A 144179-nucleotide genomic window follows, 5' to 3' on the forward strand; every position below is an offset into this window, starting at 1 on the left:
CAAGCTTCCATCATAGCAAGGTTGGCATATTAGTCCACCATTGCAATGTTTTGAAAGTATTTGTCACAGTTAGGGATCTATTTACTGTTATTATGGAAATCTGCACAGTTTACAGACAAATGCTTAAACTTTATATGGAACCACAAAGGCACCAATTTTCCCTTGATAAGAGTTTGTCATTTATATTAACATTACTGAAAAATATGCATGAGCAAGTGTGTTTTGTATTTACATCCCTCTCAGAGCATTTAGTGTGTGTTAGCTTAGAGTTCTCCAAGAACCGCAGCCTGACAGGAGTCATTTTTGAAGTCATAAATCTTGGCTCTCTTCTGCTTAGATATTATCACCTCAGGCATTTCTTCAGCCATCACCACCAAATGTATTGTCAGGTTTTGAATACACTGGCAATGCTCTTTTCTCACAATGGATCGTGGGAGAAACAACGTAAGAACAAGAGGACCAGTTCATCAAAATCTGTAATTTCCACAAAGCTCTTGAGCCATGGCAGCTGGGGTCCACTAGGGCTAGTGGGGTGGAGGGCAGGGCTGCCAGGGCAGCTAACAGTAGTCAGAGACAGATTTAGGCCTTGAAACATTGGGACCACAACAAGGAATTCTGCTGCAAGCAGGAGCAACCAGATTTGGCAACTGACTGAAACTGGATGGGCATGCAACAGAGCCAGATCATCTCAACCAATAACCCATGACATTCACAGGCTTCTCAGTCTATCAAGAGGAACCACACACATATATTAAATTATGGCTGTTCATCTGTCCTGACAACACATTCCAACACCTCTTTACTCAGAAGTAAGCCACTGCGTTCAGGAGTCTTCCTTGCGTACGTGGCATATGCATAACTCACTCTTCCATTTACACAAACAGGTCTCAGAAGTGCTTTACTCTGGCTGTTTCATGCCCTTTGTAATGTATTTATATCCTGTAATTTTTCATTGAGAAGCATCAACAAATGAATTATCTCATATTCTGCTTGAGGATGTATTTGGAAGGACCAGCTTCCACACAAAGAACAGAGTTCAGGGTCCAAGAATTGGCCATTTTGTCTGTTTTATGGGTCTCATGCACATCAGAGTAAACATTGCTCTGCCTAAAGCTACCTCATATTCCTTGTCTCCCCTCTCCCACTCAATAGAAGAGATGAATACATACACAAGCACAGACACACTTTTCTCTTTCTCATTCCCCTTTCCCCCTGCAAAGCAGCAAACAGGTACAAGAGGCTTTACTTATTATCTTGCAGAATGGAAGATCATTCCTTGCCTTAAGGGCATGCAATGCAGAAGCTCCTAGGACTAGGACAAAGCAAACTCAGGGATTCAGGGAAAGAAGGCAGGAAAGACAAAATGTATGGGAGGAGGACAGGGCTGGTTTTGATGCCCCCTGTCCTGAACCCCTGGCCTACCTGTCAGTACATCAAGCCCAAAGTCCAAGGGTCAATCCACGAAAGCAAAGTTCAAAGGTCAGGAAACACAGTCCAGGGTCAATCCAAGTAGCCATGTCTGAAGTCCAGCAGTCAGGATACAGTCCAGAGTCAAACCCAAAGCACAGTTCCATAGAAGTCCAGGTGCATCCAAGCCAAGGTCCAACATGGGAAGCTGAGCAAATAAAGCACCTCAGCTCTGCTTCCCTTTTGCCCTTTGCACACTGATTGCAGCATCTGTGCTTGACGAGACATGTGACCCTCACCTGTTCCAAGCCAGCTGAGGAATCACATCTCTCCTCCCAGAGCTAGTGAGCTCCACCTGGCCAGCTAGGGAGCTGGGCTGTGGGCCCTTGCCTGCCTCAGCCTCCTTGAGCTTGCTGTGTCTATGGAGACAGGGGCTGCTCTGGCTCCTGCTCCTCTGGTTCCTATGCACTGACTCCCATCCCTTCACCACCCTCTGTCACCCTGTGAGTACTTCCGTCCTCATCCCCTGCTTGCTCTGGTGTGTCCCAGTCCAGGCTACACTCCTCCTTGGGATCCTCTACTCTTCTCCCTTCCCGTCTTCCTGCCAGTTCATGACATGCCCACGCACCCACTTGAGATGCCTGATGTAGCTGAGCTCCACTCCCAGCTCTCAAGTAATTAGAGAATTGTTTTTCTTCAGGAATTGACCACTGTTTTTTAGTAGCAGGTCTGACTTAAAGACACACACACTTCCCCCTTCCCTTCTGGAATGAAACACATGCATATGCACATACCCTGCAAATTCAGCACAGAGATGTTGAGTGCTTTCCGTATTGGGACAAATATTTTTTTGGAATGGAGCAGTTTTGCCAGAAAGCAGAGCATGGGCGTAGGCGTAGGCTCAAGTAAAACAATAGAAATACTTAACTAACTGGCCAATCACATTGGTTCTGCCCCCCCCAAAAAAAATTCTGGCTATGCCCATGAAGCGGAGGTGGGGAACCTCAGGCCTGGGAGCCAAATGTGGTGTTCCAGGCCTCTCTGCTTGTCTCTTAAGATTGTCTCCAAGACACACAACCTCTTCAGGCACCTGCCTCTCCCACCAGTCTTGCTTCACATCCTTCCTGAGTGTCATTTGCCTTGCTGGGATGTGATGGCCCTTGTTTCCCTGGGTGGAGGATACAGAGAGGGCTATGTCTACTATAGAAAGGTAAAATTTACATGTATTTCTCCATCCACTTTTGCTTCTGGCCCTGCTCACCAGTGGCATACGGCCCCTGGAAGATTGTCCAGAAGGAAATGTGGCCCCCAGTCTGAAAAACAAACAAACTCTGCTCCTGCCAGGAAGGCTTGCAGTGCAGAAGCTTAGAGGAATGAGTCTGACCAAATGGTGGCGCTCTGAGAAAGAACAGGAAAGAAGAAATCAGGGGAGAGATAGCATGGAAAAGGGAGGGGCTTCTCTACTTCCTTACCAATGACTGATCACGCTGCTCACTCATTGTCTCTTTTCGCACTAGGTCTAAATTTAAAACAAAAGCACAAGGAAGGTGCTACAATGCAGCAACAAGAAATTGTGCTGCTTTGCAATCCCCTGTCTGTGTTGGGAGAGGTGCTTGTTCCTTCCTCCTCTTATGGGCCTGATTGGCTGGGGTCATTCTACACCAATGTCCTACAGAGCAGCCAAATGATGTGTTTTGAGTTGTCCTCACAGTGCAAGAGGGGACAAAAGGCAGAGAGCACTGAGTGTGGACACCCTGCAATGGAGGCAATTTCCATAAGGTTTCTAAAGTCTGCGGCCACCCATGAGCATGCCACAGACACAGGGAAGATGTGTGTGCAGCAAAGCTTTCTTCTGGGCTGCTGAAAGAGAATCCAGGAGATCATTGTGAACTTGTGAAGTTCACTTGGTAAGTTCCGAGGCAGCACCAGCTATAATCCTAACGGACAAAATGCAAACCAGTTACTTGACACACGTACACCTGAGAATATATTTAGTGTTCTTTACAGTATCTAGTTGGACAAATCTATCGCATTCTTTCATTTTGATGGAAATGAAAGCACCAAGCAGTTAATTGGGGGTCACCTTGTAGAATAAGGTGCCAGTTAGGCAATGAATAACAAGGAATTTTCTTTTGGAATTCTTTTAATGTGCTGCTGTATGTTGACAACTGTGGATATGAAAGATAACACACATTAAAACATGTATCTGATTATACTTGCCATGTGCTCCCCTATTAACGTTTCAAAATGAAATGCAACCTTTCATTGTGCTTCTCCTAATAAGTATCTTCTTAAACTCATTTATCAGCTTCAGAAGCTCTCCCATAGCTCTGCAGAATGGAAAACAAAGTGAAATGAAGTTAACTGATGTTCACATTTAGCTCCATTTACACCCCCTTTAATTCCTATACTGGACCACCTATCCTTCTGCCATACATACAAATATGTACAATATAAACAATGGAAGGCAGCAGAAATTTATAAAACAGAGAATATTCTTATATTCTTCCTAATAGTCATCCTATGTCCATGTCAGTCTTAAAGGAAAAAAAAATGAAAATATACCACATACCATATACCACATGGATTCAGTTAACTCAGAATTCCAAAGGCTCAGTATCCAATATTTACAAATTACTAATAAGCTAGGTTATGGTTCCTTCCAGGGCCTTAGGATATCCTGGGAGGGTGACCTTGAATGTCAGATTGATTAACATGAATGGGATCAAATTTGGATAAATGTTTCACTAAATACTAAATCATATAGGATTCAATAATCCACTCTAAAAAAATACTTAGGTGGTACTGGACTCCAGAACACTTTTTGAAAATCAGTAAAATATTTCTCCACTATGCTGACAAGACCGTAATACTATTGGAACTTATATGCATATTTGGTGGGAATGCGAAGTTTTATATAGGTTTTGGATTAAGGATTTTACCACTATCTCTCAAATAACAGATAAATCACTAACACCAGATCTAGTCTTGGCCTTGCTTTCACAGAAAGCAATGCAAATTCCAGAGAATCTTATAAGACATTGGTCTTTTTTTCATGAGCAGCAGCCAGAACCTAAATAGCAAGTCAATGGAAATCTCGTTCATCTCCCATGGTTGATTATTGGTTTGGTAGAGTCTGGGATATAGATCTCCCAGAGCGTCTCACCTATAAAAGTAACCAGGGGAGACTTCAAATCAGATCATTTTTATGCTATTTGGCCTAATTTCTGATATATGTCAATATAATAGAGATGGAGCATAGATCCCCCAGAGGTTCAATTACCTTTGTAGAGATGATATATTTTAGAAGATTAGGATAAAGTGAATTCTCAGTGCCTTGGACTGTGATTATAAAAGAAGCATTGCATGAATCTTTCCTTTCCTTCTCCTCCCTTCTAGTTTTCGTCCTGCCTCCTCTGTATCAGTATGCTTGATGTTGTTTGTATTTTGTCTTTATTTTAAAATTTAATAAAGTTTCTTTAAAAAAAGTTAACTGGTTAACGTTGAATTGTAAATGCATTTCTAATCTAGCTTTATTCATTCCATTAGGAATAAAGTATCTGGATAGGATAAATAAAAAATGCGTAATAAAAACATATCCACGATTGGGTTAAAACTTTTTTTTACTGACATCCATATAAGATGTAGAATTGACAGCATATACAGATGTGAACAGAATGGATATCTGGCATATAGTTAAAAAAATTACCAGACGACGTCTGAAGCAACAGTGGATCCAAGTACACGTTCAACATTTTCTTCTGTCTTGCCACCTGAAACACACATCAGTATTTGAGATGCTTCACTTGCTACAGAGATTACAGGTGGACATTTCACTTGCTGGAACAGAGTGCAGAGTGGCTCTACTTGAGACCTCTCCTAGTCCCAGGTCATCACTGCTTTCTACACATGCTACAAAGCCCTACGCAGGCATTGTTTCCTTGCATATAAACAGCCACAGGAAGGCCAATGGAGGCACAATGCCCAGCCATGCCCCATGTTATCCCTGGGCCCCTTACAGGATGGGGGTCTGAAACAGAACCGCCTCCTAGATGGGAAGGCTCCCCACAACTTTGAAACACAGGTGCACAATCAGTGATCTAAGTTGTGTGGGGAGCTTCCAAGAGTAGAGAAGACTCCTTGCTTCACAGCCTCACTCTCAAACCCATGGAGGGCTGTATAATAGAGGCCCGAGGTGATGCACTAAAGGGGATTGGGCTTGGCAGCACATCTCCACTCTTCTTCATGCAAGCCTATGCATTTGAGAAAACAGAAAGCAGTAAAAGTGATATTGTGACCAGTATAGCCAGGGGAAGTGGGGAACAATTATTCTGCAAACTTCCCCCCGGTTCATCAGGTGTTTCTGCTGCCATGTGCAGATTTTATCAGTGATTGTATTTAATCAGCATGCCAGCATCACTTACTCCCAGTGATACCTACCGTGCTAACATTGCATGTTCTGGCATCAACCACTTCTGGCGTCAACCATTTATACACAATGCCAAGCATGTGAAACATTGCACAGGGTAACGGTTCTTTCAAAACCACTCCCAGCATTGTTTTTAAACTAGGGATAACATTTCATGTGAACTGCAGGCATTGTGGTCAAATGTTTTGTGCATTTTTTGACCCTAGGGTGGCTCATTCGCTGTAAAAAAAGCTTTAAGCAGTTAACACATCTACAATTTCGTCAGTTAATTGATTCATTTATCATTTAGATACCAACAGATCTGTCTACCATCAGACTTCCACTAAAGGTGACTTTAAGACATATTGAAGGAAACACAATATAACACTACATTTAATAAACAATAAGTTTCTCCTTAAGAAGGAAAGTCCTCTTAGGTATTTTCCTTTTAATTCCCTACTATAACAGCACACCAGAACTTTATTAAAGTGTCTTAAAAAATAAACAAGCATTCAGCTTTGCCAATTAAATTTTGTGCTCACTGATTAAAATTGGTCCCTACAATTTAACCAACCAAAGCTTTACTTGATTAATCCACCAGCTAAAGCTTGCAGCTCTGTTTCACAAACATGCTTTGGAATTTCCCAGTAGTTTCTTCCTATAAGTAAGATGTCAGTAATGACAGTAGCTTCTTAAAAACACACAGTGAACTGCCTTTCTCTGCTGAGCTATATCTCAGTGCTGTGGGCTCCATTTGGGATGTAGAACTGACTGGTCTTCTTTCATCTTAGACATAGAGTTACAGTCTCCCAACCCAAGCAACCTATATAAGACATTTTATTTAGACATAAGAGAGACAGATATTCCAGGCAAGGAGTCTTCTACCACAGCTGCATGGTTCAGAAGAACCCAGAGTTATTGAGACGACAGCCTTCTTAACTGAGAAATTGAGATGTAAAAAAATGTAATTCCAAATTGACCACATTGTAGAGTGCCAGAGTTTGATTAGTGTTACAACTTTGATCTATGCACCACAGGAAGAAGTCTGATAGGTATTGCCATGGGACCTTAATTTTAGGATTAATCAAAGTGTTGGGTATTCATTGTACACTCACCATAAACTGAAACTTTCTGTGTATTGAAAATAACTCAGAGCTGACTTTCTGTAGCAGCCCATTTTGCTGAAACATCTGGAGCCCATGCAACATAGAATTATGTCATGTGTTCAAGTTATGCTAACCACAGTATTTAATATTATAATATGTTATTAATCCAGATGCACATACCATACACTAGCGTTCGCCAATCTGGTGTCCTCCAGATGTTTCAGACAACTCCCATCAGCCTCAGATGTTATGGCTAGTGGTCAGGGATGATGGGAGTTGTAGTCTGAAACATCTGGAGGGCACCAGGTTGAAGAAGGCTGCTAGGGGCCCCATTTACATAATATCTAGTTTTAGCAAGGACCTCATTAGCAGCCCAGCAATTAGCTTGGAAATTTATGTACCCTTGGCTAATCGATATCAGTATTAGGGAAGCATTGAACCTTTTGTATGGGAAGGAAAGTTATGCACAACTTCAGAGTTAATTGTGACATCTTCCAAAAAAGTATGGGCAGAGCTCTTTTGAAGCCTGTGGAGAAGCAGTAATTTAAAAAGCAAGGAAGAAGTAATTTATAAAGCAGCCTTCCTTTCCCTATTAGTTTTCCATTACCCCTTCATTTTTGTGAGTGACTTCTGGTGTATGCAGATAGAGTAAATAGGCAATAACAAATGATGGGAGTTAATGTTACAGAGCTGAACTATTTACATAAACTTAAGCAACAGTATTCAGTCAAATTGTTCCTTCCTGTACAATGCTGTAAAAATATGACCCTTCCTCTCTGCCTCCTCAGTGAAAACTGGTTCATGTTCCAGTTAACTCCCATTTCCCTGGCTTTCTGATGCCACTCCTTGGTCTTCTCACTAGTTTTGTTCAAAATTCTGTCACCTTTTGTTACTCATGTGGTCTCTGTTAAACTCATTCCCTGTGACCCTGACAACCGGATCCAGCATGACTTCCTCATTCCTACCTTCAAAGCTCTCCCTTGCTTTACTCCAACTTCTTATTCTGAGATATCTGTGCCTGCAACCTTCTCTTTTCCAGCCTTCCCATCCTGCTCCCTTAAACGCCAGTGTTTTCACTCTTGCTACTCCCATTTGCTTGGACCTCCCCCACAAAAACCTAGGATTGTCGCCTCTCTCTTTTCCTGAAAACTCCTCCTAAAAAAAATGTATTTTCTGTGATGCCTTTGACACATCTTCATCTTCTACTGAAACAAAGCATACGAGTAATGGACACGCGTTCTTCTCTGTTTCAGCCTTCATCTCGTGTTTCCTCTCTTCTCACCCTATAAAGTGCCATGATACAGGCATAGACTCACAGAATTAAACAGTTGGAACAGACTGCAAGGCCCATCTAGTCCAACCCTCTGCAATGCAAATATTTTACCCAACATGGGGCTTGAACCCACAACCCTGAGATTAAGAGCATTGTGCTCTACCAATTGAGCTACCCAGGTTAACAATAGTATCTCTTTAACTTTGTAGGTTTATTGCTAATTAATGGTTGATTGTTGTGTTGCTTTAAGACATGGGTAGCCAACATGGAGGGACGCGGGTGGCGCTGTGGGTTAAACCACAGAGCCTAGGACTTGCTGATCAGAAGGCCGGATGTTTGAATCCCAGCGACGGGGTGAGCTCCCATTGCTCGGTCCCAGCTCCTGCCAACCTAGCAGTTCGAAAGCACATCAAAGTGCAAGTAGATAAATAGGTACCGCTGCAGCGGGAAGGTAAACGGTGCTCTGGTTCGCCAGAAGCGGCTTAGTCATGCTGGCCACTTGACCCGGAAGCTGTACGCCGGCTCCCTTGGCCAATAAAGGGAGATGAGCGCCACAACCCCAGAGTCGGCCACGACTGGACCTAATGGTCAGGGGTCCCTTTACCTTTACTTAGCCAACATGGTGCCCTCCAGAGGTTGCTGAACTACAATGCCTTCATGGGCCCTGCTAGCAGGGGCTGATGGGAGTTGTAGTTCAACATCAGGAAGGCACAATGTTAGCTATCCCATGCTTTAAGATAACCAGCAGTTGAACACTGAACTATCACTTCTCTCCCTTCCCTGCTTCTTTGCCCACTATCCCCCCCCCCCAGGTCCAACATTTCAACCCACTAGACAAATATAAAAACTGAAAATTCAAGAACTTTGGAAAATTTAACCCATTGTGTATTTATGGTACTCTAGATATTCACAAAATTATATGCACAAGTTTCTCACACTGAAGCAGTTTCAAAGGAAATTAAACCAATAACTAAGCCAATATTTATTCTGCTTGTTATGCTATATTTTAAATATTTGAGTATAGCACACATAAAATAAAACTCAGGTAGTATTGCTTAGACTTGCAAGATTTTCATGTTCATTTTCTGTAATTCCATTTGTTGCCGTCTGCACTATATTATTTGTTGACGTGTGAGTTATCACTTCAATAAGTGTAAGTGTAAACCATATACATGCTATTTCTATAGTAACATACATTTGATAAAATCTGACCAGGATCTGACAGGATATGCAGTCTCTTCGATTTGGCATATTTCAAATGACAAGAAACATTTCCTTATTCTGCTCTGAAGTTTATTTGAATTTTCAAACAGTCATGCTTTTGCGGTTTAGCAAAACACAATAAAAATCACTGTGGGAAATTGCCACAATTAGACATGGGTATAACCTTTCTGAGGTTCTCCTAGCACAGTAGGGTTTTTGCACAGTTTCCATGTATCTCCATGGAGATGGTGCAGGAAAATCTCATGGAATAATCTTAATATCTGTTTTTAACCAGTATTAACAGCACAGTTACTAATTGCTGCTGATTTTAACTATTATCAGAAGTAAAGGTCTGGAAACAGTGGCGGTTTTATCTGGTAGCTTTATTAAGAGCCAGATGAATGAATATGTAAAATTTGGCTACGCAAACCATTTTTATCTAGCACATTCCATTAAAAAGAGAGAGAGAGTATGCAGTAAACTGCATATAAGGGTTGTGTCAAAGTTTACAGAATAGGACCCTTGGTAGCTAGAATAACATTTCCACAACAAATCAAAGGTATTGTTCTCAACTTACATGAATATACAGTAGCCATTACCTTAAATTTAAGCCTCACAATGAGCGTCAAAACCACTGTGGAGATATGAAAGCCATATTGTATCAGTGCAGTCTGCAGAGATTTTTTTCTTGCAGCTTTGCTGTGCTGAAATATATGTTGCACTTGAAAGCTAAAGGGATTACTTTTGAATAGTCATCACAAAGGTTGATTATATTCGTATATCATTTAGCTAGACCCTGCAGGCTATTATTCCATTAGCTGTGCTTGTCCACTCCTGCCCTGTCAAAAAGTTGATCATGTAATGTGAAAAGGCCAGACAGTGTGTTAAACTATGAGAAGTGCTTCAGAAAACCACAAGAATACTCTATTTAAAAATAATTATAACCCTATTCAGGTGGCAGTCCTAAGTGTATTTATTTAGAGACAAGCTACACGGAGCGACCGGGTTTATGACTGGGCTGGAGAGTCTAGCAAAGATAAGTACCAGGCAAAGTATGAAAGAAGGATTACATGAGACCAGGGCTTTTTTTTAGCCAGAACTCTCCAGAACTCAGTTCCTGCACCTCTCAGGTGGGCACCATTGCCATTATAAGAGAACAAAGGAGTTGTTCACGGTGAGTTCTGGCACCTCTTTTTCTAGAAAAATAGCACTGCATGAGACTATTATACATAGTTCAACTATCAGTTAAACAGTTCAAAAACACATATTAGGTGTCGAGGGTCTACAGAACTGCTGGATTTTTTAATCACCCTCTCAGCATTCCAGAATAGAAGAATTTTTAGTCAGACCTTAGCTTGCCTTGGAGGCTTAGTTAAGGCACCAGGGCAGATTCGGTTTTGCAGCTCTCATTGGCCTTGTGTCTGCTGCCTAACACAAGCAGGTAGATCCAGCCTTTGAGCATCCTGTCCTTTCACCATTTCTGTCAACCCCTTGTTCCCCTGCTCCATTCTTCACTGTTCCCAAGGTTCTGCCTTGGAGTTCAAACCATGTTTAATGCCAGGCAGTGGAAGCTGGTGGCACTTTGACTTGGCAGGGCTGCAATTTCTAACTTTGTTGTTTTCCCCACAACAGGACTTGTACAGCAAAGCAAAACAAGCTTCTCTAAGTAGGAAACACTTCCTGCTGTTTCTCTTGATGGAGAGGTGTGGCCATCAAGGAAACAGCTCTGAGCATCCTCAAAATAGATATTTACGATTCAGATAGGTCTATTAGGTGTGCCCTTGCAATTTCCCTTAGTAAGGAAATGCCCTGGTTTGCCCTAATGGACCAGGCTTCTCTGTGGGGAGACACAGAACTGGGAACCTGCCTAGAATTTGTCCCCTGCATAAAAATGTCTAGGCGAGCTCTGATGTGGATCAGTAAGCTAGATCTTCTAGTGTTTAACAGACAAGCAGTCCTGTGTTTGGTGGGTACAGGGAACAAATAAGGAAACAGAACAAATGAAACGGAACAGTAATATCAAATAATAAAAAATAAATACCAGAAGGAAGCCATGCTAAATTTGTTGCAGCAAAAAACCCATAGTGTCTTGTGGGCACCTTGAAGACAAAGGCTTGGATCTTATGAGAATCTATCTTAAGGAAGTTCATGGAAGTCAAATTTCCTCTCCCCCAGTAGCCAGCTGCTTCCCACCTCATAAACCTATCAGGACAGTTGAACAATGTGACATATGTGGGATGTAATCCACTGGGAGCAGTCAAGTACAACATTACAGTGGTACCTTGGGTTACAAACATAGGCGCCGACTCCATGGGGCTTGAGGGGGCCCGAGCCCCCTCAAAAATTCGTTTGGGGGGGCTCCGCCCCCCCCAATAATCTCCGGCGCCCCTCCAGCAGAGCGCCATCGCCGCCCCTCCCCCAGCCCAAAATGCACAGGGAGGGGCGGGCTGCATGCCTCCTGCCCTCCCTCCCGAGCAAAAGCTCCACCCAATTTCCTTTGGAGCTGATTAATAGGCGCAGCACGCTCTCCCCTATTCGCTCACGAGGAGGCGGCGCCACTTTATTTGCATATTCATGAGCTTATTTATTATTCATGAGCTTTCCCGGGCCCCCCCAATATTTTTTATAAGTCCGCGTCCCTGGTTACAAACACTTCGGGTTACAGACTCTGCTATCCCGGAAGTAGTACCTCGGGTTAAGAACATTACCTCAGGATGAGAACAGAAATCACACAGTGGCGGTATGGCGGCAGCAGAAGGCCCCATTAGCTAAAGTGGTACCTCAGGTTAAGAACGGTTTCAGGTTAAGAACGGACCTCCAAAATGGATTAAGTACGTAACCAGAGGTACCACTGTACCTGTTTTGCTAGAGTGGTCATGCAAGAGATGTTGGTCCAGTCAGTTGAACTTCCTGTTACACCTGGCTGGAGCATCCTTCCTTGCATGTGACTAGTAGGTGGGTGTGACCTTTCCAGACCTGGTAAAAGGCCAAGTCTCGCAGCCACCTCCCTCTTTTCAATCATCTTTTTCATCCTGCAAACTTCCTGATTCACCTGGACTGTACTGCTGGCTGCCAGCCATCAGCCCCCCCCCCCCAAGGTTATCTCCCATATGGGGTAAACCTGTTTGTACACGTTTGTAACTTTAAGCTTAAAGCCTGCCTTCGGGGATCACACTGTGCTCTGCCTGATTGTGAGTAAAACTACTTTTTGTTCCTTATTAATAAGACTGTGGTGTCTTTATTCTTTTAGGGGGGATCAAAGGGGTCTTACCAGGAATAATAGAACATATCTCAATCTGGGCAAGCCAGATTGAATTGTCTATTGTCTTAAGAGGCTCGCACAAGTCTGCAACCAGTTTTCTGCTGCGTAAGGGGGGAATGCTCTCTGCTATATAAAGAAACTTGCTAGTGTGAGTTAGGAAGGATATTAATAATCAATATATTCTCTCCTGCCACCCTCAACATTCCCACAAGATAGAGTACAGGGTGTTGCTGGGGGAGGGAAATCACCCCCACATCCTACCCTATATGGTTCAGAAGGACCACATGATCCTCCAGAGAGGTTTTTTGGGAGCATAGGAGGATACAGAGTATAGGAGGGACAGGAAAACGTCCTTTCATGAACCTCCTTAAGCCTTTCAGATTTATTGCTGCATAAACATTTTTTACTAGGGCCTACTGTCCAAAGAGAAATTCTAAAATAACCAACTACCATAGAGAATGATTCCTGTCACCACCAGGTATGTTAGGAGTCATTTGCAAATGAATACAAAACACATCTCTCATCTTCCATTCCCCTTTGTATCACATTTTATATTACAAATTGTAATTTTTGTGCTGAACTTCCTTTGTGCTTAAAGTCGGTGCTGATTAGTTGGCACAGGAGAAGACAAAACAACTGCATTATCTTAGCTCACTTACTGTTCAGATATTTTAGCCCAATCTAGATAAAATAAAATACTAAATAGAAGACTCAGTGCTTCTTCCAGAAGACTTAAGGCAGAGAATTCCTCTGCTTTTATTATTCAAAGTTGTTTAATGTAGATTGTAAAGATGTTTTATTTGGGTCTCTTTGAAGCAATGTATTATACAGAGCCATGAACGAGTCTTTATGAGCACAAGTGGGAGTCCTAAATGAACAGCGTTTGGAATGTTTGACTTTGAATAGGTAGGTTTATATGAGCAGAAGGCTTGATTGTTGGGGCCCAGTTTATGAATTAGAAGGAGGATTTATTTTATACACCTTGAAATGGGAAGTCAAATCTTTTGGGATCCCGGTAAGCACAATTTTTGAGCAGAGATAGAAAACCTAATGGAAATCTCTTCTTCTGCCACTATTATTATCTATTTATTGAAAACTGTTTCATTCAGACTTCTTCATGAAACTATTGTGGCTGTCAGGGGCAACTCAACTTGAAGTTTGAACAGCTTTCTGGCTTTGAAAAGGCCTCAAAGGCTCCAGAATATTGTATTCTTTCTAATTTGCGTAATGTGGTAAAATGTGTGCATGGATTTGTAACTAAGGAGGGAAGGTGTCTTTGCAAAATTCAGTTTAGGGGGAATTAAAAGGCAAAGCTCCCAGATAATCAAGACTTTTTATCTAGCATTAAATTGCTGAGTTATGTTTCTTAAGCAAAGATATGGAATGTATTTACACCTGATGAAGAACCATGGCTCAATGATATCCCTTTTCCATGCAGAAGGTGTAGATTCAATCCAACATCTTTAGGTAAGACTGGGAATGTCCCATCTGAAACCCTGGAGAGCTGCGGTCAGTATGTCAATATGGATCTGGACAGGCCAACGGTTTGGTTTGGTGGGAGGCAGCTTCCTCTGTTCCTATTACAATTATTTATATATCCTGCCTTCTAGAATGTGAATCCTTCCAAGGCAGCTTACAAAACAAAACAAAATCAACATATAGCAAGTCGTACGTTCTTCCTCATGTTAGTTGGTTGTAGTTGACGCAGGAGTGGGAGAAGTACAGGCCGACTGGAACAGGCTGTGGTGACAGGTTTTTATATTAAAAAACCCACAACAAATTTATGAAGAATAAGGCTATTAGGCATGCTGACAGGGCACCATCTCCATCTGGCAGAGGAAGAATGGTGGAGATTGCCTCCCCAGCCTGACCCTTCCAGAGAAGAAGAAGACAGTTCAGAATCACAACAAGTGTTTGAGGGAGATCACAGCTCAGAGGAAGATGAGGGGAAAAGTTGGGAAATAATGGGAGGGGGGGGGCAGAAGCGGAGTAGCAGCTGGCTGACATGTTGTCGCTAGAAAGCATTCCAGACCAACCATCTCCCAGAACCCGGCGAGCCTTAAAAATAGGAGAGGAAAGGGCTCAGAAGCAAAAGGCCCTCAGCGCCAGCCGTAGAAGGGATGACGAATGAGGAAGTGGGAGAGAAGGGGAGGGGAGAATTACTCAGAGCAACGCCATTATTCCGAGAGGCCACATTCCCAAGCCTCTCTCTGTGAATACTGAATAAAAGCCGATGGTAAGGACTTCCCCTTGTCTTGTCCATTCCTGCCAACCTGTTGTAGGGGTTGGTCCCTCTGCTGCCTGGCACCATCTTTCATGTCCCATAGGCATCTGGTTAGCAACTGTGAGAACAGGAAGCTGGTCAAGATGGGCCTTTGCTCTGATCCAGTAGGGCTCTTCCTAGATTCCTGATCGGCATATTAGCGGTAGTGGTTCTTTTTGTGCGAGTGCAGATCAACAGAGATTTGTCTTTTCTGGAAATGTTTTAAGGTTTATTCATTACAGAGGCCTCTTCTCACACCTGTCTGCTTCAGAAGGCCTGTGTCTTCGTTTGCTAATCAACAGTAACAAAATATTAGTAAGAATGGACAGTGTCAGCCTGAAGCTAGAAACTTTTGTTTTGGCAATTCTGACAATATTTTGCCTAGTTGCTTACAGACCGTGTGCCATCTGAGTTATTTAGAGATCACACCAAGTTTCCTCCTTGAAACTGGCTTTTCAAGATCTTAGCAAAAGGTATTTTATGAGGGTACTGAAACTGAAGCCAGCAAAGCAGAGAAAATCCAGGAATGCATCTGCAACAAAATGGGATGCCAGGGAGATTTTCTGTAAGGCTAGAGTTTTGCTTTAAAGCTTTTAAGGAGCATTAGCCTTGAGTGCATCCCTTCAGGGTAAGGAAGTGTGGGGAAAGCGGGTTGATGATTCTGATGCTTTCAGAGTACAGGTAGAGTTCCTGTCACTGAACCTTACAGAAGAGCTGGTTTTCCTGCAGGAAAACTCTTCAGGGAGAAAAAAGTCACCCTTTGAAGCCATTCAGTTGTTCCAGTGGTATCTGTGCATCTTTGCACAGGGTAAAATCATTTTCCTAGTAGTGGCAATTAGCTCTGTCTCTTAATATGGACAGGGAATATAAATGAATGTGCAAGCATCCATTTAGGGAGAGGAAAGAAAAAGCATTCCCTGCAAAACCTCCTCCTCCTCCTCCTCCTCCTCCCCTTCTTCTTCTTCTTCTTCTTCTTCTTCTTCTTCTTCTTCTTCTTCTTCTTCTAGGAAGCCTATTCTGCAAGGAAAATAATGTCTGAGAGTTGTGGAATCAGCTAGTATGGAAATGGAGGGCATATCAATATATAAAGTGGTGGCCCAGAGCTAGTCACTGGGTTCATGACCGTATCCTTACCCCATAGTGCCATTTCAGAAACTCAGTGCACAAGGGGACAGCAGGGTCATGTCCTGCAGCAATTGGAGTTTTTCTTTTTCTTTTCTGACTGTAGACTTTGATTTTGTAGTTTCTCGTTTCTGTAGTTACGCATTCTGCATTAACAGCTTGCCCTCCTCTCATTTCAAGATGTTCTGCAACTCCCGGCACATGCAGGTGGGTTATATATTTCTATATTTATTTACAAGACTGCTTTAATTCTCCAGGTTTGTGGCACCAGCCTATTGGTCTATTCGATTTGCAATACCCAGACAGATAAACAGTGCAAGCTTACACATCAGAGGTAGACCTGAGTAAGTTCAATGGGACCTACTTCCAAAGAAGTGTGTACAGGATTGCAGCCAAGGAGTCCTACATGATGCACTGTGGTATACAGTGGTACCTTGGTTCTCAAACATAATCCATTCCGGAAGTCCGTTCGACTTCCAAAATGTTCGAAAACCAATGCTCAGCTTCTGATTGGCACAGGCCAACAGCCAATAGTGAAACATTAGCCAACAGCCGCATCTAACGTTCAGCTTCTGAAAAACGTTCGAAAACCAGAACACTTACTTCTGGGTTTTTGGCATTTGGGAGCCAAAATGTTTGAGTACCAAGGCGTTCGAGAACCAAGGTATATATAAACTGTAGGTGCAGTCTCTTACACATTCATGTCAGGAACCATTTGGGTCCACCCTAGCTCACAGTCAAAAGTGTGAGGTCTGCTCTGAATGGTGTTTCCCAAACCAGACTGCTTGCAGCTCATATATCCTAAAAGGCTGACAAATAAATTTAGTCCTGGACCTATATCCAAGCCACTGAATTACCAGTGACACCAGCTAAACAGGTTATTTTGCAAACAACACCTGCACACTAAAAATACAGAGTGCTTCACTGCTCACAGATGTCCCTTTGCACTAAGTTCTGGTAACTGTTCTAGCTCACAACCAGATTTATGAGCCCTGCATTGTTTACAACATTTTCTTATACAAAGGCTATGCTTGGCAGGCATAAAGGAATATTATCTATACGTCATGCAAAACAGCTGCAGGATGATAGCAAGCTAGCAAGCTAGAAAAGGACCATATGACCAAAATCTGGTTTGGCGTAGCGAACTGCTTGCTACTATTCAGTTTAATTCTTAATCTTTGCTTCTCTATTTAATTTCTGCCTACTTTAGAGACCTGCTGTAATGCAGCAGTTAAAAAAAATATATCCACATGTACTCATGAGCCTCCCCAAAGACCACTAACTTGACACGTAGGCCATGACAGCTAAGCTTTGACTAGCAGGAAACCTAATCCAGGGTTTCCATCATGTCAGTTGTTGCCTTTATTTCATTACACTTTGACTCAGCTCCTAATGGATTCAGCTTCATAAAGTCTGTAAAAAGAGGAAAAGAAAGCAATTTATTCATGTTTCACGAGAGCTCACTGAAGACCAGAAATTTCTCTAAAAATGCAAATCATTTTGTGCCACGTAAGTGGGACTGGGCAGCTAAAGCTCTTGGAGGAAGGTTCTTTCCCAGGGCTAATGTTTTTATACTCAGTGATAGAATAAATCGATTCCTTTATTATACCATCTCCTTTGCTCTCTTTATTTCCTAAAAGAACGTAATCCAAGGTACTAAAGAAACATTCTTCACCACTTGTTAATTTTGTTATTAATCCCCAATATCTCAAAAAATAAACACCACAAATACATGTAGAAAAAAAGATCAATATGGATCCCTGCAACATCAGGTTAGCAAAGGGAGATTTACTAGGAATCCAAGATGTAAAATACTGACGTGCAAAACTAATCCCTTACTTATGTAATAGGACTGTATATACAAGCGCAACATAAACCAGGAAGAAACTATTACAGGAGAGACACGTTATACTTGTATTGCTTTAAAAACAACCTTTCAAGTTCTTATTTACAGAGAAAGTTGAAGTACCGGTATTTAAAGTCAGCCTATGCTGCATGTCAAAAGACCAGTCACCCTTGCTAACATGCCACAGATAGGCTTTTAATAATACATGTAATAAAAATTGCACTTATCAAGTATAAAGCAGGCCATAAAAATAAAGCAACATTCATAAAAGCCAGAAAATTATAAAGTATTGTTATCACTTGTCCCTACTGCTCAAGGGAGGGCCGCTTGAAATAAAATTCACAACTAACAGCAGTCATGACCAAAGTAGCTTGGATATCAGTTCTTGCCAAGTTAACACTCTCCTCCCCAGTTAAAACACACACACACACACACACTCAGGACTTTATGTGAAGTCTGCAACTTGGCCCTCGCGTCCTTCACTCTGGAGTCTTTCAAAATAGAAATGGAGTCACATGGATTGTTACCCCAACCTTTCCTGCCTTAACTCTCAGCCCCAAAGGTGATCCTAAAGAGGTAGGTTTCACAGTGTTTCCGGGAGGTGCTTAGGCTTGGACTTGGGAGAGTCTGTAGTGGGAGGGAGTACTGTAAGTGAGCAACCACTATAAACACCCTTTTTGTGTCACTGCTTTCTAAACATAGAAAAATAAGAAGTGCCTTGTTGGATCAGACAAAGACTTTGTCTTTTTACCAGAGGACAACCAGAGATGCAACAGTAGGAGGCAGCAGTGCTTCTACCAGTTGCTGGAAACTACAGGAGGGGAGAGGGACGCGGGTGGTGCTGTGAGTTAAACCACAGAGCCTAGGGCTTGCCGACCAGAAGGTCGGTGGTTCGAATCCCTGCAACGTGGTGAGCTACCGTTGCTTGGTTCCTGCTCCTGCTAACCTAGCAGTTCGAAAGCATATCAAAAGTGCAAGTAGATAAATAGGTACCACTCTGGTGGGAAGGTAAACAGCGTTTCCGTGTGTTGCTCTGGTTCTCCAGAAGTGGCTTAGTCATGCTGGCCACATGACCCGGAAGCTGTACACTGGCTCCCTCGGCCAATAAAGAGAGATGAGCGCCGCAACCCCAAAGTCAGTCACGCCTGGACCTAATGGTCAGGGGTCCCTTTACCTTTTACAGGAGGGGAGAGTGCTCTTGTGCTCTATTCCTTCTTGCTGGTTGACCACTGTGGGAAAAGGATACTGGACTAGATGGGCCCCTGGCCTGATCCAGCAGGCTCTTCTTAAGTTCTTATGAGAAGCCCACAAGCAAGGCATGAGTGCAGTAGCACTGTCCTGTTCATGTTCCCCAACAACTTCCTCAAAGGCATCCTGAGTCGTGTTTCTTTTTGGGCAGGAATGGATGTTGTAGAATCATCTCATTAAACACTGTACAGAGATTTAGTCAGACAGGTATGCTTTGTGCATGCTCACGCCATTTATTCCTGACACTCATCATTTCTAATCATGACTATACATTTTCCTTCTCAGTAAGCCAAATGACAAGAGACTTGTCTTTTTAAAAGAGTCATCCAACCACAAGATCTAGAGACCTATTCTTCAATATGAGGCTACTGCTTGGAGTTTCACACTTCTATCGCTTTTCAAATTTCAAGTGTGTGGTCTCCAGAACAGAGAGGATTACAAATAGGAAGAAGAACAGAGAGAGGTAGAGAAAAATAATAATATTGGATATGGCTGTAGAAGGGCCAGTCTGTCATCTTCAGAACTTTATGGAGTACTTCTCATTCCACCCTTTGCCCAACTTTTGGAATCTGCTGAAGTTTTGATGTATAAAATATTTGTTTACGTAACACCTGCATTAGAGATCTGAATTTTAATTCTACATTTGTTTCAGCTTTAACCAGGACATGTGATTTATATTTCATCATTAACATATTGCATCCAAGTTAAGTTCCGAATAATGTTCTGAGGAAATCCAAATGAAAAAGATTACTCAGGTATATTGCACTGACCTTATCTTTCGAATATCTATGAAGTAATTTTTAAAACTGGTTACTATTTCAGAAGGGACGCAGGTGGAGCTGTGGGTTAAACCACAGAGCCTAGGACTTGCCGATCAGACGGTCGGCGGTTCGAATCCCCATGACGGGGTGAGCTCCCATTGCCCGGTCCCTGCTCCTGCCAACCTAGCAGTTCGAAAGCACATCAAAGTGCAAGTAGATAAATAGGTACCGCTCTGGCGGGAAGGTAAATGGCATTTCTGTGTGCTGCTCTGGTTCGCCAGAAGCAGCTTAGTCATGCTGGCCACATGACCTGGAAGCTGTACGCCGGCTCCCTCGGCCAATAAAGTGAGATGAGCGCCGCAACCCCAGAGTCGGTCATGACTGGACCTAATGGTCAGGGGTCCCTTTACCTTTACCTTACTATTTCAGAAGTTATTTTCCCATTGTACAAATATATGCAAGTTATCTTCCAAAGCAGACTTTGCTCACTGCATGCATAATCAGTGCTGAAATAAGAGCAGCATGAGGTGTTCATAGATTATATTATTTGAGCATGGGGGTGGGTCAAAGCTGCCTTGTATTCCTTTGGGCTGGATCTGGGGACTGGACTGCAGGAGATTTTAGTTGAGTATTACCCCTAAACAGGTTTTTTTTTTAATACGTTCATGTCTGTTGCTCCCCTTTCACTTACTCTAACTTTGGTGTGGTGTAGTATACATAATTTAAATAACCAGAGAATGTCTCTGGGCTTGAAACCACCTGCTGGCTTATATTAGCTAATTAATGGTGATTTATCTCAGTTACTAATTTGAGTAGAGCTGACTGCCTTCAGGATTTTTTGTGAACGTTCTAAGGATTTTGATTATAAATATGCTTACTTGATGGGCACTCTACTTTAAATACTTTAAAAAATATTTGCCTGCCAGTAGAAAAGGGTTTTTTCATGCTAGTACAAATAAATTACCTTGCATTGTTTTCTATTTCAAATAATATATTCAGGTGGTTTGTTTATGTTGGTACACAATTTTATCTCTGTCTGGTTCCCTTTCATTCTCTTTCTCATATTAGGGATTATTTGCCTAGCTTCCAAACAGCGACCGTTTGAAAAATAGTACTGATCTCATACCCAGAAAGCTTAATCATTTTCACAAAAACTAATATAGCAGATTCATTTTAGCCAAACTTCTTTATCATGCTGGCCTGATTCCCATGGCCTTAAAGTGTGGATTTAATGGTGGTACAATCTCTGAGGTAGAAATATAATAGAACCCTCTCAGCCTATTGGATCTATGTAATTTCTCTTTTTCTCTTCTAGTCTCAGTGTCTCTTAAGGCAATCTGCTCTGAAGACAGCAAAGAAAGCTAGCCTTTCCTTTAACTGTGCTCCCATTGCTACTTATACTAAACAAAGAATCAAATCCCTAGATATGTTATCCAGTAGACATCTGTTAAATACACAATCCTAGAGGGGAGTTTACTCTATTAACAGGTTTATTCTTTTGCTCCACAGTTAAGAGAATCTATTTCTGTGTTTTACATTGGTTTCTAGTACTTCACTGCATTAGAATAAATTGCTCATGCATTGATTACAGAATGTATTGGGGATGCATAAAATTCTGATATATATATTTATAGTCAATGCCAAGTACATTAACAACAATAACAATAGCATCCTATATATTCCTGGCTCTGTTTGCAACAACCCATCAATCAAAACAAGTGTGTGGAAGGAAGGATACAGTAGTGGAGAGAAATAGGTAAATGTAAAGGTAAGGCTAGAAAATGTGGAAGATGAATGAATAGGGTAAAGCATGCATATGCCACTTCATCAATACAGCAAATAGAAAGAATGTGGCATGGCTTTCCATAGACAAAGTAAGCAATGAATTGTGCTGCTATGTACTGCACCTCTTCCATATACCCTTCTGCCATTTCTACTGATTCTCATTTCCACTCTCTCTTGAGAATGTGGTTCTCTCTCAGGTGTTTGATTTTCTAAACCTTCCAATATTCTTTGATGTGGCACCCTCTGATCTTTGTTCATTACTGCTATAGATCCCTATCCGACCTCTCACCTATCACAGTTCCAAATTCACCATCCTTCTCTATGGGCTGTAGATGCTGTGCCAGAAATGTTATTTACTCGTCCCGGATTAATGAGCTCCAGCTATTTCAACAGATTTTTATTGCAACCATGCAACTTCCATGCACACTTCAATAAGTCACATGCGCAGATCTCAGAACTGTTTTACAATTCTTTAAAGTTATACAAGTGAAAAATACTTTGCCATTCTTTATTATTTGAACCAAGGTGTAACCAATGTAACCATTCCCTGCTGCTCAGCAACCAAACCTCAAACTCAAACCAAAACCTTATGGAACTAACTTTATGCTGATCATCGAAATCCAACTTGAACAGAATTGGTTACAGAAACCCATACAAAAAGTCAACATTTTCAAGATTCTTTCGGGAAGGGGGGGCAAGTTCCCAACACTGGAGACTGGAAGATTTCAGGTAGGGAAATCTTAAAGTCTTAAAGCCAGCAGGAGGAAGCTCTGGCCTTCCAGTTGTTGGTGGGCAAGAACTTTCATAACTCCTCAGCACCAGCCATATTTGCTGGAACTGATGGAAACTGGAGTCCAACAACATGTGGAGGGCCACAGGTTGCCCATTCCTGCCTTAAAGGGACATAAAAGCTCACAGTCTTCTGCACAAAAACTTCATTATTCCTAATGTTCTCAATGGGACATATTGGGAAAAAGTCTACCCATGTAGAAGAAGAGAAGAAGAGTTTGGATTTGATATCCCGCTTTATCACTACCCAAAGGAGTCTCAAAGCGGCTAACATTCTCCTTTCCCTTCCTCCCCCACAACAAACACTCTGTGAGGTGAGTGAGGCTGAGAGACTTCAGAGAAGTGTGACTGGCCCAAGGTCACCCAGCAGCTGCATGTGGAGGAGCGGAGATGCGAACCCAGTTCACCCGATCACGAGTCCACCACTCTTAACCACTACACCACACTGGCTCTCGGAAGGTTTATCAGAGGCTACATTTGGGAGCAGCATCTTTAGGTATTTGAGCAAGAAGACAGCCTCAACTGCAGCAGCACAATACAGATGAGAGAAATAGATTTTTGGTGCAATTTTCTGCACTCAAAAAACCTGGCACTTTACAGAGTTGTCATCCAAAAGGAAAGCTCACTGAACTTAGCTGACTACTCCCTGAAGACCAGTTTGCATTTTATTTTACGTAAAGAGTGCTATAAAAATAAACTGAAGGTTTTTTGGGGGGGAAAGGGGGGGGCGTAATTCAAGAGATTTGCTGCTTCTACTATGGCACCATGTTCTCCTAAATTTTCTCACTGACACATAGTGAAAGTCTGCAAATAATGATGGTGAAAATGCTTATACCCAGTCAATTCTGGTTTTCAATAATTTTAAGATTTACATCATCTGATCATTCTAGGAGCAAGCAGGATTCTATTTGGTAGGATGTATGTACACTACTAAATTCAGCTTGCATTCTGCAAGCATATATGTATCCTTGGCAGTGGCGTAGCGTGGGGGGTGCCAGGGGTGCCGGCCGCACGGGGCGCAACATCTGGGGGGGCGCGAGTCCAGAGGGAAGGGACAAGTTCCTTCCTCCGCCGGGCTCCCCGCCGCCACCGCCAGCCTTGCGCCCTAGCGTGCGCGCGCCCCCCGCCACCGCTGCGGCTGCGCTCCACTCACTGCTCGCAGGAGGAGCAGCCGCTGCAGCAGCGCCGACACTGCCACCAACGCCTGGCCGGGCACGGGCAGCCTCTGCACCCCGACACCTACGCCATCCCCTCAGCCCAGCCACAGGCGGTGGCTGCTTCTGCTGACTGGGAGGGAGGAGAGCTCCGAGGGGCCTCGCCGCACCCTGCGCTCCCCAAAACCCTCCGAGAGGAAGCCGGCGGGCGGGCGAGGGTCTCCCGGCGGAAGGGGGTGCCGCTGGCTCTCAGTGCAAGTCTCAGCCGCGGGGGGGGGGGGGCGAGGACGGAGCGCGGCTGGAAGCCCCCGGACCCGGCCAGGAGGAGGAGAGGCGCTCGCCAAGCCCGGATCTGGAGCGCCTCGGAGCGTGGGCTCCACCTACAGCCCAAGGAAAGGAGGGGGCAGGGAGGCACCCGAGGGGAGGGGGCTTCGGCTGCCTCGGCCCGCGGGGGCTCCGCAAATAATAAATTTAATAAATTCCTGCTGAGCCTTTGGGGGGGGGGTCCTTGGCTCCTTCGCTCGCTCCCAGCCCCAGTGGCGTAGCGTGGGGGGGGTCAGGGGGGGGCCCGGCCGCAACATCTGGGGGGGGGCGCGCTCGCACTCGAGTGCTAAAATCCACGGGTTAGGGGGCGCAAATTACTTGCCTTGCCCCGGGTGCTGACAACCCACGCTACGCCACTGATCCTTGGCGACAGCTGTAAAGCCTTGCCTCCCCCCGTCTGAGGTGACTTCAAGTAACTGAGTCACTAACGGGGTGGAGAAAAAAAAATAACTTTCACACATCCACTTTTTAAAGATGGGGACAATGTTTGCCCACCTCCTGTGATGGAATTCAGGAGAACAACTGAACCCTACCCACTCCACCCCACCATCCAATAAATGCAACATAATCATTATAACAATAGTAATAATCCAGTACAAACATACCAATTCCAACCACAACTGTATAAAAATCAGCACAAGCCTGGGAGAATGGAAAAGTATTTCCTTGATGCCTGAAAGACAGAAGCTCGGGTGCAAGGCAAACCCCTCTGGGGATGGTATACAGATGCCACCACTGGAAAGGTCCTCTGCCCTAATCTACCTACAAAATCTCTAAAGGTGATGCTGGTGGAAGTGGGTGAACTAGAGCAGGGCCTCTTGGTAACGTGTGTGCGCGCGCGTGCACGCACACACACACACACACACAAATACAATATTGTTGTAAATGACAAAGGGGACAAAAATATATCCGAAAATACCAGATTGCATCCAATTAGGTTGCTCCATTTGCTTCCACAGTGGATCTTCCTCCCTCCCCCCCCTCTCTCTCCCACCCCCCCATGCTTTCTAAATCTTTTCGGGGATTTCTCAACCCTTACACAACACTGAGCTAGATGGTAACTGAACTGGATTGGTTAATAAGAATGGATGGGTTTTCTTTTTTACATTGGAGCTTAGATATTACTTGCCTGCTAATGTGAATGGCACTGTTGTCAACTACAACACCTTTTGGTGTTTAATAATGATAAAAAAAAACATGTATTGTCAGTTTCAAGTGCCTTGGTATCTTCTACATTGCTGGAGGAAATGATGGGATCTTTACAGAAATTTGTAGCTGTTTATAAATGTTTATTGAAATGTTATAAAATTGGATGTTCAGGATCTTAGAGATGAATGGAACAGGGAACGACAGTGTTCCGTTCCACTCAATCTATGGAAAAACACTTTAGCACCTGTATCTAGTGTTTCTTTAGGCTAGAGACTAAACAAAAATGGATGTTCCAAGCATATCAGGACTCTACAGTGCCTATTTATAAAGAAATTGTGTAGTTATGATAGATGCTGGTGATGTAATGCTGATAACGCCTCTTTGAGGCATATGAAGTGGGAGTGTCCTGTAGTGTCTTCTTTCTGATGAGAAGCTGTATTAGCTATGTTTTGGAAAAATCATTCATATTTGTGGATGCTCACACTCTTTTAGGGACGCAGGTGGCGCTGTGGGTTAAAGCCTCAGCACCTAGGACTTGCTGATCGAAAGGTCGGCGGTTCGAATCCCTGCGGCGGGGTGCGCTCCTGTCGTTCGGTCCCAGCGCCTGCCAACCTAGCAGTTCGAAAGCACCTTCGGGTGCAAGTAGATAAATAGGGACCGCTTACCAGCGGGAAGGTAAACGGTGTTCCGTGTGCTGCGCTGGCTCGCCAGATGCAGCTTTGTCACGCTGGCCACGTGACCTGGAAGTGTCTGCGGACAGCACTGGCTCCCGGCCTATAGAGTGAGATGAGCGCACAACCCTAGAGTCTGGCAAGACTGGCCCGTACGGGCAGGGGTACCTTTACCTTTACTTTTACACACTCTTTTAAATTATGGAGATGAACAGATGGGCAATGAAAGTGGATCCTGCGAGCCCTTATGTTTGAAAGAGACTTCAAGGCTGGAAGGATATGCACCAAACACCAGTGGTCTGAAGATCTTACTGCCCTTTCTACAATTAAACACCTATCTTATATTTGTCAATCTCATGCAGAAATCTATTTGGACATCTGGACTACTTATATTAATCTACACATTTAAGTCAGGATTGATGTGTTATTTTTTGTTAACGTGAGCGGACATTGTTCTCTTCTCTTCTATTTTATTTGCATTAAATAAAAAAGAAAGAATATATCAAGGCAAAGTGCACAAACAAAACTAAGAAGGTTTTATAATTTGAAGCAACAAACTACTTTAAAAGAGATTCCAGTATGTATTCAGTGTAGAATGCTGTACAAGCAAAATTCCCAACGTGTTATTACAAACTGCGAGCAGATTTCATAAAACAGCAACAGCAAAACAAAGGAAAAGATAACATTGGTGGGCTTTTCCTCCAGCACATCCAAGAAGGCTAAGCTATGAAACTGTGATGGAAATATTAGAGCTGTTATGCCTAGGAAAAAAAAAATGCAATGATCATTTCATTCTTCCTGTCTTTTAATGCTCTAGGGTTTAGGAGACGAATAGGAGCAATAAGTTCACTTTGCAGAATTAATGCTGTAATTCTTTATCATAAGAGCAAAGCATTACCTCAATCTGATTTTTCTACAAAATGGTTCAAAGTATTTTTAATGATGGCCCTAATTTGTTAACACCTCCTAAATTATTAATCCCCCTTTATATTCAAGTAGTTATTGCGTGTCATAACAATGTATCTGTGCAGGGAAATTTAATAGTATTTTCTGCATATCAAGAAAAGGCTTGTTCTGCAAAATGCTATTAAAATTGATAATGAGCTAAATATTTGCCATAGCAAAAGCTGAAATTACTGTATCAATCAGCCTGGGTGCTCTTATTCAATAAACAAAAATTATCACATTAACCTCCCCTAGTTCTAAGTCACAAAATGCTCCCCCCCGTGTGTACACCTAAGGCCTCAGACTGGTTTTCTCAGGCAGTTCCCTTTTGCTGTTTTCAACTGGAGAGAATAATACAAGCTTTTCATCACCTTCCAAATTAATCTGTACTATGAGATGTCCAGTAGTCCCCCCCCCCCCCGCACTGAGTTATGATGCCGTTACTAAGAAGCCACAGCGATAAGCAACACTCTTGAAGATAACCTTTTTACTTTCAGCCAGGAGAACACAACCAAAAATAAAAAGCATGTACCTGAAAAGTGCCTCACTCTATAGCTTTTTTCTTGATTCCCAGCCCCCCCATCCAACCTGACAAAGTGCATTCCAGGACCAGAGCACAAAATACAGAACTATAATCCACAGTACAGACTCTAGGTTGAATCAATAGCTTTCTTCAGCTTCCAAAAGAAAAACAAATCGCTCCACAACTTCATTCTCTTTGTAGAATACAAAGATTCTGAAATGGCTTATTGCAGAAAATGAGTATTTTCATGGCAATATTTTTGTTGCTGCATTAAGCCGATTACCCATGCCTCAGAATGTGGCCAAGAGGAATCAAGATAAAGCCTCAAAGGAAGAAATTCAACTGAAAAAGGGTCAATGCATGATGATCTGCTCTGCCAAATACAGTGGTTTATGAACTTAATCCGTTCCAGAAGTCCGTTCTTAAACCAAAGCTGTTCTGAAATCGAGGCGTGCTTTCATAATGAGGCCTCCTGCTGCCGGTGCCCTTCCACCGTTTGGATACCATTCTTAGACCGAGGTAAAGTTTGCTAACCGGAACACCACTTCCAGTTTTGTGGAGTTCATATACCGAATACTGTATTTTTTGCTCTATAAGACTCAAATTTTCCCTCCTAAAAAGTAAGGGGAAATGTGTGTGCATCTTATGGAGTGAATGCAGGCTGCGCAGCTATCCTAGAAGCCAGAACAGCAAGAGGGATCACTGTGCAGCGATCCCTCTTGTTGTTCTGGCTTCTGAGATTCAGAGTATTTTTTTCTTGTTTTCCTCCTCCAAAAACTAGATGCGTCTTATGGTCTGGTGTGTCTTATAGAGCGAAAAATACGGTAGTTCGTAAACAGGGCTGTTCTTAAACTGAGGTACCACTGTAATTGTGTGAAACCTATCCTAGATCTACTGCAAACTCTACCCGAAAACCAGATCAGGACTGCATGTGCACCGTGTGTGCAGACATAACAAGAACTCAATCTAGACCTGGAGGGTGTGGAGCAGCTAGAGATATTTCAACAAGGTGTTTTAACTGACCCATTCGGCAAAGCAGGAAAGCCAGAATCCTAGCATTTATATCAGTTCTTGTTCATCCAAAGGTTGCCTGCCAACTGCAAGAGCCAATGTTCCACAGCACTCTTTCCTTTTGCACCTGGCTCTGAGACTTCAAGTACAATCCCAGCAGGCAGCTCACCAGGTTAGATTCTGGAGCAGAAATGGAGACTGTGCAGGCCTCCAACATTCTTCAGCTCCAGCCAGCATGGCTGAGACTCCAGGATGAGAGAACTGTAGTCCAGCAATTTCTGAAGAGCCAGAGGCTCCTCATCCATGTTCTGAAAGGCTTCCTGGTTCAAGCCACAGCTTTCCTGTCAAGCATATATTCCTATATTTAGTTATAGCACAGAAATGTGAACCTGTGACCTGACTTTGGGTGTAATCCATTTCAAGCTCACTTTTACAAATTCGAGAGAGAGCCGATTGAGGATCTACCTTGCAACTACCCTGATTATTATTATAGAAAATGTGTTGACGAGGCAAGTTTGAAAGAAGGCAGCTTGTCTAAAGCCATCCAGTGAGTTCATCAGAGAGACAAGAGTGGCATTTGAAATATAGAAGAAAATGATAGTGTCTTTTAATGAAACCCACAACTCCCAGACTTTGATTCTTTCCAATTTTAGCCAAACATACTCACCCTGGATTTTCATACCTGGTTATGACTCAGAAGTGCCATGTATATTGTCTAACAAACTGACAGAAAATGAGTGTGTTTATGACAGCGCCGCAAAGAGGATAGCTCAGTCAGTAGAGCATGAGACTCTTAATCTCAGGGTTGTTGAGCAAAAAATCCCTACCATTCTATGATTTTATGCACTTATCTTGGATATACAGAATATTTAACCATGTTTCAGTAGGATCAAGAGTCAGGGCTCAGTCTACTTAATAGAACAAACACCATAGCAAGAATTTGTGCACCCCCAGTGCTTTAAAAAGCTTGTGCTAAAGGTTGGTAAATTGGTAAGTACGTCATTTCATTTTTAAAGCAGCGGTTCTTGAGATAATGCTAAAGAGCACTTCAGCATTCGATAAACAAAAAAGGGCTGTCTGAAAAGCAGTAAATTTATTTAAAAGCACATCATATTATTTTAGATCAGGGTTTGGCAACCATGTTGGCTCCACAAGTGGCCAAACTTCCATGTGTATGCAGTTTTGACTAATGCACATATTTTCCCAAGCCACTTCACTTTAATATAATGCATTTTAATGTTATTGTCACCAATATATTCATTTATATGCACACTTTGCCCTAATATATGCATTTTTGTAAACAGTGTTTGACTGGAGAACTGCATCACAAAATTCAGAGACTTGCACATTACGAAATATGTTTGTGTTTCAGTTCTAGTATTGTTTTGGAAAGTGTGAAATAGATAGGATCAGCTTTAAATGCAAACTGAATCAAATTTCTATCCTATCCCTAGTCTGGTCCAAGACAAGAAGTGGCATGCAATAAAGCTTGATGAAAAGGAATAATAGAAGAACATGGGAAAGAAGACAGATACAGGCGGGTTATGAGATGCTTTCTATTTATAAACCTTCAATTTGTGGCTTTGGAAAAAAAGGGCTGTGTGAGAGAATGAAAATGCATAAGAAGTTGAAGCATAACATTTCCTTTGAAAAAGTTCCTTCTATAACAACACATTCTGGAATTCTGGAATTCAAAGGCAGGGGAAATCACAGCTTATGGTCAAAAGGGGTTCACAGTATCTTCACATTTACCACACGTGTTTTGGCACAGAGACTTTCTAAATCTGTCAATTGCAGAACTCTGGCTTCCAAAACCAAGTGCAGTGTGATCCTAAGCATGTCTTCTCAGAAGTTGTTGCTACTGAATTCAAGGTAGCTTTTGTATCTAATTACATGGGGTTGCAGTCCTAGTTGGATGCAAGACCTCTAATATCGCTTGAACTTATTTTCTTGTAAGTTTACTTACTTAGAGTCACTTCATCTGCATATATTGTAAGTGGTTCACAACAAAGCATGGCAAAAACAACACAACAATTTCACACACACAATAAATCATTATCCATTAGAGCTCCACACAAAGAACAACTCAAGAAAAAGTTTTATTAATTTGGTAGGAGTTACACTGAAGGGTGGATTAAGAGGCTATTGGCTTGGATCCTAACTTCCTGTGAATGGAACTTGGCTTATGGAACATTCCTGCTGGAGAGGAAGGCAATCCCCCCCACTGTCCTGCAGCCCCCTTATGCCCTCTAAAAAACAGCTCTAGGGGATTTCAGTAGCAGCATGGGAGGCAGGGCTGTCTTTAGCATGTGGGGTGCAAAGATCCACCCCAAATTTAGTTTAACTCCCAAACAATACATAACATAGTATTTTAATGTAAGAGTTAATTTTGTGTGCACGGCACTGTTGAGTCTGACAAGCACTGTTGTTGAGTCTGACAAGCGCCACCGCTGGCGCGTCTTTAGTAAATGAGCGCACAAAGTTGAAAGTCCTTTAGTGAAACAGTAGCTAGACATTTCGGTAATACCTAGGTATATATGTATTTTGTTTTCTAGCTTGATCAAAATTATTTATTATTTCACAAGAGGTAGATAGTTAAGAGCTTAGGCGGCTTCAGCAGCAGGTGCCCTCCAGAATTCGGTGCCCGGGTGCCCTGCACCCCTTGCACTCCCAGGTAAAGATGGCCCTGATGGGAGATAGCACTGGGAGCTGTTGGAGGGCATGGGAAAATCAGTGAAAATAGTTTCCCCCGCTTCTCCCAGTATTAGCCTCCACTGGATCAGAGCCTCCTACATTATTGTGGGGAGGTAAGGAGGAGACTCTTGAGAGTCCCATGGACTGCAAGAAGATCAAACCTATCCATTCTTAAGGAAATTGGCCCTGAGTGCTCACTGGAAGGACAGATCCTGAAGCTGAGGCTCCAATACTTTGGCCACCTCATGAGAAGAGAAGACTCCCTGAAAAAGACCCTGATGTTGGGAAAGATGGAGGGCACAAGGAGAAGGGGACGACAGAGGATGAGATGGTTGGACATGAGTTTGACCAAACTGCGGGAGGCAGTGGAAGACAGGAGTGCCTGGCGTGCTCTGGTCCATGGGGTCACAAAGAGTCAGACACGACTAAATGACTAAACAAACAAGGAGGAGGAGATTAATTTAGGATTCCTTTCCCTCATATTCAGAGAAATGTGATACAAACAATTGCTACCAATTATGATTTTTTATAATGGGAGGAGCTGTAAGGACAACTAAGAATCCAACTCCGTGTTATTATCACATCAGCCTGATTGTTTGAAACTTTTGTCACATGTTGACTACATGGTAGCCATCATTGGGAAGAAAGTTCCCATATGATGCGTTTGTCACTTCATGAATGGTTTTTTAATAGGTCCTCTGTTTCTACTTTGAATCACTTGCAAATAAAAGATCAATTTGCCATTAAATAATGCTTGAAACTGCAGAAGGCTTGCTGTTTATGTAAACTTATATCAATATATTTCTATCAAAAAGAGAAACGAGTAACAGAAAATAGAAATTGTCCCAGTCTTTAAATGCAAAGGTTAAAATATATTAATCACTGTCTTTTTTCATTTGCCCATTTCAGACATCTGTCAATAGGAAGATCTGATTTCTTTATCCAAGCTTCACAAATATAATATTAGTATCTTCAGAGAAAGATCTTGTCTGTGGGAGCTCCAATTTCATTGCCCCAACTCAATTACTGCATTCTTGAACTGAAATGTATTCATTTGTGGGGACTGAGGCAGCCAGTGGGAGGGTATTGATTGGAGTATAATGTCATGTGAAGCAGTAATGCCATGTGAAGAGTAAGATGAAAAAGTGTTTTCTGCTTAATGGGTTGGTATTAAGTAGGTGGGAACGGCTTCTAATTAGCCAACAATTGCTGTGTTTCCCAGTTTTCCTCCTTCCCCTCCTCCTGTCGGTCACCAGCTGCCAATCTCCCTCTCCCTTTTTGTGTGTGTGGAGTTCATTGCTCACTGCAGTGAAAGCCTTTGTTTAAAAAAAGAGGGCTCCCGGGGTCTCAGCTGCTGGGGTACAGCTTGCTGCCTGCGATGAGTAGCAACTGTCAGTTTATTTTATCTCAGCCTTTTCATCATTCTGCTGAAACTGGTCGAGTGAAACCACCTGAGAGACCTGAGGATTCAGTACCTACAAGTCATTAGCCAGGACTGCTCAGCCTCTCCCCACACAGCAAGTCAACTGAATACAGCCTAAAATACAGTCCACTTTAACCCCATGTTTTCCTATGGACATGTGAGACTTCCACTTGTATCCTTCTGCCAAAGAGATAATTTCTTTAATGTCCCCATAATAAATTTAGTATGTAAAGGTTTTTCTAACACTGCATGGTACCTCACAATAACAGGGCTCAATATCAGCTTCTGAGAGAGTTAAACATAATGAAGTGGACATATGAGTTTTATCCCAATCTCTTTCATCCGAAATAGTTTCTGGTGTTTAGATTATGTCCCAAAGCACACATTTCACCGTCAATAATATCCCCATAATTCACTGTCCCATTTATCTAATTTTTTTTTGTTCTACATTCTGGTTTTTTTGGGGGGGGCAAGGGATTGAGAGATTGTAATTTAGAATGTAATTATAAATGGGATTTCCTGTGTATCAATATGCCTGTTCAATTTCACAGTCACAGAGAGCAAAATCAAGCTTAATTTGTATCATATATGTGTTTTCTTCCTTCTTTTGTACATGTATCTTTTTATTTGTCAAGATTATCATTTCATTAAATTAGGTATGCATTTACAGCAAATGTGTACTGTGCAAGCAATAAATGCATAATTTCCCTTTCGCAAACCTCTGTTTCTGACTGTTGTTAAGAATCACAAATAGAAAAATTTTAAATTATCATCAGGAAAAAACCTTTGCAGTAGTACATGAACATGAACAACCTGTTGATTTCAGTACTAGTATTAGTAACTCTGTGGGGATTAGTTGCTTGGTGATTCCCATGTGCTGACAATATGACATTAATAGCTTCCCTGCCATCTCCTCTGTGGTTTAACATAACACTATAGGTAAATAAAAGTGTCTAGCCTGTTGCTTAGCATCATAGTACTTGCAATTTTAAATGAATGCTACACATTGTAAGTATGTATTTTATTATAATTGTCAATAAATTAGGGAACGGGGTGATTTTAAGACATCCCAGACATATTTTGGCCCAGGTGACTTTACTTTTGAAAATAATAATATCCAAGCAATTTACATTTGCTTAACAAGGCCTTTTGGGAGATCACACTTTAGATAACCAGCTCAGTTGTTTTGGTTCATCCAATATAATTTATATATAGTAAAAGGGGCATAAATAATATATATATGTGTGTGTGTGTATGTACATTGTGCATTCACTCCAACACAGTTATCATTAAATATTAAACATCACCCAGTATGCTCTGGGGCTGAAATACCAGGATGAAACCAGTACAAGGTTTGGATGTGGGCAGTAGCAGAATATTCATTATTTCATTCTTGTAAGGTGATAGTCGGCTTCTGGGAAAGCACAGTTGAAAATGCTGCCTTACTCAGAGTTCAGTTTGACCCTGGCTGATCTGACATCATTAGTTGTTGGCTATGGTTTCTTGTTCTACTACCTTCTAACCTGGAATTTTCCAGAGTAAAGAGCAACAGAAATGAAAGAGCTAGGAAACTGGAAATGGTGGGTATCAGTCACTTTCCTGTATGGGTCAACCAATTCAGCATTATCAGCTCAGTGTTTCTCAAGCCTAGGTCCCCAGCTGTTGTTGGACTACAACTCCCATCATGTCTAGTCGGCAGCACCAGTAGTCAGGGATGATGGGAGCTGCACTCCAACAACAGCTGGGAACCCAAGACTTAAAAACACTGGTGTAAAACTATGGACCAATATAGAGCCTACACACAAGACCAGTACACAGCAAGCTCATGAGTACATTTGTACAGTTGTAGCTTGGTTCTCGAACGCCTTTGTACTCATACATTTTGGCTCCCGAACACTGCAAACCCAGAAGTAAGTGTTCTGGTTTGTGAACGTTTTTCGGAAGCCAAACGTTCAACGCAGCTGCTACTTGACTGCAGGACGCTCCTGCAGCCAATCGGAAGCTGTGCAGGAGTTGAACAGACTTCCGGAATGGATTAAGTTCAAGAACTAAGGTACCACTATACCATGTGTTGGTGCCATCAGGTATTTATTGTTGTATACAACATTTGAAATAATGACTACAGACTCAATGACTATAGACCTGATCAGTGTGTCTGTTAATTCTCCTAACTTTCAGGAAATGACCTTACTCAACTCTACATGTGGCAACTCTAAGCAAATGTTACATCCAAGATATGGAAATATAGTGAGCCCAAAAGATGAATAAAGAGTCTCACTGCTGTGGACAGAATCCCACTAGTGTTCCATGCACAATTAGAACTAGCCTATTTTTCTTATGAATGTTGTCAGATCTTACAATGATGCCTTCAGTACTTTCAGCACAATCATTATGTCTACAAGGCATAATTTGGGGGGTAAATTTCAAGCTTTGTAATGTTATTTTTAGGATGTCATGGATACATTGGTTGCCAAAATACAGTTTAGTCTTTGGAGCAATAGGACATGTGAGCCAAGGGTGTCCTTCAAAGACATCTGTAACAGGCACTCACTCCCATTTTTCTTTCTTAGCAGAAGAAGCTAGGTGCTCTGTGTTTACTTACACATGTGTAGCATTGTCTTTGCCACATATTAATATCTTAGTCTGAACTTGTGCAATTCAAACTTATTAAAGGGGAAATTGCCAACTCTTCTGGCAATTGCATAGCATTATGCAGCACAGTCAGTCAACATGGGTGAGACCCTTCAACTAAACCTCATTAATAATAATAATAATAATAATAATAATACTCTTTCCTTGACTTGGGCTGGCAGCAGCTGTGGCATGCAGATCAGCCCAAGTCCAACTTGCCTGAACCACCCCCCCCGCAAGCCTGGACATTTCCTTTAAAATGTAAAAATCCACCCAGATGGACATGTTGGTCATCCCCCCCCCCCGCGGACATGCCCGGGTTTCCCCAGATGTATGGCAACTCTACTTCAAGCATCTGCTTTCATTTACACAGCCTTTTCATTTCAACTAGCCATCTTGGTATGATTGAGTAGAAGGTTATTAATGTGATGCTGAATTTTGGTATCGTAGATCGTAGATCTGTGATCGTAGATCTGTGAAGAATCTTACTACTGTGGCCTTTGTTCAACTAACAGTTGTGCTGTATTTTGGAACTTGCATGAAATAAAAGCTTTCATGTCCATCCCCCCCACCTCAAAAAACCCCAAAAAACCAACTAGCAGCAAATCAGTAATCAGAGAGAAGTTTTTAAAAAATACTTCTAATCTTCTAATTTCCTCTTTTTATGTGCTGTGCCTATAAGTTCAGAGGGCATCAAACTGTTCAGGAAATATACTAATGATCTACCATGTAAAGACAAAGTTATAAATGAAGTATAAAAAAAGATGAAAGAAACTTTAAAAATGTATGCTGAACTAAAGAGACAAAGTATTTAATTGAAAAGTATAAAGTAAGTATAGGTGATGTTTTAATGCTCATATGGAAAATAGCAAAGGGGCAATAAATTGCAATTAAGACAAAAATGAGAGTAAATCTTAGCACTTTTTTGTATAATGGAATAATAAAAATGCCAGATATGCTGGGAACACTTAACTATACAACTGGTTATTAATTAAACAGAAGATGAAATAACAGAGTGCAAGAAATGAGTTTGAATTAAAATCATTCTTTATCCCTGTAACACTGCTGGAATACCAGGAATTTCTCCCTCACACCAACAACTGCAAATCCCCCTCCCTTTTCTGAATAAGTACAATGCATTTTGATCTGAAGCAGAAATTTCTTATTTATTTTCTCGCTATTGGCATCCAAACTGATCTACTGGTATTTTCCTAACACCCCCTCTTCTTGTCTTGTAGGACTGAATAGTTAATATGCCACCTCAGCAGCCCACCTACTTCAGATTCTTTCTTCTTGGCTTCACTTTTAGTTGGCTGGCCTTTACCTCAGTTTCTAAAGCCTCCATTGCTAGCACCTGAAGCCTCAGTTTCTCTTCCTATGGCCTCAGATGTCTAGTGAGCTGTCTCTGTTAAAGCAGCTACGATGTTGTTTCTGCAATGTGAAGCTTAGAACTCTCTTGGATTCCCATTTAAATGGAAATGTTCCTGAGGGTTCACGGAGAACAGCTTTCAGTTTAGTTTCAAGCAATGAAACTACCTGCAAACAAGGTGCCCTTTTAGAAGGTATCATACCTCATCAGCTCCATCTACCAGCTCCATCTGGTACGCAGGCTGAGACCCTACCTGCCCGCAGACTGTCTTGCCAGAGTGGTGCATGCTCTAGTTATTTCCCACTTGGACTACTGCAACGCGCTCTATGTGGGGCTACCTTTGAAGGTGACTCGGAAACTACAACTAATCCAGAATGCAGCAGCTAGACTGGTGTCTGGGAGTGGTTGCTGAGACCACATAACACTGAAAGACCTATATTGGCTCCTAGTACATTTCCGGACACAATTCAAAGTGTTGGTGCTGACCTTTAAAGCTCTAAACAGCCTCAGCCCAGTATATCTGAAGGAGCGTCTCCACCCCCATTGTTCAGCGTGTACACTGAGGTCCAGTGCCGAAGGCCTTCTGGCAGTTCCCTCACTGTGAGAAGTGAATTTATACGGAACCAGGCAGAGGGCCTTCTCAGTTGTGGTGCCCACCCTGTGGAACACCCTCCCATCCGATGTCAAAAAAATAAACAACTATCTGACTTTTAGAAGACATCTGAAGGCAGCCCTGTTTAGGGAAGTTTTTAATGTTTGATCTTTTATTGTGTTTTTAATATCCTGTTGGAAGCTGCCCAGAGTGGCTGGGGAAACCCAGCCAGATGGGCAGGGTATAAATAACTAATAATAATAATAATAATAATAATAATAATAATAATAATAATAATTTATGGGATTTATAATTGAAGTGATACTATGTGTTAGGGACAGACACCAACCACAAGATACAATTTGGACTCTGATTTGGTGCTTCAGGAAACAATTGACTCAGAAAAGTGACTTACAGGCTATCCAATTTGGTTTCTGAAGCGAAATCCTGATCAGAAAATAAGAGCAATTAAAACATAGGGGGAAATCGTTAAAAAAGAATTAAGCATTGATAGAATTAAAATTTTACATGCACACATATATACTGTTACACACTGCCCCAATTTCCATGCGGTGCAAAATTCCAGGGGTTCCAGGCACATAACCAGGTTCATGTCTCCTCAGAATGAGAGACAGCAAGACTATGGTGCCTTTATGATATATGGTTGATTTACACATATATACAACCTGGGCTTATGGTGGAGGGACTCACGGCAGGAGGGTCTTGCTTCTCCCAAAGCAGCCGCCTTGGATTCCAGCATAAATCAATCATGGTTCTATCTCCCAACCTGCAGCCTTGTTTCTACCTTCTAGCTCACATAACTCAACTCTCAACTCTCCTCTTTGTCTTTTTAAGGGGAGTTGAGGAAGGAGGGCCAAGTCATTTGTTATCTGGCACAGAGCCACTTCCTTTGTTATCTTAATGGCCCATATTTAGAGGGCCATTACCTCAACAAAAATATTCTATTAAAAATTATAGACAAATAGGTCCAGGGTTTTTGTGCTGAGCACTTAAAAAAATTAATTTTTGCAAAAAAGCACCTGCCTAACTTTATTATTTTTTGATGAGATGATTTCCCCTAAAATTTTGGATAGTTAGTTGCTGTATTTCCCCGCAATGGCCATCCTTACAATTTTGGGTAGTTAAAATGGATTTAGTTGATCTTCCCTATTGTTTTATGGACTATTTGCATGAAAATAACATACATTGCAAAGGTAAGAAGCATGCTAAATTATAGGCAAATAAGTTCACATTTTGTGTGTGTGCTAGGCATCTTTAAATATGACTTCTTTTTTATTTAGGGGGGGAATGAAAAGGGATCTGCTTTCTTCCCTGTGGTTCTGTGGGCAATGGTTTTGTTATAAAAACAACATGCATCTCAGAGGAGCCCCTGGGAAAGTAACCTGCAAAATTTCAGAAGAATGGTGCAAAGGCTTGTGCTTTGCTCACTTTCTGAGACTTTAGGTGTGAGCTAAGTGCAAAACTAATTTGAGAGGAGTTTATGTGGGAACAGGTGGCAATGAGGCTGAAGGAGCTGAATATTCAGCATTTTCTGAGCAAGCACCACTAGCAGAACTAGAAAAGAGCACAGAACAAACATTAACAAGGGAATACATCACTTCAACATCCCTAGGAGAGATTGGATTGGAAAGCCTTCATAAAACAATTCCCTTCAAATTAGAAGCTAGACTTGTCAGTCACTAAAGGGCTCTCCCTCCTACTTTCCCTTACCCTGGTGTTTCCTTTATAGGGCAGGGGAGAAATGTTTGTTTTGGCAGACACATTCTCTACAGCCGTTTAAAACAGTCAGATCTCTGCAGCACCCCAAATCAGTCCAGTACAGCTTAGACAAACTGTGTCTGAAGCAACCTGCTGTGGTTCACGATTCCTCCAAATCTCATTCCTGCTTCTGCTATGTGTATGCCTTTGAGTGGAAAATGAAGAAGTGTCAGCAGTGCTTTGTGCGACACCCAAATTCAGTGCTCCTACAGCTCTTGTGCTCTACGCTCAGTGCTGGCCTTTGCCTCAGTTGTGCTCCCCTAAATCTGCCTCTGAATGAACTGTTTAGATGCAGGATGTGAATAACTAAATACTTCTATACATTATCCTAAAAGGACCCTTTGGCCACTACAGAGTCATCTATAACGATAGGGCCTTGCAGATTCCAGCCAACAAGGTAAAATAAGAGGGCAGACCCCTTTTTCATCCTTATAATATACTATGGAAATGACTGTGGTGAAGGCTACTATATGCACTCCCACACATATGCATACAAAGAGTTTTAGAGTTCTTTACCACTGCACATTTTCCACTGTATATTTCCAGCACTTACATAAAAGCCATTTCATAGCCCTGCTTCCATATCAAAGAGATAAATATCTAAGGGTTCTATCCAACCTTCTGCAAGCTGCAGTGGGAGTTGGGAATTGCTTCAAACTAGGCAGAGGAATTTGTGTGTCAGATTTCAGGCAATTTCATGCTCCCACCCGCCACCTGCACATTCTGCAATGATTGGTAGGCCCTTACTACCCCCTGGAAAGGCTTTTTGGGGCAGAGAGAGATGCAGGCAGAGGAGAGAAAGGAAGAGAGACATTGCATAGGCTTGTCTTCTGCTCCCTGCACTGCTGGTTGCAACTGCTACAGTTTAACTGAGATTCACATGAGAAATAATACACTGCTGTTACATTCCTGTGAGAATGTGGCCTGGTTAATGTATCAAGAAAAGAAATCATTTTACCAATGTTTTCTAAGCTTGAAATTGTGATAACTTCAAAAGCAATGTCAGTGAGCTTCTAGCAAAGATATCCATTGGACTTGATTGTCTGTGTTTGTATATAGACCTATTTAATAATTTTTTAAAAAAAATCTCATGCAAACGCAAGTCTTACCTCCACCCAGGACAAAGTTAGTCCAATAGGATTAAACTCAGCAAGTAATTTAATAAAACTATACAAGAAAAATGACTTAACCATAAGGACAATGCAGCACTAATGCGTTTCATAACTACTGTCTTACCAACTGGAAAAGGGTCAGTGAACATGTCACTTCGGTTCTCCTTCCAGGCCACCAGGTACTTGATGTTGGCGTAATCTGCAGCTTCTGTATGACTGTTATATTTCAGCATCATGTTGTGAGCTTTCCCAATGCCACAATATACCTTTGTCTCGTTCACTAGAGCCCAGTCCGAAAGAGAATTTGCTGTAGCAAATGCCTGATCAAAATACTCGCAGGCCTTGGAGTAGTTACCCTAATAAAAGAAAAGACAGGTACGTCCCAGTTTTCAAATACTCCAGCATTTCTTATTTCCCCCACTTGCAGCCTTTAAGAGGTTGCAGTTTGTTGCATACTGAACCAACAAAGTGGCAAATTGTCATAGATACCCTTGGATTTACAGCTTTACATTATTGACTCCATTTTGTACCATTTAAAATGGAAAGAACATTAAATAGCAGACCAATATTGGAAGTACTGTAACTAAAAGGATAATTATCCTCCTGTGATGACCTTCCTCGTCTGATGAAAAACGGGGAGGGAAAATGCTATTGACTCTATGCTTTACCTTTTGCAAAAGCAGGAGTCCTATTCTCCCAATACAAGCAAGGAACATGGAGGAGGCACTTAAATCTATGGTTTGGATCATCAGGATTGCTAGAACCCTGAATTACTGCCACTGTCACTTTCCCCCATAATCCTACTCTCCACAGTAAAATGTTCCACTACGACCTTTAAGATCAGCTGGGAAGGCTCCCTTAAACATACTCAATATATAGCAAATATGTACCAAGTCAGGACTGCAAGGTTACGCAGAGATGGTTGTTCCCTAGTGGTCTGGACTTTTCTTCCCCTCTTGAGACTTGTCTACACCTAAGTCTGTACAGTGTATATCTTCTGGAAGCAGTGCCTGATAGTCAAACCTTTTTGTGGCCAGGGACAGGAGTAGAATAATTAGAATATGGTTACCAGCTCCAAGTCATTGACATGCAATAGATTATAAGCCAAAACAAACAAACAAACAAACAAAATGCCCGCAAATAAAAGTGTGCCATAAAGGTATACTTCAAATCTAGAAAGACAATAATAATGAAGCAGTTCTCTTCTTCTGTACTACAGGCAGAATGGGCATGCTAAATGGATAAGCACTTCCATGTTAGGTGAAAAATCATATAAACATTAAATAAGATACTCAGGTCCTTATTCAACCCTGAAATTCAACCCCACGTTTTGTTTAGAAAATAGCCTGAGGATGTACGAAACAGTATATATGCAGTTAGGTGTGGCTGAATTCACTTTATCAAGCATTTATCTGGGGTGTCGTGATGACAGTGCTAGACAAGGACTGGCGAGATCATGATTCACATCACTACACAGCTAAAAAGGTTACTAGGTGACCTTAGGCCACTCATACACTCTCTGCTTAGCTTACCTCACAGGGTGTGGGGTGAAATAAATATGTGCACTGCCCTGAGTTCCTTGGAGGAAGATTGAAAACAAAAGGAAGAGTGGAACAAATAAAACTATTTTTGTAATAGCCTTCCACTTTTAATCTAAGTTTATAAAAAGTAATATTAATATAGCACACGTCTATGCCACCCTTCAACCAAATAGTTCTCAAACACAGTTAATCTACGTAGAGCAAAATACAAACAACAAAAGCTACTCCCAATAATTGGGTAATTCTCTAAAATGATGTGGGTTGTGCAGCTGGGGGCTGCAGCAAGAGGGACAACTGGCAGAAATTAGGGAGGATCCTATGCATCCAGTCATTAATCTGTAACACATTCATAAAAGTTACTTACTGCATACACCGAAACATTAAAGCACATGTGTGGAACTAATTCATAGTTATTACTAAATAGATATTCCTGTGGCTATGGACTGTCTAGGCTTCTCCATGTTACTTGTTCATGTGAGATACACAAGCATAATGAAAAAAGTTAGTTGATAGGAATTAATGTTCTAACTCTCCTAGTTTTTCTTTTTTAAAATTGTGCATGTCCAATTGGGCAGTTGGGCAGGGCTTTTTTTCAGCCAGAACGCACCAGAACTGAGTTCCAACACCTCTTTGGTGTGTTCCAGTACCTCTTTGTAGCGTACTGGCAGCTGTATAGCAGCACGGCACCCAGAGCTGTGTGCCAGAGGCTTCAGGCTTCATGCCACTCATGGCTTTATGTCTGTAGTGTGTCGGAGTTGATGTAATATGGATGCAGCAATGCCGGCAATGGGGCGATCCGGCAGAGAAGTGTTCCCCCCAAAAAACTGGTCCCCCCCCGCTCCACGTCTTTGGCTCCCCCTAAAGAAAAAAGCTCAACAACTTTGGGGTGTCTGTCAAAAAAAGGTGGGAGTTCCTGCACCTCTTTTCCTAGATTAAATGCACTGATGTTGGGGCAGATCTTCATATCCTAAAGAATCTGAAATCTCAGTGAAGGAGTTGAGTCAAATCAAACTTGAATGAAAAGCATTAGAACATGAGCTATTCTCTGAAAAACTCTTTTGAACAGGTATTAAATGATAACTTAAAGTGGTACTGTATTTCAGCTCCCGATTCCGAAAAAGGGCTTGATTAAACAAACCAATGAACAGAAAACCTGACATTGTGTAGACTTTGGCACCAATCAAAGTGAATGATGAGCACCTAAGATTCACATCTGACACCACCCAGGATTCCGTATTTTACCCTCTTCAAAAGCTGGGAAGCAGTAAGCAGCACAGATGCCTGTCATTTTAAGGCTGCAGTTTACTGTAATAGCCTAGTGCAGAAATCAGCTTTCCTGCTCACTGAAGAATGGAATCACATTGGGGGAGTTTCAGTCACAGCTGAAGCTGCATCAGAATAGAACAATAAGATTAAATGTTTGACTTGCTAGCTACGGTTCAGATGTCCAGCCAGTTTCTGAAAGATATGCACTGTTACCATACAACCAGGATAATGCCATCTTTTGTTGGTATGCAGGCCAGTACCTCTGTACTATTCAATAAATTGCTAGACTGCAAAGTTTTGGATGTTAACTACCTAAGTCAACCGCAGCTCTTCCAAATGTGTACTGTGTATTTGCAGCTATGTTAGACTGTGCATCAAGTCATCATCTGAAAGTGAAAAATGCTAAAATCACTGGGAAGAATTCAACATTATGCTAAGGGGATCATTTCATCAGGGCAAACATTTTGGTTTACCAGATGGAATGACCCCCAACCCCACCCTGAGATTTGTTGTGCAAGTAGAAATCCTTTTGCAGGGCTTCTGCTGATGGGACTCATTAGTTGAATCCCACCCATTTCATTTTAGGGCTATCTAAAGCAAGTACTCCCAAGATTTGCTACTGTTGGGATATGGCACAAAAATAGCTAGGAAATATTATCTTCAGCAATGTTTCATTCTTTTATGCATGCATTAAAGTATTTATGACCCACACTTTCATACAAGCACATAAGGAATTCCAAGTTATATTGAAGTCATCAAAAGCATCCATAACAAACATCAATAAAAATAAACAAACCAACCATGTCGCAACTGCACATATATACTTATATTTAAGAATCAGATCATATGAATCCACTGACGATGTTATCCTTAATCTAGGATAGAACTTCTCAAACTAATACTTACTTTTTGGTTGTAAATATTTCCAAGGAATGTACATGCATCCACTAGACTTGGGCCAAGATTAACTTTGTTGGTAATAACCATAAACTTTTCCATGTACTTAATAGCTTCCTCCACTTCTCCCAGACTAAGAAACAAAACAACAAATAAACATTTAATGAGGAAATTCATCAAAGGAGCAAATTCATCATACCATGACTGATAATAGTTGAAGCTCTGCTCAGTAATCAGTGCATTGAAATTTGTAAGGCAAAAATTTGTAGCTTGAAATTATTAGTGTTGTTTGTGGAAGAATTGTAGGCCACAGCAGCTACATCACAGTTTGAAGGCTGGAGCTCATAAACACCATGGCCTCCTTCAAGATGTAATTGCTGCTCTTTATCTGGGTAAGCCAAGGGTTGCTGGAGTCATACTACCTACCACATCTGCAGTAGATTGCAGGTGTTACCTCTAATTCCCAATTCAATATACACAACCTGAGGTCATTGCCAAATCTAAGCTGAATATTGGCAAATGTACATTGATAAGACATTTGCACATTTTTTAATAAAGCAAGCTATATTAACAACAAAGCAGCTCCACACCGCCATTACAACACACAGCCAGATGCTACAGTTTGTTTGTGGGTGAAACATCACACAGTTCCTCTTTCTGAGTCTGTGTCATAGCTGGTGACCTTAATATTAGCTGTGAACCTGAGTGTCTAATGTGGCAGTGCAGAAAACTAAATGTCACGCCACCAGTGAGCCAGAACCTCCAGTCCTAATATAGAAATGTGTAGAAACTAAAGTTTATAGGTAATGACAAAGGGAATTGTTCTCTTATTGTTTTAAAGAAGACGCTTCAAGTTAATTTTATGCAGCAAAAGACTGAGCTTTAAGGAATAAAAATATACCAACATAGTATGATATCTATGTACCAAAATATGAAGGGTGGTGTTCTCTAACCTCACATATGAACCATAGAAATAGAAGAAAAATATCTACAAAATGGTAACAATGCCATGATGCCTCCACATGATTAAGTGGATCTAAATTGTAACAAACTGATAAAGTGCTTAACAGTGAAATCCTACATGTGTCTACTCATGTCTAATTGAGCCTTAGGACTACAGTCCAAAATTTCCATGGGGTTAAAAATGGTCTAACATTTAACATTTTTTCATCCATAGAAAGTGTTTATTTTATTACAATCAGGAGAAGGCGGCAAGCAAACACTCCTGGAATGTAAAATGTATTGCAAACATTTGCCATATGTCAAAAGGTTTCTAAAGTTTAAAATCAAAGTCACATTTTGATGGCTATTTTTCTTTCAAAGGGGAGAGAATCAAACATTTCCACCCAGAAGAACTGAACTGATTTATATAAGTTAAAGGACAAGGTTAAAATGTTAGACAAATATTAATTCCAGTTTTTCTAGTTTTCTATATGCAGTGCACAGGTGCAACTTGAACAGCATATTATATGGTATAATCATTAAATTCATTCAACCAGACCTTAGAGAGTTAAAAACATATATTCTGAGGAAAAGTACTCCTTGGTCCAAAGAATGAGAATGAAACTGTGCAGAATATTTGTGTATCAAGGTGATTCCAGTTTCCAACTGGGAAAACAGGACTGTTAACACCCACATCCCCTGACAACTGTCCAATTATGTATATCACACTTGGCCTACTGTTTGCAGTAGAAGTAATCAATAAAGGATGTGGTTGAGTGAACATAGATTTTGGTTGAACCAATGCATGAAATCTTAATCATTTACTCAGAGTGAAGAAATCAAATAGAGCAGAGATGAAACAGCCACTGAGGGTTTTGTTGATTGTGCCACCACGTTTGTGGGTTAGAAGCTGAAAGTAATAAGTCAAATGGAATCAGTGACAGGAGAAAATGTAAAAAGGTTTTCTTAATGTAATGAATTAATAGAAATGTTTTTGATGTATTTTTGATCTTTTTTGATATAGCGTTACATGAACCTATATTCCATTTGCAAAAAATAAATACCATTTACCTAAAGAAAGAAGAATTAATTTGTTCTATAATCAAAAGGCAATATGCCAACACAAAGCTTTATTTATGCCATGAGAATAAAACTCTGCTACAAGATTAAAACAGGATTGAAACAGGTCTGCTAAATGATTATGCAGGGAGCAAACCCTAAACAAGCATTACTATCAGATTAACATCTGTTGAGTTGAACTAAACTTTTCTTAATTATTTCATTTCATTTATATATCTTATTCATACAGAATGTGCATCTTGAAGCTTCAGCAGACAGAAGCGGCTATTTGTTATCTATAAGTCTTGTTTTCCAGATAGAGCTAGAAATTTCAGTGGAATTTCATCAGATTAGTAAATAGTGCCTTCCACTTTCTCACACATGCCTTCTCTGATACTGGTACAATCTGATGCTTTACAAATTACATTTACTCCTTGGTAACAGAAAACATCACACTATGTGATAGAAGCTACAAACACTGGGGGTAAAAAACAGTTTTTTTAAAAAAATTATGAAGAGTATGTTTAGGCTCTGTTAGAAAATACAGTCCATACCTCTGCAATGGATGAATGTTCCCTAGGAAGGTTTCATGTGTTGATTCCTACAGATCATTGAACTTACATTTACATGAGGACTGTGATTTATGTTAGAAGGAGGATAAGGCATCTTGATGAAGAATTAATTATTCCCAAATTACGGAAACAGTTATTAAATAATCTGAGACCTGATGATTCTAATGAAGAAGCATTTCACTTCCTGAAGCTTTCAACTCTTCAATACTTCTTCGTGAATGATCAAACTATTTAGGGGTGGATGTGACCTCCTTTCTTAGGTAAAGGTAAAGGTAAAGGGACCCCTGACCATTAGGTCCAGTCGCGGCTGTCTCTGGGGTTGCGGCACTCATCTCACTTTATTGGCCGAGGGAGCCAGCGTACAGCTTCTGGGTCATGTGGCCAGCATGACTAAGCCACTTCTGGCAAACCAGAGCAGTGCACGGAAATGCAGTTTACCTTCCCACCGGAGCAGTACCTATTTATCTACTTGCACTTTGATGTGCTTTCAAACTGCTAGGTTGGCAGGAGCTGGGACCGAGCAATGGGAGCTCACCCCGTTGCAGGGATTCGAACTGCCGACCTTCTGATTGGCAAGTCCTAGGCTCTGTGGTTTAACCCACAGCGCCATCCTATCTCCTTTTCTTAAAGGTGTTCAAAAGAACATTATAAATCACTTACCTGAGAGTCTCAGGCACAATATCCTATGTCTTGGCTCAACAGTTTGGGCTAGAAAACCATAGATTCCTGTGCATAGTTCAGTGTTTCTCAAACCTTTTGGATCCCTTCCTGAGGGCATTTAGCCTCAAGCGCTGAAATGCCTCAGACCTGCCCCCCCCAATATAATATAGCATGGGGTCACCTTTGCCAAAGATGCCAGCTACCTTTGTATGGGATCAGGAAGTCATATTAGAACGTGGAACTAGGAAACTGCCAGGTATGCTATGCATATGCTATCAACAAACAATGTGGCCATCAAGGAGAAATAAAAGTCACTAGCCAAATTATGGCAAGTTGGTATGATCTCAATGAATGCCATCCATTTCCTGTCTGCACACAGTTTTTTCCATTTTTTCACTGGAACCAAGTGCACAGATCTAAGTAGTAGGTAGTAGGTATAATCCTCCTAGTACTGTGCTGTATCTTCTTCACTTATTTAAATGGGGTTCGAACAGGGCTCTCCTATAAATAATTTTGAGCTGAATCAAGACTGTACAGAATCAGCAGTTGCTAGCAAACACACAATTATATTAGCAGGGAAGCAGGCGATCATTCAAAGTAATATCTTTTAGCAAAAATACCTAGCCCGTCAGTACATATCAATAGTAAATAACAGGAATTCCTAAACTTTGTGCCATGAAAGGACTTTAAGTAAGCAATTAAACCTTAATTAATAATTACAGGATCTTGGGAACTGTACATGCTCACTCCCAAAGGAGTCTGCTGCATCACTGTTATGATGAGACTTGCATTCTTCTAAGTCTCTTTTGGAAAGTTGGCAATACTGCCGCATCTCTGCACTGGATAGAAATTAATAATTCAGTTATTCCCAGCGTAGAGATCCAGGTGAATTGCCACTCATAGGTGGAGGCTTCCCACTGCAACTCTGCAGAAAGCACTCCCGAAATATGAAACACAGGTTGTGTAAACTCTGCTGAAGGTGAGTAATTTCTCTTACACACTTTAAAAGTAAATCTGTCCAGGTGCCAAATGTGCCTCAGCTATTTAAAAGCATGGAAACACCAGTGTATATTAATCTGAAAACAAGATGATTGTAGTTTTCTGTTCAAATTTCAAAAAACTACTTGTCATTAAAGAACATTATTTCTGTTTTCAAGAGCACTCAAAGATCAGACTTTTGCAACTCATCTCAGGCTATGATCTCTGCCAGATGGTCCCTTAACAATTTCAATAAAAAGAAAAGGATGCTTACTATAACAACACTATCTGCCTGCCATATACTCATATCACCTGCTTTCACAACCTCCAGAAGCAAAAGGACAGACAGGCTATCAGTAGTAGTCTTAGTCTTTGGAAAATAGTGAGGGAAGAAATCAGCAATCTTTGTAAGTGGTCATGTAGTTACAGCCACACGCATACAAATATGTAGCTTGTTCTTCAGCCTCTGAATTCCATTATAATGTAAATCTTATTACATATTTCTTGCTGCTCAGAGTAGTCCTAAATGTAAAATTAGTGTTGGTGGGGAAAGGATTGATCAAAGTACCCTAGCATTGCCATTATTGATTTGATGATGGAGCTCCAGTGACAATGAAGGAAATCTTGGAAGCATGTTCAAAAATCTATTTAGGTTTGTTTGCTTAAGTGTGTTGATATGCATCTCAATATCTTCCAAGAAAGGAAAAATAAGGGCATTTTGGCCAGCAACACATTAAACAATCTGTTTTTGGAAGAACCTCAACTTTTCTGCATCTGAGATTCAGGACATTCAGGTTGAAAAATTGCAGTATCTATAGTGATTATTGTAATTTTGTACATTGCCCTGAAAACATGCTGAAAAGTAGTACATAATTTTAAAAACAAAAAATTAATAAAATAGCCTGCTCTGAACACTAATTGTTAATGAACCATGGAGCTCCAATACATACACTTAGTTCTTCACAACCAAAAGCATCTCCATGCATTTTAATGGAAGGAGTTGATCTCCCCATGCGTTCCTTTGCATCTGTAGTTTGCGTCCTTTTACGGAAACAAATGGGGACTTCTGTGCATACATGACCTCTGTAAGCACGTTAGAGAATATGTTCAACTCTGTGCTGGGATGACTGCACAGGATTCACTGACAAAAACATTAGTTTGTATCAATGATTTCCCACTAAGTTCCAGGTCTTTCAATTTCCCTCCATAATCCACATTTTCATGGCATATAATAATAATTTGGGATGATAGAAATTGAATTGTATTCACTAGAAATTTTACTCATGTTCTAAAAGCTGGAAAAAGTGAGGTAGATCTAGATAAATAAATAAAAACTTCTAAAGAAGAATTCTGGAAAGGTTACACGGTGGCATGCCTATTGAAGCATGTTATAATTTTCTGTGCTTTCTGCTTTTTAGCCTGTAAGATATGACAGGATGTTTGTTTTCAGCCGTGCCTTACCCTTTCTGAAAGGCAAAAATAAACAACGCAACTTTCAATCCTGTTTAATACCCTCAAGTAAGATTATCGTGCAGAAAGAAAGGCTTTGATGCCTGATAAGGTATCTTAATTTAAGTAACTCCGAACTGAAAAGCCATATGTGGAAAAGCAGGCCATTGCTTAAAATTTAAGCAGCCAGTAATGGGAAGCAACAGACAGCCAACAATTTAAGTTTTTCACAGCTGAATGAATTTACAGTGACAGTAAGACAAGGAGGCACTAACCTACCTTACCAGGACCTGAGCTATAGCTTGATATGCTCTCCCTAAACCAGCGAAATCTCCCAGTAGTTTGGATATTTCCAGATAAGTATTTAGCTTCTGTGAGACAAAAAAGAAGATATAAACACTATTAGCAATTTATGCTTTGAAACCTTTTGTCCACATTGCGGGACAAAAATGGACAGCATTTATGTGAAAGCATTTGCATAAGGGATTTTTGTATAATTGTTTCACATCTCTGTAAACATTACGCATGCACACAAACTGTCTGATTTAATGAAAACGTATCACTGTTCTAGCCTAATAAGAAGCTAAATACATGAATTTCAGTTAACAAAGCAATTTATACAATTTACCAGTTGTGCATACATGCTTGGCAATTATGAGATAACATCCTTAAATTCCATTAGCTGTACCCAGATTTGGCATCAATCATTCAAATGCACCATCTCCTTGTAATAGTTACTATGTATTTGTTTGGTTTATAATAGTACAGAGGAATCCGTTATAATAGATTGTATAGAATTTAAAAGGGTAAACTTGAAAACAAGCTGCTGTATACAAATTTATTGTATGTGCTTCTAATAATCTTTGCACAAAAGTGATTTGTTAATATTCATTTGGAATGTAGTCTATTAATGTGACCTCTTCTGTAAACAAAGGATTACAGCTGCCACAGTGAAACATATGAACTTAATTTAATTTAAACACTCACATAATCTGTATTGCATAATTTCTTTTCCAATTTTTTCAATGAGTCGCAGGAAAGCATGTATATATAATGAAATCTCATTCTTCCCTCCCTCCCTCTTAGTACCTTGACCCAATCTATTACACACATGAGGACACAAGAACTCTCCAAAGACTATCTATGGAAATCCTTTTTGCACATTTTCAAGAAAGGATTAGTGAATGTCATTTACGAGGTTTAATGGGGGGATGGGAAGTGAACAGGAAATCTATGCAAACCATGCTGGACAGATCTATGCAAACCATAAGGCTTCACTGATGTTCAGATGTACCTTAAGTGGAGCACATGCAGCCCAGTCAAAATGAACCTTAACTAGTACACATCATAGGGCAATCTTTTCTAAGGGTTGGCTAAACTGGATCTCATCCACGTGAGCTAGAATACTTCACCTTTGCAGTGCTGACAGCCTGGAATGTGTCAGCTGCTACTATTTAAAAGACTGCAATACTGCACTGGGAAGCTTGTAAGGGGATGTGGTCATGTCTAAAGTATTGAATAAAGTGTTGGATAAAGTAGAGGTAAAGATCTAACTTCTGTGACCAGAGCATCACATAACTCTAGAAGCAGTTTATTGAACAAATTCTCTGTTTTCTTGCAGTCTTTCACAGTTCATAATGTGGTTCATAATGAAATTTCTGCCACTTTCGTATTGAACTGCCACAACCTTGCTTCCTTGCTATCCAGCAAACAGCTTAAGTGTGGCCATGTTAGAATCCTGTTCCTCTTTTTGGAATATCTATATTATATTCAATAAAACACTTCTACATAGGTAGCAGCATCTTTCTCGTTCTTTACATATAGGAGATTTCTTCCCTGTGCCCTATAGTTAGTGTGGATTGGACCTATGGATAATGCAGGGCATCAGAAGGAAAAGGGATAATGCTAAAATATAGATACATATAAAGCCAATCCTAACATTCTGAAAAGTTTCTTCCTTAACACTGCAAAGGAGTGTGGCTTGGATCAAGAGCCAGTCATATTTAGAGAAGACTCTAATCTAAGTCCTACTGATTTCAGTGAATCATCTCCAAGTATGACCAATGTCTGGATCTAATCTTATGTATTAAAAATGAATTTAATTTATTTCAGAATTTAGCTTTTAACCTTAATTATATTAGCAAACAATACATATTACAAATACTACTAATTTTTAACCTTAATTATCTTAGCAAACAATACATATTACAAATACTACTAATTTCAGCTCTGGGTAACAAGCATTTCTCTAGGTTTGTACAATGTCTTTAAAATAAACATATATAGTATGTATAATATTTACACATATCATATATGTATAAGATATACTAATATACATTATTATATAATAAACATTATATAATGATGAAAATGTGGGCACATTCCACATTTGTCTATTCCCCCCTATCCTGGCATAGAGAAGCTATGTTTCACAAGGCTTAATAATGGTATGTTGGATAGAAATACACATTCCAATGCATAGGCATAAACCACTGCCTGTAGCAAAAGCAATTCTAGAGTGGAAATATGTTAGCAGTATCAAGAAGTCACAGCAAATGTTGAAACAGAGCATTCCAGCTGAATGAAATAAAACAAAGTAAAAAAAACCCAACTCCCGATGTACAGACAGGAGTGGTATAAAATGAGGTCTGAAATAATCTGTTTTAGAAGAAATGTTTGGAATACTCAAACCCAGCAGTAGGCTTAAATTATATTTATGTTGTCTTAGCATTAAATATGTATTTCCAAAGGTCAGACTTCAAGATGGAGGTCAGCTTCAACCCAACATTTGAGCTGTGGGCATTGTCTTACAGCAGAGAAGGGAAACACTCTTCCTTACCACTATCCATAAATCTGTCTTCATCATCCTTGACCATTCTAGTGTATTTTATAAGAGCCCGTGTACAAATCTGCCAAGCTCGACTACATATTTTTTTCTAATGTGCTATTTGTCTTCTGCTTCAAAGTATCTCTTGCTGAAGTCTTCATGACTACTACAATTATTTTGGTTACCCTAAAACATCATTTCCATCTTTCTCATTCAATTGCTTTCATTCCTCAACATAACATTGCAACCCCCTCATCTCTTGCATTTCAAACTTCTTGTTACTGGGTACTTTATAGACATTACTCCAGGCAACATTTCCCGCCACTGTCAAGTATCTGTAGATATATAAAATATACTACTATGTTGAATACCTAGATATACCCAGTGCTTACATTTCACACAATTGTATATCTACCAATGCACAATAATGTATCTTTCTGCTTTCAAATATTAGAATATTTGATTTGTTCTCCACATTCATTCTCCCTCCAATTTTCACAGAATTATGTAATAATACAAGAACAAACTTTTATGTTACGAAGTACCCTAATATTAGTTTGATATTAGGAAACTAAAAGCCAGTTCAAGAGTTATACTTAGAAGCATTCCATAGGAAAATTAGAATTTTTCCAGGAAAATTGAGGATGAAATGAATGAGAGGAAGTAGATTTCACTGATGGGGGTGAAGTGGTACCAGAAGGCAAAAATTGGTTGCTGAGTTGCATTGCTTCTTTATAGAAAGGGATGGGGAGGTTGTCTGGGAATAAGGAATGTTTGGGTAGTGATTTTGTGGGAGTCTGGGAAATATTTTAGGGGAAGAATTCTAATATAGCAATTGGAAGAGTTTGGGGCATGGCAAGGGGAATAAAGACAGGAAATCTCTCAAAGAAAAAAAAGAGAAATGATGGGGCTTGAAAGCACAAGGTAGTGGAAGGGGAGAGATAGGGTCTGGCCAGCTGATGGGCTTGCTGGAGAGGAAGTGGTGTTAATACCTGTCCTTCTACTGTGATGCTGGGTTTTGGTGTGTTGGAAGTCAGAGCTGTTACGATATGGATGCAAAGTGGTAGCTTACGATATGGATGCAAAGTGGTAGCTTGAAAGCAAAACATAATGGGAATGTTGGGACTGTCCGTGGGAAACAGAGGGACAGTCAATTCACAGTGCGAAGCACCGGAATTAGCTCAGAGTGTAATATGAGCTCTTCCTTTTGCTCTTGTACAGGAAGTACAAACTTGACTGCTGGATTTGAAGAGAGCAGTCATGTTTTTTGTAACGCTGCAAAGACAGAAATAAAGGCATGTAAATACATTTTCTGTCTATCTCTTTCCCCTGCCAGGGGGGGGCAGGAAAGAGGGGTGTGTGTTCTTCTCACGCTGAGAAGGATCGCCTATTGCGACCTAGCCTGGATCTTGCTGGGGAATGCAGACAGGGAGGTCAACAGGAGATCAAGCCGGGTGCCTGGGAGAGTTGCCAGTTTCTCCTGATAAAGGCTTGATTCCCGACATCAGCACCCCTTCAGCAACAAAAGGAATGGAGGGGGGAATCCACAGGAAAGTTTCTAGGCAGAGGGGTGAGGTTTCCTTGGTTTCTGAAAGATTCCTAGATATTATGGTGAAAGGCACCACCTCTTATGCTTGAGTTAGGCTAGAAAATTACCAAAGATGACAGTGAATGGGTGTAAAAAGCAAAATGATGTCAGCCAGGAAGAGTTTGTCTAAATACATGTTTGCAAAATTGTTTCTAGATTCTGCTGTCCAGGTAAAATGGGAAAAAGAGATTAACATCTTTGGGGCACTTCTGGCAAGAGCTCCTCAGGCTATTGAAACTTCTTGATTAGTAAATGTGAGGGTTGTGGGGAGGAAGGCGTAATATTTGGGTGGCCACATCTTGGTTTAACGCTCCTATGAACCTGGTGCTCTTTTGCTTGGTTCCAAATTTACAAATGATGAGGGAGGAATGGCAGAGGTTACTGTGTAAGGCGACAGTGAATTTACCATCTCTCTTGCAGCTCACCTTGTTTGGAGCAAGCTTGGCTTTCTGTAATGGAGTCTGCCTTGAAGCTTCTCCAGGTCAAAACTGAAACTTCTTTTTGAGGTGCTGGCTATCATGGCAAAAGCTGGATATCTTTAGGGGTGCTTCAAAACACTTGCTAGATAATTTTAGTATCAGATCAAGCTGTGGCTAACCAAACATAGAATCAAAAGCTTCCAAACTCCTTCTCCTAGCTATATAGGAGGAGAAGAGAAGGTGGAAAGTTTGCTTTGGCTCATTCCTGCTTGTGTACATTGTACTATGCTCTTAGCAGGACACGTGAACATGGATATTGTGTTTCTCATGTTCTTCAGTCATCGTGTCTACATCTATTCTTATTGTCATAACTGGCTATAACTTTCTTCAATAAGTAGCAGAAATGAATAGGCTACATAATATGGCACCTAAAATGAACTACGGGCACTTCTGAACTATATTTTTTGTTTCTTTTATCACCTTTACTGCACTGATTCTCTGATTATTTTTATGTATCAGCATGTACATTAATACTGATAAACTCTAAGCTATTTCAACAACATATACAGTATTTATCTTTGTAGTAATTGCTTACAAATTCCAGTAACTTTGTATATTAGATTAATACGGATAGCTCAGAATCTACTTAAATTCAAATCTTGAATAACACGGGCTTCATTTCTTTAAACAAAATTAAAGCTTAGCATAATTTCCCCCTTAGAAACCGGAACCTAATATTTTCAAGCCAGCAAATGTGGTGAATATTTAAGTACAAATGCTGTGACAGTCTGAAGAGGCTTCGTCTGTTATCCTGCAGAGGTGATATAAGAGGCAAAAGCAATTTATGTATGCTTTCTGTCCTGACAGCTGTGACAATGGCTCAAAATGCTAGGCCTGCCAAGAGCTTTTATCAAGTATGTTATAACAACTAGTAATAAGTGTAAATAATAAATGCTAAGATCTTATGGGAAACAGTGGCAACAGTAAACAGTTTTTGGTGCTTGCTGATGGGGAATCTGCTGGTCTTGGAATTCCCTGGCTTCCCAGTAGAGTTTTGGCCTGACAATAAACAACAGTTTAATACTTTATCTAATCCCAGCCAGGAGGTGAATTCAGCAGCAAGCTTTTGCAGATGTTCACATCCAATAATCTATCCATAATTGATGAAACAGGGAGGTCAGATGTAATGGCTGCTACTACTCCAGCAACAAATAAATGGTTATTGACAAAACAAGCCAGTGTGGCGCTGAGTACTGAGCAGTGACAAGCCTGAAAACAGTGCAGAGACGGAAGCAGGGATGAGGCTACCATCCTTCACCTTGAGGATTCTTCAATATGATGGGCAGCATAAGGGCCACCAAGACACACACACACCAGCAGATGGAGAGGATTTCTGAAAGGGGGAGATTCTTCAAAGACAGCGAAGAAAACAATGAGCTAGATGCAAGGTGCCTGAAGATTCGGGTAAGTAAAAATGCATGCTCTTCTACAGCAGCACTGGGATCCTGATGTCTGAATTGCTTTTATCACACTAATATGCCTACACTTATATACCTTGCTGTCAGGATGATGTTGCTTTGTTGATACCATGGTGTGTGTTTTAATTGGTGGGAATATAAACATAAGCTTTGGACTACTGAAGCCAATCAGCAATTGAAGGTTTCACAGATATTTGCTGATTGACTTCAATACTCTGAAATTAATGTTGTCATTTCCAGCAGTGAATATCCATAAAATAATAACATACCAGTTTTTCCCTAAGATAAGGGAATAAAACAATACAGGCAGAAGCATTTCTAAGTAAAAAAAAACCCCATGATTTGGATAATCACTTTCTTTTTTCAAAACTACTGACGTTGAAGGAAAAGTTCTCAATCAATGAAAGCTTGCATTTGCAAAGGTTAAGTCCACAGAATTGCAAGAAATTCACTGTACTATTGACTGAATAAAAAATTAGACCTTTACATGCAAATAAAAACTGAAATCTTGGGCACATTTAAATGATAAAATACAATACTTTTATGATGTTTAGTAGCTGATATCATAGTGTATAAAACAGTGGAGAGCAGTAGCATTATTGCTACATGCAATCATAAAAAGATTTCAGACAATAATAGTTTAAATGTTGATATTACTACACTCACAGTATGGAATGGCCAGTTTATTTATTTTACTGTTTACTATCAACATTTCTGATTAGAACTGAAATTATGAAATACATGTCTGCTTAAAATAAAGTGACAGAATGAGCTGGCTTAACTAATACTTCCGGTTTTATTGTGAAAGGGATGCCCAACTATAATGCATAAGTAAAATTTATACATATTTAAAAGTTGAGATCAGATGAACTCCAGCAGAATAGAATGAGGAAACACTCCCACTTTTTGAACATAAACATAATTTGAGCTCAATTATTTCCAAAATTTTATTAAATGATTTAAATTTATCTGCTTTTAAAAGTCACTGACAAAGTGTTTGCAAGCAAAGTGAGAATATGAAACAAATCTATTTAATTTTACATTGGTACACATTATATATCAGCCATGTAAATAAGCCGACAAAAGTTACTAGCCTGCATTTTTTCTACAATCCTGTTAAGCGGTTAGCAGACTGCATTTTCACACTAGTCATGGAGGAAATGACTTTCCTTCCTCCATGGTTAGCATGGAAAGTATGTAGATCAGCAGAAGAGGGAGAGAGTTATCTGACCCTCCTCAATCAGCTGGGTCACTCTATTGTGATGTTAGCTGTATAAGCACAAGGCCAGTAGGTGGCGCTGTGCAAGGAGGCTAGAGATTGCAAGTAGGAAAGTAAAGCTAGTTGTGTTTTTCCACTCCCAACATGGTATCCTGGCTCTCTCTTAACCCTACTTTGTGTAGGCAGGGGGATGGCAAATTGCTATATTTAAGTTGGTTCTATATCATGTATTATATTTTCTCTACATGAAGAACAGCCATGCAGGGTGGAAAAAACATGTATGTCATAGGGCAGAGAGCTGCGGATAGAGATCAAGAGAAAGTTGGCAGTGGAAACAGATAGTAAATTCCTGTGCATCATTTGAAGCTACTGGTAGCCCTCTAGCACTTGATTCCTCCCTCCCCTAGTAAGGCTTTTTAAGGCAATTAATTTGGCAGGACGGAAGGGCAAAGCAAGAGAAAGCTAGCATATCTATAATGGAAAGCAAGGAGAGGGTTAATAATATAATAAACTATCTTATTAATGTTTATATACTGTCCTTGCTCCCACAGGGCTGAGGGCAGTACACAACAGTATAAAAATACTACCATTTACACTACAGTGGTACCCCGCAAGACGAACGCCTCGCAAGACGGAAAACCCGCTAGACGAAAGGGTTTTCTGTTTTGGAGGCGCTTCGCAAAACGAATTTCCCTATGGGCTTGCTTCGCAGCGCGTCTTCCCCACTGTCCTCGGACCTCCTCCCGCCGCCCGGCTTCGGAAGGAAGCTCCGAAGCCGGGCGGCGGGGCGGGAACGCCTTCTCCCGCCGCCCGGCTTCCGAACGAAGCTCCGAAGCCGGGCGGCGGGGCGGGAATGCCTCCTCCCGCCGCCCGGCTTCCGAACGAAGCTCCGAAGCCGGGCGGCGGGGCGGGAACGCCTTCTCCTGCCGCCCGGCTTCCGAACGAAGCTCCGAAGCCGGGCGGCGGGGCGGGAACGCCTCCTCCCGCCGCCCGGCTTCTGAACGAAGCTCCGAAGCCGGGCGGTGGGCGGGGACGCCTTCTCCCGCCGCCCGGCTTCGGAACGATGCTCCGAAGCCGGGCGGCGGGCGGGGACACCTTCTCCCGCCGCCCGGCTTCGGATGGCTTTCCTGAAGACTTGGAGTGGGAGGAGGGTTTTCCTTCCCACCGCCAACATTCAGAATGCTGTTCTGAATGTTGGCGGTGGGGAGGAAAAACCCTCCTCCCACGCAAGCCCCGGGAACAGAGGGAAAGCGCTGCGCGCCTTCCCCTCTGTTCCCGTACCTGTCCTGAAGGCTTGCGGTGGGGAGAAAAGCCCTTCTCCGCACTGCCAGCCTGGCAAGCGGTTTCCCTAGGAACGCATTAATTGATTTTCAATGCATTCCTATGGGAAACCGTGCTTCGCAAGACGAAAAACTTGCAAGAAGAAAAAACTTGCGGAACGAATTAATTTTGTCTTGCGAGGCACCACTGTACTTAAAACACCTAAAATTGAAAAACTAAAAACATTGTCATACCATAACAAACCCAATATCAGCAGTGAAGGATCCCAAAAGCCCACGTTTTCCTCCTAATAAATAAAGGTCTTTTTGGTAGTCATGGGCTGTGAACCTTTTAAAAAGAAAGTTGCATAGCATCTACAGCTTGTTTTATAATCACAGGATGTACACAAGTGGACCTAGATGGGCAGGTGAGGCAGGGAGAACAAGAGGGTTGCTTGAATCAGCCTGTGTATGAATTTTAATTGTACAACTAGCTCATTTGGAATGCAGTGGTAAATAAATATTACAAGGCAGAAATTCAACAGATACAGCTTTTCAGATCACCTGCTCACATACACAGCTATCTTTATTTGTCTGATGCATCTGAAAGGAACAATACTCTACCTTCAAAGCCGCACATAACGAACATCAAATCAGAGAGTCAAGTCAGTTTTCTGAATGACTTGCTAGCAATGCAAAAAACACTTTGTTCATCTAAGGTGTACATCTACTACATGTTTTACAAAGCTCCTTGTTACCAGGTGTAATCATCCAAATGGCATCAGACAACTGCAGGTCATTCTAACAAAATTCAGATTATAATTGCGTCATAAAAAGGTAAAGGGACCCCTGACCATTAGGTCCAGTCATGGCCGACTCTGGGGTTGTGGCACTCATCTCGCTTTATTGGCCAAGGGAGCTGGCGTACAGCTTCTGGGTCATGTGGCCAGCATGACTAAGCCGCTTCTGGCGAACCAGAGCAGCGCACAGAAATGCCGTTTACCTTCCCGCCAGAGCGGTACCTATTTATCTACTTGCACTTTCAAACTGCTAGGTTGGCAGGAGCAGGGACCGAGCAACAGGATCTCACCCCGTTGCGGGGATTCGAACCGTCGACCTTTTGATCGGCAAGTCCTAGGCTCTGTGGTTTAACCCACAGTGCCACCAGTGTCTAACCAAAGTATTTTAAAGCATGCAAATGAGTTTAGCTTCTATCAGAAGCAACTTTGGTGGTTTTATATACTGTAAAGTACAGTAGACAATCAGGGAGGTCAGAGTTGTAAAAGAGTGGCCATCTTCATTCTTTCAATGCATGCCTCTCTCAGGAGAATCATTTCTAATGTGTGCTAGTGATTACGGTAACTGAAATCAGCGTGGGGAAGGTGGAGAGAAAGTGGCACAAATGAGAACAAGCTTGAACTTTACTGATTACCATTTTAATGCCAACTTACAACAGCCACCTTGGTGATAAACAGCTAGGGGGACAACCCCAGCAAGAGCGACAGAATAAGGCCAGCTCTGGTGACAAATATCTGTTCCCTTTGGACTTTCTGTGGTCAAAAGGAAATGTAGTATAAAGTGAGAAGTGCATGTAAGGAAGAGGAGTTTGTAGATTTAAGAGCAGAAAATCTTAAGTATTAAGGGGGGAGCCATATGGGGTATCTGTGCTCCCCAAAATATATGAATTGAGCCACACTGTTACCAGATAAACTGCCACATTCTGCATTAGCTGAAGTTTTTGAGTCATCTTCCAAGGCATTGAGCGCATTATTCCTGACGTGTACCCAAGCGGCTATCCTGGCTGCAGGGCTGATAGCTGATCATATTTTCCTAGTGCATTATAGACCCCTGTCTCTGAAACCCACTTCTAATACAAATTGACCTAGTGCCAACCAGCTGGGGAGGCAGACCTCAGAACACCAGGATCCACTACCCTCTTGTGACGAAGAGAGAGACTATAATCTTTTCGAATTCCAGTCATTCCTAAATGCCATTAGGCCCTATATTTCAACTTGCTCCAAACACCCAAGCCTATTTCTATTCATATTTGAGTAAAGTATGCTTTAATATATGTGCTTAATGGACAACAGGTTTTGATGAAGGTGACTGTAGCCCATCACCCATGTGCTGTGGCCTGACCAGTGTTTAACCACTTCCTTGTTCTTGAGGTTCCAGACAAGCAGTGGAAACAGGAGAAGAACAGAGGAAGATACCTGTTGGATCACACCAAAAGCTTATATAGTCTGGCATCCAGTTCTCACAGTGGCAAGCCAGATGCATAACACAAGAGCAACAGCGCTCTTCCTACTTGTGTTCCCTGGCAACTATTATTCAGAGGCACACCCCCTCCTGTGACAGAGATGGCTTAAATTGCATTTGTTAAAGTATCCACTTAAAGTCAGTTTTGCTGTAATGAATACATATCATTCCATCATTAAGCACCTCAAGGGAGAAAATCCAGTTCCATTCTTTAGACAAGGTGGGCACATAATTGTACTTAAATCAGGCAATATAATAGTGTCGCCTTTTAAAACTCATGTTTCAGGTGGATTACCTCGAACCTTTGTTTTCTGTGCTGTTTGCATTGTGGAAGGAGAGTAACAGCAAAATGGCAAAAGGAACCGACGACAGGCAGCAATTGGAGGCAACAGCACCTGAAAAAAGCTGTGCCTTTTAGATTCTCCCAGAAGGAGTCTGCTTGAGGTGGCCCACAGAACAAAGGGATAAAGAAGATGAAAACTCTGATGCAAAGCAGGAAAATAACTGTTGAGACCCCTGAGTGTATACCTGAATAGTCCCATGCTGTGTGGCAAGACCCTTTTAGCATGCTACAGAAGCTGGTGATGAACTACACATTACCATGTGGCAAACTGGCTTCCAGCAGTATTGTCTGCATGTTACAAGTAATGATAACCAGTAGTCCTCTGGGAGCAGAATGCAATGATTTCATCTCTGTAAGCATCTGAGCTCCCCTTGGATAAAGGGACCATTAAACTGAGAACAGAAGGGTAAATTTTAAGCCAATGATTTCTAATTGGATAGTAAAGCTCACATGTGCTCAATGGAATTGAAAACAGCAGATATTTTACCACTGTATATATATTGATCACTGTTGAGGATTAAAGGCTTCTATAAAACATTTTTCATTCCTCACTGTGCACTTTTTCTTAGTAAGAATTGCACTTTATTTTTATGATTCTGTAAATTTCTTCTGTGGGGATATTATAATTAAATGGCATACCACATTTAGTATTACATATATTATATAACATGTGTAGTATTACATATAACATGTGTGACATGACTAATAATAATAATAATAATAATAATAATAGGGACTAACTTTGACTTTAACTTCCTCTGTATTATAATTCTGGTTATTACACTGTTTACAGCAAAAAGTATTCTAACTAGAAATACTAGCTATTTTAATCAAAGTTTGTATGTTCAATGTATTCTACTGAAAAAGGAGTGTCAAACTGCTAATCCCATGAAGTGAAAAACTAGACTATGGTAACCTTTAAGCAACAGCAATGTTCTTTTGGGTTCACCAAAGCTTCTCAAGTTTGATTTTGACCCTAACAATGTGGGAAATCCTGCTTCTGTTTTGAAAAAAGTATGCTTGACACCTGGGGAAAATGTTCAAATAGATTTTTAGCTCTATCTGTTTCTGTGAATGCTTGTTTTCATTTATTTATCCTAATTCAGCTTTATGGCCATCAGGAAAACTGTATTAAAACAGCAGGAAGGAAAGTTTATAAGCTGCTACAGTGGTGCCTCGCAAGACGAAATTAATCTGTTCCGCGAGTCTCTTCGTCTTGCGTTTTTTCGTCTTGCGAAGCACGGCTATTAGCGGCTTAGCGGCTTAGTGGCTATTAACGGCTTAGCGGCTTAGCGGCTATTAACGGCTTAGCGGCTTTAAGAAAAAGGAAACAAACTCGCAAGAACTCGCAAGACGTTTCATCTTGTGAAGCAAGCCCATAGGGAAATTCGTCTTGCGGAACGACTCAAAAAACGGAAAACCCTTTTGTCTAGCGAGTTTTTCGTCTTGTGAGGCATTCGTCTTGCGGGGCACCACTGTATAAGGTATATCTGAAAATTCAGGGTTTCACTTAATGAGTCTTTTGCAGTACTATTATTTTGAAACAACAGAGAAAAAAATACAATTGAGAATTACTTCAATCATTCTTAGGAACCAGTTCCAGTGCTTGTATTTAATTATCTTAGGTTGTCTGTATACAAAACGAGCTGTCTGAAAACTAAGAATTGACATAGAATTAAGTTACCGAGCTAACAGTTTTATCTCTTCTCAGAATTCAATCCATTAAGAGAATATATACAACCAAACCCACCACAGATATGATAGCTTAAATAGTAAGTTCAATAATGTATATTAGGTAATGAACCAACTCTTTAAAAAACTTACTTCTATTGCTGTCTTTTCTTCTCCAACTGTATGATATGCTAGACCCAAACAGTAGGCAGCTTCTCCTTCCATCTTTTTGTTCCCCGCTAAACAAGAGGTATCAAGGCAATAATTATCATTAAGATTTATCATCAGAAAGCTTAAAAACTAATGCTATGCCTGGTACTTGATATGCATTTCTAAATATCATGTTTTTACATTAAATACTTTATTATTACTTACCATATCTCCTCAACCTGTAGATCAGTTGTGAACACCAGTTGTGGTGGGATGGTGGTGCTCACTTGACCTCCTGAGAAGCTGCTGCTTACCAGGAGAGGGGGAAGGAAGAGGCAGAAGGGAGGATGGCATGGTGCTCCTGCCAGTGTGTTCACGCTGCATGGACCTCCCCACTGCCTCCTTCTTCTGGGAAGCAGTAGCAGCAACTCAGCTGCTGGGAGGTTACAGGAATGCTACTGTCCCACCACACTACATTTTCTGTAGATGTAAGTTATCAGCAAGCAATACCATAACAAAGCAGCCTTTTCCTGTTTCAGTCAATGGTGAGCAGTAACCAGGTAGGTTAAGTGAGAACTGCAGTGTCAGAAGCATACAGTGTATGCTCCAGCAGAAGCTGGGAGCGAGCTGCTTTATCAGTCTCTGTGTATCCAGAAGGGAGGGTTCCTGCATATGCAAGTAGGAGAACTAATGGAAGGGATTCTAGCGGCTCAGGGCATCTCAGGTTTTTAGAGCCAGCCCTGATTCCAGACACAGAAGTGGTAGTTCAATTAAGGATAAAGTTTTTGGGTTGTATCCAATTAGGTTCTTCTCAGAGTAAACCCACTGAAATTAATGGGCCTAAGTTAATAATGGTCATTAATTTTAATGGGTTTAGAACTAGAATTGGATACTCTCTGCTGATTCCGTGCATATTATGACAAAGGTAGCCATTTAAACATGCCTGTGAAATTTACAATTACTAGTTAACTGTTGAGCCCCTGCACAAAACATAGCCCCTAATATTTACACACTTCTGAAATGAATATGTTTAAATAACACACAACTACATAACTATACAACTAAGAAGGGGAGGATTTGCGGCCTAAGGAATGTTTCTGCAGAAGGAAGAAATATCAGCATTCAGACCAATGATCTCCAGAATAAATCTTTTTGTTAAAAGCATGCTGAAGAACAATCTTTAGACAAAGGTTGACAAAAAAGGGAAGCACTGTTTTCTTTAAAATAATCTGCAATCATAAACAGACTGAGTGCAAAGTTCTTCCCATGTCAAGGAGACAACCGAAGTTTGAATACCAAGTACATGGTGAGGTGTGAAAGTCAGAGCAGTACCCTGATTAGTCAAGATCTTCTTGATAGTAGGTATTTATCCATAATCTGGGGCAATGTGTGCAGTATGGAGCCCACTCTACTTCTCTCAGAATCTTTTCAGCTGAGATGGTACAATTGCTGATCACCAAAGGGTTTCCACAACTTATACTATCTCCAGTATTTGGCTGCAGACTAGAGGCAGGCTGAGCAGACCCTGCTTCAGTAGAAGGTAGACCAACCAAGTGGGAAAGATCTATGTAAATGGCCACACCTTTGAGAGTTGCGAGTCAAGGACCCACCACCCGCTTAGGGATAAATAAGACACAAGGACACATGTATTTTGGTTAATGGACTAAATAAGGCCACAACTTTATTGGTTACAGCATGTGAGTGGTATTGGCTTAGGCAATGGATCAAACAATCTATATATGACTCCACCCCGTTCAGAGGGGAGTCATCCGAAGGTTAACAACAAGTGGGAGGAGCTTGTTGATGCAAATACAACTGGAAGCTTTCCCTGATGTCACAGAGCCATGTCGTGCCATGGTCCTAGCCACCAGCAGGGCATCGGACAGGATCCACGACTGCTGGATTCCTTTAACGGAATACCTAAAAAGGGGAGGGGTAGGTGATGGCCACAACCTGCCCTCCAACACACAACACATATTCCAATGCCTAACCGCCAATACCTGAAAAGTTGTGACGATTTGCTACGAGGTAAGCGAAAAACCAAGAGGCTGGTGCCAACTGGTGGCAGAATGAGGGGATGGTGCTGCCACGGCTGCTTGAAAATGGCTAAACTCCACCCCCAAGCCAGCCCTATTGGCTGACGGGCGCAGCGCAGCAGCCGGGTAATGACGCAGGGGGCCAAATACGCCCCCCTGCCGACACGGGAACCGACTCCCGCTCGCAACTCCTCTCCTCTGGAAGGAGGAGAGGCTTTGCTCTACTTCAGCATAAGCAAGAGTGAGCACCACGGCAAAGCAGTCCCCATGCGGCTGAGTTTGTGCATGAAGGAAGTTAAGACTACATAGGATCTACCTAAATCAACTTATCTCTTGAGGAAGTACTCTAATAATTTTGATATTCTGTGAGTAAGTTAAAGTGTATGCATGCATGTATGTGAGATACAGAAACACAATTCTTCTAATGGGCAAATCTTGGTGTGACAAGATACATCCTTTTGCCCAGACTTTGTTTGCTATTTAAATTGGTTTTAATTATGGGCTTACTGCTAAGCATTGTCTGGCTTTATTTGTTTATTTAGCTGTGTGCAACCTATACTGGGACTGCTTGCTGAAGGGCAAGCTATAAATGCATGTAATAAATAAATACACTTGGTACTAAAACAAACAAACAAACAAACAGAAGTGCTCTAAACCAGTGTTTCCCAACCGGTGTTCCGCGGCACACTAGTGTGCCGCGAGACATTGCCTGGTGTGCCGCGGGAAAAATTAAAAAATTCGAAAGATATCCAGGCGAGTTTTAATTTTAATTTTCCTTCTCCCACTTAATGCCCCACGCTCGCCCGAGCAGCTTGCAGTCCTCGGTAACCACGGCGACCCGAGGGAGGGGAGGGAACAGGGAAGTCGAGGGCGGCGGCGAGCCGCGATGACGTCAGTGGGCCACGCCGCCTCGCCCTGGCACGGTGTGAGAGCCCCGGCTAGTGGCGCGAGCTTCGGAATAAGTGGGATCCGCGTGCACGAGACCGAGATCGCGGGTAAGGAGCTCAGCCCTGGGCAGGAGGAAGCGGGGCCGCGCGTGCGGGCCACATCCCCACAGAGAGCGAGCCTCCCCCGGCCCACCACTCCGGGCAGGTCCACTCGCATGAGGGGGCGGCGATGGCGACGGCCGGCAGCTTGCCTGCAATGCCATCCCTCGAGCAGGCGAGGAGCCCGGAGGCTACCAGATGCGAGTCCTCTTTCCCACCCTGCTCGGGAGTCCAGAGCACTTGGTCACATTCAGGATCTAGAGTGGGGAAGTGGGGCTTGTGTCTGGGCTGGACACATTGGGCTGCCTGTGCCGCTCGACCTGCGGGGAGAAATCAGGGTGGGAGTCACGACCGTGAGGCAGGGCTGCCAAGTGTGGCAGAAGAGGACACGGCCGTCGCACCTGTCCTTAGGTAGGAGCTTCTTCCGTGTCGACCTGCTGCCCTAAAGTCTTGGCTTTTTTCTTGGCTTTTTGGCGGTTGGCACAGAAGGAAGGCAAGGGGGAGGGGAAAAAATTGAAACTTACACTTTCGTGCGTCCCTCCCGGCGTGACGCTGCGCGCTGACGTCACGGGGCTGTAATGGTGGTGTGCCTCGAGATTTTTTTCATGAAACAAGTGTGCCTTTGCCCAAAAAAGGTTGGGAAACACTGCTCTAAACTTTCCAAGTTTCCTAAAACCCTTACCACAGGCAGCACAAAACCCTTTCCCCAATAATCAAGCTTTTATCTTAGTCACTAAGAAAGTCACTTTTCACTAAGGTGAAAAAGCTTATCAGCTCTGATACAAATGATGTAATATTCATAATTAGCTGACAGTCCAATAAGCAATGCCAGCCAAGTAACAGTGAATAATCAGTGAACAACCGCAACCAGCAGTGCTGCCAGTGACCTTACTTCCGATTATGGACTCATTGTTTTACAAAAGTACTCTCAGGAGACTGCATTTTTGGTGTTAAAAGCTTTCAAGAAATAAATGGATTCCTACTTGTCAGCAAGTAGGTAGTTCTGTTTTACAACAAGATTTAGAAATATATTGATAGCATTTGTCTTGAATTTCATAGAAAATAATCACCAAACACTTGATGTTTTTTACTTTACTCCTGGGAAAGAACAGGCCTGCACATTAAAGAGAGAAATGCAGGAGTGTTATTTTCTACCCACCTTCTTTTGCCATTTCAAGTGCTTTTATTAGAGTTCTGATGGCCTGTTGGTGTTCTTTATTTCCTAGCATTTTGTCTGCTAGTAATGTGTAAATTCTCCAGAGATGCTCACAGGCTAGTGAAGTGAGAGTCTTGCCTGTATCATCTTTCCATATCCGTCCCACTGTCAGTTGATAGAATGCTTCATAATGTTCTGCGGCTTTCAGGAACTGACCTGAAGAATGTAAGCCAGTCATAATGAGAAGGCATCTACGTAGTTTACAAAATATTCTTGAAGAACTCTCATCATTAGCTACTCCCAATAGGATATTACTTACTGATTAAAGGCACAATATTTGAGAATAACATTATGATAAAGGGACAATATTTTGATATGCCAATTCAAAGACAAAAATTTGGGGTGTGTCCACAGCAATATTGGAAGAACAGACATGCAGCTCTCCATTTACGCATGTCCAAAATCCGTGCGACCATGTATATGTGCATTGCGCCAAACCTGGAAGTGACCGGAAACATCATAAAGATTCATTGAAGCATCACTAAAAGGGAAGAACGGGAGCAGAGTGGGCTGGGGCATTTGCAGGCTTTTTCAATGGGTTTCAATTATAAACAATTTCACCGACATTCGTGGTGCCTCAGAATGTAGCCCCCCACAGAATGCAGCTACTTGTAATATAGAGCACTACATATTTCTTTGTACAGAGATATCCTGGCAGTAATAGTTAGGACCAGTATACAATATAAAGTAATTGCATGTTTATTTTGTTTGTTATTAGTTTCAGTCTGCAAAGCAAATAAAAATGATTTCTTGACAAATACAGCCTTCAGAAGATTGTCTATACAGGTACACCTTGAACTGTGTGTTCCTTTTAATTTGGACTTCACTGGAAATAAAAGCCGACAGTAGATCATTAATCACCAGTACTTACTAATGAATTTAAATACTTTTTAAGCTATTGTTCTTGAAAAGACTATTGCGCCAACCCAGCTGCTTAGTGGGCTTTTGTGCGCATGATTCTCCAGGATGCAAGGCTCTGACATCTTGTCAGAATCTTTAAGGCTATCCACACACATCTGCCCCTGAACTGAACTTAGCTTGATGAAACACACATGTATCTAGGGGTAAACTCATTCCAACATGCATAGGCACTCACTAGCTGGATTGAAACATATGACTCAAACTGCTATCTATAGTTTCATTATAGAATTGCAGCTAACAACAGGGAAATATTTTTTAAAAGAAGTATTTATATTCTGTTATCGAGCATATAATTTCTGGTGTTTGTTCCACTGCCTTTGATCTTGCTTGTAAAATATAGTCTTTTTGAGACTAACACTGTCCATGTCCATGCTTTGTAAAGTCAGCTGTAAATCTTGGAGAGAAACAGATGATTTCCACAAATGATATTGTCCCCAGAAATATGCTTTTAGACATACTCTTCAAAAATATGCCCTCAGAAGTTCAATGGAAAACGGAAGAATTCTCCAAGTGATTACTTTGGACAACTATGTCCACATCATAGAGATCCCAAGCAAGCAGCCACTAATAAAAGAAGTTGGAAAATATCATTTCCCACCCCAAGGCTAGTGTTGGTTGGGAGATGTGAGGAGTAACAATATGAATTTATCACATATCAATAGAAGAAAATGTGTTCCAGTGACTCAGATCAATGAACCATTTCAATCAAGAAACTTGATCTGAGTCCTGGGAGAGACGCATAGGCAAAAGTGAGTTCTCAGATGTTGAATATACATTTTTATGGAGATCACCCCATCACTGAGGTCTCTTCCATATATAGGTGGAAGGTCTGGGCCTTTCTAGACAATTCCTCAAAGCAAACTCTGGCATTCTGATTCATGCATATTTAGCTTGTCAATCTACCCACTGGAGTTTTGAGAGAAAGACTGGAAATTGAAATAAAAATTAAAAGACTATGAGGGGGAAAATGCTACTAAATGCCACACAAGAGTCACATATATAAAGCATCTGTGTCTACTCTTTTTCCGCTAAGGGCCTACTGTGAGAAATATAGTTGCAGAAAGCTTTCCATTATATAGTGACTTTTTGACTGCAACTGGAGAAACCAGGTATATCAATAATTCTATTCTCTCTCAAACTGATTTTTAGTTTAGATGGTTAAAGGAACACATTTAGAAACTTAATCCTGATAGTCAGAACTGTGATGAGCTAATAGAGAACAAATCACAAATAATTAAACTATAGGGCCTTTCTAGCAGGATTCTGCTACACTAGTTGATAACAGGATCAAATATAGATGAAAACATCAATGTATTCAAAACTACAAAATATAGGATTAGGATAAGAAAGTCAGTTGTGGACAAAATCCAATATATCAGTTATGCCAACTGAGAGGCTATAAAATATGGTGGAAGCCATATGCTGGCACAATTCTCATGATATTCTGTCCATCAACGCAGCCATTCCACTGCTGAAGATGTATTGGTAAAGGTGTGGACCCCTTCAAGCTATACTGTAGCTATACTCCTGAAGGCACAACTTTGCACCTGCCCTGAACCTGGCACAGGAAATTTCCCTTCGATTGACTTCAATGGGGTGGGAGGGAGAATTAAAAAAATAGCTGTCTCTGTATCAATGTTCACTCTGCCCACTTCACCAAGACCAAGCATAGGATGTGATGTAACTCAGCACGAAATCAACATTTTCTACCACCTGCATATAAACCTCACAAGGAGACCATAACTCAGGTGATTGGGCACATAGTGTGAACCACTGCTTAGAGTTCATAAAGTGGGACTGAGAGGAAACTATGGAGAAAAGGCACTTTTCACACCAGAGGAGCACTTTCACAAAACAGCTTGCTCTCACAGCACACATGGCCCATGGGAACTTGAGCATGCTGTTAACACTAGGGCCCTAACAGGTAGTGTGCCTTGGCCTCTGGACGTGAACACCTAACACCAAAATCCACTCCAACAAGTGAGAGTGCCAGGACAGTGCACCTCACCCAGGTAAGCAAGGGAATGGGGAACAGATCCCATATTGCATAGATGCTGTGATGGTCATATGTGACTGATCTTAGGAAACCAGCTGCAGATAATCCCATAATTAACCATAGGTATGGTAGGGGTTTATATCATTGTTATTTTGTAAGAAAACGGGTGTTTTCAAAGTTGCACAGTCACTTGCGGAGGAAATATGAGCAAAGGAAAAGGGAAAAAAGAAAAGAAAACATGATATGTTCATTCATCAGGAATTAAGATTAGTCCCAAATATACTCACCTCAAACCAGTGAAGAGTTAAGCATGCTTGAGAACTTTTGATTTCATTGCTCTCCCCTCCCCGTTTAAAGAAAATCTGTAGAAAGTATTCTAAACACCTTGAAGAGAAATGCAGCTCCATTTAAAAGGAGCTCTCTAACTTACCTGAGCAATATCACCCTAAATTGCATGAACATAGGTAAAGGTAAAGGACCCCAGGATGGTTAAGTCCAGTCAAAGGTGACTATGGGGTGCAGTGCTCATCTCGCCGGCATTTGTCCACAGGCAGCTTTCTGGGCCAGCATGACTAAACCGCTTCTGGCACAACGGAACACTGTGATGGAAACCAGGGCGCATGGAAACGCTGTTTACCCTCCCGCTGCAGTGGTACCTCTTTATCTATTGACACTGGTATGCTTTTGAACTGCTAGGTTGGCAGGAACTGGGACAGAGCAATGGGAGCTCACGCCATTGCACAGATTTGAACCACCAACCTTCTGATCAGCACAAACATATCATACGCTTGAAAACACAGCACTTTTACATACCATTACACGAATCACTAACAGAAATTAAAGAATTGCTAAAAATGCTTATAATTTAAGAGGCCCCCAGGATACAGCATCAAATCAATCGGTTAATCTTTGTTTTTTAATAGCTGAAATGACACTGTATAACTGCAAGCTTCTTTCAATAGGGGGTCCCCATTCTAAACTATTATACTAATGGAAAGACAATACTCATATATTAAAATGAATTAAATATAGTAAATAATTCATTTTTCATAGAAACTAGAAATGTGAATGCAAAAGATTTGTGGCTTTAAAAAAAAGTTTACATTTTGAATAATAATCTGGTATCCGGGCTACATTTAAACTGCAATGTATCCTTCCTGATTTTCGGAGGGTGGCAGGTATAGCTCCCCCCCCCCCGAACTATATGATGTAAATGGAAATGCATATTCACATAGATCTCTATGGTTTCTGAATACTATTCTCCTTTACACTTATTCTTCTATATAACTGCAAAAGTGTAAATTTTTATTAGGAAAGAATTATCTTAGGCAAATATGAATGAAAAAGGATATATATGATCTTTATCATTCTGCACTATTTTTGAGCAGAAAGATTGACTAGATATTAACACAAATGGGTTTAAATGTGAAGCTGCCATAAAAGCAGGCACATAAATGTAATTCTCCCAGACGCTATTTTGATGCACATTTTTGATTCCATGAATATTTTATGAAATGGCCCAAACTAAAGCCATATAACATTCCTGCATTACTGATGCCTGCGCCCGTAAGCTACAAACATTAGAGGCATGATTGAATGCATTAAAATGAACTCATTCAGCAGCACATTGATTACTTGAAGGCAGGGGAAGAAAAAGAAGAGTTACCCCACTTAAGAAAACAGTACACAAATTTGAAGTTTACAATACAGAAAAATAAAGACGGATGGTTGGAAGAATGTGATATTTAATAAGTAAATAAATGCAAATCTCTCTTAGGTCTGTATGTAACAAACTGACATTAATTAGGTCCACAGATTGCTTCAAGTATTATTCAGGTAATTCAAAACGTCGCAATCCGCAAGATGCATCGACTGACCTGTTCTAGCTCCATGTTTCAGCAATATCGAGAGAAACTAATTATTTCCTTTTCTGCTAGACTTTACATTTTGCAATGAAAATAACCCACTTGAAAACAATGGTGTAAAAATAATCTGACATGTCTATGTGGCACATTTGTTCAGCAGCATTATGATAGAAAGCACATTTAATTTTATATTGTCCACATTGTACTGGAAACTTTAAAAGAAGCTAAAATTGAGAGAGAGCCAATAACATTTTATTACAATTTTAATCTATATTTGGGGGAATAAGCTACTATATGGTATGTAGCAGCTCTAAAATCTGTATTTGGTGGAATAAGCTGTTATACAGTACAGTACTGATGACACACCTCTTTACGGTGGCTTTTGACACCTGAGGTGTATATTTTTAGAACCCACCTTATTTCTTGTGATTGTAAGTTACTTTAAACAGTTTTTAACATTGTGTTTTAATCTGTTGTAAAGCACCCAGGGACATTAGTGTGAAGAGCAGATAATAAATTATAATAATTATAATAATAATACACAATTCTAAAATCTGTTAGCGGTGAGAGTTACTAGAAGCTTTGTGTTTAAGCACTCACCTGGCAGCCATAGGCAAGGAGGAATTGCATGCTGGCGTCCGCCAAAGTGGTTTTTTAATGAATTCGGAACACAATGAACATAGAAATGAAGGCTAAATATTATATTAAATAGCTAAAAAGAAAGCTACAAAGCATTACAATTATGCTTACATCCTTGAGGTTGCCAGCAACCCTATCAGCTATGGACATGACTCCTGAAACTGGAGCTCAGCCACTACACCACACTTTCTGCTTTCTCTGGCATATGCTGATTATTATAAATCTTTAAAAACCTAGCAGAGGTGGTCTAGAGGCTTATGTACTGTTAGGGTGTTTGGGAGACCGCCAACATAGATAACTTCTAAGACTAGCATATAGTGTCAGGTCCAGGTGCTAGCATGGGATCAGCAGAAACCTATCATAGAGATTAAAATTCCCACAAGGTTCCATCTCAACATATAACTTAGCTGTGAGAAACTTAACATTTTATAAAAGAAACAGAATTAACCCCTTAAAGCCCCCTGGCCCCCAGGTTTTGCAGGCATGAAAGCAGCATTGCCATATTACCATAGAAATCTCCTCAAAATCACAATAATATTCCATGATGTGACAGCACAGAAAGCAGGTTGGGTATTCTATCCTTCCTCTCTGCTCAGCTTCCTCCTCCAGCCCAAGCACAGAGATACAGTAGGTTTGCTGGGGGAAATACAGATTCGCCTATACTGTTAAGTTGTGGCTGAACATCTCAGACGACACAGCGATTCTTCAAACAGCTCTTGTTTATTCACAGGCCAGAACAGAACTCAACTGAAGGGTTCAGCCAGCCTGCTTATATAGAGCTCCACTACAACGCAACAGTAACAACTTTCTGTAACTATCCAATCACTGAGTGTCACTTTCAATTCCTTATCTGCATATGTGGACCTGAGTGAAAACTATCTACAGTATCCCCCTGCTGGCCCAGGGTGAGAACTTCAGTACATAACATATACCATCCCCTGCAGGCTAGTAACTTAAGTGAGCTTATTTACAAGTAGGAACCAACAGTGAACAATATTATTCTGATTCAAATCTAATGCAAGGGCTTGAACTCAGTTTAAATGCTTGAGAGATTTACATTCTATTTGGCCTCTTGAATTAATTTAGTACAGTCAGTGGCACCAAACGGCCCTATGTACCTGTTTTTAAAAGTGGATGGGATTTTAGAAAGCACAAAGTAAGTATATCGCCCAGTTCTTCCTATGGTTAATAGTAAGCAATTCCTATTAGCAAATGCATTGGCTTTCATTTTGCCAACACTATTAATAGCTTCATATCAGACTAACAGCCCAAATCACGAGCAAAAATAATCAGAAACTCAATAAAGTCAAGTGTATACTGCCTAAGCTCATGAAATACAAGCATACTACAAGATTTGCAAGAGAGACTATTAATTAATATGTTGCCAGACAAGAAATTATAATCAGGAATTTTGCCACTTGATAAGGGAGATATACTTGCCTGACATCTACTCCAATGCCATTTAGACATGACGAGGCAACGCCATTTATTTTCCCAGGCCTTTTAATTCAATTTGATCTGTTTTATCTTGGCCAGTTTTGTTTTTTTGTTATACTTATTTGAGTTTACTGCATATACTATATTTTAATGAGTTTACTGCATATACTATATTTTATTGGCCTGGCTTGCACATCATGCTAAGCCAGACCACAACTTAGAGGAAACACATGAGCATGCAGGTTTGGCTGTGCTGAACAAACCACAAGCTGTAAATCACTGGACAAAACTTAGTTACAGCTCATTATTATTGTGGAGAAAACTAAACAATGAACCTGGATTTGGACAACATGCCAAGACAATGTGGTACAGCAGCAAAAAGATGGGGCAGGGGCAAAGCAGCTGCTCTTCTCCAGGATCTTGCACATTTGCACTAAGTCATGGTTTGGCTCAGTGTCACATGCAAAACAGGATAATACATGTTTTTGATTTGTTTTATTGTGTTTTTAATTTTTTGTATGTTGCTCTGCAAATTTTACTGAACTGTGGGTTATATTTCCTTAAAATAAATAAGTGCATTTTATGTCACTGGTTGGGTGGACAAAAGACCAGTTTATTCTGGATTTTATTCTGATCCTGATCTGATTTTAGGATGTATTTTAATGGATTATCTGATTTTATGTTAATGTGTTATACATTTGATGTTAGCTTCTCTGAGCCCGGTTTTGGCTGGGGAGGGCGGGGTATAAATTATTATTATTATTAATTATTATTATTATTATTATTACTTTGAATTACACAGGCAAGCAAGGTAAAGCAGAGCAAGCAAGGGGCAAGTACGTATATGTACTATACCAACCCAGCCTTTTCTGACTGCAATGCTGCTTAGACTGGAGAACTGGCTAGAGAATTTGATGCTTTATAGGGTCAGGTGAAATCCTATTGGCCCCTTATGTCACTTGACAGTTGTAGGTCAGCAAGTAATACTCAGCTGCCTTGGTGACACTCAAACACTTCAGATATCAGGGCAGTAGCTCCCTCTTCTGGTGATCTGCCATACATTCAAGAGAGTAAGACATCTGGGGTCTCACTGCCAGAGTATCTGTTTGAGATACCATTTGACTACTTCATTGCCGATACGCTATCAGATCCAGCCATTGTAAAACGTAAGAATTTAGCTATACATCCCAGCCATCAATAAGTAATATTAAATCCATTTTAATGAACCAGGGGGGACTTTAAGGCTTAATTCTATTAAAACCAGTGTGACTGCAAACGTTTGGCTGGATTGTTTCCAAGATTACACTTGAATAATGTATAAATAGATATAAAAAAAAGGATCCTAGCTACACATTAATTCACCGCACAATAATTCTAGAGACAATCATTTATTCCCTAGGCAATAATTCCATAGCTCCAATGGAAAGGGCATCTCTAAAACCAAGGTCTCCTCTGCAAAGAACTAACAGTAACTTTGCCTCTCCAAAAGTTTGTTCTGTTTAACAAGAACATTAGGATCCAATGCAGCATTCCAATGCCTTGCGAAGCTTTGAAGCAAAAAAAAAAGAAAAAAAGAAAAAAAGAAAAAAAGAAAAAAAGAAGAAAAAAAACTTTTGGGGGTGAAAGCAGCTTTGAATGAAGCTTCATCTCAGTACTACTCATTAAACAATAAATAATTAAAATACCACAGAAACAGACAGGTAAAATACAAGCAGCGGTGTCAGTAACAGACTTAAAAGAGAAATGTAGAAAAATGAATTTTAAAAAAGCAATGAAATAATTCATTTGAAGTTTTAATAAATTTCAATTGCAGCCTTGTTTAAAGATATATTAGACTTTAGGGATGGGACCTAATTATGATCCAAATGGGCACCTAAATTTTTAAAACAGTGTTTCCTTTTCAGAAGCTGTTCCTTCAGACCCACAGACTGCTTTTAAAATTCCCTTGACTTCAGAAAAAGGTGTGGGGGCATATTGCACAAGAGCAATTCATGGGGAAGCAGCCCATGGTGCCCACATGAAATCCACCCCCCCTCCGGTTTCCTTTTGAATTCAGTGGACTTGAATTCAGTGGACTTTATGCTTTGGACGTTCTGCGGAGCAAACTTCAGCCCAAGAAACTCGGCAAAAGTAAAGAGAAAAGAGCGTGCTGTGTCTATATTTTTTCAACCACAAGACCTTGAACTTTAGTGCTTAAGACCAAACATACATTTATGATGAATGATAGAAGATTTATTTTCATTTCTAACATTATGTATGCATTGATATGTATATAGCAGACACGAAAGCTAACATAACGATACCCTAATAATCAGCTCAATCACGATCATTTGATATTGGTACAGTGGTACCTTGGGTTACAGACGCTTCAGGTTACAGACGCTTCAGGTTACAGACTCCACTAACCCAGAAATAGTACCTCGGGTTAAGAACTTTGCTTCAGGATGAGAACAGAAATAGTGCAGCGGTGGCGGTGTGGTGGCGGCGGGAGGCCCCATTAGCTAAAGTGGTACCTCAGGTTAAGAACAGTTTCAGGTTAAGAACGCACCTCCAGAACGAATTAAGTTCTTAACCCAAGGTATTGTATTATACCTATGACAATGAGGAGTCTCCATGATGGAATATTCAGGAAGGAATAGGCTTTGTTACAATGCAGGACAGCTAGACAGCAGGCCCATTTGGAGTTTTATTATCTTTTCCTATCTGCAGTGCTGTTACTGATTTCACTTCAGCTTATTTTGCCTCACTTCAGGGAAAAGCTGGGGGCGTGGGAGCAACAACAGATCGCTGGAAGGAAGAAGTGACCCATAAGAGGGGTGTGGGGGAAGAGGCTCAAGAAGATGGCTCTTGAGGAGGAGGCCGAGGCCACCTGTGCTTCCAGCGAAAAGAAAAACACATTGTTGCCATGAATGCCTGCAACTTGGACTCCAAACTTTCAGAAAGGCAAGAAGTGGCTATGCTTATTCCAGAAGCCGTAGAGATGAGTGGAGAAGCTCCCCATCAACACACATACACACGAGCTGCCTATTCCTTCCCTTCTGTCTTCCTTTCCACTGACGGCAGGGCAACTGCTGTCACCATGCAAGGAATAGAGGAATATGAGAGTGTATAATGGTGTGGTAAAAAAACAAACAGCTTCCTTTTTCATTTTACCTTGCCCTGTTTCGTTAAGAGAAACGACAAGGGAATGCCTCCCAAAATTAGTTGGCTCATCAAAGCAAATCCCTGTCAACCAATTTTACTTGTCCTCGGACAATTCGTGATTTGTATTGATTTCATGTAGTGTTTTATTTCATGATTTTATTCCCTTTATTGTATACCGTCATGAGAGTCTTGCACTGAAGAGTGGCCTATACATTTAGTACATAAACAGTCTTTGCCTTCCCCTGTCTAGGCTGTCCCTGTTGATCATAGATTTCCACTTTTCATTTCCTTGCTAAAAAGCAGAGGCACACCAAGCAAAGATTTCCACATACACACAACACAGAATTTTACTTCCTTAGAAGCAGGAAGGGGGGGGGGATATAAGCCTTGAAGAAAAGGGGGACAACTTGTACCATGTATAAGTGGATGGCCAGTGAGAAAACGAGGCTGAAGGAAATGCTCATGTATGAGGTAAGTGCAGAAGAATCTCTGGAACAGCAGCATCAATGGAGCTGCTGAACACAAGGCAAACTTTTGAGATTGTGGGCTAGGGAGCCCAAAGTGGTGATCAGAGGATGATAGAGTTCATGTATCAATTAGAACTAATTAGAAATGTAAACCACTATTATCAGCAGTATTCTTCTTATTATTATTTTTGTGTGTATAATGGCTACTTGTTAAACACAATAAATTGAACTGAACTGATTAGCTAAACCTTTGACTGCATGTCAACTGTCTAAGATATTAAACTTAAAATGATTGAAGGTATAATGAAAAAGCTTCATCATTAAAACTGCTACAGTTTCCCTATATTTCTAGGATTTTTGACAGTAAGTTAAAAATTATGAAAACAAAAATAATTACAAAATACTACAGTTACAAAATACTACTAAAAATGTGTGTTAGCCAGAATGCTGAAAAGGCATTCATACAGGGCTAATTCAGCTGTACTTGCTTGCATCTAAATTATTTGTTTAAGAAATGTTTACACAAAGTCTTATAAAAAGGGAGATTTGTTCTTGTTTTTCCCCTCCCTAATATTAAAACATAAATATATAGTTGTAACAAAAAGCCAAACAGTACTACAGTATAAGTAAATGCAGCATGACAAATCCTTTCAATTTGTTCCAATTTCCACTATAGTTCAGCTGCTTGCATTTATGCATTTTTACCATAGTTAACAACAATATGACTTTCATTGTTCATCAGCATACATATCATTTTGTCACATAGGCCTATTTGTAGATTTCATCATCCTATTCATTTAAATTGAAGATACAAATAATCAATGTGGAATCAATTCAAGCTAATAACTGTCAGTTCAATACCTATAGCAATATATTATTTCAGTGTAATAAGATTAGAATCTTTGTACGGGAAGCAAAACCCTGTGCTTGCATAGAGATGAACTGAATTATCCAATAAGTATTTCCATCAGTCTGCTCTTCAGACTTGTCATTCTGGATTTATGGGTGCTTCCCTCTGGTCATGGAATGGCAGGGAATTGTACCAGTCTCCAAAGACATTCCACATTAACATACTGCAGAAACTCTCACATTGACCTCTCAAGTCAAACTTCATAGGCTAATGAAAATGGTTTTAATTTTTAATGCAACTAGAACTATGAAACTATTGCTGACCTGGTTCGCACATAACATGAAGCTAAACCGTGGCTTAGCTCGGATGTGTGAGCACATGGACTGCCAGAGAAGAAATCGTGCCTGCTTTGCTCTTCCTCTGGTCCAGCTACTGCTGTGACACTGTGAGCTAAACTGTGATTTGGCCTAGGGCAGGCTTCCTCAACCTCGTCCTCCAGATGTTTTGAGACTACATTTCCCATCATCCCTGACCACTGGTCCTGCTAGCTAGGGATCATGGGAGTTGTAGGCCAAAAACATCTGGAGGGCCGAGGTTGAGGAAGCCTGGTCTAGGGTATTATCTGAACCCGGGCTCGTGGTTTGACTCACAACAGACAAACCCCAAGCTGTAGCCAAGGTTTGTTCTATTGCTAACTATTCATGCTTTGCCTGCAGTGAAACAAATCAGGAGCCCAGGTTTTGGTGATGCACCAAGTCAACCCATTTCTTTGCTCATAGCAATGCAGCAGGATGCCTCAGAAGGAGCAAAACAGCTGCAGTCTTCCCTCTGGGAGCTCACATGTTCATGCTGGGCCATGGTTCAGCTCAGAGCTACGCATGAATTGGGTCACTGCATTTTGGTGGAAGACTGGTAACAACTTTCCAAAGTGAAAATGTAATTCTAAAATAGGCTTCAATGAGGGGTTGCCACCCGAATGTACCTAACAGCAAAATCCTATGCCTATTTGTAAGTTCCACTGAGTTCAGTGGGACTTCCTACCACATAAGCGTATACAGAATCAAAAGATTTAAAACACTGTCAGAATATAAATTTGGAAGTGCATTACACTGGCACACAATACTTTTCTACAAATATTACAGTAATTTCTTGGCTGCCAATAGGTACACTTTGCTGTCAATAGGTGAATTAATTGAAGGCTATTCCAAGCAAGACAGAGTAGCATGACTGATATGAGAATACAAAGTCTGGATGGAATTGCAGTCCTCTTTAAGACTCTGGTTTGTAATTTTGACTCAGGCTCGAACCTTATGTTTAGGTGTCAGTTGAGACTAGGTTGAAGGGCTAGCTATGCTCATTAGAGATGCCAAATTTGGCCATGGTGATCCATGTCTTCGCTACACATCCGGACCAGACTAATGCAATGTACTGTTAATATGAGGATACCTCTGAAATGTGTCCAAAAACTATAGCTGGTGCAGAATAAGGCTTTTCATTAAGATCACACACACACTTGTTAAAATAGCTACCATTGACTTCTGGTTTGTTTCTGGGCTCAATCTAAAGACATCCTAAATGGCTTAGTAAGAGATAATTACAAGACTGCTTGTATCCGTATAAATCTGCCCAATCATTATTTTTTCTGAATAGGCTACTATTGCATTTTTTAGTTGAGGTTAACAGGAATGAGAAAGGTAGCCTTTCCTGTGGCCATCCTAGACTGTGAAATTCTCTCCCTAGAGATGCTTGCCTCACCCCTCATTTCTGGCTTTTCACAGCTGTGTGAAGTATCTGGCCTGCAATATTATTTGTTTTAAAGTGTTGCTACTATTTATATTGCTAATATACTATCTGTTCTTTTGGCATTTTTATTCTGTGAAAGGGCACTAACATCTAAAGGAATTCCATGCTGAAATAAACAGACCCCACTGTTATGTAGACTATTGCAAAGAAAAGTGTACTGAAAGGAGTAATCTATATGGAATGCAATAATTCACATTCCTTCAATCATTTCCTACAGTTAAGTCTTGTAGCTGAATTCCTTTAGCTTTTATTAAGTGAAGGATTCCTACAGATGCTCCAGCCACAAATTACTCCCTCAGAGCAAATCAGAATTTTCCTACTTCTATTTCACAATGCTTCACTTTCCTGTGAAAATAAAATGTTATTAAAAACAGGTTTGGTGCTTCTTCCAATCAGAACAGACTGAACACCATTGCTATTTTTCAGTAAATGGGAGGTGTCTGAAAACCTCTGTAGCCTTCTTCTGAACATGGTTTCATTATGACCTTTGGAGTGTATCATTTTTTAGTATATCATGCAATGTTGCCGTAAATATACCGTATTTAAATATTAAATTATCTTTCTCATACCATGCATTAAACAGAGTTTAGGCAGTGGGTTAATAAGGGTAGAGAGTCCCACTTAGCAAGAGTCTTTGCGGATGTTAATTTTTATATAATTTTCTGAAAGTAACTTCATTTTTTATCTCTGAAAGGTGAAACAGTTTAAAAATGAAACCGATGAAAATCAAGTCTGCATCAGCTTTTGCCATTATAAAGAATTCTTTAGCCATAACTCAGCAGAAATATGTGCAATATTGCCACACACTAATCAACACAAGAAAATGTGAACTCTGGATTTGTATATAGGGCAATGCTACTTAGTAATTGCATCTGTAGATTCCACGGCTGTTAAGAACAAAATTTAGAAACAAAATTGGTGTTTACCAAACAGTTCATTGAGTCGTCATCTGCACACAGTCCTAACTACTGGTCACTGGAATTTATGCTATTTTGATGGTTTTGTCACTTCAGCAAAGATCATCAAATTTTGATGTTCCCTCAGAAAGCATGTGAAAACAAATACATCCAAACTGCTAGATTCTGCATCAGATGCCACATCCTACAACCTTACAACCTTATTGCTCACATACAGATTTTTAGGGACCTTGCCAATAATTTTCAATGCAATCAATTATATTCTCTGTTACCTACCTTGCTCCTCATACACAAGGCCCATATTTGAATGCGCTTCAGCTTCTCTCCTTCCGCCATCTATTTTAATCAGCTGAGCAGTTTTGTAGCTTTGTTCATAGAAGTAATTCCTTAGCCATCTGTCTTCTGGCTTGTTGAAGCAATAGGCCAAATTCAGCTGGTTACAGTACACCTCATCATAGAATTCTTCAGTGAAAAGAAAGCAATTAAATCTTAAGATGTGATAAAATATACTCTATGCTTACTTTCTTAATGTTAAGTTTAAAAACAAATATGCAAGATTCAAGGGTTTGAATTTCTTTCTGTGGATCTCATTGGACTCTATCCCTTCTGGGCAGTATTTACGTAGATCATATGCTTGTTAAGAGTTCACACATACCCCTGAGCTAGAAGGAGATGGGCCAAAACCTTTCTCCCCAAGAAATTGGGATCACAAAGGTCAGGAAGCTAGTGAAGTTCAAAGCCTAACATTGCCCTTAAATACATGCCTTAACAGCAGCCATCTACACTTATAGAGAAAAATATAAGTATCACACTGGCAAACACAATTGCAACTGGAGCCAGATCTCCTTCCCAGGGTCATTCAGCCTCCCATCAAAATCAACCCCGCAGAGAGGCATAATATTTCTCTTATGTTCAGAATACACCGTCTGTTCCATCTGTACTGGATCAATTTCAAATATTGCTGCCTGAGGATATAGAGAAGCTGTGGGATGCCCTCTGTACACAGGTGTGTCTGACACCTTCACCATTTGGCTTTCAGAAGATGTTGGAAACGCACCTCTTTAGCCTGGCCTTTGACATCTGAGATGTGGGTTTTCAGGACCCAACCTCATCCCTGCTACTGTACAAGCAACAACAGTTTTGCACACCTTCAATTTGCGTGTGACAACACGCGTGCGCATCACTGCAACCCGGAAGGGGCTGGAAAAGGGAATTAGACAGGGGTGGAAGCATAATGGGGCATAACAGGGTGCAGAAGGCTTATGCGAACCCCGCCAACCTGAATGAGGGTCAGGAATGTAATCCCTGTAATTTGTTTTAACTGTTTTTAATGCTGAAATTGAAATTGCTGCAGCCTGCTCTGGGACCTGCTGGTGAAAGGCAGGTAATAATAATAATAATAATAATAATAATAATAATAATAATAATTTTAAAGGAAATAAAATGTTATCAAATAGATGTGCATCTGAAATAGAAACACAAGAACTGAATTTGTTCTGAAATACCAATTTCAACATAATCTCTTCTACACTTCGGCTAGACTGCTTCCTTGTCATGAACCTAATATTCTCTGATAGCAACATGAATTTATGTGGCACAATGAAGTAAATTTCTATAGTATAGCCCATCCGCCCCACAGCGTCCAAAACTCCCATTGTTCTAGGCACATTTTGCGACAGGGAATTTCATTAATGCGAGCAGTTTCTGAACTCTGGGAGCAGTACTGTGCCTAAGATTTCAGATTAAAACGGCCACTGCTGGAACGAAAGGAGGACCTTTTTCTGCCACTCTTTGAGGACTGGAGAAGGGACCCTCACAAGAATATTAGGGGGGCGGGCAGAGGAAGTATGGTCTTGTTTTTTGTAGTCTTCAGATGAGGACTAGACCATGTGAAAAATGAATATAAGATTTTAGCTCTAGTCCATTCATTTTCATCTTTGCATTCTTGTTATACGAAAGAGTGCCTAGACGTTCAGTTGCAGCGACCATAACCTAGGTTTAAGGTGACGTTTAGCTCCTAGCTTTCATATCTCAGTTTCCCTGTGAAGCACAACTAATAAGAACCAGTTCTGGCATGATTATTATACTCCACCCTGCACACAGCTTTAAGGTGTGCATATAAATAATCATATTGTAGCTCAGTATATTTTGTGCAGGAATATCTGGTGGTATCATGAGAAAACCATACTGCTCTGGCAGAATGTTATTGTTTACAGTACTTATTGGAGCAAATCTCCCCCATTCAAATGCACCTTTTCATTGGCATTCAGGACTCAATCTTCACTTGACTGATTCCCTTGCCTCTCTTGGTCAAGTTTATTGTGATCTTCCTTTACTGGGTGAATGGAATGGTCTGCAGCAGCTATTTTTTGCCTTCCTAGAGGCCCTCCTGAAGTAATGCGAGTTTCCCATCTACCTTAGTGTCACTGCTTGGAAGAGTGCTTATTCTCTGAAACTAGTTTGAGAAAATGAAATTACATGCTCATGCTGTCTCCTTAAGAAGTACTGTATGAGGGAGAAAAGAGCAAAAGGGCAAGGAGGCTATTGTCTTCTTCTAGCTCTAAAGACAAGCCTGCCATGAAAATATTAAATCAAATGGTGCCACCATGTCCACTTCGGAGGCAGTGCAACACAGACACACACACACACACACACACACACAAACACATGTGTGTTACATTCAATATTGCATTTCCAGTCCTCAGAGTCACCCATCTGCATTTTAATGTGATATGTGTCAGCAGATACGAATGCAAGTAACAATAAACCTATTAAATGGTATCATAAAGTATATCACATGTAAACAGATCAAAAAGAGCAAAGAAAAAAAATGGAGTGACTGCTAATTGGAATAAAGTAATACATACGACAGGATAGCTTTAACTGCTCTTTGTTACTGAATATCAAAGCTGCAGAGTTCTGTAAAATTATGCAAATAACTTGAGGTAAGTACCCTACAATTCTCAAGAGATGGAAGTGACCTGAGGCTGACTATTGTTACTGTTGCAGCCCTGATTGAATGAACTTTAATGTGACCCTCAGGTGTCTATCCTTTCAGTGAATAAGAATAAGTCGTGCACAAAGATAACCGTTTCAGTATAATTGTTTTGGACACAAACTGGCCAAATGTGCTGGAGTCATATGAATAAAGCAGAGCAATTTTTTTATTTTAGCCTGTCTCTTTACATTGTTTAGATTACTGCACGGACAGGTATAAAAAAAGAGACAGTACTGCTCTCCCAGATAATTGCCCACATTATATTTCAGCATGCTTTGGGTTCAAAACAAAATTTTGTTGATCACAGCATGCTATTAGCATGGGTTAGTCCACTTTCTAGAAAACAAACGTTTTGTCTTCCACATAGCCAGTCTTCAACATGTGATGAACATTTTTATAAGCACAGTCTAAAATTGTCCATTTTCCTGCAAATTTTCTAAGCTGTCGCTTTAATTTCTGTCCGCCCGTTTCAGAATTAAACCTCAAGCTAACAACAGAAAGCCTGAAACTGAAACATTACAGAAGTGATGAACCTTGTGAGTAAAATGAAGGCTTCTGAGAAGGTAGACAGATTAAAGAGTTCACAGTTCAGCAGTTGTATAGTTTAGGCCATATTGGGTAAACCAGGTTGTACTTGGGAATAACCAGCAACTCATAGACTTGTGGGAAGGGTGCATGATGGAGGGAAAGGTGGTCATTACATTACGGATTAGGCCTAGACTGGCCTGCAAACCAGTCCTAGCTCCCAACACGACAGACTGAGCCATTAAAATAATACAGTCAGCATCTTCCTAACCATTTGGAGAAAATCATATATAGGGATATCAAACTTGGACTACAATATTGTGTAAAATAATATTGAACTCTGCATTCAGGAAGATTTACTGAGGATGACTCTGTACGAACTAGCCCTGTTTGTATGTCTACTAACCACATCAGAGGAGTACATGGCAAACAAGTTGCTTGCAAGCTTTTTGCTGGTATACACTGCACTACAATATCTAAAACTTGATAGCATATCCTATGAAATGTAGTATTAAATGCTCCCCTTCACTCTGATTCATACCAGCCTTTTTTGCTGCTGCAATTTTGCCTGTTTCCACATTATCTAAATGTACTACAGTCCCTATTCTTATACACACTGTGCCCAGAATTCTCCATTAACTAATATGGAAAACTCTTTGTGGCACCAGACCATATTTAGGTCCTGCCTCTTCCTTCAACCTCATTTCCACCTGCAGTCTGGGTATAAGATCACCATTCCATCCATTCCAAAACAGCCAGTCCTGTTGCCCCCTGACCCCATCAGATGCAAAGTCCTTTCCTCTCCTACCTACTAATGCCCTTGATTCATGCCCTGAGGCCTTTCCTCAGAAATCTATGTCTTATGGCTGCAATGCTTCACCACTAACACAGTGAAATTACTTTCACAATGAAACTGGTGTGTTAAGTGGATGCGAGACTGCAGCCTAGAAGGACCATATTCAATACAACAATTTCAATCAGAGGAATTCAACAACTGATACATGGATACATTCTTTATCAAAGAAAATTAACAGACATGGTCCCATTCTTAAACACAAAAAAAGAACTTTGGCCTGGAATTTGTAGGAAAATATTATGCACAGAACAGTCTGGGTCTTCCATTTTAGACCAAACTGACTTTAATTGCTAGATAAAAACATACAATAGCAAGTACTTAATTTTAAAAATCAATACATAAAACTAAACAGTAGGGAAAACACTAGAGTGATTGTAATTGAGATGTTAGTTAAATCTATCAATGGGATCCTGGTGACATCTTTACTCACAGAGAGAGAGAAAGAGAGAGAGAGAGAAGACTCCTCATTTTGTCACCTGAGTATTTAACTGTAAGTCTGATAATTCAGTGTTACCCACAATTTATTCTATAAATACAGTTGACTAAGGCTGAAATGTGCTAAAGCCCAGTAATGTTTCAAATTCATACATGAAACAATTTGGAATCTCCCCTCAGGCACACATTGCTGCTCCATTACCCAGAATTCCTCTATTTACCTGATCGTAGGGCTGCCTCAGCCCTGGTCAGGAAGTGGTGAAGCTGATCCAGCTTATCAGGCTGTTCCGCTAGGGACTTCTCCAGCCATATGGCTGACCCAGGCCCTGCAGCCTCCCTCAAGGCATTCCAGTGCTCTATCAGAGTAAAGAGCTCGGCGAAAGACTTGTGATAACCCTGTCGCAGCATGTCTATGCAGATGTTCTTCTTGTATGAATTCCGGTAACTGGGAATTTAAAAAAAGGCCAGTTTTAATTCTTTAAATGTGAATTATCTACTTCCACTGAAAGAGCTCAAGATACACACAGAGATATTACTTACACAAACACGCAATCAGTATACACCAGTGATTAAAATGTGACAAGTGTTTCTTTCACCAACTCATTTTTTTCTTGGTAAATGCCCACACATCTTCAACAGAGGAAAGCCGCAGTAGGCGTTTAATACTATTTCTACTACAACTGCATTACAAATATAACAGTGTTCTGCAATTGAAATCAGCCATGAAGGTCAACTGAGTTAACCTACCGGGGGGGGGGGGGAGGATTCTTACCCAAACGTTGCGGCATTTGTTCACTAGAACACAAGCTCAGAGTTTACTTAAAACAGGGAGCAGTGGGGGAAACTTAGCATATACTGCATGTCAAAACAATGTATATGTTAAATAGTTTTGCTGGAGGTTATGGTGGTTTGGTTTAAAATGTCTGACATAGTATTTGTTAGAACTAGACTCCTTACATATTATTTGCCTGTGTTCAATATCCGTCTTCAGCTGGGACTAATTTAGTAACACAGAAGTTTCATAATTTCCACCTAATTTTAAAACCAAATGACATATCCACAGAGATACAATGAAGAATGTATATCAAAGTTATTCTAATAATAAACATGGAACAGATATTCATATTAAAACATGTATAATTAAACACTATCAAGAGATGGTACATATTTCAAGGCATATTACTCTGCTATAGCAAGGCCATTTTCATGTTACATCAAACCAACTGTAGAATATTAATTGTTGATTTTTTGATTAAAAGTTCAGTTAATTCCAATTTTACAGAAAGTGCTGCCCTTCAATATTGTATCGTTAAAATACACTTGAACATTAGAAACATACATTTTTACTTGTTCCTGTTATTGAAACATGAATGGAAACAGATATTGCTCTGATCATATTTTAATATAAGCAGTAGAACTTGATAACAGTCCCTAATGGTTAGTATATGGTTTTATATACAAAGTAAATTTCAGAACAGAGCACTGTTATTTACTAACTAGTAATGTTGTTAAAGAAAGCAAGAAGATCTTTGCATTGCTTTATAAACAAGTTCTTCAAGGACAATGGTAACTGCATTTTTACTATTGAAACCAGAAGCCTATGCACAACAACAAACATTAGTGAAGCACTTTAAAAAAGCACTGTACAACAAAAAAAGTTGAAGACAAGCCCTGTCTGCAAAAGTTTTTGGTCTACTGGACACAGAGACAGAGGAAAAGAGTAGGAAACTGCAGAAAACTAAAGAATAGAACTAGCAGGATAAAATACATCACAACAGTTTAAAGGAAAACTGACGTAATATCATGCAAAAAGGCACAGGGCTGGCCCAAGGCATTTGATGCTACTTCCCCTTCCACATACACAAGCCAGCTAAGTCGGCAGCTGAATCTTACTTACTGGTGACAGGGCACCATCCTTCACCACACCTGATAGCAAGCTAGCCTAGGGACACAGAGCAAGCCATATGGCTGGCAAAGGTCTATCTTCCAATGCCATCCTGCTCCTTAGCATCAGTTGACTGATCTGTCTAACTCTACCTAACTCTACCTCTATCTCTACCTGATCTACCCCACTCTACCTAACCTGTAGAATACACTGTCAGCAGGTAAGAAATAAGTAAATTAAAAAGGGACAAATAAGAGATAGCATACGACATTCTGGCTTGACCAAGTGTGCTCTCCTAGCAACGGTGACATGGCCAATTACCAGAAGGTGGAAGTAAAGTTGTGAATACATGCAGTCCCAGCCATTCATGGGTTATAGAGCTTGCATGGTAGAAAGGTAACAGTGTGGATTTTGTAATTTAAATATGTCAAAACCGGAGGCACTACACTGAGAATAGGAGACAGAATAAGACTAAGAAGGCCAGAATGCTGGCTCCCAAACTGGTCTGCAGCTTACTGAAGACTGAAATATTATTGAAGGTGTATGTCTTAGGCTCTTCCTTGGATCAACGTTCACTTAAAAGGGTCCGCTGAAGGTTCATGCTGCAGAAGTTAGAGAATGACCCTTTTAAGTGAGCACTGATCTAAATAGAGCTTAGACCAGAAACCTCCCTACAAGTCCTTTGTGGCCTCTAGGATTGGTATAGTAGTGAAGATGGAGCCCCCAGAGAAAAGGGAGCCTCTGGAGAGGTGTATCTGAGGACATAGACAAGAAATATTATTGGGAACAGGAGACTGAGGAAAAATGGTTCTTTAGGGTTCTTCCCATTCTTGACCAGTAGAAATCCCTACAGATGCAAAACTAAGAGTTCACTTTTGGATAAATTCAAAAAACAAGAAAACGTTAATGAGGAAAATAATAAAACAGCCACAGATTATTAGCTAAACAAAAAAAAAATTGGGAGATTTAATATATAGTTGTAGCTCAGTAGAATAAAACTCTCTCTCTCTACATGACGGTGTTAAAAGAACAAACAAGGGAAGTCAAATTAACACCTAAGAAGACCTAAGAAAGAGCCTCATGGAACTCCAAAGAGGAAGGGATTTTAAAAGTACTATTAACAGAAACAATTAAAAAAGAAAAAGAAGACAAATCTAGCAAAAACAGGATGCTTAAAATCTAAAACAAGGGAAAGAGTACAATATTAGTAGTACAGTATCAAAAAAATCAGATGGAGGACAGAATAACCTAATATTTAGCTAAGAGAAGGTCATTGGAAATTAGGGTGCTTCGACACAGAGGTGTTTTTGTGGAAAGGGTAGTTCTGACACATTTGATATGCAAATGTCCATATACACCTGTTTTTTTCACTCATTATATTCCTTTCTATTCCATCACTTCCCATCCACACCAGAGGAGGAGAGGTTGATGAAAAATATTCTGGGTGTGGGGTTTTTTGTTCCTCCCCTCAATTACTCCTGCTCTGCTCTATCTTTTTATCTTGTGGGTATGCACACAGGTGTGTCTCAGAAAATGCATAAGAACAAATATTACCAGGATATGTCACAATTGGCAAAATAGAAACTTTTTATATTTCAGGGGCAGAGATGATTCCGTAGAACATGCCTATTTCCATGATGAAAACAGATGCCACCAAAAGACCCCTATTGAATCTGTCAGCAGAAAGACAGCCTGTTTGTTTACCTTCCCCCTTCCCAGACATACTAGCTATTCTCAGCAATGGATTAGTACACAAAGGCTTTCTGCATAGCCCATGATGTTACCCAGCCATGTTGCTGATTTGTAATGCAATTTGAGGATGACGACATCATGTGGACAGTGTGAAAAACTTGGAAGCATGATCAGTACCAAGTCCATAATAAACAGCTGGGCAGAAGCTTCCTTGAAGTGAGAATAATTTCAACAGGGTGATGTGAGGAGAAACCAGGCTGGAAGGAATTAAAAGAGGATTCTGAAGAAAGGAAAGGCAGACACTGAAAAAGGATCAGGTGTTTAAAAAGCTTAGAATAAAAGTAAAGGGACCATAGGCTGCTCTTTGTTTTATCTTTTTCTTTTTCTGGAATTTTTGACACAAATACTACTCAGTGCCAGTTCCGTCTCTGGATGATCTCTCTCTTCTTTCTGAGTGGGCTGTATAGGATATGCAATAAAGTATAAGCCAACTTCCTGATGGAGCAATTGATCAGCCAATTAATGGGTAGCTCAGACCATGAGATTTTTTTTAAAAAAAACTTGTATTGTCTCTAATTTGACAATTTAATCAAATAAATTATCCCCATGGTTTTTACTGATAGGATTTAACCAACTGACAATGATCCTGTATTATACCTATACCATCAAAGTAGATAAAAGGGAAATTACTCATATATAGCCCAAAAATCTATCCATACTTGGGATATTCTGGCTTTTACAGGGAGGAAGTACAGATAGCCACCAAATGCAAAGAAACCTATTGACATGGTGTATTTACAAGTGAGATTCTTACTTCTAAAACATAGTTTTGAACATCTGTCTTATTTCTTATGCTGCTTATCAGAGCTGATTTTGAAACAGCAAAGATTTCATTATAACCATGCTGTTTGTTCCAATTAGAAAATTCTAATCAGCATTGCATTGTTCTATGAAGAAATGAAATTCAAAGGTATTGGTGTTTAAAAACACCGTTTCAATAGGTAGAATGGCCTCTGGGGGCATCTGCTGGAAATTTAGCAATATTGCAGTTAAATCTGGTTATTCAGGTAATACCCAGCACAATATAGCATTGTTGAACAAAAGTAAATACAAAGTGCATTGTGTGTGATTCACATTCAGAGCATCAACGAGAGTTTTCCCACTGATCTCAACGTGAACACAAGCTTATGACGTGACCGTTTGCTGAAACTATGTGACACTGTATCAATACTCCCAAAATAATAACATAAGAACTCTTTAACCATTTCTAAATTAGGACACGGCAGTGAGACCTTAAGCCAAATCTTGTAATACACATTCATATAATTTTTATAGCCTAATGGGATGTTTTGACTCCCCGGGACGATTTCAAACTACTACTAGAAGCTTGTCATTTGAAGCATATCTACATATTTGTTCTTCCCTATTTAGCTGGCTAACGTTTTCGGCATAACATTTATTATTATGCAGAAAGACTAGCTTTTGAGGAAAGGGTTCAGGGAAAGATTTCTGGGGACCCAAAGATTTTTCTTTTTCTTTTTTCATTACTTACCACAAGGCCAGAGGATTATGCAATGCTGCCTGATTGTGACCCTCAAAACTACCCAAATTGATGATGGAAAGAAGAGCTCAGACCTAACTGTGGCTGAGGAGTAATTTTCAGCCGATGAGCCTCCCTATTCTAAAGGGCAGAAAGCCATGCAAGAGCTCTGCACATTTCAGATATCGTTCTCCTCCAAATAGACCACTTTGGGACTAGAAGGTGGAGCCTGGGCCTTCAAAAGGCTGGCCCAAAAAAATGAAGGAGGAAGCTAGCAGTGGAGGATACAAGTGAGGCTACTAGAAGATGAATTGATCTCTGCCATTTGCCTCTCCCTTGAAAACTGATGTGCTCCAGCATGCAAGTTTCTAATTTCTGATAAAGTGGACCTTTCCTTCTTCCAGCAGGTGCTTTTAATGGCACTCTGTGAGGCATCTGCCTGAATAAGCTACTGAATAGGGTCTTTCGAATCAACCATCTTGGGTCCTGAATAAGTTATCTTATGAGACCCTGACAACTGTGACTAAACGACAGAAGACGAAACTGAGATCAAGTTGTTAAAAAGGGAGGATCCCTTCTTTGTAAGAGCGAAATAAATTACTTATGACTTCTTGTTGTTTCCTTCAGTGGTTGCTTACTGGAGAAATCTGAATATGTTTTTAGCCCCAGAACTCTCATAAAAATATAGCTTTTGTTGCTGCAACCTGCACTTCTACCTTAAGCAGCCCCCAGGTAACTGTAATGGGCACCTGCAAGCTTCAAGTAGAGATCTCTTTAAGACCTCAAGGTCTTATTGATTTCTGTGATTTCTGAAACAAATTTAATTAACACCAAATAACCAATGGGCCATTGCAAGCTTTATTTATAGCACTACAATATACTTTTTATATTGCTTAATTTCTTTTACAAAAGACTGTTCAATAAACTTAGAAGGTTTTATAGTGAGCATATACAATCTTTTGCTAACGTTGTTTTAACTTCCAAACACTGTTGGATATTTTCATAATAGAACAATTAAACAGAGATTATTATTATTTTTTTGAATATGAGCATCCAGCTTCAGTCTCATAAATCTTATGCCACTTTTAGTAGTCATGCAGTTCAGCCACACTTCAATGGATATTATTGTAAAAAAGCTGTACATTATTGGATTAAAAAGAAATTAAGTAATTATAAATAGCATAATTCCAACTGTTTCTGTTGCAATTCTGAATATTTTACTATAAAACAATATTCTGATCAGTTTTACATTGCTTTACCCTTGTTCTTTTAATTTGTTTATTTTTTTATAAATTCCCCTTTACAGGAGAAGGACAGTGATGTTTGTACTAAATTAACCATTTGGAAGTCAGGAATATGTTTGAAGGTGTATATGTCAGTAAAATGTCTTTAATCTGTAAATATATGCATCCCAATTTAGTAATGCAGGGCAAGAAGAACCAATCAACTGTAACCATACTAAATAAGTCACAGATGAAATGACTGCAAATTAATGAATGTATCATTTGCTAACACAGGTAAATTGAAACTTCTGTTTTGAAACCTGTTTATCTCTCAGTTTTTCATTATGCGAATGAAAGCCCCAGCAGTAACAAACAAAACTTAATTCCAACTAGAATCCTTTGGAATTGGGATAAGTAGATGATTAGGCTGAAAACCAATGCCCACCTACTTGGGAGTAAACTCAATTGAATTTAATGGGTCTTACTTGTGAATAGACATGGATAGGATTGTGCTATTAAAACATAAGAAACAGCTTGTATTAGAATATTCCAACATTAAGCCAATTCAATTTGAAATACTGGGGGAAAGTATTATTTATTTATCAACACTGGGAGGAAATGCTATTCTCCACAAAAATCAACTTCTTTTTTACTTCTGTTTGCTGATGTGAGAAATACATGTTTCTGAAGTTTAAATATGTTCACTTAATAAAGGAACGTATCATATTTTATTAATGCAAAGTAACTTAACAAAAGAAAAACAAAAAGATTCCTGTGGCACCCAAAAGACTGAATTTTTGTGTAGCATAATCTTTGTGGACTTGAGCTTATTTCTGTTGCATGACGTGTTATCATTAGATGACAAACAGAGAGAAATCAAAGTACCTACAGAAGGAGTTAAACATAAAAAAAGGTTTAACACCGAGTCTGTAACATTTCTACAAAAAGGCCAAAGATATACAAGAACAGTGACCAATTTGCAACAGCAGTTATTGCTAATAACATCTTTGTAATTAAGCTATGTTAATTTAACACATGAAGTGTGAAAGAAACCCACAGTTCCACTTAAGGTGGTGAAGAATAGAATTTGCTTATAAATTTTAGGGAAGCCATTTCATACTGAATCATCCCTTTGAACAAAAGCAAGTGTCGTAACAAGTGGTATATTCCAAATACATTCAGATGTAGGAAGCCAAATTGACCTTTCAATTATTTATTTTAAAAAATATATTTCATTAAAGATTTCTTAGTTTACAAAAATACATGCATTGTCTCTTTTTTCAAGTTGTGTTGTTTACAGATCAGTTTCATTTGTTGTGAGACATTAGTGTTGCATGCAGTGTTAGGTTAGGAAGAAAAGATTGGGAGTGGAGAGTGGTGTGGGGTTGGGTGGTTATGTTTCAATTCTTCTACTTAGTGTATGTGTGGGTTTTGTGTCAGCGTCACTTGGATGGGTTCTCTTACTATTATTCACTTGTTGTATTTCCTTGGTGGTGAGAGAGGTTGGGGGTGGCCTAGGATGTGATTGGTTTTCTTTGGTTGGCTGTAGTGAGAGTTGTGTGTGTGTGTGTGTGTGTGTGTGTGTGTGTGTGTGTGTTTGGATCAGGTTAGCCAGATTGATTTGTATGCTGTTGGTGGATTCTCATTGTTGTCTTGTTGGGCTATGTATGTGCTAAAGGGGAACCATACCAGGGTGAAGGCATCTTGAAAGGTTAAAAAACACCATGTCAGGAATAGTACCTTAATTACTTGCAGCTTTGTTTCATTGGCTGAGTTCAGATGGAATGACAAACCATGTATTGTTGTTCACAGAACAAGCCTGCGCCAGCATTGGCTTGCATACCCCTTAGCATGCAAGGAAAAAACGCACTGAAAGCTTTCACTTTTTAACATTCAAAATAGTTCTCCATCAAGTCCAAACTCAACAAACTGATCTGTCTTAACAACTCTTTTCATGCATAGAAGGAGAGAGGAGAGGGGGAGAATAAAAGCCCAGGGCTTATGCATGCTAATTTTCATAACCATAGCTTTCCATTACTTCTGAACAGGACCACTGTCTTTCAAACCGGGATATTACTAGACTCCCTCTGCTTCATAACGGGAACACTGAAAGAAAAAAGTTAGGCAAAAAATATGCAGCACATCAAAGTTACAATTCATGTTTGGTTTTCAGTGTTCTCTCTCTCTCTCTCTCTCTCTCTCTCTCTGTGTGTGTGTGTGTACTTACTCTCTCTCTCTCTCTCTCTCTCTCTCTCTCTCACACACACACACACACACAATTACAGTGGTACCTTGGGTTAAAGACGCTTCAGGTTACAGACGCTTCTGCTAACCCAGAAATAGTGCTTCAGGTTAAGAACTTTGCTTCAGGATAAGAACAGAAATCGTGCTCCAGCGGCACGGCAGCAGCAGGAGGCCCCATTAGCTAAAGTGGTGCTTCAGGTTAATTGCGGTATGTGTGTGTGTGTGTGTGTGTGTGTGTGAGAGAGAGAGAGAGAGAGAGAGAGAGAGAGAGAGCCAGAGCCTGACGGAGTTCAGAAAGAAGCTTCACTATAAATTCTAGGACAATGAAATTCCCACTTGTCATTTTGTATCATTTTACATTCTGAATATTTTCATAGTATCTCTGTGCACATCACAAATAAAACACAGTTGTTTACTTTTGCCCTATATTTCCTATTAAATATTGTTGAACTATTGATAAAAGAAAGGTTTAGAAAACAATAGGACTAAACTCAGCAAAAACAAGTTACACAAAGTTAACTTCAGTTCACAGCGTTCTTCTCTATTAAATAATGTCTTGTATTTTATCTTTGCAAGAATCTGATGAGTTTTTGCAAGTAAAATTCTGTTTCCTCTACACTTGCTAATAGTCATGAGAATCTGTAGTTTGCACCTTCCCATTAAAAATGTATTGTATTTTTTGAAATTATTCACCCCGCCTTTTATCCAGATCATGTCTTTGAAAGGAGGAAGTAGATAATAAATGGAATTATTCATGATTTCCCATTAAATATGAAACTTTCTTTTGCAGAGTTTAGAAAATGGAACTTCTACATAATGTACAGAAGTTGATTAGAACTTTTTAACCTTTCCAAGAAAACTCTTCCCAATGTGTAGGGCAGCTTTTTCATGAACGGTAAACTATTCATTTCCCTTGCATTCCTATTATTTCGTCTTTCTCTAGTTACACCATATATATCAGATCAAATCAAAGTGTGGAGAGACCACTGATTTGAATAAAAGACTCACTTCCCTCCTCTCTTTTGAAGAGAATATAATTCTAAGAGAGTATTGCTCTATAAAAACATAAAACTTTGGTCACAACAGGCAAGATTATTAGGAATTATTTAGACAAAAGAGGAATACACATTGAAACATAATTAAAAATGTCAGTATTATTAAAAAACATCAAATCTGTGTCTTATAATACTGTCTATAATGCATTTCATTTTTTCTCTTGGACAGCATCATATCAGTGGGGAGTTTAGAAGGTAAACAAATTTTAATTTTGAATTCACTATATACTGATAGTGAATTCATTATCCAACTGTGGAGCCTTATGTAGCCAAAATGGAACCCTCACCAAACTTCCACAAGAAGGAAGCATCAGCAGGCTTAGGATAAGTATGTTTGCATAAGTACTTTTTTTATAGAGAGAGAGAAATCCCAATACAGTTGAATGAGAACCAAACATGCTCAGTTACAAGCTTGGTGGCTCAGGAGAATGCTGTGGACATACTGTATCTTGATTTCAGTAAGGCGTTTGACATAGTCGCCTATGTTATTTTTGTAGAGAAGATGGTTAAATGTGAACAGGATGAGATAATTGTTAGGTGGGTTTGTAGCTGACTGACCAAACCCAAAGAGTGCTCACTAATGGTTCTTGGTCATCCTGGGGGAAAGTGGCAAGTGGTGGTGTAGGGTTCTGTCCTGGGCTTGTTGTTGTTCAACATCTTTATAAATGGCATGGATGAAGCTATTGAAGGGATGCTCATCAAGTTTTCAGATGACACCAAAGTGGGAGGGGTAGCCAAGACAGAATCAGGATTCAAGAGGACCTGAAAAGATTGGAGAACTGGGCCCAAACTAACAAAACGAATTTCAACAGGGACAAAGGTAAGGTTCTACACTTAGGCAGGAAGAACCATCTGCACAAATATAAGATGGCAACACCTTGCTTGCCATTAGTACATGTAAAAAAGATCTTGGGGTTTTAGTAGACCACAAGCTTAATATGAGAAAATAATGTGATGTAGCCTAGAAATACTAGGGTTTTCTAGGCTGCATCTACCAAAGTCTAGTGTCCTGAAGTTATAGTACTGCTCTATTTTGCCTTGGTCAGACCATACCTAGAGTACTGTGCCCAGTTCTGGGCACCACAATTTAAGAAGGATATTGACAAGCTGGAATGTGGGCAGAGGAGAGGGCGACCAAGATGACCAAGTCTTATGAGGAATGCTTGTGGGAATTAGGTATGTTTAGTCTGGTAAAGAGGAGAATGAGAGGAGATTTGAAAGCGATCTTCAAATATTATTATTTTTCATTAGGAAAAAATATTCTATCAACTCAAATAAAATGCTAATAAGCTAGTCTTTCTCAAGCAGCAAGATTTAAAAGTGTATCAAGAAAAAGTTATATTAGATCTTCCAGCAACTGCTTTACACACTAAAGTTCTTAATTTCTAAGGCTTCATAAGGGTGGTGACAAAGATGAGTTGAAACTGATTGTGCATAGCTCCATTTTGGGATCTTCAGGGCTTTTAAATTATCTTTTCATAAATGCTTTAAAAGTTGTCTGGCACAGACATTAAAGAAGGTGAGACACAGTACAATCCTGTGAATGTTTACACAATAGAAAGTTTCAGTGTATTCAGTTGCAAGTATTTCCTTGTGTGTTTAGGATTGTAATGACAATATCCCATCCCCAAAAGTATGGGACAGAGGTGTTTAGGTATATATTTTTCTTTCCTAGAACTCTGATGTCTAGCAACTGTAACCAGGTGCAAAAGAACTAGAACTCAGTTGGATATATTAAAAAAGGGGGCCTTTTGAGCACTTACTCAGCCAAGCAAACAAGTTAAATCCATTTCAGGTTTCCCCTAGTGTCCTTTTTCAGCCAACAATTATTTTTTAGGGGGAGCGGACAATGTTAGTTGCTGCTATTGTTAGCCAGCTGACAGTCAGAAACCCTTGCTGAACTACTGGAAGATCACCCCAACCACAGATCTGCCTTCTGCCATCCCTAACATGATACACCTGTACAGACACACGGGTGAGATGTGCAGGTAATGGAAGGTGAAGAGAAGTAATGGGGTAAGCAAGGGGTTGAGTGGGCTAGGTGCAGTAGGAGAGGCAGAACAGAAGTGATGCAAATTGATTGTTTCAAGCCAGGGAGTTATATTTGGTGAGCTGAGCTGAGCCAACTTGAATAAGCATCTAATTTCTTAAGTCCCAGTTCACAATGAGGGTTCTCCATGCGGTGGCAGAAGATTCATAACCCTGAGAGGATTTCTCCCTTGCCTGGTAGAATGCAGAACCCATGTGTCTAGGTAATACAGTGGTACCTCAGGTTACAGACGCTTCAGGTTACAGATGCTTCAGGTTACATACTCCGCAACCCCATAAATAGTGCTTCAGGTAAAGAACTTTGCTTCAGGTTGAGAACAGAAATCGTGCAGCAGCAGGAGGCCCCATTAGCTAAAGTGGTGCTTCATGTTAAGAACAGTTTCAGGTTAAGTACGGACCTCCGGAACGAATTAAGTACTTAACCCGAGGTACCACTGTATGTGAACTGTGCCTTGGCAATCCATACCGACCAACCTACCCGCTATCTCACTTACTTTGAGTTTTCTCCTCTGCAGCAGATTTAGGGAGGGCATGTGGGGATGCAGAGTGGGAAGGGGAAATAATTGAAAATGGTCTCTCTCCTCATTCTTCTGACAGAAATTTTAACACCAGTGAGCAGCTCAGGTGGACATAACCCTATTTTTTAAAAAATGCTCAATTTCATAACACTACATTAGGAAGCTGCTCTAATGTACTCATCATACTGTACTATGTGCCTTTCATAAGAAAGCTGACTTGACTTTCCTGCCCAAATGTGGAATTGTAATTGAGTATAAGCAGTCTTTCACTCTTCTACTTCTACTGAAGATATAAAAAGGTAAAGGTACCCCTGCCCGTACGGGCCAGTCTTGACAGACTCTAGGGTTGTGCGCTCATCTCACTCTATAGGCCGGGAGCCAGCGCTGTCCGCAGACACTTCCGGGTCACGTGGCCAGCGTGACAAGCTGCATCTGGCGAGCCAGCGCAGCACACGGAACGCCGTTTACCTTCCCGCTGGTAAGCGGGCCCTATTTATCTACTTGCACCCGGGGGTGCTTTCGAACTGCTAGGTTGGCAGGCGCTGGGACCGAGCAGCAGGAGCGCACCCCGCCGCGGGGATTCGAACCGCTGACCTGACGATCAGCAAGTCCTAGGCGCTGAGGTTTTACCCATAAGTATAAGTATAAGTATAAGCAGTCTTTCACTCTTCTACTTCTACTGAAGATATAAGGAACACTAAAACAAAGGCACATTCAGCAGGTATTTCTCAACTGTACTAAACCTTATGGACACAGTTGGCATAATTTAGTATCCCTGAAATTACATTTTATTTCATTACAGGCTCCTATCTCTATCTGTCGTACTCAGGCACCAATTTAATTTATGTTTCTATACCTGTACTGCATTTTGTTAATTGTGAAATATTTAAAGTTTTCAGAATGTCAGTAAGGGTTTTTAATAGGCACCTAAAGCTAAACAGAGTGAGCACCAATGGTATTTGTAGTGGGAAATACGATTTCTTTCCTTTATTGCAGCTAGAGGGACAATGCTCTGGCCTGTTGCTTTTAGGATAATTTATCAGCACTTCTTAATCTACTTTAATATTCTACATTTGATCTTTATTTTGGTTAGATTTAAATGAACAGCACAACTGTGCACAAGGAGACTTTGGGTGAGTTTTCCAAAAAAGTAATCTCTAATGTCATATTTCAACTCTTTTCTCCAAAAGCAATATTTTAACAGTGCCTGCTGTTAATTGTTTTGAAACAATCTCATTTTTGGATTTGCAATAGCACATAATAATATAAAGGGAAAGGAAGAATGTTACTGTGCAGTCCAGAATTTACTCTTGCACTTTGGTATCATTTGCAGTGCAATTGCAGCTTTAGTGATTTATCAACACATGTTATGAAGCACAGAGATTCTCTGTCCTGTGCCCTCCAACCTGAAGCATGACTGAAGTGAATAATGTGGCAGTGCTTCAGAGGTTTCCTTACCAGAAAAAGGGACAGGAGAGAGAAAAGGGGCCAGAGTGCCACACTTACAGATGAACTCAGGGAAGCTGGCGCCTGCAAAAATCACGGATGCATGAATTCAGGTTCTTACACTGGATTTCGCAGAAATCCTAAACAGATCCCAGCAGCAAGGAATCAAAAATTGAATGGGCCTTCAGCCTGAAGTCATATGACGGGCTGCCCCAAGCAAGTATTTTTAAATAGTTGTCTCACTTTCAAATGTTAGTCTTTTTTCACTTGTCTTGCTTTAATGAGAAGGCTAGTGATTGGATACCTATGGTGAATGAGCTTGCACAATAAGAATGAAGGGTACTGTTACATGAAATAAAGAATGTTCTGGAGGGGGAGAATGGAGACGATCAGACAGCAACTCCTCCAGGTATCTACCCTTGAAAAAAGAGTCACATTTAGACTTCAATAAAATGCTCTTTTGCAAGTCAAAGGCAAACTCTGCCTGCAACTACACTACTGAACCCTAAGGTAGCAATTCCTGAATTACGACGTTAATTTCAGGGTCACAGACAAAACAAGGGCAAAAGTTGGGATAATGACCTACATCAAAATGCTGCTATGCATACAACTATTTTTAAACACTATGTAGAAACAGCAGTGATTCTGCTGTGTAAACTGTGTGGGAAATTGCACTTTTCCCCAGGCTGATTTTGGACAGTGGGTTTTAGAGAACCAGGGAACATTACAGAGTTAAGTACTGCAAATCACAATAGTATATTTCAGAAAGTAAAATTTCAGCCCTAAGTGAGAGGCTTTACAAAAACCAAGGAAGAAAAATACATTTTAATTACTGACAAACAATTAAATGCTGCAAACCTACTTTGGTAAATCAGTGAATTAACACAAGCATTGAAGTGAATGCTTTGATATATGCAAGATAAGTAGCAGTGAAACATAATTATTTAATATCAGTTTTAATTTTTAAATGCCATGTTCCTCAGAAAATTGCCTGAGGAACTTTAGATTTCAATGAATAAGACTAGAAAGAAAGAAAACAATAAACTTTCAGTATAAAAATGCCTCAGAAAGACCTTACTTACGCAGCAGCCTCCTGTTTTGACAATCCTTTGATATGCTTGGCCAAATAACGATCTATGGCATCTTTGCCTTTGATCAAATGCATCCTAAATTTAAATAAAAAAAATTAAAGAACAGTGAGGTGACTTAACATCAAAATCTGCTACATGTATTATGTATTAACCTTTGCCAAGCAAAGACAGATAAATATTAAAATATTGACAAAGTATTTTATCAAACACATACTATCAACATGTACAAGTATCACTTTACCTTTTTGGTCTGCAGCTAATTCAAACCTTTATTTTGTAGAAAAGTACACTTGGCTTTAGTGAAAGGCTCCTTTTATTCATGACTTTCACTTTTAGTACATAAATAATAAACCTTATTGGACTCCATGTTTTGCAATGATTGGGAAGTAAACGTGCATCTTCTCTCCCAAGTGCAATGACCAAGTGCAATGAGCATTATTTGAGTTGGTCAAGATACATTTAGACTGAAATCTTAACCGCTATTTACCGGGGAGTAATCCTCACTAAATTCAACGGAATTTCCTTTTGAGGAGGATTTCTCTGTTATTTTTTGAAAATCAGGTTTAATCACAAATGTTTTGAAATATTAGTACAGAGTTCTATCTAACCCATGTGAAAAAGTCAGGGCATAAGCCAGTAACAAACTGCTTCAGATAAAGCCAACTGATGGCAGTTCACAAAACCCTAGTAACATTTTGATAAGATGTAACATTTGAGCACAACTGAGACCCAATGCATTCATTACTTCAAACTCAGGGAACTAAGTCAAATAATGCTTTCAATTCAGAAAAAAAATTCAAATGTAGCTTCCTGAGGGGGGAAATATAGTGAATTAGTAAGAAACTTTAGAGACTGTGGGTGGTACCCAGTGCTGTCCCCTCTGCTGATGGATGGCATCTGTCAACCTAAAGCAGAGGAAGACTGGTTTGGGTGATTTCCTCTCTCCTCCAGCCCCCTGTGCCTTCACCTATCCCCCCCAACAGGCTCTTTTTTATACCTAGACCACCTGCCAATTTTCTTACAAAAACAGCTACTACTGAGAATCCACAAATATTAAAAATGCCTCTCCATCTTAATTTCAGCTCCACTATTTTGTACTTATATCACAAAGCACACAGTTTATTGTGACTTGGTCATCAGCAGAAAGGGGAGGTAGACATAAAGTTTTTAAACACTCTAATTACACATTAATTGACTGCATACAGTCCCTCTCAGAATCAATTAGTGCACAGGTCTGTCTCTTTCTCATTGCTGGCCTGTACCTCAATGTGCTCCTTCAGTACTTTAGCTTTACACTCAACTGAGACATAATAAACAAACAAATACAAGAAACACACACCTTGCAAGTTCTGGTGATGGGCATCTCATCTCTTCCTTACTTGGATGCGCTTTGGGGGTTCGCACTGGCACAGGAAGGAATATATTCATCTTGAACTAAATAAATGAATACAGAATTGTCAGAAATTCATGTCACATAGTTTTCACTTTTCTTAGACATTCATTACAGGTGTGTTGTTCGGTGTAAACTATACTAGTTGTTCAGAGGTTTTGCAGCACCAAGATATCAGCAGAGCTTTTAGTCACTGTGAAATTGACTCATTAGATACCCATCATAATAAACAGAGACCCCTCATAGCACACACCAATTTGAAATCAACTTGGAGTAAGAGCAGCAATGAAGAGATGTTATCCCAAAACCATATTTTAACTAGGGATGCAAAACTTCCAAGAATATTGGGAGCACATAAAAGTAACAATGAAAGCACAGAGAAGTTTTTGTTGTTCTTTTTTTATAAAAACAGGGATTTCAAGAACATTCTAAGTATTTGTAGACTGAAATATTAGATTTGGTTATATTCACTGGCCCAGAAACAGTGCTTGCAATATAACCGCTCTCTTATCATCATGTAGGCATGAGACAAATCTATGTTTGATAATGGAGCAGGTGGGAAATTAATACATAGAATATTGTGATCATACTACTAGACTTCATGTTGAACAGGGAAAACAAAAACATATGGTAGCTATTTTTGTAACAGTGATAGTACAAGTTGCCTACAAGTATCTCAACTTAGCATTTCCCAGCATTTAACTGTAACATTGTTTCACTGTTTTTCTTTCTAACTGAACATTTGCAACAAATTTCCAACTCCTGTATATTAGAATGAAACCCCAATTTTAAATAATGACCCAACAAGTACTTATTTTAACAGCCTTACATTTCAGTAGCTATAAGAACATTGCTTATGGAACACTAACATGTTATAATGACAACATAATGATAGTAACTTAATACAACAATTAGTCTTATATGAGCACAAGCTTTATTTCTTTTAAGCAGAACAACAACAAAAAGCCATTAGACAGAGCAGTCTAGCTTGTCATTTTGAAGTTCATAAATGCTAATAGGACTTTTTTGTCACATAGAGCACTGTGTTCTTTTCCCCACGTACTCAGCTTACACTTCCCACCATTAAAGTTACAGCTGCCAGTTCCTTCATTTTGCAAGTCTATGATCTGAGAATGTTAGCAGCAGGAGCACCCTTACTCTTAAATTTGGTTTAATGTAGATATTGTAAGCCCTGCTGGCAGGCCTCAAGGCACAAACTTTTAATGGAGCCAGAAACACAGCATTGTAAAAATGGAGAGAAGGTTCTCCAATTGTTAGAGATATGTTATTCCAAGGAAATTTAGTTTGCTTTACAAATACGGAATAGCTGATAGTAGTTAAAAAGTAAAAATAAGTAACAGAGCCTCTGCTGTTGTTAGATCAAGACTAATGATAATCCCCACTTCAGAACTGCAGTCTTTTGAATTCGAACTTTTTTCATTTGGACCTTCTGAATAAATTACAAATGAAGGGCAAACATATCTAGAGACTGGGTTCAGTTCATAATTAACCCAATTTTGCCCTAGCACCAGCCCTTCCCACAACCAAAGCCACTCACTTCCCTTGTTTTGCCGAAACCTACCTGGGGTGAGTGATTAAATGGGACTTTGTTAGGCCTTGTAACAGCACTGTGTGTCTCAAGATCCCTGGAAAATTGCAGGTTCCACTATAATCCCAGTGATTCTGGCAAGCGTGATGAGATTGCTGGAGTGTTCCAGGATTTAATCAAGGCAGCAGAAGCAGAAGCAACAACTGCATCAGGAATGGACTTTGGTCTTTCAAATTTCAGTGGTGACCTGTGTGAAGCTAAAATTTGCTCCCCACCTCTCGCCTTCCATTCTGCTCAATTCACTACATCATAGTTGCGATGCCCTGTTGCTCTCGAGGTTTGGTGCTCAGTGTGGTGGAACCAGTTGCACTGCCCTAAAACCACCTCTGATTGCATGCTACCTCCCAGAAAGTTTTGGGAAAAGTGAAAGAGGCAGCAGGGAATGGCAATCATTATTGCCTCATTGTGTTCCTAGTTATATCACCAAGTGTGAGATTAGACCTAAAACTTAAATGGGCTGATCTGAATTGAGCCCATTCCAAAGTACGTGAAAGAAAGCTTGCCCATTACTAATCAAGACACAGAATAATGTATATAAATCAGGTCTTTCTCTTAGGGAAAACTCCATTTGACAGGATAATTGCCATGAGAATGTGCAAACAAAGTAAATAAAAAACTTCTTAGGGGATGTATTCAGGTTCAGCTTAAAATGCAGATTGACAGGCCAGGAGCAGGTGAAGAAGAGTGACAGTACATTGTCACTGAAAAGTCGAACAGTGCTTGCTTAATGAAGCCAAATAAAATCTCATTTACTTATTTAAGAGATTTATATGCTGCCATTCAGGCTTACAAAGGCAGCTTACAAAACAAACTGAATAATAGATGTTGACAGGTTTTCATCTGTTTTACTGTTAATTTTTGCTGATAATTTTAATATTTCTTGTAAACCACTTAGAGATTTTATTATAATCAAAAGATGTATACATTTTCTTAAAGAAAGAAAAAATAAAACATATAAAATACACAAAGTTGTAATATGAGGAAGTATTACCCAGAATACGACTCTAAACCATTTTACTGCAAAATAAAAATAACAGCAGTTTATTTCTACACATTAGTGAGTCTGTGAATACTATGACCAACAAGTACGCAATGCCATCTTTAGATGTATCAGTGGTTCGTGGCCAGAATACCATTTTTGAAATCATAATAAAACTGAAAGCAGCGTATTTTCATCAATGACATCAGAAGAAAGGCTATGGGGTAGTTACCATGGGGTAGTTACTATGGGGTAGTGTTCACTTTAGTTCACTCCATGTGGCAACATATACTGAAACATTTGTGTCTATCAGCTCACCATAGTTTTCTACTCATGGCACTGCGCATGTCAAAACTAGAAGTTTGCTGTGACTTGTGAACGCTTCCCCATCCACCTAATAAGCGACTGCATATGAGCAGTTTGCCACATAACCATAGAATCATAGAGTTGGAATAGACCACAAGGGCCATCGAGTCCAACCCCCTGCCAAGCAGGAAACACCATCAGAGCACTCCTGACCAGTGGCGTAGCGTGGGTTGTCAGCACCCGGGGCAAGGCAAGTAATTTGCGCCCCCTAACCCGTGGATTTGCGCCCCCTAACCCGTGGATTTGCGCCCCCTAACCTGTGGATTTGCCCTAACCCCAGATGTTGCGCCCGGTGCGGCCGGCCCCCCCTGCACCCCCCACGCTACGCCACTGCTCCTGACATATGGTTGTCAAGCCTCTGCTTAAAGACCTCCAAAGACGGAGACTCCACCACACTCCTTGGCAGCAAATTCCACTGTCAAACAGCTCTTACTGTCAGGAAGTTCTTCCTAAAGTTTAGGTGGAATCTTCTTTCTTGTAGTTTGGATCCATTGCTCCGTGTCCGCTTCTCTGGAGCAGCAGAAAACAACCTTTCTCCCTCCTCTATATGACATCCTTTTATATATTTGAACATGGCTATCATATCACTCCTTAACCTCCTCTTCTCCAGGCTAAACATGCCCAGCTCCCTTAGCCGTTCCTCATAAGGCATCGTTTCCAGGCCTTTGACCATTTTGGTTGCCCTCCTCTGGACACGTTCCAGTTTGTCAGTGTCCTTCTTGAACTGAGGTGCCCAGAACTGGACACAGTACTCCAGGTGAGGTCTGACCAGAGCAGAATACAGTGGCACTATTACTTCCCTTGATCTAGATGCTATACTCCTATTGATGCAGCCCAGAATTGCATTGGCTTTTTTAGCTGCCGCGTCACACTGTTGGCTCATGTCAAGTTTGTGGTCAACCAAGACTCCTAGATCCTTTTCACATGCACTGCTCTCAAGCCAGGTGTCCCCCATCTTGTATTTGTGCCTCTCAATTTTTTTGCCCAAGTGCAATACTTTACATTTCTCCCTGTTAAAGCTCATCTTGTTTGTTTTGGCCCAGTTCTCTAATCTGTCGTTTTGAAGTGTGATCCTGTCCTCTGGGGTGTTAGCCACCCCTCCCAGTTTGGTGTCATCTGCAAATTTGATCAGGATGCCCTTGAGTCCATCATCCAAGTCGTTGATAAAGATGTTTAATAAGACCGGGCCCAAGACAGAACCCTGTGGCACCCCACAAGGGTGACCCAAGAGCCATGGGTGTAGCCAGGATGTTTGTTGGGGAGGGGGGAGAGAACCTCAGTTAACTATGTATTTTTATTGATTTTTATTGATTGGGGGGTAGCTGCCCCTCCTTGCCCCCCTGGCTATGCCCATGCCAAGAGCTGCTACTAGAGTGTCATAAACATCTCAAAATTAGAACAGAGATTATTCAAACTGTATGAATAATGAACCAAAGATGATAAACTCTTACAGCTTAATGATGTGCAGTGCTGTGCTTGTTCTTTTAGGATACCTAAAAAAGAAAGAGATGCACTTTAAACACATATCAGGCAAAGAAATTGATAAATTGTTAAGCGTTAGCAAAGTGTCCCTCATGGCAGGCACCACAGGGGTGGGGATTGTACACTGCAAGGCTACCAGGGGACCGCAGTGTGTCTTTGCATATTCTGTGCATACTCTACACTCCCTGCCACAATCGCTGTCATCGAGAGCTGAGAGCAGGTTTGCCCTGACTAGAAGCACACTCAAGTGCAGCACTTTATCTGACCCCACAGGATTGGATGGTAATTGAATATTCAATATGTCAGGAAAAGTAAAGGAGTACACCACAGGACCAGGAGCTAAACTACTCAAACCCCTTCTGCCCCTAGCATTTGTGAATCAAATTGCACCTGGGTTGTTTCTTGGTTACATGAATAGTGTGACAGTTCTTGGGAACTAGTTTAGACAGATAAGTAGATAGACAGATACCGTAAGACTCTAATCCTTAAGACACCGTAAGACAGTGACATGTGAGTAAACCCACTGATTTCAATGGGACTGACTACTGAATAGATGTGTAATAATGTTTGCAGCATAACCATATGCACATTTTCTAAATGCTTGTGACGTAATAAATTTGTTAAAGCTTTTTCAGTGTATGCTGCAAACCTGCACCACCGTTTCTGCTGCATTTGGATCGAGTCACCCAACTTCCATAAACTATGCTAATTTTAAAATGAGTGGCAAATTCCAGAAAGAACTACCAAATGTTCAGAATGTGAAAATTATTTCTGAAAAATAAGCACCTGATTTATATATTCCTGAAAAATAACTATCTTATCTATTTACAGTCTGAATAAATCCCCTCCTACAAGACAATGAAACATACCTTATCCCCAAAAAAGCTGGCAAACTTCCTCCTTGTGGGTAGCCAATACACATTACCAGATACACAGTGTTGCTTTTGTCACCCAAATTGTTACAAAAGAAGCACATTTTCCATCTTAATTCCAGCAGAAGAGTTGCAGGGATTAGCAGGGCAGAATGGCTATTGATTGATTGATTAAATTTCAATGCTGTCCTTCATCCAAGGCAGCTTACAATATAAAAATGCAAAAATACGGAGCACAGCAACACACACACACACACACACACACACACACACACACACACACAGTTTAAAAATACATAGATTGTTTAATTAGCCAAAGTCCTAATTTAATCACCCAATCATTCTTCTATGCCTTCAGGCAGCTTTATGCCCCCAAACTAGGCTCTGCAACAAAGTTAGCCACCCCCATAAGGGGAAGGAAAAAGTCTCTGAGGGTATTTGCAGTGGATTATAAATGGGTATAGGAGGAGATAAACACCCCACCCCACTGCCAACCCTTTCCCAGCCCTGCTATCTTGGCAAATGTGGGGCTAGGATTGCAAATGTGTTAGCATAACATTCTAGTTTGGTCCTGTCTGTTGCTGAAGGCCTTTTCAAATGTACCTGCAGCAAACTCACAAAAACTGATGCTTGAGCTATAATTGCACTACCCCAATCCAGTTCTAGAATAGCTACAAGCAGTGGCTTATATAATAGATGGGACGGGGATAGTGTGCAACAGCAAGCAAAAAATACGTGCAGGGAAATGTTAATACGATCATCTTGAAAGAAAAATAGTCCAGGAGTTCACTATGAAATGCAGAAAACCTACACCTCACCAAGTAACAAACTGTATCTACTTAAAGTTATTGTGTAAAAAGCTGAGGATCTACATACACATATCTTGCCATAATGTTACATTCTGAAGCAGGGAGAATCCTTCTAGAACTGTAAAGTTACGACATAAAAGCAACAGAATGTCATTTTAACAAAGGACTAGCGATTAAAAAAAACCCTTCTTTGAGAGGTTTGGGGGTGAATTGTCCAAACTGGCCTAATTGGAGAAGAATTCCTACATCAAAAGCAATTTCACAGTGTTCTTAATCAGCTAGAGATATTACACTATTGCTCTTGAAAGGATTAGTGCTAAAGTGCAGGGCATGCCACCCAAAAGAAGCAGTTTCAAAGGGACAGTTCTTGCTTTCTGTGATGATTTTGATTGCCTGGGATCCTTTCTCTTGCCTATACTGTACTTGGAAAGGTTCAAGACAAGCTTTTTCGTGATTGGCGAAGGGTTGACAAGACTGTGCTCCTAAAATCTCTTATTGACATTTATAATTTCCCTTTGCTACTATTCAGTAAAACCTTAAATACTATGTCCTCCCGCAAAAGTATCAGATATATCCCCACCCATTCTTTGTGTAACATTTGTATATCCTAACTTAAAATATGGAAGTAACTTATAATTATGCCTAAATCCATAACAGAGCTAGGCATGCTCAAGCACATAGATTTCAGTGGCCATAAGTCAGTTTAACTGTTGGCTGTGGGCTTGTACGCTTATTTTCGCCCTTAAATAAATATTGAATTAGAAGTTTCCCTGCCTATTGACTTACTTAAGGCAAATCCTTTTTAATGAACCACATTTCAAATCGCTTCAGACTACTGTGGCAGCAAAATAACCACTCCACCTCTAACCAGCATGATGAATACAGAAATGCAGCCTTGGAGGGACTTCTGAAATATTGCATTCACTTGCTTTTAAAAAGACTGGACAGCTACACGAATCTGACGAGGGTCTTGCTGTTCAGTTAGCGAGAGAAACTGCGTTTCCACTGCGTCCTCTTCGTCTCCCCCCCCCCCCCAAAGGTTTCTCGCAGGGCGTCCGAGATCTTGCGCTGCTGTGTTGTACATTTTAGAAGGTCAACACCTATTAAAGTGAAGCATGACTGACAACTGCAAAATGATTCTTGCAGAGCTAAAATGCGCCCGATTACATTTATATATATATTCTCCGCTGCGCTTCCGCGCGCCAACAGTTTTAGCTCTGGAGCGACTGAAAGCACCTTTTGCTTTCCAGCTTTGCGCTTCTCGGTTCCCAAATCCCAAGGATGCAACTAATCGTTATCGGGGATCAGGAGCGATTTATTTGAACACCGGACGGCACAGCAGAGTCTCTGCACACACAGCTCGCAATTGGGGGGGGGGGGGAGAAAAAGAAGACCCCATTGATCTCGGATCTTAGTCGCCCCCCTCGCCATCTTCCCCACTATTCCCCTTTGCCCATCACCTCCAACTTCGCCCCACTCGCCTCAACCCGGAACTGAAGAAGAAAGGAGAAACGTGGGCTGACTCTACACTATAGGATCCAGACACAAAAGCGCGCAACTCGCCCCCCCCCCGAAGAAAAAGCCCCACACAGGTGGGGAAAGGGCGAGGCGCCTCTCTGCGCGGGCGCGTTCAGCCCAATTCTATGCACGTGTGAAAGAAGCACCCAGTAGCCGGGCGCACGCAGAGAGGACAGCCCCTCTCCCTGCCCTCCGCTGGATGCGAGAGGGAGGGCTCAGCACCTGCAGCTAGAGCCAGGCTATACAAAGGCGCTTTCTCCACCCCACCAGCTCAACCTGTTGCTTTTCTTTTTCTTTCCTTCTCTCTCTCTCTCTCTCTCTCCGCGCCTGCCTTCCCAGCATGAATAACGGCGTTCAACCCCCCCCCCCCCCCGGGGAAGGGAAAGTGAAGACCGGGTCTACCCCCACGTCTGCACCGCTTACTTGTAGGCCTTACGGACTCGGGCAGGGAAAGACGCCTAGCCGTCACCCTGGCAACGGGGCGGCGCCAGGGAACGCGCTCTGCCCCCGCCTCCCAGGCGCGCCCTCCCGCCCTCGGCCTGGCTTGGGGGAAGAGGAAGGATCCGGCTTCATGCTATAGTGGCAGGCTCACGTTTGCAATGGCTCCCTTCGCTGTTCATTCATTCATTTGAAAAACTGGCTTTAGTTGAAAGATTTCCTTGCGCTACAAAACAAACAAATAAACGGGGGAAAGTGCATCTTTCGTCTCCATTTTCGATTCATGGAGTCTTTTTCATGGAGAGTGGCAGGGGGAAACCCAGCCAGATGGGCAGGGTATAAATAATAAATTTATAAAAATCCTTTTGGGTTACTTTTTTGAGCATCCCAACCCAGGTGCTGGAAGGTTCTGCCGGTTACATTTTCTTGGTAAGTAGGCAACTTCAGCCTGCAGCTAGATGATGCCTTTTGCACATGGTGTGCGGGGCCGAATTTAGAGCACATGCAGGATTTCGCAAAGAGATTGTGTGTTAGGCACAACGGGAGGTGGTGGCAGAGGCGGAGTCGGCCTGGCAGTGGCCGCAGGAGGTGGCAGAAGCGGAAGTGGCCTGGCAGGTCTTGTTGCTGTGGTAGGAGGCAGTGGCAGAAGCAGTGGTCTGCCAGGCCTGGCAGGCTTTGCTGAGGTGGTAGGAGGTATTGACAGAAGCGGCGTTGGCCTGCCAGGCCGCACCTGTTTCTACCACTGCCTCCTACTACTGTGATGAGGACTGGCAGACCGCCAACTCTTTTGCCGCTGCCACTTCCCGGCACAGAAGCGAGGCCTGCCAGGCTGCTGCTTCTGCTGCTGCTTTCTGCCGCCTCCTCTCACCATTGTGGCAGGCCACTGCTGCTTCTGCCACTGTCCAGCTCAAATATTATGAAACAGTTATCACGATATGAACTTCAAACTGGTTTGGGGCGATACATTGATATATTGCTCAGTCCTATTCCAGAAGCAAACTTCTGGCACCGGCTTCCAGAAGTACATCAACGTTGGTGGCCCAGCAGGCCTGCCAGCAGCCTGGGACTCCTGCCATTGGTAGCATGGCAGGCTTCGTAGCAGCCTGTGAGGTTGGCAGCAGCAGCAGCGCCCTGGCAGGTTTTGCGTTGGTGGTGACACTCATATGAGAAAGTAAGTCTCATTGAGCTCAACAGGATTTTCATTTGAGTAAATATGCTTCAGATTCGGCTGCCCATGTGAATGAATCATAGGTTGTGTGGTATGAGCTGACTGTTTTTATTTCATAAAAGAACTCTAGAAATCTTTTAACATATAACTTCCTTTCTTGTCTAGAAATAATGTTAATATGATATTACAATCATGGGTATCTTTCAGTTTATCATATCCGTCTACTCCCCAAGCAATCTTTCTCCCTTGCAAATTTCAGAATGTGTTTTGTAGCTGCAAAAGGCTGGTGTTTTGACTGACATATGGAGAGCTGTTGCTCTGTGCCCGCATGGGCAAGTTAAGGAAAACAGCATTGACTGCAGCCTTCTCCTTTTTGCACAGTTGTGTGTATGCCAAGGCTCTAGGTTTCTCAGTGGCAGGGACGCGGACTTATAAAAAATATTGGGGGGGGCCCGGGAAAGCTCATGAATAATAAATAAGCTCATGAATATGCAAATAAAGTGGCGCCGCCTCCTCGTGAGCGAATAGGGGAGAGCGTGCTGCGCCTATTAATCAGCTCCAAAGGAAATTGGGTGGAGCTTTTGCTCGGGAGGGAGGGCAGGAGGCATGCAGCCCGCCCCTCCCTGTGCATTTTGGGCTGGGGGAGGGGCGGCGATGGCGCTCTGCTGGAGGGGCGCCGGAGATTATTGGGGGGCGGAGCCCCCCCAAACGAATTTTTGAGGGGGCTCGGGCCCCCTCAAGCCCCATGGAGTCGGCGCCTATGCTCAGTGGCCTCTTAAATGGCCACTGAAGAACCAAGCATTTGTCCCAACTCTTTCCTCAATGTATTTTTCCCCTCTCTGACATTTCTGTCTCACCTCACTCTGCTACATATCCCTAGAACAGGCACCCCCAAACTCAGCCCTCCAGACGTTTTGGGACTACAATTCCCATCATCTCTGACCACTGGTCCTGTTAGCTAGGGATGATGGGAGTTGTAGTCCCAAAACATCTGGAGGGCCGAGTTTGGGGATGACTGCCCTAGGAGCAAACTAACTTTGTTGTTGTTTAGTCGTGTCCGACTCTTCATGACCCCATGGACCAGAGCATGCCAGGCACTCCTGTCTTCCACTGCCTCCCGCAGTTTGGTCAAACTCATGCTGGTAGCTTCAAGAACACTGTCCAACCATCTTGTCCTCTGTCGTCCCCTTCTCCTTGTGCCCTCCATCTTTCCCAACATCAGGGTCTTTTCCAGGGAGTCTTCTCTTCTCATGAGGTGGCCAAAGTATTGGAGCCTCAGCTTCACGATCTGAGCTAACTTTACGAACCCCTATATAACAATGTTTAATCTCCTAGGATTTCCTTAAAAGTTATGAAGATAGAGATTTCAATCAAACCTTCCCACCCACCCCCCCAACTAAACATGCTGGTTTTCTTTTGACTGATTACCAAGACAGCCCGTTTACATTTGTGTAAACAACACCCTGCCTACTAAAGTAATCTGTCTCTTCTTTCTAATGATAGACATAGTTTCTATAGAGCCATCGTCAGAATTGTCTCTGTGTCATGTGTTTCTTTTGTTTAACTCTGTTTGAATAACGTGATGGAGACAGTGGGTGCCAATGAAGATCAAACAGACTTTCTATAAAGAAATCACTAAAGGAATCTCCAGTCTTGCTTTTCATTAATATGGGTTAGCATCATGTTTCTTGTCATTAGAGGCTAAAAATCCAAAACTTTTATTTCATTTAGCCTTTCTATAGAAAGGAAGGATGGGGTAACCTGTGGTCCTCCTGAAGATGTTGGACTACAACTGTCTCCATCTCTAAGCATTGACAGTGCCAGCTGGGTCAGATGGAAGTTGGAGTCCATCAACAGCTGGAAGGCCATCCCCTGCTGTCCTAAAACATATTTACCAGAGCGTAAGCTCTTCTAAACATATTTAAGGCTTGGTGTTAGCTGTGCCATGTATAAAGATAAATTGAGTACTTAATGGCAAATTGTCCCTACCAGGGAGTAAGCCCAATTTCATTCACTGAGACATACAGTGGTACCTCGCAAGACGAATGCCTCGCAAGACGGAAAACTCGCAAGACGAAAGGGTTTTTTGTTTTTTGAGCTGCTTCGCAAGACGATTTTCCCTATGGGCTTGCTTCGCAAGACGGAAACGTCTTGCAAGTTTGTTTCCTTTTTCTTAACACCGTTAATACAGTTGCGACTTGACTTCGAGGAGCAACTCATAGCACGCGGTGTGGTAGCCTTTTTTGAGGTTTTTGAAGACTTTGGTGATTTTTGAAGCTTTTCCAAAACTTTTCCGACACCGTGCTTTGCAAGACGAAAAAAATCGCAAGACGACAAAACTCGCGGAACGAATTACCGTATTTTTCGCCCTATAGGACACACTTTTCCCCCTCCAAAAATGAAGCGGAAATGTGTGTGCGTCCTATGGGGTGAATGCAGGCTTTCACTGAAGCCTGGAGAGCGAGAGGGGTCAGGAGAGCCCCAGCGCCAGCCCCACAAGGTCGGGGGACAGAGGGAGGCGGAACGCCTCCATCCCGCTGTCTCCCGAAGTGGTTTGGAGGCTGGCGGCGGGGAGACCCCGCCGCCAGCCCCGCAAGCTCCGGGGACAGTGGGGACCTGATCTCAAGGCGGGCAGCGGGGAGAAAAGCGCTTCTCCCCGCTGCCTGCCCCGCAAGCTCCGGGGACAGCTGGGAGGCGCAGCGCGTCTCCCTGCTGTCCCCGGACCTGATCTCAAGGCGGGCGGTGGGGAGAAGAGCGCTTCTCCCCGCTGCCGGCCCCACAAGCGCCTGGGGGAAATTTTTTTTTCTTTATTTCCCCCCAAAAAAACTTGATGCGTCCTATGGGCCGGTGCGTCCTATGGGGCGAAAAATACGGTGATTTCGTCTTGCGAGGCACCACTGTAAGGTAAAAAAGGTAAAGGACCCCTGGACACTTAAGTCCTGTCAAAGATGACTATGAGGTGCAGCGCTCATCTCGCTTTTCAGGCTGAGGGAGCTGGTGTTTGTCCACAGACAGCTTTCTGGGTCATGTGGCCAACATGACTAAACTGCTTCTGGCACAACGGAACACAGTGATGGAAGCCAGAGTGCACGGAAATGCCATTTACCTTCCTACAACAGGAGTACCTATTTTTCTACTTGCACTGGTGTGCTTTCAAACTGCTAGGTTGGCAGAAGCTGGGACAGAGCAACGGGAGCTCACCACCGTTCCACAGATTCAAACTGCTGACCTTCCGACTGGCAAGCCCAAGAGGCTCGGTGGTTTAGACTACAGTGCCACCCGCGTTCCTCACTGGGACATAGTTCTGAGTAGTCATGGTTAGGATTGTGCTGTTGGCTGTGAAAAAGTGCTCAGAGTTTGCTTACGGTTACTTAGAAGAAAAATCAATTTAAAGTAAAAAGAATCTGAATAGAAGTACTAGGTATGTTAAATTGTTTTCTCAAGCAGCTTCTTTTCATGCCATTTGAAGGTCTGGAATTCAAAACGGAAGAAAACTCTTTTATCCTGCAGATTTAATTCATGTAAAGTGTGTCTTTAGACAATGAGCAAAAGAAATATTAATATTCCAGGGTTCGCTAATAGTGGATACATAGAGAGTAAATATAGCCTTTACAAAAATAGTGATCCATGAACTTACATGTTGAACTAAAATTTGGGAAACTACATAATTTTACAGTAATGGTACTAAGTTTTAAATTCACAGTTCCAGCACTAAGAATCCTTAATTCCAGAAAGATTTTTTTAAAATCTACTATAATGCATATCTTTACCTAACCATCATACAACATACAATAATGGGGTTTTAAAGATGGGTGGCTCCATGGAAAGGGAAATTGATCTACAGATTAGGATGCTAGTATTATTAGATGGATAAATCGATAACATTATATGCAAAAGCCACAGGAGTAATTTCATTGCCAATGCTCTTTATTTGGCTCGAGGACTGGATTTGTGTAGACAATTCACTGAGCAAATTGAAATTTGCCTAGTTCTGTACATTTATAATGATCCAAAAAAGATGTGTGATATTTAGTTAGAATTGCCTCCTCCATTCCTTAAGTTTTATGTTCTTAATATATCTTTAAGGTTTTTAAATATTATATTCATCTTTTAATGAAGCAGTTGCATTTTTTAAAATATAAGATAAATAATATCTTTTATTTTGAAAGACAATTCCTTTGTAATGGAGGGTTTTAAGGTGTGGGATGGGATAATATATTCAGCAGAGGGAGTATATTGTTCTGCCAGTAAAGAAGAGAATACTTGCTTGAAGCAGTTTATCAGAATAGAATTCATCCTATGCAGATAGATTTTGGGAAATAAAATGGACAAAAGATATATGGAAATTGGAGGAATACATTTCACATGCTAGTTACTGTCTTAGACTCCACATCTGCATACACACATTAGTATTGTCATGGATTTGTGGGTATCCAAATTCCCCTGGGTTTTTGGGTGCCTTGTCTCCCTATAGATTCCTGTGGACTAAGCTTCTTTCCAGACCAGGGCATCGCCTGGGGGGAAGTTGTTAAGGAGTACAAAGGTGCTGATGACCAGTCATGAACACATCAAAGGAAGATTATTGAGTCTGGGGAAAACAAGGGTTGCCAGGGTTACAGTGGGCCTTGAAAAAAATGTGGTTGCTTTGCAATAGGCTTGGAAAACGGAGGTTGCCTGGGTGACAATGGGTGAAGCTATAAGCGGAAGAGGAGGAGTTGTTTCTGCAACTGGTGCTGGGAAGAAGCAGGAAATGGGCAGACAGCCATGTGGGGCTGAAGAAGAAGAAGCCATCACCACAGGGCACAGGCAGCATGGCTGATTATCTGCTTGTGGATTCGAGCTGGCTGCTCTTAGCAGGGCGACAAAGGACTCTCTTGTGGTGTGAATACTGGGAACTCTCGCCATCTAGGCGCAGGTTGTAAATATGTGTAATTACACCGTATTTCATAAAAACACGGCAGTCTCTGCTGTGCCTAATTCTCCAGAAGGAAACACAACTCTGGGTCGGTCCCCAGAACCCCCTGCAATCTTCTTACTGCTTGGCAGAGATTGGGAGTTGCATGTAGCAGTATTAAAATATTGCAATCTAAATGCTAAACTTACTGCTTATGTTCCTTTCAGCTACAGGTTATCAGCAAAAGATTTGTTTTTAAACACTGGTAGTTTGCACATATATTGGCCACAACACGGCTGGATTGAATTATGACTGGAATGCTGCATAAACACCTTTTTGTAAACTGAGGTCAATCAATCAGTTTATTATTACGGTCATAGACCAGCAGTTGTTTGAGGTCTTGTATTATAATCAAGCGGTATATAAATCTTGTAAAATAAATAAAACGAGGAATCCAAGCATCAAAGGTTTTCTCTAGAACAGTAGCTGTTACTTTTCCTTCCTGAGTATGAAAGACCTTGAGTTCTTCATAGCCTCAGGCAAATGAACGCGAAGGTCTCCTTTATGAATGAGTGAAAGATAATCAAAACATAGGGTGAGATACATTTTTTTCTATGTCGTTCTTGAGGGGGTTCTTTTTGGGTTTTTTGAAGGAAAATAATAGCAACCAGGCTTCATAAGGACTGATTCAAGGAATGATTCCTTGTATCTATGTTCCACCTTGGTTAAAGATAATGAAATAAAAGTAAAAATATGGAGAAGGGCAAGTGAAGAGAGGGGGAAGGAAATTATGAGACTCCTTTTGTGGAAGAAGAGATGTGGGGCTAGAATGCAGTGTGTGGTTGAGGGGGTAGTCTTAGGACAGGGGTGGGGAACTTCAGGCCCAGGAGCCAAATGTGACCCTCTCTAGGTCTCTCTATCTGGCCCTATGGAATCACCCACTAACAGTGTTTCAGTCTTATCTAGACTGAGCTTCAGTTTGTTGGCTCTCGTCCAGCCCATTACCAAGGCAAGACAAGGGTCCAGCACGTCCACTACCACACCTGCAGATGTAAAGGAGAAGTAGAGCTACATGTCATCAGCATCTTTTCCAAATCCAGGGAGGGCTTCTTAAGGAGTGGTTTTACCACTGCCTTCTTCAAGCAAGCAGGGACCACTCCCTCTCACAAGGAGGTATTAATCACCTCCCTGATAGATTTTATAAGCCAAGAGGGACAGGAGTCCAGAACACAAGTGGTTACCAGGACCGATCCAAACACCTTGTCCACATCTTCAAGTCTTAACAACCGAGACTCAACTAACACAGCAGGACTAGACAGTGCTCTGGACACTCATTGAGATTCATCTGCTGAATCAACACCTGCAGAGTCAACATCCCAGTGGATGCTACCAATTTTATCCTCAAAATGCTGCACAGACAAGTGACAGTGAGCTACTGTCGGTCCTGCCACCTCCTTCAGTCCAGACAACAAAAGGCCCCACACTACCTGGAAAAGCTCTTCCGAACAGCACAATGAGGATGCAATGGAGGGAGCAAAGTATGCCTTGATTGAAAGCAGCATGTTGAAGACAAGGAAAAACTACATTTTTGTGCTACAAACATGTTAGTGCTTACACAATCTATGCCAGCCTTTGCTCTTCACAGCCCCTGTCCCAGATCTATTTCACACTCCATTTCATGCAAACTGGGAGAAAGACTCCCCCTTGGCCAGCAGCAGAACAAGTAAGCATTGCCACTAGCACAGTCCCTGATTGGTGGGCACTAGTGTTGGTTCATAAACACCAATCTCTCCTCCCAGCAGATGAAAATGTGAGGACAGTGCACCTCATGCAGGTAAGCAGGGGAAGGAGAAACTGGTGGGAAAGTTGTGGGTGTGTCTGCCATTTTTCTGCCCACCATTGTATTTTCCCATTGGATTTTTCTCTTCCCTTTCTGGGCTGCACATGCATTGGATTCAGCAGTCATTCCGCTGGTGTAACTGAGGAGCATCTCCAGTCTCAGGGCAATGCAGGTATAGGATTGCTGTACCTGCTTAGTCCTGGCATTTTATTTTGCCTACTCTTATGACTAAGACTCTGAGGGAAAATAGTTTCTATTTTTCTGGGCCATCAACAAATTAGTTAGTGAAATTCTAATAGAGCATTTCAACATTCCCTATAAGTGACATGAATATAAGCCTCTCTTATTAATTGTAGCTGATTAGCCACGAGGCAAACATTTAATTAAACCTTGGGAGACAATAAAGTGGCACATAAATTATCCATTCAGGAGTACAAAGGTCTTTACTTTTCATTAAACATAGTTTAACCAATAATTACACATCTTAAGCTCAATTTGTATTTTAGCAGGATTGAGGACAGCATTCCCCTCCATGGATTTCCTGTTGTTGTTTTTGTCAGTCATGTATTTTTTCATGCTTTTTGACTTGTATTTATTTAGTCAGTTATTCATGTTATTTCCCCAATTATCACAACTGTCAGTCAAATCGTGGATTACCATGTGACTTCAAAAAGCTTCCCTCATTTAAAATAAGATATAGGTAAACGATTAACAAGCCCTTTCATATACTCAGAGGTAATGTAGCACAGGTGTGATATTAGATGGATGTAACCATAAAAGATTTGTCTTGATTAATTTAAACTCTTTCAGTTCTCACCTATAAATCACAGATCTTTGATATGAGGAATATATTTCTAACTTGACTTCAGACGGACTAAAGGTAATGCACATTTGATTGCGATTTTTAACTGTGACTGCTCAGACTGCTTGAGTTGCTTAATCATTTCAAACTAAGAAAGTAAGACTAGCAACAAAGTGTTGGGAGCGTGGAGTGTTCCAGTTCAATACACAAGTCAGCTATGCCTTCTTACAGGTTACTACACCTAGAGGTGCAGCAATAAAACTGTTAGCACATTTGTAAAGCTAAGCAGGGTCTGGCATGGTTTCAAATGGGATGGGGGACTGTGAGATTCCTGCATTGCAGGGTGTTGGACTAGATTACCCTTGAGGTCCCTTCCAACTCTGATTCCATTTCTCTACTTACTCCAGTTTCCAGTTTCCCCTCACTGCAACATACTTAATATTCCATACACACTAATCATACTCAGTCCTCCAAAACAACAATAACAACACTTGCTGTTCTGCCAGACGTGCCGGTATCTGCCCTTTATTTTTCAGTACCCCTATTTTGGCTGGATAACCATCATGACCTATGTTCAGAGATAGTACAGTGGTACCTCGGGTTACAGATGCTTCAGGTTACAGACTCTGCTAACCCAGAAATAGTACCTCAGGTTAAGAACTTTACCTCAGGATGAGAACAGAAATTGTGTGGTGGCAGCGCAGCGGCAATGGGAGGCCCCATTAGCTAAAGTGGTACCTCAGGTAAAGAACAGTTTCAGGTTAAGAACCGACCTCCAGAACGAATTAAGTTCTTAACCTGAGGTACCACTGTATACTGCTTTCGCTACTGGGAATTTTGTATCTCTCCATGTGCACAGAGAGAAGTGCTGTTTACTTCACCACAGCACCCCGTGTCTCAATGATGCCAGTAAAGTGATCACCAACAGCCTGCAGGGAGGAAATGTGGCAAAAGAGGCAGGAATTTTTCCGAGGACAGACAGGAGAATTCTATAGATGTTAGAAGCTCTCAAAAAAGGAGGGAGAAGAGAATAGTGACAACCAGAAGGAAAGCCCACAAAGTTGCTATGGGAAGATTATATAGAGCCTGGCAGAAGCAACAGACACTTACCTTGAAGGTTTTGCTAGGAGAGTGTGACAATAGACTTCCAAAGAAATAGGAAATAAATCAGTCTGTTAACGGGTTTGGGCCTATTCGCTCTAACTGCTGTCACTCAGAAAGGCCCATAAATATAAAAATCAGAGCTCCCAGCCTGGTCCCTGAGTTCCTAAATTCAGAAAAGATGCTGTTTGGATTTTTTTTGCCCCCTGTATTTTTTGATCTATGCAACCATCTTTTCTTTCCTATTTCTTCAGATGCAGCAGTTTGTAGGCTGAATGTAAAGGGGTCAAAGTGCTATCCATGGATTGCATTGAAAATTGAGCACTGAAGCTTTTAACAGCATGTGCATAGTCCCACTTTTTTCTTTTCTGTTCCACTTGCTGAAAAGCTCATACATTGTTTTCCCTCTGTGAGGTGATTTTTCAGACAGGCCCCTCAGTGTGGAGATCCACATGGGTCCTGTGTTTTTATGAATGGGTTAACTGCGGGCCTAGCCCCCCCCCCCCGCATGCAAACGGAACTGTTCAAAAATTTATGACTGGCCACTGCTGTAGGCATCGGGATGGAGGTGATAAGGTTTTTTTTTGTTTTAAAGGGGAGTGCATTTTTAAAAGGGGGTTTAAAATGTTGTTTTTGAAGAACACTGCAAGAATCAACCAGAAACCATCAAATAAAAGCAAGCAAACCAGAGCCAGCAAGGCACATGCATGCGCGCACACACACAGCCCTGAATACAAAAGACTTACACGAGTGCTTCTGAAGTTAAATGTAGGTTGCTCCATTCATGTACAAAGATACTTAGATGGCAAATGAAAACTAGCTGCTGTGAAGCACTCACATTCATATATAATTGAAATACCCAAGAGTAAAATACTCAAGCACAATAGATGACAACTGATAAAAACAAGGGAAGGACTTGAAAACAAGATACAAAACTCTGGGGGATTACTGAGAATTTTCTAACACAAACTGTAGAAACTTCAATAGCTACATCTAAATTACCACATAATAAAAAACCTGAAACAAAATAAAAACAGTTGAACTGCTGAAGCTGGCAAAATAGTGGCTGTGCTTTGGCATACAGGAGACGATCACTGTGCCAGTTCACAGAGAGAGAGAGAGAGAGAGAGAGAGAGAGAGAGAGAGAGAGAGAGAGAGATAATAGTGCTATGACTTTTATCTTCTGCCACTGGGCTAAGGAAGGGACAGCGCACTTGCTTCAGAGCATATATTCTTTATCCCATAATCCTGCTGACTGCTTTGGAAGCAATACACTGTAGAAGCTTTGAAATCTCAGAACTGAGTTGTGAAGGGGGGATTATTCATTGCTATATTATCACTTCTTAATTCTGATGTATAAAATTATTGCCGTTATGACATATCTCTACGGCCCTTTATAGTTCATCAAATGCATTTACAACATCATTCATCTGTAATAATTCTGTGGGATAGAACATGGCGATCCTTGTTTTACTGACAATACAGGGCCTTGTCGAAAATCTACATCGGCTTTCATGTTGGGCAGCTTTTTACCCTTGCTAGACTTCTTGGTTTTAGCATTCATAGGGCCAGTTTAAAACCTCGGTATCTGTTCTCAGGGACAACAATTCTGACCATGCTTCCAACTTGCACATTGCATAACTTCTGTATGAATGCAGATGGGAGCAGAATTGCAGTATGTGCAAAAAAAAAAAAAAAAAAAAAAAAAAAACCCCACCCCAGGCCTATCCAAGGTTTGAATCAATTCTGTCTGGCTCAACTGGGATTTGAAACCAAGGTTCCATTGCCAAGGAACAGGAACAGCGTTTATCCATTGACTGTCATTTTGTAATGAGAAGTAGAGCAACCTTACCTTGTTTAGTTTTATTCTGTTCCTTTTTGAAGACTGGCAGTCAGGAATGTGACACGGTTCTGCCTTGCCCTAACCTGTCCCTTTATGATTACCAGATTTTCTAGTTGTGTTGTTGTCGTTTAGTCGTTTAGTCGTGTCCGACTCTTCGTGACCCCATGAACCAGAGCACGCCAGGCACTCCTGTCTTCCACTGCCTCCCGCACTTTGATCAGACTCATGCTGGTAGCTTCGAGAACACTATCCAGCCATCTCATCCTCTGTCATCCCCTTTCCTTGTGCCCTCCATCTTTTCCAACATCAGGGTCTTTTCCAGGGAGTCGTCTCTTCTCATGAGGTGGCCAAAGTATTGGAGCCTCAGCTTCAGGATCTGTCCTTCCAGTGAGCACTCAGGGCTGATTTCTTTAAGAATGGATAGGTTTGATCTTCTTGCAGTCCATGGGACTCTCAAGAGTCTCCTCCAGCACCATAATTCAAAAGCATCAATTCTTTCTAGTTGTAGGGAGTGGCAATTAACACTTTGACAACCCCTATCTCCCTGCTATTGACAACTGAATCAATTCATCCTCTAGCCCCCAAAAGGTATTATTTCTATTTTCCATGCTGTGTGAAGTTCCTGTGGTTGGCTGCTCAGGACCACCTGTGAATCGGTCCACCTGGTCAAGAGTGGACTTAAAAGTGGTATGTTGCCAACCATCTTTCATGTCTTGTTGTGCAGATGACTTTGCAGGATGCTGTGTTACAAAGAGACCAGAAATCTATTTGTATGTAGTTGCATAGGACAAATGGACCTGAAATGGACCTGAAATGTTCTCTACTATGCATTTGAATTATGGTGCTGGAGGAGACTCTTGAGAGTCCCATGGACTGCAAGAAGATCAAATCTATCCATTCTTAAGGAAATCAGCCGTGAGTGCTCACTGGAAGGACAGATCCTGAAGCTGAGGCTCCAATACTTTGGCCACCTCATGAGAAGAGAAGACTCCCTGGAAAAGACCCTGATTTGGGGGAAGATGGAGGGCACAAGGAGAAGAGGACGAGATGGTTGGATAGTGTTCTCGAAGCTACCAGCATGAGTTTGACCAAACTGTGGGAGGCAGTGGAAGACAGGAGTGCCTGGCGTGCTCTGGTCCATGGGGTCACGAAGAGTTGGACACGACTAAACAACTAAACAACAACAACAACAACAACAATGCATTCTCTACTATGCATTTTTCATTTTGCTGTCTATGGACAAAGATAATTGTAAGACCATACCTGACCTGCATACCCCTTCCTTCAGAGAGAGTGTTACCCCATCTACAACAGGCAAAATCTGGACCTAGGAACTGTGGCGCATGCCTTAGCAGGTTTCAGCTTATCGACTCTCAGGTCATCCATATATTGGTACTAAAGGTCTGGAGCAGGGTCCCTGCTCTATGGGCTCCCTGCATGATTTAGCACCCTGTAAACTTAGGGTTCTAAATCAACAGGGGGAGCCGATATATGTTCAGCAGATTCCTACCTTCAGACCTTAGGTGGGGATAAGTGAAGTTGGCAGGAGGCATGATGGCAAAATGGCAGAGTCCCAGGAGGTTATCTCTTGTCATCAGCTCCCAATTGAGGAGAAATGCCAGTTGTTCTGGGCTACCAGAGTGACAAAGGAAGGATCCACAAGAGGCTGCTATAATATCCACACCCACCCAATAGGGCTCTAGCTCAATGGTAGAGCATCTGCTTTGTGTGCAGAATGTACTATGTTCAATTCCTAGTACTTACAGGTATGGCTGAAAAAAACCCCATATTTTTCGCTCTATAAGACGCACATTTTCCCCTTCAAAAATTAAGGGGAAATGTGTGTGCGTCTTATGGAGCAAATGCAGGCTCCATGGCTTCAGCGAAAGCAACGCAAAGCCTCCCGCTGCACTCTGGAGGCTTTGCGTTGCTTTCGCTGAAGCCTGGAGAGCGAGAGGGGTCGGTACACACCGACCCCTCTCGCTCTCCAGGCTTCAAAGATAGCCACCTGAAGCCTCTGGAGCGTGACGGGAGATCTTGCCGCACTCCAGAGGCTTCGGGTTGCCTTCACTAGAGGGTAGGTGCCCCTTCAGCTAAGGCGCAGCGCCCCTTCAGCTAAGCGGGAGGAGAAATGGAAGGGGCTCTGTTTCTCCTGCCGCTTAGCTGAAGGGGTGCTGCGCAGAGAGGGGGAGAATTTTTTTTCTTGTTCTCCCCCTCTAAAACAAGGTGCGTCCTATGGTTGGGTGTATCCTATAGAGCGAAAAATACGGTATCCCTTGTCTGGAATTGAGGAGAGCAGCTGCCAGTCAGTGTAGACCATGGGTAGGCAAACAAAGGCCCGGGGGCTGGATGCGGCCCAATCACCACCTCAATCTGGCCCACGGATGGTCTGGGAATTAGCGTGTTTTTACATGAGTAGAATGTGACCTTTTATTTAAAATGCATCTCTGGGTTATTTGTGGGGCATAGGAATTCGTTCACCCCCCCCCCAAATATAGTCCGGCCCCCCACAAGGTCTGAGGGACAGTGGACCGGCCCCCTGCTGAAAAAGTTTGCTGACCCCTTATAATACTAAGCTGCATGGACCAGTGGTCTACTTCAGCATAAGACAGCTTCTATGTTTTTTTCACCCAAATTACAGAATTAATGGGAATAGTTGCAAGTCTAGCAAAGTTTGGCTGTGTGACATCACTTTCAAAATCCACACTTTTATTAGTGTGACTTGCTCAGCAATGCGACTCACTTCGGTCACATGTTACAAGCAGCGCAATTTGTTTCTGCCTGCTAATAATTATGCATAGCTCATGCTGTGTTTATGGATGCTGTGTTTATTTCTGTAATTGCAACATGCACTGAAATTAATTATGCTCTAACCTCTGGAATCTATCGGCCAACTGTTGAGTCTTCACTTAATTTTTTGTCTCTTTTCTTATCCTACCCTGCTCGGCTTTTGATGTGTTTTATCCTCCTTGTTTGGTTTCTCTGTGGAATAGTCTCAGAATAATCCTGCAGTTTTCTTTTATGACTGAAACTTTGCATTTTAACAGTTGTCTGGAGAAAGATCCTTCCTTGTGAAATATCAGTTTTAATAACCAGAAAAGAAAAATGCCATAAATCTGCACTAACCATATAAAGCTGAAGTCTCTCAGAGACTGATTAACATTGAGACTCTACACAGGTTTTTCAATAATTAGAGGATGTGCTTGCATGGAACCGTGGCTGCTCTGGCCTTGATGCCTTTTCCCTGGGCAGCCTGCAATTATTACAGCCTACAGTACATTTCCTGCCTTCCCTGCCTTCAGCCCCTGATCTTTTTTTGTGGGGGGGGGGCAGGGGCGGGGTGTGTGTTAGGGTGTTAAAGAGTCTTTTAATTTTATACAATCTTGTCACCGCATGTCCTAATGTTCCCTGTTTTTATTTTCCTCTGTTTGTTCAGAAACAACAGCTGGTGACTGCCTCTTTTCGCGTAAGACTGCGGCCACATCTTTGGTTATATTAACATAGCAGATGACAGCTTTACATTATTATATGCCTAGATGGCCCACAGCAGCCTGGCTCTCCTTTCACTGGGCTCCAGTGTACAGCCCTAACTCAAAGCTGCCCTGTAAGCATTCTCCTGTATTAGCATTACATTTATTTATTGCTCTTGGATTCCTTGTGCCCCCATGTTTCATAAATAACAAATTAGATAGAGGTAGATCTTGGCATTGCCTATGCTATGTGAACACATTTAGAAGTGATTTCCCTGTGTCATGCTAGTACAAAGTACAGCCATGAAGCATAGTTTCAAAGTGCCAAAACTTCAAATTAGATGCTTGCAAGTTAACTTTCTCTTCCGTTTCCAGGATAGTTTGAACTAACCGTGGCCTTTCTCAAATGGAGGCTCCCACCCCAACATGCTGTAAGATATAGAATCTCCTAGTATGTGTGGGAGAATCTCACACTGTTCTGAAATTGGAGTGTCCCCAAGATCAGTAGTGAGTGGACGAAGGAAGGAGGTTGGAGCAGTGGCAGATGTGGGGCTCTCAGGTCCCAGTGGCATCCTGTGTGATGCTAAAATTTGGCACCCCTGTCTCTTACGCAGCATTGCTGTGGCGCCCCCTACAGAACAGCGCACAGGGTGGCTGCACAGGTTGAAACTTTAATTTGATAGTGGTTTGGGGCAGGGGAAATTGCATGTGAAAATCATGCTCATTCACAATTATTCATTTTTTATTTACTAGATCAAACTTTTACCTTCTTGCCATTTTGTATCACACCTCCTGCCATCACAGAGGCCATTTTGTGACACACCTCCTGCTTTCCAAAAGGCCAAATGTGTCAACGTGCACACACAAGAACCCCAAAGCATTCTTTTTAGGGACACACACACTGTCAAGTTGGACCCACTATATTATATCTGTCACAAACTCAGTGTTTTTTGGCATTGCCATGCTTATTTCCTATTCCGTACCAGGAAGTTACAAAAGTGTTCTTTACATTCTATACTTTTACTTCACAGGTATGAAATAAAAAAAGTATTTTCCACCCTGTGCAAAAAGCACATAACCATCTCCTCACACGCAGACACTGTAAAAGTGAGACCTTGGTGTTGAAGTGTTTGCTTTGTAACTTCCTTTCTATGTGTGTTCAGTTTACCAGTCAAAACAAGTTTTTGATCATTTCACCACTGTCTAACAAATGTGAAGCTGTGTTCTTTGGGCTCCATACATCATCCCAAACAATAGAAAAAAAGTCTTGAAGACTCCCCCCACCCACCCCCGGTGTTAGTGAAGCTGTCAGAAGCACAAAGAATGCCATTTTCTTGAAAAAGAAGAGACTCTTCTCATTCTCCTTCCAGTCCACACTTTTCTAAACTTCCTGTTATGTGGATTCTCCCATGACTGGTTGCTGATCACTCACAGACCTGTTCTGAAATTATTGTTTTTTTAAAGCAAGTGTAGGCATGTATCAAAGCCTTCAACATGAAACTGAAAGTTGCAGTGCTACACTGAGATCATCAGAGCTCTCTGTTTAAATTGTCAGAGTATATTTTCCTTTGATTTACCAGTTTAGTTTCATGTCCCCGAGAACAAAGCTGCCATCCCAATTACAATTAATAGTACCTTTCTGTTGTCTTCACAGGGGAATCAGTGTTTCCACCCCCCTCCACACCAATCTCTACAAGTAATCAGTGTATAGCATTATAGACTCCTCACTTTCCTGAGTGGTGAGAAGTTTAGGGACATTGCCACAGGGTTTAGTTTCCTTTGGATGGCAGAGAACTGGACTCTTGCAATATCTTTTTTATTTCCAAACACACAAGCAAAGAACAGGGGACACAAATAGGTTCTGGAGCAGATTTGGCTTCCTGTGTCATCTAAATCCAGTCGTGGTTAAGCTCTCTCCTTGCTAACCAGGCCTTGTGGGAATGAAAAAGATCAGAGAGCAGTAAAGAGGCTGCAAGCTCCTCTCTAGGAGCCTGCATATTCATACGGTCCTGGTGTGCCATATGTGAAAACCAGGCTGTTGAAATCTATGGTTGGGAGGGATGTAAGCCTGTAAATATACTAAAAATGGGCATGTAATCTGTGATTTCTCAGTGATGAATCTGTGGTTGGGTGTATTAATGAACTGGATGAAGGTCAGTAGAGTGAAGCTCAATCCAAGAAGATGGAGATGCTATTAACAGGTGGCTGTTTTGCCCAGGTGAGTGATGTTCAACTAGTTCTAGAGTGGGGTCACATTCTTCCTAAAGGAAAAATGGCTGTTCTGTGGCCCTCCAGATAATGTTGGACTATAATTCTCATTATGTCTGACTGCTGGCCATGGTAATTGCGGCTGATGGGAGTTGGAGTCCAACAACATCTGGAGGACCACAGGTTAGCTACCCTTGCCCCAAGGAACCAGGTATATAGTCTGGCCATGCTCTTTGATCCACCATCACTGGAGGCACATGGTTCCTCCATGGCACAGAGAACCTTTTACCAGCTTAGGCTGATGCATCTGCTATAGTCCTTACAGTGAGGGGGGAAAGTATTTGATCCCCTGCTAAATTTGCCCGTTTGCCCCCTGATGAAGAAATGACCAGTCCATAATTTTAATGGTAGGTTTATTGTAGCTGTGAGAGACAGAATAACAACAGGAAAAACCCCAGAAACCCAGAAGACAAAAGTCAGAGATTGATGTGTATTATAATGAGTGAAATAAGTATTTGATCCCCTATCAACCAGCCAGATGTCAGGCTACCTGGTATCTTCACTGTATGTAACGAGCTGAGATTAGAAGCACCTGCTGTAAGGGAGAGGTCTTACCTGTAATCCCAGCTCATTACAGTACCTGTACAAAAGACACCTGTTGACAGAAACAATCAATCCAGTAGATTCCAAAGTAGCCACCAAGACCAAGACCAAAGACCTGTCCAAGGATGTCAGGGACAAGATTGTAGACCTGCACAAGGCTGGACTGGGCTACAAGCAGCTTGGTGAAAAGGTGACAACAGTTGCTGCAATAATTCGCAAATGGAAGAAACACAAAATAACTGTCAACCTCCCTAAGTGTGGGATTCCATGCAAGATCTCATCTAGTGGAGTTGCAATAATCATGAGAATGGTGATGAAGCAGCCCAGAACTACACGGGGGGGGGGGGGGACTTGTCAATGATCTCAGGGCAGCTGGGACCATAGTCACCATGAAAACAGTTGGTAACACACTACGCTGTGAAGGACTGAGATCTTGCAGAGCCCGCAAGGTCCCCTTGCTCAAGACAGAACATGTACAGGCCTGTCTGCAGTTTGCCAATGCACATCTGAATGACACAGAGGAGAAGTGGGTGAAAGTGTTGTGGTCAGATGAGACCAAAATCGAGCTCTTTGGCATCAACTCAATTTGCCGTGTTTGAAGGAGGAGGAATGCTGCCTACGACCCCAAGAACACCATCCCCACTGTCAAACACGGAGGGGGGCATATTATGCTTTGGGGGTATTTTTCTGCTAAGGGGACAGGACACCTTCACCGCATCGAAGGAATGATAGATGGGACCATGTATTGTCAAATCTTGGGTGAGCACCTCCCTCCCTCAGCCAGGGCATTGAAAATGGGTCCAGGATGGGTATTCCAGCATGACAACGACCCAAAACACACGGCCAAGGCAACAAAGGAGTGGCTCAGGAAGAAGCACATTAAGGTCCTGGAGTGGCCTAGCCAGTCTCCAGTCCTTAATCCCATTGAAAATCTGTGGAGGGAGCTGAAGGTTCGAGTAGCTACACATCAGCCTTGAAATCTTACTGACTTGGAGAGGATCTGCAAAGAGGAGTGGGACAAAATACCTCCTGAGATGTGTGCAAACCTGGTGGCCACCTACAAGAAACGTCTGACCTCTGTAATTGCCAACAAGGGTTTTGCCACCAAGTACTAAGTCATCTTTTGCAAAGGGATCAAATACTTATTTCACTCATTACAATGCACATCAATTTCTGACTTTTGTCTTCTGGGTTTCTGGGGGTTTTCCAGTTGTTATTCTGTCTCTCACAGCTACAATAAACCTACCATTAAAATTATGGACTGGTCATTTCTTCGTCGGGGGCAAATGGGCAAATTTAGGAGGGGATCAAATACTTTCCCCCTCGCTGTACCTAGATGGGGATAGGTTTGGTTATCTACCCCCTGGTAACTACTGCCTGATTAGATTGAATAAAGCAAATCCATACAACATAGCAGGGCAAGTCAACAATAAAGTATGTAAAAATTGTGCAGCAAAGATAAAACTGGTTAAGTTTTAGGTGGAGCAGATTATAAAAGGCACAGGGGAAAAAAGGAAGACCTTAGCCTGCTGATGAAATATCAAGGAGCTTGAGAAAGTGAGCTTCTCTGGGGAGTGTATTCCATAACTGTGGGGAGGTCACCACTGAGAAGACCCTTTCCCCACCACATCTCAGACAGTGGGGACAGCACCCAAAAGGTCCAGGTAGATGCATGTGGAAGCACAAGATACTTCAGATACTTGGGTCCCAAGCTGTGAAGGTCTTGTAAATGTCAAAACCAGTATTGGACTTGGGACCGGAAATGGACTGGGGGCCATGGAACTGCCATATGCTCATACTACCCACTCTAAACATAAAAGAGCCCCCACTGTCTAGTCTAGCACTGACCCACCCACAGTGACTAACCACATGCCAAACAAGACAAGAGAACAATGGCTCTCTCTCTCACCATTGTCCCCCAGTAATCAGGAGCATGATGCCCCTTATGCTGGAGGCAGCATGCGGCTTTCATGACTGGTAGCCTAAGTTGGTGGACATTGTTATATCTTCTAGCCATGAATTCTGTGTTTACCCACATGCTGTGTGAATAAGTAACTCCCTCTTGTCTGCCCCAAGGCTTCTACCATTCAGCACCAATGGAAGCTTCCCTTGAAATGAAAACAGGAGCTTCTGAGAGACCGTTTTTAATCAGGATTGAGGCAGGGAGAGAAAGAGTCAAACTTTTCATTCTCACCCACCCTCCCCATTGTCCCAAAACAGCTGAAATATCCCTTCAGCTGCTATTTATGTTACCAAATACAGATGTTGTTTCAAAGGTACACATGATTCTGTCAGTTATAATGGGGCTTTTCCTTTTAAAAATAGTTGAATGATGTGCACCCAATTCAATGTGTGCTTACTAAAAAGTAACCCCTACTGTGCTTAGTGACACTTAGCCAAGTCAACAGGGCACAGGACTCCAGACGGAATACATGAGGACTTTTTCTGAGTACAGTTGTACCTCGGGTTAAGTACTTAATTCGTTCCGGAGGTCCGTTCTTAACCTGAAACTGTTCTTAACCTGAAGCACCACTTTAGCTAATGGGGCCTCCCGCTGCCGCCGCGCCGCCAGAGCACGATTTCTGTTCTCATCCTGAAGCAAAGTTCTTAACCTGAAGCACTATTTCTGGGTTAGCGGAGTCTGTAACCTGAAGCGTATGTAACCTGAGGTACCACTGTACTCATGCATAGGATCCGGCTGCACAGTAAGCCAATAAAGAACCAATTTGCTATGGTTAGAAGTGCATTCCTCTGCATGTATCCTCAGAAATTTGATCAATGGTGCTTAGTCCCAGATATATATCTTAGGCTTTTGTCAGCTTTTTATAAAACTGTATGATATGCGATACAGCACCTGTTCAATCAGGAATTTCTGCCTATGTCTGTTAGGTTGTGTACACTTAAACTGCACACACAAACTGAGCAAGCTTTGCCGCAGTGTTTTGCAAATGACAATGCATATCTTTCAGATAACTACAACTAAATAATCCTTTGATTTCCTCCTTATCACTGTTAAATGAAAAGCAGAGGTTATGTTTCTGAATACCACCTTCTGCACGGCAGAAACTGTACTACATAATGAGAAGAGCTCCAATACACAGACTGCTTTTGGCAGTCTCTAGCCTAAGCTTTGACTGAAAAATCAGTGCAAAAGGTCATCTAATACTAAGTTATTCTGTTTGAGCCTGGAGCTTTGAAAAGGGGGCTAGTCATGAAACATAAGGTCCCTTCGAGTGCTCAGTGATACAATGTAAATAAAACATTGGGGAGCAGAAATACAAGTGGAAAGATCGTTGGAGATGAGAATGAAGTGGGGTGGGGAAGGAGGATAGGGGAAGGGAAGGATAAATAAAGCATAAAAGTTGTTTTGGCAATTACTGGCAAAATTAGGCACACACACCAGTAAGGTGCACTTGACGAGTAGTGAAACCAAGTAAATTCTCTTTGCGGTACACTCATAGTTATACAAGGCTGCACACTGACTAAGCCACAATGTGAACAAAACTACCAATGCCGCATCTTCACATTTCACACGACACAATCTTCATTTCTGTCTTTGGCAGCAAAATAAAAATAAGCATCTTGATCATAGGAAGTATGAAGTTTCAACACTTGTGATACTAGTCTAACTTTCCAGCTCAGGAGTGCTTTACACATTACGATTTAATGACACAGGAGTGCGCCTGAGAGTCATTCCTGCATCTGAAAACATAGCGTGGGGGTGATTAATATATTATCGGTCTCAGAGAAAGACGTGTGCTGTGAAGCCACTCTTGGAGTCTTGTAGCAAATCCATCTTTCCCCAAACTATTACGACTTGTGTAGTAAGCATCCTGATATCATATTTTTAATAGAATTGATTTGTAGTTTTGTCCATATAATTAAAACCAATCATTTTCATGTGATGTTTTGTGACATAGAATGAGAGCTCATACAATGGCAATGCAGAAAGCAGGCTTCAAGTCAAGTGATTTAGTTAAACTAATATTGCCAGCGGTATGAGACCATGTGTTTTCTAGTGTTCAGGTTCTATGCACATTAAATACTGCTTAATTGGCTGTGCACACCTAGTGATTTTCCACTGCTCATTCACCCAAACAGGCCTTTGATGCTGTTATCTCTGACAGTGATTTTGATTTCTTGGGGGGTAGCATCCAGGCTGTTCTCAATACAGGCGGCAAGAATTGTTGTCAACGCTGAGGGTGCCAATCGGCCATTCAATAGGGATGGTCCTTCGATGTAGCAGCAGCATGCTGCTCTATGTGATGAGCTCTTTGAATCAGGGCAATTTTTTTATTTTGCATATTGACAAAATATGTTTAGAATCTTACTGGAAAAGAATTGTATACCACAAGTGCAGAGTGCCTTTCCATTTAACTTATTTCAGTGGAATACATTAGGCTCTGGTTTTTTCTCTGGTAATCTCTAGGTTAGATTATTGCAACATGTTATACATAGGGTTGCTTCTGAAGACAGCTCAGAAACTTCAGCTGGTGCAGAATTCAGTGGCCAGGTTACTAACCTGGGCAAGACGGTTTGAGCATATAACGCAAATCCCGGCCAGACTGCACTGGCTGCCAATTAGTTTCTGGGCCCCATTCAAAGAACTGGTAAACTCTTAAATGGCTCAGGACCGCAGTACTTCAAGGACCGCTGCTTCCCATATGAACTCACCTGGACCCTATGATCATCATCTGAGCCCATTCTTTGTGTGCCTTCTCTGCAAGAGGATGGCAACATGAGAATGGGCCTTTTCGGCAGTGGCTCCCCATTTGTGGAATGATCTCCCCAGGGAGGCCCCCTTTGCTACATACCTTTAGGTGCCAGGCAAAAACATTCCTCTTCTACCAGGCCTTTGGCTAATTAAACAATTGAGGCCTTTTACACACACTCTCTCTCTCTCTCTCTCTCTCTCTCTCTCTCTCTCTCTCTGTATGCATGTGTGTGTATGCGTTATTGTTTTTGTTTGTTACTATGTTATGCAGTTTTATGTTATTTTATTGTAAACTGCCTTGTGATCCTCGGATGAAGGGTAGTATAGAAATGTATTAAATAATATTTTTTAAACTTGGAAATACATCCTGGCCATTTTTAACGGGTGACCCAAAGTATGCACGGAGAGGCTGTTCTACTTGCCGAAAATCCATCTCAGGCTACACTAAAGAAAACTATTCCCATCTTGCTCACCCTTGATCATCTCTGTCTCTTTGCCTCAAGCACACTTTCTGATTTTTTTCTCTTACCTGTGTTTTGTATTTTTCATCTGGGATGTTTCTGTGCCCAAAGTCACCTGCTTTCAGACGCATAATGCTTGTGTTCCTAATGCTTAGCATGAACTAATTCAGGTGGGTCTTCCTATTTATTCTCCTTTGTACGGCATCTCTGTTACACAGAAGAATCTCACAGAGAATTGATAATGCCAAGTGTCTCACTCCTTGTTAGGCTATTTCAACTCCAAACCGTGGCTCTACACATAGATTCATAAAACTCATCCTCTGAACTTACAGGCGATTAGTATCGAAGCCTTCTTATGATTAAATATGATTAAGTGTATGATGGAAAAGATTTGTGTGTGTGTGTGTGTGTGTGTGTGTGTGTGTGTGTGTGTGTTGAAAGCAGTGAAGAGGCATTGTCTCAATAGTCCTTACAACCACTTTTCAGGATAGTTTTGTTGCTTTTATTCCCACGTCAGATGACCCTGTGAGACAGTGTGGTGTTAGAGTGTTGTACTATGGCCTGGGAGACAAGGGTTCAAATCCCTACTCAGCTGTAAAGTTCACTGGGTGACTTTGGGCCAAGCACTGTCTCTCTGCCTAACATACCTCACGGGGTTGTTGTGATGATAAAATTGGGAGGGGAGGACCATGTACACTGCCTTGAGCTCCTTGGAGGAAAAAGGAGATATATAAATGTAAGCTCATTTACGGTGCAATCTTATACATGTCTACTCAGAAGTAAGCCCCACTGAGTTCAATGGGCAAATCTATATAAGACTGCATTTTTAAGACTGCGTTTGTGGGTTACGTGAGATTTGAATTTCACAGAGTTACCTTTCATTTAACTTAATATATTTAGAGGGATTTCACAGACCATAATTCATCCCCTTTGCTTCTACAGTATAACTGTACCTTGTGTGTATATAATATCATCATCTTATTTGTACTGCCTTCCGCATCACTGTTGTATGAGCACTCCTGCCAATCACGCTAGGTGGCCCATTGAATGTCAGCGACTAAGAAGGCCTCTCTCTGTGCCCACCTTGCTGATTAAATTTGGCAACATGGAAGTATTCTTAACAGCTGTGATTGCACAAAGAAAAGGAGGCAGCCTTCTCAGGTGTTTATAGGTCAAATCTGTCACCCTGTTGTACCAATGTCCAGTATTTTATCAAGATTGTACCAATGAGTGAGTGCATTTCAATGTGGAGTTCAGAGTATTTAGTCTTATGCCAGTAAGCCATTTGATTTTTCTAGCATAGTCAGGTTAATGTTTCTGATTAATTCCTTCTTCAGTGAATACTTGCAATCCAATATTTATATCCAGTATGTTAGATAAAATAACATAATATTCCTAGTCTGTGAATATTTTCCATTTATTAATTTTATTTATTTTACTACCATGCTAAAGTTAATATATCGGTTGAAATCTCAACAGTATGCAGTAGGTGTGAATTATAAAAGCAATCTGGAGCAAAAGTAGTTTGCTGCACATATCCAAAATGTTTTCCGAAAAAGGCGGGAGGCTGCTCACATTCTGTTCTGCTCCTGTAATACTTGTTTCTCCTCTCTGGCAGGGATTGGTCCAAGTGCTGATAACTTTTTGGTAACACCTTTTGGGTAGTCCAGAGGCATCTAGACTAATCTGATACCTGCCTTCTCCTTACTCTGGCCGAAAAGGCGACTGGCCTGTCAGAGCTGAGAGCTCTGTTATATGCTATGTCATTATATGTGGGAATTGTCCCCTTTGCATGTATGGGTGCAGAGCTCTGCAAATGAAAACCCATTTATTCTCATGGATAACACTGGCTAGATTAATGATGGTGATGATGATGATGGTGGTGATGTTTTTATTATTTATATGCTGCTCATCTGCCTGGGTTGGGCCAGCCACACTGGGCGGCTTCCAGCAAAATATAAAAACACAATAAAACATGAAACATTAAAGGGTTGCCTTCAGATGTCTTCTAAAAGTCATATATCGTTTATCTCCTTGACAACTGATGGGAGGGTGTTCCACAGGGTGGGTGCCAATGAGAAGGCCCTCTGCCTGGTTTCCTGTAACTTCCCTTCTTGCGGCAAGGGAACTGCCAGAAGACCCTCAAAGCTGGACCTTACCTGAGCGATGGAGTGGAGATGCTCCTTTGGGTATACAGTGCCAAGGCTGTTTAGGGCTTCTAAAGTCAGCAAAATCAAATTATTTTGTAGGAAACTCTTGATTTTCTTTTTACTGGGTTCCCAAGATCTGCTTGAACTGTGGTTTGAAACATGGTATTTTCTCTACATTTTTATTAAAGGTAGAATTATAACATCTAACTATAAAGTTATTGGTGTGCTTTTCTGTTTTTGTTAACCACAAATTATAATCTGCAGTGATGTATCTGAAATTCTTTCAAATGAAGCTGGTTTGCTTAATTAGAACAATGCAACCCTGATAGTTATTCACCAATAGTTAAGTCAAGGTAATTAAGGTTTTTAAGCAAAGAATATGTATCAGTGGGATAAATGGGTTAAGCCTAAATTATCTGGATAACAGCACCCTTTTCAGCTCCCCACCCCCAATACTTTTTAATTATAAATAGATAAAAATCATGGCTGATTTATTTAACCTTCCTCAGACTAGAATTTTGTTAAGGTTAGAGACATTTGGGAAAAAAAACCCTGAAGAAATGCAGCTTAATGCATCCATTTAAATTGCCTGAGAGGAAACATTGCATAGAGTCTTTTTAAAGCCTCTCCCCCTTAGGCTATTAAATAAGAAACTGGTCACTAAGTGCTGGTAAGAGCCTATTTCGGTGGGATTATGCCTATTACTAGGTATGCAGTGGTTTATGGCTACATTTTGTTAAAGGCATTAGGAAATGAAATACAGATTACCCAACTGAGTTTTTTTGCGGGGGGAAGTGATCCTTTCCCCCAGGAAGTTAATAATTCTTCCCATTCATTGGATGCAGCTTATTGGGTGTACAGGATGAAATGAATTAACCTTCTCAAATGTAATGATCTGTGAAACATGCTTTTGTTTTACAATTTGACTCCAAACCTACAAAAACAATTTAGTGCAAAAATGCTCTATTATAATCTTTGGTTAGCTCTTTATTGCGCATTCAGTGCAATTTCACACGTGCCTCATTGGAAAGGAATCCCATTGAGTTCAATGGGATTTTCTCCCAAGTACAGTGGTACCTCAGGTTAAGAACTTAATTCGTTCTGGAAGTCCGTTCTTAACCTGAAACTGTTCTTAACCTGAGGTACCACTTTAGCTAATGGGGCCTCCCGCTGTGCCGCCGCTGCACGATTTCTGTTCTCATGCTGAAGCAAAGTTCTTAACCTGAGGTACTATTTCTGGGTTAGCGGAGTCTGTAACCTGAAGCATCTGTAACCTGAAGCGTCTGTAACCCGAGGTACCACTGTATGTGTGTGTGTGGCTTACAGCCTTACAGTACCATTAGCTTTTACAAATCTGCACCAACTATATATTTTCTGTAGTTAAGGATAGCACAAGCTGTTAAACAAGCCAAGCTCCACACCTGATTTTATGGTAAACTGAGACGGCTATCCTATTCACAGCTACACAGTTGTTAACCACACTGACAGCAGTCTTCATGTAGTATAAGTTTCTAATCAATGGAGTTAACAAAGGTGAAGCAGTTTGGAGTAGGAGGAAAATGAGAGAATTCTAAGAAGTTCAAAACTAGAAAAAAGTAGCAGGGAAACACCAGAAATATTTGTGGGTCGGTTGAATTTCCTTTCCTTCCAACTTACCTGCATGTAGTATTTTGGCAGCTTAGTAGTATAAATGATGTGACTGAGGTGCAGTGCAATGTACAAATAAGTTATTTGCATGGGAAACATGTTTTCCACTTCTATTCTGTCCTTTCCTCTACCCCTCCTCTTCTTTTTATTTTAAAAAAACTAGATCAGAACATATCATTAGCCATGCTTCTTAGTGAACCTGACTTTTCTCAAGAAATTTACATCTTTCTCTCATTTTCTGTTAAGGTTTCTTACTCTGTTTTTTCACCTAAAGAATTATAATGAGGTAGAGTGAATGAGATCTATGGGGAAAGCAGTGGACCTAGAGACTAAAGGTAAAAGGATGATTGATGGTATGAAATTACCATAAAAGTACAATCAGGATCAGATTTTAAAATGAATTTTTAAGCAGCCTAAGAGATACTCTTTGATTTGTAGTCTAGTGGAATGAATAATGTCTCATTCAGTGAATAAAGTTTCTCACTGTGTGACTTGAGCTTTTTCTGATCCTTCTGACTGGGTGTAAAGTGGAACCAAAGCCTGAAGTGGTTTTTAATGCTGAAAATATCAAACACAATGTACCTAATGTCAAAACCTGGGCATAGGCATAGAGGAGAGAAAAATAAATACGAGGCAACTGTAGGGTTAGAAACAAACAACAACACTGCCCTCTATGCTAGGTCATTCTTGATTGGTATAAAGCATTTCAAAACCTAATGGAGAAAAAGGGTCAGGAGGCTACACTGACAATGTAAAGGTGAAAACAAATCTTAGAGTAGTGTGCAAGTCATGTATTCATGAGTTGACAGAGGGACACATTAAAGCCCACTCAGGCGCATCAATGTGACTATAATGATAGTAAATACTGAAATTCAATTCAATACCATGCACCTTTTATAATGTACAGTGCATGCATATTAATATACACTCCCATCTGCAATGTCCAGCTCTATGATAAACTAAATATGTAGCACTACGAACAGAACCAAACCATATTTTTGTTATTGTGCATATGTTACTTTGAACAAATATGGATCTCTCTGTAACAATGTAATATCTACTTAGAAATAGGCTCCATTGTTCCAAGGGCACTTACTTCGAAAGTGTGTATAAGATTGTAGTCTAGGTTTGCACAGTTAATATTATTTTAAACAGAGATATTCATGCTAATGAAAGACACATTTTTCTTAGTATAATCATATTTAGTATTTCCTTTTTTAGTATATACATTAATATAATGCTTGGAAATAATTATTGATGTTGAGTCAATCCTGTCAATTTAAACAAACAGGTTTTGAAATTTTGAATTCCATATAGCATTTTTAAAAATACAGCTGTGATGATTTCTTTTTAAAATGGTAAAATATAAATCCTCTTGAACCCGATAGATTGATGGGGTGAAAGTGGCTAAAACCCAAGTTGTTCTATAGGTTATAGGTCAAATTGTTACTTGATTTCCAGTATTAATAAAGAATTTAGCAGCAAACAAAACTTAGGCATGAGCAATTATGTGGAGGACTTAGGCTAACAGTATTGGATTTTTATTTTATTTTAACTTTTATTCTAGTTTGGCATGAGGAAATTAAAACCAGATGCTTTAATTGAGTTGAACATTAATTTTTTTTAACATAAAATATTTTCTGTCAGTTGCTTTTTATGACATTTTCCATTTTTCCTCCCTGCTGACAGTTCCCATAATGACTTTAATCATACAGTCTGGGGAGTGAAGATGTTATTGAACAGCAACCATCTCAATGGTCAATGTCAGTGTCACTTTTCAGGGAGCAGGACTCTCTGAGCATCAAGGAACGACCGCAATTCTAACAGCCTCCCAGAAAAGTGTTAAGTGCATTAAATCTCTGTCAATCACATTTTTTTTCACTTGCTGGCCAAATTATTATTATTTAGCTGAATATATTCTCTGGCAACTTATTTGTGGTGTCCTTATCTGTGTACCTTATATGACTAATGATGATTGTTTATGGAGAGCTGCCTGTCCAATTATTTTTGAAGGAACACAAGAATGCAGAATGACTGGAAGCATCAGGTTTTTGCCAGAGAATGCCTCAGGTAAGAGGAGAATGGCTAGAGGCTATAAGGAATCACAAGAGACAAGTCAGAGTCGTAAATTGGGAAACTGACATATCTCATCTAATATACTTGCTAACTAGGCCTTTAAAAACCTTGACGTTTAACTAAGTTTGTGGAAAAGTTATGGATTTTTGTCCTTTCCCATTGACTATAACTCATTAATATGATGAACTGAGATGTTTATAATCATTTTCGACATTAGCAGACTAATCTATGGAATGATTTAGTGTTGCGGTTCAAAACCTTGCACCCGCAGAACAGCTTACGTAGATTGCATCCATTTCAAAGACAAGTCAGTCAAAAATGATACTGCACATTATTTACCGTTTTGGTTCCTCACTGTATGGAATAGCATGAAAGACTTTCATCCTGTACAGGCATTTGAATGATACTTCAGAATCTGCAGCCTGTTTGGAGCGGACCACAATGTGAAATAAAAAGAGGCTGCCAGTGGTTTAATTAAAAATAAAAGTGTAAAACAGGAACTGGGAAGTTAGTATGCTTATTTAATAGCACAATTTAAATGTATATTAGATACTTGGGCTATGAACAAATAATCACCAATTTTTGCATGTTTCTCGTTAAGTTATGCTTTGTGATTAGAAGTACTAAGAATGATATATAACTTCCTTAGAAAGCAAGGATGCCCACTAAAATATGAAAGATGTACAGGTCTATGTAAATAGTATAGAGCAAAATAGCTGTAGTATAGTTATTAAAAATCAAATATTTGCAGGGGGGGGGCTGGAAAGATCCAGGGGGTGGGAGTAGCCTTGGGAGCAATGGAGGGGGTTGTTGAATAAAAGTAAGGGGGTGGTGGAAGCATAAAGAAAGAAGAGAATAAAATTATGAAAAACCATTCATGCATGTTTCATTTGTTGTGTAATGATGCTTACCGCCAGGTCAGGTGCTGTTGTGGGGTGGCCACACCTCCCCTCGATCTGGCAGTCATGCTGGAGGAAAGGGGTTTTCCCTGGCTTCGGCAAACCTTTTTTGGCTTCATCCAGACCCAAGAAGTGGATCGCAGCTTGCCTGCCTGTTTGGCCAATGGCAGGCTGGCTCCAGCACCGGCTCTACTCCTGGGGCGTATTGGACTCAGCTAGCAGGCTACACTGTGGTTTTAGTTTAAGAAATAATTTTATAATTTCAAGCTTCAAGGTGTCTTATTTACAACAGCATCTTTCTTTACTATGTTGCAGGACGCAGGTAGAAATACAAACACACTGCAACTTTCTGTTCGCTTAAAGAAGGTAGATTTCCAATGGCAGATGCTGAAAAAGGGGCAATAGGGCAAATAAGTTTGGGAATCTCTGGTCTAAATAATTTAAATGATTATCCTTGAGTTATTCCCACTGGACAGAGTTGCTACTAGGATTGCTACTAGATATCTAAACAGCCAGGGATATGAGCATCTGAATCACTGCCCTGTTGTTGTTGTTTAGTCGTTTAGTTGTGTCCAACTCTTCGTGACCCCATGGACCAGAGCACGCCAGGCACTCCTGTCTTCCACTGCCTCCCGCAGTTTAGTTAAACTCATGCTGGTAGCTTTGAGAACACTCTCCAACCATCTCGTCCTCTGTCGTCCCCTTCTCCTTGTGCCCTCCATTTCCCCCAACATCAGGGTCTTTTCCAGGCAGTCTTCTCTTCTCATGAGGTGGCCAAAGTATTGGAGCCTCTGCTTCAGGATCTGTCCTTCCAGTGAGCACTCAGGGCTGATTTCCTTCAGAATGGATAGGTTTGATCTTCTTGCAGTCCATGGGACTCTCAAGAGTCTCCTCCAGGGCCATATTTCAAAAGCATCAATTCTCTGGCCATCAGCCTTCTTTATGGTCCAGCTCTCACTTCCATACATCACTACTGGGAAAACCATAGCTTTAACTATACGGACCTTTGTTGGCAAGGTGATGTCTCTGCTTTTTAAGATGCTGTCCAGGTTTGTCATTGCTTTTCTCCTAAGAAGCAGGTGTCTTTTAATTTCGTGGCTGCTGCCACCATCTGCAGTGATCATGGAATCACTGCCTACTCCCATATAAACTTGTTTTATGCTTTTCAATCAAGGCTCTGATCCAGGTGCTTTCACCTTCTGAAGTGAGGGGAGTGTCTATCAAGAACGGGGGCTTAGAACAGGCAGCAGAATTTCCTCACCAGAGACATTTATCAAGGCACCATCTTTGCTTTCTTTAAGGCACTAATGTTGGCCAGACATTTAGCAGCATTTCACTGGTTTTGGTTTGTAATTTTGACTTAATTTATTTTGTTACATGATTGTAACTGAGGGTATGATTACGCTGACTCCCCCTCCACTTTTACTGATTACTTTTTACAGAAAAAGCAAATTATGTGAAATGTGTCTAATGCCTAGTTTAACTTCAGTAAGACTCAGAGTGTCACCCCACACAGTTATGCCTAATAGAGAGATCAAATTTTAGTAATAAATAAAAAAAATGCTCCTTATAAATTATTAGCTTTCAATATCTGAGCCAGATTCACACCTATTTTGACGACACTGCTAATGTTTTTCCTTTGGTTGGCACTGCCTTTCTCCCTTTGGTGCACACATAATAAAACAGCTCTGAAGAGAGAACCATTTTATGTTTCTTCAGTTACGTCTTTTGTTACTTCAAGACTGTAATTTAGATCAAAGTAGTTCTTAATGGCATTTATTATTTTGTTTTTTAACTACAATTAATTGGCTCCTTTAAAAGGCAGCTGAGAAGTCAATTTCTTCTCCTTGTAGTGAATCCTCTGGGTTTAATAATTTACTGTTATAAATGTCTTTCTCTCAAAGACAATAATCTTTACAGATAGCATGAACAATTATTTTTTACCGTGCGTGTCAATACACACATGCATTGTATTTCCATAGTGTACTGCTACAAAGTACCTTTAACACTGCTGAAGATCTGTAAAAACTTCATACTGTACTTGGTAGCTAATATTTTATTGGAAACAAAATACATTGATTTATTGTGTGTGTGCGTGTGCGCATGCATGGGTGTAAATATATGTTTTTAAGGTAAGGAAATTCCCTACGCATGGGTGTAAATATATGTTTTTAAGTTAGGTGGGGAAATTCCCTCATTTAAAATGTTTCCAATGATGCTGTCCCATGCCCCCTTACCAGGGAGTAAGTCCCATTGAATTCAATGGGGCTTACTGTTGAGTTGACTTGTATTGGACTCTGCTGCAATATTATTTAATAGGTTGTCACCAGACACCATTATATCACCTTGACAACATTACTTGTTTGCTACAATAATGCATGATGCGCTATATTCTCACTACCAGTCTACAAAACATAAAGCAAAATAAAGTGCAATGATGTTCAGTTTGGGGCTATCAGATTAATGTGATGTGAAGCATTCCCTGGATTTATCTGTACTTACAAAAATGCTTCTCCTTCCTGAGCAGATGTATAGTACTAGGTTTCAAAATAAGAGTGCAGTGTCAACATAGGCATTCTCCTTTTAGCATCACTGGTAGCTTGAACCCAGCAAGCAGAGTTGGAATTCTTCCCTAGTCAGATAATTCTCACATGCATTTCACCTTTTAATACTCCTCTCTCTCCCCCCACCAACAGCACACACCAAACTTACACACATGATGTTTCTATATGTCAGCTGACCATGTCATGAGATGCTCCAGTAGGTCAGCTGCTCTCCAACATTAAGTCACCTGATATTTCTACAGGTCAGCTATTCACATGAATGCCTCACACATACATAATATTCACATAGGAATGATGAAGGATGTGTACCAGGCTATTCAGCTCTCCACTGAGAATCTCTCTTCTTATCCATAACTGTTAAGCATATTCAGTCAGGAATCTTTGGTGAGATACATAATGTCTTTCATTAGACATTCACTTCACACATTCAAACCTGAACAACTATTATTTGCAGTATTCATTCCTTTCTTAATCAGTCCAGGCCCTTCTTTTGTGGGATAGCCTGTTTAAGAGAAATAATTGCCAAACTATGATATGTGATAGTATTGTTACATGCTACCCTAATCTCCTTAGTAGTACAAGATTCCAGGGGTTTCAAGCACTTAGTCCGTTCATCTTCCCCAGTGGGCAGTGTTGCGGAAGGGCATCTGGGACGTCCCACTGACCTGGCTGGAGGGTGGAGGGATGCTACCTGTGTCATCGGGACTCCTGGACATGTCATGCTCCCAGCTGACCAATCGGCACAGCCATGGCGTGGCCTCTTGCTGTTTAAACTGTGGTGCAGCCGGGGGGCATCCTCCTTTTGTGTCCATGTGTTTATTATCTAAGAGAACTCCAGGGCCCGGGGATTCGCCATACAACCTGGGGTTCATGTTTCCTTTTGGAAATGAGGCACAGTGGAGACTGTCATGTCTCTATGATATATGGCTTATGTACACATATATACAACAGGACGCGGGTGCCGCTGTGGGTTAAACCACAGAGCCTAGGGCTTGCCGATCAGAAGGTTGGCGGTTTGAATCCCCACAATGGGGTAAGCTCCCATTACTTGGTCCCTGCTCCTGCCAACCTAGCAGTTTGAAAGCACGTCAAACTGCAAGTAGATAAATAGGTACCGCTCCGGCGGGAAGGTAAACGGTGTTTCTGTGCGCTGCTCTGGTTCGCCAGAAGCGGCTTAGTCATGCTGGTCACATGACCTGGAAGCTGTACGCTGGCTCCCTCGGCCAATAAAGCGAGATGAGCGCCGCAACCCCAGAGTCGTTCGCGACTGGACCTAATGGTCAGTGGTCCCTTTACCTTTACACATAGATACAACCTGAGCCTCCAACTGAGAGGTCACAGCATTCATACCCCAAGAGGTTCTGGTTTCTTCCATTGCCACAGCAGCCTTAGACTTAAGCAGACCCCAACCACTGTTTTCAAACATTGCTCTCTAACTCTCTCTCTCTTCAGCCCACTGCTTCCTAACTCTGTTGCTTAACTCCTAACTGCCATTCTAAACTCTAAGCTCAAAACACTGCCATTGATCCTTTGTCATGCTAATAGATCATTACCCCAGGCTAACACTTCACCTCAGGAGACTAGTCCTGGCTTAACTTCCTTTTGACACTTGGTTTAACTGGCTTTTGACACTTGGCTTAATTAAAGGATTAGCCAGGTCTAGCACACGGCTTAAATACACACTCCGTCTGCTTACCCGGTTTCAACACATAAGCCTTAATAAAATTCGAACGTTCACTGAACCCAGGATTTTAGGGGAAGCCTAACACCCAAAGTCTTATAACAGTATATTTTCAATGAGTTCTGAAGAGATTTAGGTACCCCTCCCCACCTTCAATCTTTTTGGGGCAGGAAAGTAGTTTTTTTTAAAAAACACACACACACCTCTCTAATTGTCAGCGAAAAGGAAAGGCACAGAAAAAAAATAAAATACTTAGCTCAGTTAAAGGCAGAAAACATATTTGTCAGAAACATCATAAACACCAGCTCCCCTGTACCTGCCTTAATGGCTTATT

The 144179-nt window shown here is 41.1% G+C and overlaps 1 protein-coding gene across 2 annotated transcripts; it reads right to left on the reverse strand.

Moving 5' to 3' along the window:
- Window positions 1–3532: 3532 nt before the first annotated feature.
- TTC29 (tetratricopeptide repeat domain 29) lies at window positions 3533–109765 on the reverse strand. Of its 2 annotated transcripts, XM_028744892.2 has the most exons (13): window positions 109710–109765; window positions 106057–106098; window positions 101601–101695; window positions 100253–100336; window positions 85740–85963; window positions 80981–81166; window positions 66609–66821; window positions 62431–62516; window positions 49494–49585; window positions 43564–43687; window positions 39975–40206; window positions 5117–5180; window positions 3533–3737 (listed from the first exon to the last, which is right to left on the reverse strand). In XM_028744892.2, coding segments are annotated over exons 3-13 (1395 nt in total). In that variant the 5' UTR covers window positions 101690–101695; window positions 106057–106098; window positions 109710–109765; the 3' UTR covers window positions 3533–3736. The 2 variants fall into 2 exon arrangements, with proteins under 2 accessions (XP_028600725.1, XP_077790735.1); XM_077934609.1 differs by lacking the exons at window positions 3533–3737; window positions 5117–5180 and having other exon boundaries at window positions 39865–40206.
- Window positions 109766–144179: the final 34414 nt, after the last annotated feature.

Source organism: Podarcis muralis, chromosome 9, assembly GCF_964188315.1.
Source record: "Podarcis muralis chromosome 9, rPodMur119.hap1.1, whole genome shotgun sequence".
NCBI classification, from domain to species: Eukaryota; Metazoa; Chordata; class Lepidosauria; order Squamata; family Lacertidae; genus Podarcis; species Podarcis muralis.

Coding starts and splice junctions, on each gene's coding strand:
- TTC29 (XM_077934609.1), bottom strand. CDS start 101,689: ATGAATATATTCCTTCCTGTGCCAGTGCGAACCCCCAAAGCGCATCCA. Junction 100,337..101,600: donor CCATCACCAGAACTTGCAAG/GTGTGTGTTTCT, acceptor ATTTAAATTTAG/GATGCATTTGATCAAAGGCA. Junction 62,517..66,608: donor ACTTGAAATGGCAAAAGAAG/GTGGGTAGAAAA, acceptor CCTCTTGTTTAG/CGGGGAACAAAAAGATGGAA.